Below are 122,680 nucleotides of genomic sequence, written 5' to 3'. Positions count from 1 at the left end.
CCGGGGGCCAAGGGGGGGCCAGCTCGGCCACAAAGCGCTTCTCCAGGTACCTGCAAGACAGAGACGGGGAGTGAGGGGAGCGAGGGACGGGGAGCAGGGCGGACCCCCCACCCCGCCGTCCCCACTCACGCGTACTCCCCGGCGATGCGGCGGTAGGTCCAGGGCGGCTCGGGCCAGCACCCCGCAGCCATGCCGGTCCCCGGGCTGCAACACGCCACCGTGTCGATCTCCACCAGCACCAGCTTGGTCCGCTCGCAGATCCGCAGGCGCCCCGCACCCCGCTCCGGACCCCCCAGCATGGCCCCGCCGGAGAGGGGGGTCCCTGCGGCGGGGGGCTCACCGGAGCCTCGGCGGAGCCACGCGCCCGCCCACACGCACCCACCTGCCGCACGTGTGCCCCCGGGGACCCCGTGTCCCGCCCGGTGCCACCTCGGGGCACACTGACCCCCGGGCGGCCGGGAGACCGGCGCACCGCGGGGACCCCACCGGCCGTCCCAGGGGTGTCGTGTCGCGTGCGTGTGTTTGTGTGTCCCCCCCCACCCCCCCCCCCGCGGGATCCCTTCCCCCCCTGCGACAAGCAGGCGATGGCGGGTTTGGCACCAAGCGCTGCAGCCCACGCGGGCTCCGAGCGGAGCTTAGCAACCCTCCGGCGGCGGCATGGCAACCGGCACGGCCCCCCCCACGAGTCCCCCGGGCCCCCCAGTACCTGCCCGGCGCTCACCTCGCTCCGCAGCCTCTGCCGGACCCCGGGACTGGCAGGGACAGGGTCCCGGGCCCGGCCGTCCCTCCCCGCCAGGAATGTGCCTTGCTCAGCACGGCCAGGCCTTGCGCCTCCCCTGTGGACACCGGCTGCAAACCCCGGTGTCCCAGCTGTCCGCGACCTCCGCCAGCCCCCCACGGGACCCTAACATCCAGCTTCCCCCTCAACCTCCCCCGGCCCCAGCCGGACTGCCCCTGCTCACTGTGGTGCCCACCAGAGGGTCCCCACGTCCCGCCAGGCCCCTGTCTCTGTCCCATCCCCAATCCTGGCCTTTGAGAAAAGCCACAGGCGGAACAAACAGGGATTTAGGGTCTGGGCGAGCTCAGCAGATTCCCCCTTCCCATGGCGGGGCCACATCCCCTCCCCACACACCCCGTCCCCACACACCCCCTCCCTGGCCAATGCCCCCCGTGCCCTGCACCGAGCCAAGGTGGTGCCAGGTCTGTGTTTATTTGTGGTTTCTCTTCACACACCAAGCGGTGGCGGGTGTGGGCACAGCCGGGGAAACCCGGGGGGAAACCCCCGGGGGCGTGGCGGGGGGTCCCCGGGTCGGGTGGAGCCGAGTGGGTTTCGCCAAACCCAGGGAGAGGGTGCAGGGTGACAGGGATGAGAGTCCACACAGGAACAGCCCTGGCATGGATAGGAGTGACCCTGGCCCGGCACCCCAGGGGGGTCGAGGGCTGCCCCCATCATCCCACATGGCTTTGGAGTGCAGGGCACGGCATGGGGGGGCTGCGGGCTCCCCCCCACCCAGGGAAGGGCAGCGGGGACTGCCCCAGGGCTGGGGGTTATTGCTGGATGCTGCTGGTGAGTGGGGACATACCCCGGGTGTCCCCACCAGCCCGGGGGGCACAGTGTTGCAGGAGAGGAGAGCGGGGGGCTTGGGAGGACTGAATCCCCCCCTCCCACTGCCTCAGGGGCCCTGTGGGAGGACCAGGGCTTGCAGGATGTCCGAGAGGGAGATGATCCCTTTAACCACATCGCTCTCATCCACCACCACCAGCCGGTGGACCTGGGGAGGGAGGACACAGGGAGGGGCTGAGGGGGTGTAGGGACCCCAGCCGCCCCTCATGACCCCCGGCACCCCGGGACAGTTACCTCGGCCTCAACCAGGCGGTTGATGATGGTTTCCAGCGTCTCATGCTTGTAACACTTGAGGACGCCCTCGAAGTAGTGGGAGCGGTGCTGCAGCGCCCGCGTCACCGTCACATCCAGGTTGTTGTAGGTCTTCTCAGCTGCCAGGTTCTGGGGCAGGGACAAGCATTGGGGACACAGCTGGGATTAGGAGACCCCCACCAGCCCACAGCATCCGCCCAGCCCAGGATTCTATCCCACCAGTACTCACAATAACGTCGAATTTGGAGTAGATGTCCACCACCCGCCCTGGGGAGGGAAGGGAGTAGCTCAGCCAAGCCCCCGGCGCTCCAGAGGGGACAGAGCCCCCAAGGAAGGGACAGAGCCCCCAAGGAGGTGACGTGGGGACGGCCAAAGTGAGGACAAGGACATCCTTACCCGAGTCATCCACCACAGGCAGGGCAGAGACGCGGTGCTGCACAAAGATGCCCAGGGCCACGTAGATGGGGGTGCTGGTGCCAACCACGGCGATGTTGCTGTAGGTGCCGATCTGCAGCTCCTCCAACGTCCGCGACATGAACTCGGGCTTGGGGACCTCTGCAATCTGTGGGGGACAGTGAGGGGGCAGTGCTGAGCCCAGGCCTGGGGGTCCTGGGGGTGAAAGCACAGAGAGCTGGGGTGCAGAGGTGGGGAGGGTCCACGCAGTGTCCCGGGGGTCCTCTGGCACTGCAGCGTGTGGTGAGGTACCAGAGCTGTGCCCACCCAGAGCTGGTGGTACCTGGTGTGCAGGTATCTGGCACAGCCCGGGATGGGGGTCCTGGGGCAACCTCTGGCACAGCCTGGGTTGAGAGTCTCAGGGTGGCCCCTGGTACAGCCCAGGGTGAAAGTCCTGGTGCCAGGCATAGCCCGGGCTGGAGGTACCAGTATGGCCCCTGGCACAGCCCAGGGAGAGGGTCCCCCACCATCATCAAGGGGCTGAGACTTACAAAGAGCTTGAGGAACTTGAGGATGCGTTTGTGGGTGAGGATGTAGAGCGTGTTCCCCGAGTCGGGGTCGATGACGGGCAGGCGATGGATCTTGTTCCGGATCAGGGAGGAGACGGCGTCGAACAGGCTGCGGGGGGGAAAGGATGGGGGATTTGGGGTGTTCCTGGCAGTGCCATCACCAGCTGTGCCCCTCTCCCTGCCCCCCGGCGTACCTGGCATTGGGGGAAATGCAGACCAGTGGCTTGAAGGAGTCTTGCAGATAAACCTCTGTGGGGAGAGGGGGGTGTGAGGGGATGGGTGGCTGGGGCACAGCACTGGGGGGCTCCAGCTGGGACGCAGCCAGCAGTGACTCCTCTCACCTCTCCACGTCTCTATTTTATGTTCCTCCAGCTCATAGATCTGCACCTGTGAGGAGGAGGAGAAACCTAGATCACCCACCCAGGGTCGGGTGGGGCAGGCAGAGCCCGACCTGCGCCTCTGGTAGACCCCGGCTCTCACCATGGGTGATTTGTAGTAGCGGTGCAGGATGTTGATGAAGTCGGTGATGGTCAGCATTCCTGGGGGGCAAGCAGGGTGAGGAGGGTCCTGCCAGCCCCCCTCATCCCCCAGAGACCCCCAGCTCTTTCACTCACCTACAAAACTCTGCTTTTTGCTGTCCCAGAGCGGGGCTGCCCGGACACCGTTGGTGACCAGCGCGAAGAATGCCTTCTTCACCTGCAGGCACGGGGGTCAGGGAGCCCCAAAAGTGCCTCCCCGGCCCCAAAAGTGTGCCCCCCCGGCCCTGGCACACCTGCAGGGATGTGTCGAAGACGACCAGTTTGGAGCTGGTGGGGATCAGGTCGTAGCAGCGATGGGATTTCATGAAGGCGGTGTAGGCACCCCGGTGGGTGTCCCCTGGGGTGGCAGCGTCAGGGGGCACCCCAAAACCTGGAGTACCCCAAAACCCGGGACGTCCCCAATCCCAGACACCCCAAATCCTGTGGCACCCCCAATCCCGGGACACCCCAAAACCCTCTGACGCCCCAAATCCCAGGACACACCAATACCCGGGATACCCCAAATCCCGGGACACTGCAAACCCTCAAATGCCCCAAGTCCCGTTTCACTCCCAGTTTCCGGGACACCCGGCTCAAAGCTCCACAACACCCCGAACTCTGGGATATCTTTAATCACGGGGCATCCCAAATCCTTCGATACCCAGCTCAGGGCTCCGGGATACCCCAGACTCGGGGACACAAACCCCTCATTAGGGGGGACACCCAAACCAACGCGTCACCTCCTGTGCCGGGACCCCCCCCGCATGCCGGGACCTCCCAGGGCTCCCTCGGAATCACCTTCCAGCTCCGCCGGGCTCTCGGCGGCCGGGCCCGGGCCGGGGCCGGGGTCAGGGTCGGGGCCGGGATCCTGGGGACGGACAGGAGTCGGGTCAGACGCGGTCCCCGGTCCCCGACCCCCCGTGTCCCGTCCCAGCCCCGCTGTCCCTCCCACAACCTCCATGGGGCCCGCTCCGTCCCGAGGAGCCGCTGCCCCACTTCCGCCCTCCTCTGGCCCCGCGTTCGTCCGGTTCTTGTCCCGCTTCCTCGCCGCTTCCGGCTTCACTTCCGCCCGGTTCTTGTCCCGGTCCCTGCCCCGCTTCCGCCCGGTTCTTGCCCCTGTTCCTGCCCCGCTTCCGCCCGGTTCTTGTCCCGGTCCCTGCCCCGCTTCCGCCCGGTTCTTGCCCCGGTCCCTGCCCCGCTTCCGCCCGGTTCTTGTCCCGGTCCCTGCCCCGCTTCCGCCCGGTTCTTGCCCCGGTCCCTGCCCCGCTTCCGCCCGGTTCTTGCCCCGGTCCCTGCCCCGCTTCCGCCCGGTTCTTGCCCCGGTCCCTGCCCCGCTTCCGCCCGGTTCTTGCCCCGGTTCCTGCCCCGCTTCCGCCCGGTTCTCGGAACCACTCGGGCCCCGTTCCCGGTCCCGGTTCCGCCAGCACCGCCCCCGTGCCTCACGGCCGCCGGGAACCCGCCGGGTGACGGGGGAAAAGGTTTTTGGGGAGAGGGCGCGGGGGGGAGATGTCACCCGTGTGGGGGTCCCCGGGGGTTTAGGGACATGACGGGACAGACCTCGGGATGGCCCCGGGGACGGGGACCCCGGGAAACGAGGAGGGGGGGCTGTGACACACACACCGGGGTAACCCAGGGAAGGGTCACTGATTTTGGGGGGTGACACAGCCTGGCGTGGGACAGAGACCTTCCCTGGAGATAGCGGGCTGGGGAGGGGACACGTGGGGGACACCAAGCAGCAGACCAGGACCGAAGTGTCCTCAATTGAACGCGTTGTCACGGTTTGTCCCCTGCCCCCCTCCAGACCCTCCCCGAGCTCCCCCAGGAGGGATCAGGCGGCCTCGGCTTCTCACGCGCTTTATTTAAAATAACATCCAGTGGTTCCGGTATTGGTAAAAACGGGATTTCTACACGCCCCGGCCTATGTACAGCTCTGAAAGTTAAATTTCTCGTATATTTTCTGTTAAAACTTTCTCATCCCCCCCATTCGCGCTTTTCCTCTTTTTTTTTTTAATTTTCTTTTTTTAAACCTTTTTACCTTAAACCTTTTTTTTTGTTGTTGCTGTTTTAAATTTTTTTGTTGGTTTTTTTTTTTTTGTTGGTTTTTTTTTTGTTGGTTTTTTTTTTTTTTTTTTTTTTTTTTGCAGCTTTGACGAGTTTGCGGAAGCAGCTTTTCAAGATCGGCCCCGGCCCCCACTGCACCGGGGCGGGGAGGGGGCACCACCCCCGTCAGACCCCCCCCCCCCCTCCTCCTCCAGGAGCTAGGGGGGTCCTTCCCTCCGTCCCCCCCGCGCCGTGTTTGTGCGTTAAGAGATCCCGGCGCCCCCCGGGGTCCTCCCCCGGAGTGGGGAGGGGGCGGGCGGGGACCCCGGGGGGGCCGCAGCCAGCGCGGGGGGGGGAGGGGGGGGGGGCCCGGGGGTGTTAATGCCCACTCGCTGCTTCCCTCTCCGAGGCCGCCCCTGCCTGGCAGGAGGTTCCAGAGAGATCCCCCTCCCCACCCCCACCTCGGAGACTGGGTTTAAAACCCCCCCCACACACTTTTTGCCCCTGCACCCCAAATCTCAGCCCAGCAGAGCACAAAGAGCCCCCCTCCCCCCCCCCCCCAGCCCCGTCTAGTATATACAATATAAGGTATAAATAGATAAATAACCTTCCCCCTCCAGTGCAGCCCCAGCTGTGAGGGCCAAGGGTGAGTGGGGGGGGGGGGCTCCACCCAGCCCCTCCAGCCGTGGGGGCCACGTGTGAGGAGGAGGGGTCCCCACCCAGCCCCTCCAGCCCCCCACCAGAGCTGGGGGAGTGGGTTTGACCTCCCCCCGCCCCCATCCCCACCTCACACCTTGGCACCTCACACGGCTGGGACCTCCTGAGGGGGGGGACGACAAGGAGGGGGTGTCCCCGTGTCCCCCCTTCAAGGCGTCCTGAGGAAGGGCCACATCTGAGGAGGGGGACACGGGGAAGCTGCATCCTCTGGAGCCCAAGGGAAAGGGAAAGACCCCCGCCTTGGGGGGGTGGGGGGGGAGGCAGGTTGGGATGGAGGGGGGCTCACATTTAAAAACAACAAATAAAAAGAAACAAATCTAACACTTAAAATGAGGTAGGTTTGGGTGCAGAAGCTCCTTGTGTCTGTCGGGGTCTTGGCTGCATCCCGCCGCCGCTCCGGGGTCTCGTCCACACGCACAAACAAAAAGAGATCAAAGGAACAGAGCGAGCTCTGGCCGCCACGCCGGGCGGGGCAGAGCCCGGATTGTCGAGCTCAAGGAGTCTGTGTTACCTTGGTAATTAGCGAGCAAATATTATTAGTTTCTAAAAAAAAAAAAACAAAAACAAAAACAAAAGAAACAAAAAAGGAAAAAAAAAAAAAGAAACAAAAAAGAAACCAATAAAATAAAATAATCGTTATATCCAGACCGGCTCCGCACAATCGCTCCGGCCACGCTGGGCCCGGCGCTGCTCCCCCGTGGCTCCCCCACGAGGGAGGCAGGCAGGGGGTGGGGAAGGGGGCGTTTCTGAGCCCCCCCCCACTCCTTTTTTTTTTTTTTTCCTCGCAGGACGAAGCAAAGAAAACCCTGAGTTGCCAGTTCATCTGTCCGTCCGTCCCGCTCGGGCAGGGCCGGCAGCGCTGCAGCCGCTGCTCTCCCTCAGTGCCCGGCCGCCCCTGGCACCTCCTGCAGCCCTGGGGGGCTCGGCGAGGTCTCTGAGGTGGGGGTGGCAGCCCCCAGCCTCTTTTTTCCCAGTTAGTTCATCCACTTCCTGCAATTCCAAGCTCCACAGTGGCAGGGGATCTTGTGCTGATCGTCCTCGAAGTCGAACTGGTAGTCGTAGGTGAGCTGGGAGGGAGCGGGGAGTCACCAAAAGCACGGAGCCCAGCCCTGCCACCTCTACCCCCCCTTCCCTGGGTCCACCAGGACCCCCTCAGTACCCCCTTGGTCCCTCACTGACCTCCTCCCCCTTGGGGATGCGCCGGCTGGAGATGATGATGATCTTGTCCTCCTTGTCGAAGGTCACGACTTCGGCCACACAGTTCGGGGCACACGAGTGGTTGATGTACCTGTGGGATGAGGGGGGTCAGCACCGTCCCGGGGGGAAGGACAGATGGACGTCATGGCTCCCTCTGGGGGCGTCCCACCACCCCAAAGCCCCCCCGTGCTCACCTGGCCGGGCCCCCCGTCAGCGTGGCGTCAATGACGTGCTCGTTGTTGATGCGGAACATGTAAATGCCGCGGTTCTGCCACGGAGGAGAAGAGGGGGTTGAGGGGTGCCCTGATGTTTCCATATTCCACCTGAGTTGACGTTCACCACCCCACATCCCACTGGAGACCCTCAAATTCCATACAAGTCCCTCCACAACCCACCTGAGTCGCTCCATGTTCCATCAGAGCTCCCAACATCCCACCTATGATCCTCCATGTCCCACCAGAACCCTTGATATCCCTCTCAAGTCCCTCCACAACCCACCTGAGTCGCTCCACGTTCCACCAGAGCCCCCAACACGTCACCCAAGTCCCTCCACATCTTGTCCAAGTCCCCACACAAGCACCCAGCACCCCAGCAGAGCTGCACCTGCTCCTCGTAGATCTTCTCCCGCCGGTTGGCCACCTCGTTGCGGATGATGGTGCCGATGTACTCGATGACCATCGTGTGCTTCTCGATGTCCTTGGCCGCGTAGAGCCCCAGCCCCTGGATGCGGGACCGCGCCAGGTACACGTTGTTCTTCCACTCCGTCTTCAGGCGCCGGTACTGGGAGGACTTGGAGTGCACAAACTGCTTGCTGTAGGGCGTGTTGGTCTCGCCCGTGAACGTGCTCTGGTAGGCCTTGGACATGCTTGTGCTGTTCAGGGTGTGGGGCCTTTCAGGGGAGGGGGATGAGAGGGGTTAGAGCTGAGGGATGCCCAGGGATCCCAGCTCTCCTGGTGGATCCCAGCTCTCCCAGTGAATTCCAGCCCCGCTTACCGCTTATAGTGGGTGAGGATCTTGGGCTCAGAGCGGGCGCAGCCGGTGGGATTGATCATCAGCGGCAGCTCCATCAGAGGATGGCGCCCGTAGCGGAACAGATAGTTCTGGCAGCTCTCAACACCCGGGAGCTGCAGAGGGGGACACAGAAGGACCGGGGGTCAAGACGCAGCAGCAGAAGAGCCACCGGGCCCTTCCCCAGCAGGGTGGACCCCCAGTATGGAAGAGAGACCTCCATGCCCACCCCGGGACCTACCGACTCAGCGATGCGCAGCACCGCGTGCACCGTGAGGCCGAAGAGCTCCTCGCCCTTCAGGTACTCGGGGAAGAGTCGCAGCATGTCGGCCTCCTTCCTCATCATCGCCACCGGCTCAATGATCCGGTTCCAGACAGCTGCCAAGGGAAGGGAGAACCACAGAATTAATTAGGCTGGAAAAGACCTCCAAGATCATCAAGTCCAAGTGACCATCACCGCCTCGTCACCAGAGCAGAGCACTGAGTGCCACGGGTTGAAGATGGTGATCCAGTGGGGACCTCAAGCCGCCTTCCACCATCCCACCCCCTGGCGCGCCCTGGTTTGGCTCAGCCACTGGGACAAAGGTTGGATGCTGGCATCTCCCAACTCCTTACCTTGTGGCGAGGAGTCGGAGAAGACAAGATCCTCCAGGCCCTGCTCGATGACCTGCACGACGAACTCCGGGCGCCCGTTGTTCTCGCAGATGGTGCAGCGGTAGCAGCAGCGGCGGTTGTTGGTCCGCAGGCTCCAGTAGATGCGCGTGGCCTCGTAGCCCACGGGGTAGAGGGCCGTGACGCTGTGGAAATCGGCCATCTGGTGTGGCAGCAGCTGCCCGATGGCGTGGAAGACCAACCCGCCCACGCGGAACATGTGGAGCCGCTCCCCGCGCTGGATGATGCTGGCGATCTGCTTCACCTCGTCCCGCTCGATGTAGACGCGGCGGAACACGGTGAAGCTGCTGAGCTCCTGCTCGCAGGGCCCCTTCAGCTTGTGCAGGGGACACAGCATGGTCTTGTCCTTGAAGAACATGCACTTGGCGCGGATGGCGCAGGCGAAGTGGTACACGCTGGGGCAGCGGATGCGGTTGCAGCTGTTGGTGGCGCCGGTTTTCTGGCACAGGGAGCACTTGGTGAGGAGCCCGCGGTGCAGGGCCACCTCCACGTTGATCAGGGCCCCTCCCTGAGTCTCATACACCTCCGTGGACCACAGGGCGCAGTTCAGGTGGACCCAGAGATCAAGGTCAAGGTTGAGCAGGCGGGCCGGCCCATCCGTGGCCCCATCACCCTCCTCGTGACAGAAGCAGCACTTGCGCAGGTCCTGCGGCACCTTTTCGGGGCGCAGCGTGGTGCCCAGCTTGTCGATGAACTCGGCGATCTCTTTGTCGCCATCACGCTTGGCCCCTCCTTTCTGGATGGTGACGAGGAAGCGCAGCCGTTTCCAGCGCACCCCCTTCCACTTCTTCAGCCGTGGCCTCGCCTCATCCCCGTCCTCCGGCGGCCGCGAGCGTGGCTTGAAACGGGGTGGAGACTGGGCAGCTGTGGCCCCTTCCTCCTGGGGGGCTGGCGAGGGGGCCGGTGGCAGCGGTGACAATGGGGCTGGGGCTGCCTCGTGGGACGCCTCAGGGTCGGGGACCCTGGTGGGCTCAGCGGGGCTGGATGGGGAAGGGACAGAGGGGGACAGCGGGGGCGAGGGCTCCTGGGGCAGGACAGAGAGCTGCCGCACGTCCAGGTTGGAGACGTTGTTGACGTAGCAGTGGTGAAGGGTCTTCTCAGGAGCAGGGCTCTCCTGTGGTGTGGGGAGGGGGACACGGGTCAGAGCGTTGCAGGGATGGAGACCCCCAACCTCCCTGTGCATCGCAGGGAGGGGTCCTTGGCCCTACAAGGACCCATCAGCATCCCACATGCCCCCAACCCCACAAGGACCTCCTGGACTCCTTCCTGAGAGACCCAGCACCAGCCCATGGGGACATCCAGCTCCCCAGAAAACTCCCCGCAATCAAGGGGTGACCTACAGGGACCACCACGCACCTCTACCAAAGAGCCCCTGTACCCCTGCACAGCCCAGCCCCATGGGCACCCCAGTAGCCCCCTCCCAATCTCCCAGCCCCACAGGGACCCCAGCACACCACTGACCTGTCTGAGCAGTGTCAGCAGGTCCAGCTCGCCCTTGAGGCTGTACCCTGGCAGCACCGCATCAAACTGCTTTAGCCACTCAGAGCTGCTGTCCGGCACCTTCCCAGCCAGCGCCTTCTCCTTCCCTCCGAGCATTCCTGGGAGAGGGATGGACAGCCTGTCACGGGGGACCCAGCCTGGGGACACAGGGGGGCCATGGGGACAAGGTGAACACTCACCAGCCATATCAGTCTCCACCTTCTTGGCCTCGACCACAGCTGCTCGCACAGGGCCGTCAGGGAACAGCACCTCGTAGGAGCTGGGGATCTTCATGCTCAGCAGCTCGGCCATGGCCACCATCACCCCGTTGAGGTTCTAGGTGAGAGAAAGGCAGGATGGCCACAGGTGCCACTGCGTTGGGTCACTGCTAGGACCCCAGGGGTCTTGAATTCCCCCATCCCCTCACTCACCTTGGCAGCTGCTGCAGACACTGTCAACATGACAGAGACCTCGCTGCTCTTGCCCTTCTCCCATGGGGTTCCGGGGCCTGCTGCCCCCACCTTCCCTGGCGGAGCCCCAAAGGGCTCTGCGACCTCATAGGGTTTTGTGTCGGGGAACACTGGTGTGGGGAGAGGGGGGTCAGAGCCATGGGGAGCAGGGTGTTAGAGCCAGGATCGGAACTGTGCAGACACCAGCCGCCCACCAATGGCCACCCACGAGCCCACTCAGCTGCCCCAGATCCCTGCAGGGAATCCACCACCCTGCCAATCCCTTTCCTGCACATCCCACACTTCCCAAGGACCCTTCTTGTGGCTCCCTTAAACCCCTCCTAGACCAGGAGCCCCGTCCTGCCCCATCCATATCCCTTCCTACCTGACACATGCTCCAGCCTCCCTCCCTGTGCTGCACATCCCCCAGACTCCCTCCTGCCCAGTCCATATGGACCACAGACCACCCCTGCCCTGATCCACACACCCCTCCAGTCCATCCCACCTGGGATACTGGCCCGGGGGATGATGGGGATGATGGGGGACAGCACACGCTCCTCCAGCTCTGGCTTGGCCTCGCTGAGAAGTGGGAAGCGGAGCAGCTCCTCGCCCAGGACACTCTCGGGGGATGAAGCAGGGACGATGCTGTCAGGGGAGTCGCTCTCGTCGTCACTCTCCATCCTGTGAGGACAGAGGTGTCAGGGGCCACAGGGCCTGGTTGTCACCCATGGAGGGGCTGGCGTCACTTGTGGGGGGTCACCACAAAGGGGGTCTCACCTGACGTCCTCAGTCTGGTTGTGTGGAGGGGTGGGCAGTGCTGCCAGCAGGTCCAGGCTCTTCACCTCCACAGCTGGTGCATCTCCAGAGAAGCGATGGGTGTCATGGGGGGAAGTGACAGATGGCAGCAGGGATTCTGTGCCACCCCTGTGCCAGCCAGGCTCACCTTTCTGGCCATGGGGCTCGCGGGCTGGGTCGGCATCCTTGGGCTGCTCCCCCAGCTCTTCAGGGGCCGTGACACCATTCACCATCTTCTGCTGCACGGAGGGAGGGGGTGTGGGGGGCAGCGAGGAGGGTGGCGTGGGTGGGTTGCTGAGGTTGTTCTGGGGGGAGACGGTGGGGTGAGAACAGCAGGATGGTCCAGGACCCCCGCATAAGGGGGACACCAGGGAACAACGCCCCTCTCACCTTGGTGAGGAGCTGGGAGTAGTAGTCAGGGACACTGTCGAGCACAGCACTGCCGAAGGCGCCCCGCAGCTGGCTCTTCCCGTTGATAGGGCTGCTGCCGAAGGGCGCGAAAAGGCTGAAGTTGGCCATGATGGTTGGCTCCGTCAGCGGCAGCAGTGACAGCTCCTGGGGACAGAGCGGTGAGGGGGGGACAGGGACAAAGGAAGCCCCTTGCCCCACCCTGGCCCACGGCCATACCTGCTTCAGCTGCTTCATGAGGGCCTCACCAGGACGCAGCCCCTCATCCTTCCGCAGCTTCTTGCGGGACGCTGGGATCCGCTCGTTGCCTTTCTGCACCCGCTTAGGCTTGGTGGGTGCTGGCTTCCTGGCGATGGAGGGGTCCTGAGGGGGGAGAGAAGGAGGCATGAGCTGTGCCACTGCAGCCCCTCACCCATCACACCCTCAGCCCAGCCTATCCTGCTCACCTCCCGGCCCAGCAGCAGTGTCTGCGGCCGTGGCTCCGTCCCAGCGCTCCGGTTCTCCATGTGCCCATTGAGCTCGCCTGGGCTCTGCGCTGAGAGCTGCACGTTCTTGGCCCGTAGAAGCTTCTGCAGCAGCAGGTGCCCAGCCTCAGAGCGCCCACCTGGGGCCAGCAGGCTGTTGGCTTGGCTGTCCCCAGGGTCCCCATTGGCCTCTGGTTTTGCCGTCTCGTCTCCATCCACTTCACACTGTGCCACTGCTGCTGCCGCCTCTTCCTTCGGCTCCTGCTTCACCAACACCTGGGGGACTTCGCCTGCCGCAGGGGCTCCCTCTGGCGCAGCCCCATTGACGTGGGTCTCACCAGGGTCAGCTGGGTCCACCCCAGGCACCTCGGGGTCCCAGGGGCCGTGTGCTGGGTCAGGGAGGGCACCGCTCGGTGTGGGAGTCAGCCCCAGCTCCGTGGGTGCCGCAGGGCTGGGGGCCAAGGCCGGGATCCCCGGTGACGTCTTCTTTGGCTCTTGGGGGCTCTGCTCGGGGCTGGCCAGGTGCTGGGGGGCACAGCCCAGGGGCGAGGGGGCTGGTGGCGTGGGGAGGCGGATGAGGCTGGGCTGGGGGCCACGGGCAGCCAGAGCTGCCTGAACCAGCTCAGCCAGGGGCTGCTGGGGGGGCTGCCCTGGCAGCACCCGCCCCGGCTCGGTGGCAGAGCTGGTCTGTGCCTCTGCTGGGGCACCTGGCCGGGGCTGGAAAAGGGACCCCATGGGACGAGGGGGTGGGCGGGCAGCAGGCAGGCTGTAGTCCGGGGCCTGCCCGGGGAAGGGGCCAGGGGTCCGTAGTGCCTGGTTCTGCTGCAGCAGGCTCTGCTGGTGCCGCTGCACCAGGAGGGCCTGGAGCTGCTGCTGCTGCTGCGGTGTCAGATGCCGCAGCTGCGGGTTCTTGGCCAGGACACCCTGGAGCTGTGCCCGGATCTGGCCCATCACCGGCCCTGGCACCTGCCCCAGGAGACCCGGGGGGAGAGTGGCCGCACCCGACGCCGGCCCTACTTTGTGCTGAACGGGGCTCTGGAGCCGTGGGGGCTGTGGCTGCCCTGGCAGGGCCCCTGCCACCCCCTTGCCTGCCTGCTCTGGGGGCCTCGGTGCCGGCACCATGGCCTGTGCTGGGCCTGTCCCACAGCCCAGCGGTTGCTCTGCCACGCCGGCCGTGTCCCCATGCTGCTGGGACAGCTCGGGGTGGACAGCCCCAGTGCTCTGCAGCGGTGGGGCGAGTAGGGCACCTGGCTGCCCAGGGGCTGCCCGCAAGACAGCCGGCTGTGAGGAGGTCAAGAGGAGCTGCTGACCCTGCCCCAGCTCAGCCTGGTGTTTGGGGGCTGGGGGCTCCGGGCCCCCCAGCCCCGGGGGGTTGAGGGCTCCCTGCTGCTCCCCGTGCAGCTGCCCCCCGCTCTCGCCGCCCTCGGTGTGCAGGGCGCTGCCGTCCATCCCCGCGGGCTGGTCCTTGGCAGCCAGGACGGCTGGGGCCGGCTGCATTCCCTGACTCAGGTGCAGCACAGAGGGGGCCTGGCTCCCCGCTCCGTGCTGCGGAAAGTGCTGGATCGAGGGCTGCCCCTGGCCCAGCCCCAGGAGACCTGGCTGGGCAGCCGCTGAGTTCTGCTGCTGCTGCTGCTGCTGCTGCTGCTGCTGCTGCGGGGCCAACAGTGCCCGAGACTGTCCCAGCTGCTGGGATAGCACGAGCCGGTGGCTCAGCATCCCCGGAGACTGCGGTGTCAGCTGGGGCGAGCCCAGCACCCGCTGCTGGTGGGGGGCCAGGACGACCTGGCGCTGGGGTGGGGGGTGGCCCAGCACAGGCTGGTGCTGCAGCCCTGGAGCGTGGCCCAGCACACCTGGCTGCTGCTGGGGTGACAGCTGCTGCACTAGGAGGCTCTGCTGGCTGCCCAGCAGCCCTGGTTGCTTCGGCACCATGGGCTGAGCCCCTGCGCCGGGCTGTGGGGCTGTGGGCTGCTGCTGCTGCTGCTGCCCCAGCAGGCCAGGCTGCCCTGGCACAGCTGTTGGCTGCACTGGGGCCTGGCCCAGCACACCTGGCTGCTGCATGGACGCCTGGCCCATCATGCCTGGCTGCTGCAGCGATGTCTGGGCCAGCACACCTGCCTGTTGCATTGAAGCTTGTCCCATCACACCTGGCTGCTGCATGGACGTCTGTGCCATGATGCTCTGTGGCTGCATCGAGCTCTGTCCCATCACACCCGGCTGTTGCATGGACGCCTGTCCCATCACACCCTGTTGCTGCATCGACGTCTGTCCCATCACACCTGGCTGCTGCATGGATGCCTGTGCCATCACACCTGGCTGCTGCAGCGACGCCTGTCCCATCACACCCGGCTGCTGCATGGAGGTTTGACCCATCACGCCCTGTTGCTGCATCGATGCTTGTGCCATGACACCTGATTGCTGCAGTGACGTCTGTCCCATCACACCTGATTGCTGCATGGATGCCTGTCCCATCACACCTGATTGCTGCATGGCTGCCTGTCCCATCACACCCGGCTGCTGCATTGATGTTTGTCCCATCACGCCCTGTTGCTGCATGGCCGCCTGCCCCATCACACCTTGCTGCTGCAGCGACACCTGTCCCATCACACCTGGCTGTTGCATTGACGTCTGTCCCATCACACCTGGCTGCTGCTGCAGTGACACCTGTCCCAGCATGTTCTGCTGCTGCAGTTTCTGTGCCAGCTGCATCCTCTGGAGCTGCCGCTCCTGCATCAGGCGGCTGTCAGCAGCCAGCCCACGCAGCGCAGGGTTCCCGCTGAAGAAGCCGCTGGAGGAGCCGGGTCCCGGGGCATTCCCCATGGGCTGCTGCCCCATGAAGGACAGGCCCTGCTGCACAGCCATGGACACACCGCCCTGGGGCAGGCGCAGCCCCCCAGGCTGCCCTGGCTGCTGCCCGAGGCCCTGCGCTCCCACCAGGGCTCCCCCAGGCTGCTGCACGCCGTGTGCCGAGAGGAGCTGTCCCGGGAGCTTGGACATGAGGCGGGGGCTCTGCGAGGGGCTCAGGGCCATCACGGCCGAGGCCTGGTGCTGGTGCTGCTGCTGCTTGTTGCGGTACTCAGCCATGAGGTTGGTGTGTTCCTTCTGCTGCTTCCGCACCTGATGGGGACGGCGGGGTGTCAGTGCCAGGAATGGCAGGGTTTTAGTGCCAGCGACAGGGGACAACACAGCCTTAGCACCGGGGATGGTGGGGCATCAGCAGCGGGAATGGCACAGCTTTAGTGCCCTGGACAGGGGAGCATTAACATTAGGAATGTTGTGCTAGAAATGGCACAACACCACCACCGGAAACAGCATGGCTTTACTGCCAGTGACAGTGAGGCATCAGCACTAGGAACGGCACAGGATAAATGCTGGGGGACAGTGGGGCATCAGTGCCGTGGACAGCAGGGCATTAGTGCTGGGAATGGCAGAGCATTAGTGCCAGAACAGCATGGCCTTAGCACCAGGAATAGTGGGACATCACTGCCAGGAATGGCAGAATGTTAGTTCCAGGAACAGCAGGGAATTAATACCAGGACTGGCACAGCATTAGTGTTGGGGACAGCAGGGCAGCAGAGCCAGAAATGACCCATTTACTCTGAGGACATCACATTTGCACTGGGAACGGCACCGTGTTAAAGCCAGGAATAGCCAGGCTGGCACTGGGAACAGTGAAGCATTAACACTGGGGATATCACGTTTGCACCACGGACGAGGTGCCCACTCACATGCAAGGTCCTACCTGGTCCAGCTGCTTCTGGATCTTGCTCTGCTGCTCCGTCACCAGCTTCAGCTTCTCGGCGTCAGCCTCGGGGAACTCCCGCCCGGCTTTCTTGGCCGTGCGCTGCTTGGCACACAGCGCCTTGCGGGACTTGCGGTGTGCCCCGATCTGCTCCTCCAGCACCTTCAGCTGCATCTGCAGCAGCTGCTGCGTGTGGAACAGCCACTCCTCGTACTGGCGCTGGTCGGCCTCGTCTGGGTGACAGGGAGAGGGCTCAGATCAGCGGGGATCCCGGGTCAGCAGAGACCCCAGCCCCAGGGGGAGGGTGAACCCTGTCCCACACCACCCTGGCCCTGCCATGCCAGTACTCACTGATGACGCCCTGTGCAAAGGTGGGTGGGTTGGGGCGAGCCTGGGTCGGGTCTGTGCCGCTCCGCTCCTGGCAGAAAGGGGAGCATTCGGGACACGTGCTGTGGATTTCTGTCCTCTCCCCAGAGTCCCCATGCCCTCAGAGAGCCATAAAACCACCAGTTCTGGCCTGGCAGCCCCAAGAGACCCCTGCAGGCTCTCTGGACACCCCACTCACCTGCCCACTTCCTGCCAGCAAGTGGTTCTGCATGTCAGAGACAGCTGGGCCCCCCGAGAGTCGCTGGGCCAGCAGGGACACCTGTTGCCTTTGGGGGACACACACAAAGATGGAGTGTGAGCCAGAGCCAAAGCAACCTGCCTGCCCCACCCTGTACCCCCCAGATGCCCATGTCTCTTACCTGTTCATGCCTGGGGCCACCCCAATGCTGCCCTGAGCCATCACCTTCTTGATGCCCTTCAGTGCCACCATCTTGGCCTTGGCAATGGGGTCCATGATGTCCTCAGCCGCAAACTTGTCCAGGTCTGCTGGGACAGAGACCACAGCATGTTCAGCCCTATGCCCCCAACCCTAAAGGACCCCATGCTCCCCAAAAACAATCGCCTGCAGCCCCTACCTGTGTCTGGGAAGAAGCTGTTGGCCAACTGCTGCTGCATGACGAGCTGGGGGGGCTTCAGGCCCAGGGTGGGGGGCTGCACCCCAGCCATCGGCTTCTGCACCAGCACCTGCTGCTGGCTCTGCTGTGGCTGCCCCAGGGCCACCTGCACCCCGTGAGGGGATGACAGCACGTGGGGCTGCCCAGAGCCCATGCCCATGTGGGGGGCCAGACCCGGGCCCTGCTGGGGTGCGTTGAGCCTGGGGGGCTGCGGTGGCAGCAGCGGTGGCCGGGCCACCAGCCCCAGCTGGAGGGGTGTCTGTGGGGTGCCCAGACGGGGTGGCTGTCCCTCGGGAGGCTGTCCAGATGCTCCTGTGTGCAGCATGGGGTGCCCCGGGGCCGGGAGGTGGGGGGTGCCACGGGGCAGGTGGGCTGACATCTGCTGCTTCTTCTGCAGCTCCTTCTTCTCATGCTCCAGGAGGTCCTCGATGAGCAGCGGCAGCTCGCTGGCCACCAACGAGCTCTCCATCTTGTCCAAGTCATCCGCTGGCGAGTGCCGGGCACTGCCCAGCCCCAAGGCTCCGCTGTCCAGCTCAAACTTCTCCAGCAAGGGGTTGCTCTGGCCACCCAGCTGAGAAGTTGCCAGCCCACGGCCAGGGCCAGTGTAGGTGTCCTTCTCCAGCACAGGGACGCCAGTGTGGCCACTGTTGGAGAACTGAGTCAGGTTGAGACGAGTGGTGCCAGTGTTGGAGCTCAGGAGGGTCTGGCCAGGTTTGACACTCAGCCCCAGGGAGGCAGAGATTTTATCTGTGCCCTGCAGTGCTTCTGACTTGACCGGCACTGGGAGACGCTCAGGGCCAGTGGTGGTGAACTGGCAGGGTGAGGTCTTCAGGCAGCCATCCTCCAGCTTGGGCTTGACATCAGTGGGCAGCGAGCTGCCCTTCACCTCTGTACCCTGTGCCTTGAAAGTCGGGTCAGGGGCCAGCACAGTGCCCGTGGGGCAGGCAGAGAGTCCCAAGCCCATCCCAGACACCAGTCCTTCCTTGGGCACCTCCTGATCCTCCACAGCTGGGGCCACATCTTTGCTGTCCCCAGGGTCAGGGAGCTTCAATGTGGGCGCTGGTGGTTCTGTCTTGAGCTGGGCCTCACGCTCAGCCTTCTCGTTGGCCGACTCAACCAGGCGCAGGTGCTCGTTGAAGATGTCCTTCTTGTCACCCGTGTCCAGCTCAGGGTCAGTGTAGGCCAGCAGGTCGAACTCATCACCATTCAGCAGGTCATCAAGGTGGGGGTCTGCTGTCTCCAGGCTGTCCAAGTTGTCCAAGTCATCATCCCCTTTGGCCACATCTGGATCCAGGCTAAGGTTGGCCAAATCGTCATCATCTTCCAAATCCTTATGGGAGCCGAAATCATCGTCCAAATCAGGCTCCACGGGCACCTCGCAGGGCAGCCGCCCCCCCTCCAGGCCCAGGTGGCTCTTCCCTGGGGCTGGCGCAGGGTCTGGAGCGGGGCCATCCTTGGGACCCTCGGGGCGGAGGGCGGCCCCGGAGGACAGCGGGCGTGGGGTGATGTGCTGCTGCAGCTCCAGGGTGGGGGCCGGCAGCGGCGCTGCCACCTTGGCATGGGGCTGCTGCTGGTGGCTGTTGCCCATCTCGGCTCCCTGCGGGGACGCGGGCGGCAGCGGTGCTGGAACCTTCTGCGATGGCAGCGCCTGCATGGGCATGACAGGAGTGCACAGGGCCTGGGGAGTGCCTTCCTCCCCGGGCAGGAAGAAGCGAGGCCGGGGTGCCTGGGGGGCAAAGGGAGACCCCACAACACCCCCAGGTGCCTTCTGCACGTTGTGTCGCAGCTCGATGAAAGGAGCGCCCAGGGCAGCTGGTGACGGGGGCACGGCCTCAGCAGGGGTGGGCAGGCGGGTGCCCAGGCTGCCCATGGGGGTCCCAGTGGCCGGGGGGGCGAAGCGGGAGGTGACAGGGAGCCTCAGGGCCGCCACGGCCGCTTGTTGCTGCTGCTGCTGCCAGAGGTGCTGCTGCTGCTGCGGGGATGGCGACGGGAAGACCCCACGGGGGTAGAAGGCCTGGGGGGGCCCCACCGCCGCCCTGGAAGACACCATGGTGATGGCGTTGGCACCAGCTCGGTACAGCCCCGACGCACTATGTCCCATCCCCCTCAGACTGCGCCAAGCACCCGAAAACCCACAGCCATCCCCTCCCTGCAGAGTGATCCCCACAAGCTGAGGGTACGTGTGCTCCCGGGGTGATATCTGCTGGCTCCCACCCACGCATGCCGAGCCCATCGCCCTGTCAGGGGGCACCCACCGCCCGCTGATGTCCAGCATGGCTGGCGTGGCCGCCGGCGGGGGCCGGGAGAGCCGCTCGTCCTGTGCGAACGCTGCCTGCACCATGACGGAGCCGGGCAGCTTCCCAGCGCCCGCTGCCGTGGCCAGAGTCCCCAGGAGAGCCTTGTCCTGGAAGAAGGGAAGGAAAAGCAGAGAGTCACCCCTTTATCAGCCGCATCTTCCCCCATGCACGCCATGCCTCTCCATCAGCTGCATCTCCCCCCTGCACACCGTGCCCCAGCTCTCCCACCTGTGTCGGTTGGTATGGGGCCATGCCCCGGCTCAGCTCGAAGCTCTGCCCGCCGGCCTCAGGGGCCCAGCCAGCTGGCGAGGAGGAGGCGGCAGCAGCCGCGCTCTCCTTCTCCTGCCGAAGGCTGTTCCGCTGGATCTGCTGCCGGATGAGCAGCTCCCGAAGCCGCTGGCGCTGAGAAGAATTCAGGGTTAGAGCTCAGAGTGGCAACAGAAGCAAAACCAGCAAAACCAGCAAAACCAGCCACGTATGGAGGGGCCATCGATGCCTCCACAGTCCCAATTTTCCCCTTTCATTCTGTCCCAAACCCGAATGGATACAGCCGGATCCCAGGAGAGACCTCACCTGCCGCTGCTTCTCCAGCTCCGACTGGCTCATGGTGCTGAGAGCTCCATCCTGGCCACCAGGCAGCTCCGCCAGGTCCCGGTTTGGGGGTGCCGAGAGCCCCGCAGCCACCTCCTCCCTCTTGTCGGCCGTCAGTCCCAGCGCAGTGCGGGACAGGAAGGCTCCAGAAGGGTCCTGCTGCTGCGGGGGAGCTGGGGGCTGCGGCGGCAGCACCGATGGGGGCCGCAGGGGCGAGAGGCTGTAGGAGTCAGGAGTGGCAGTGCCAGGACCCAGCGGGCTGCTGGCCTGGTGGAAGCTGGGGGACGAGGCGTAGGCCGAGCTCTGGGGCTTCCCAGAGCTGTAATGGCTGTTGATCCCGTGGGGCTGGTGGGACGGGGAGCCCTTGAGCGGCTCCGAGACGGCCGGGGGGAAGGTGAAGCGCATGGGGGGCTGGCTCCCTGGGAATACGCTGGCACCAGGCGAGCGGGCGAAGGGCGGCTGTGGCCCGGCCGCTGCCTTGGTGTGGGGGTCACCTGCCGCGGGGCCCCCAAAACCTCCGCCAGACGCCCCCACTGACTTGAACCCCGGCTCCGGCATCTGTGGACGGGGGGGCTTGTGCAGGGGGGTGAAGGGGTCCCGAGACTGCGGCCGGGAGGGCGGCTGGGAGTAGGGATCCGGGGATTGGAAGCGAGGGGTGACAGGGGACTGGCAGAAGGCTTCATTGGAGAGAGGGCGGGGAGTCAGAGGGGACTGGGAGCTGGACTGGGACTGGGGGCTGGCGGGGATGCGGGAGAAGGGTTCAGAGGGCAGGGAGCGGGGTGGGAGGGTGCAGCAGGCCTCAGGGGGCTGCAGACGGGGTGTCAGTGCGGGCTGGGAGTAGGGATCCAGGTAGGGCGACTGACGGTAGAGATCAGGGTGGCCAGGGGGCGAGGGGGCCAGGGGATGGGGGTCAGGGGGCCGGTGCCCCAGCCCCGGGCTCTGCGGCTCTACCTGAGAGACCCGTGGGGTCATGGGGGCTTTGAAGACGTCGGCCGCCTTCAGCTCCGCAGCCGAGAGATGGGGGCCACCTGGGGAGTCCCCGTAGCCCATGGCAGAAGTGTAGCCGGGCGAGCAGACCCCCAGGCTTCCCCCATCCTCCTTCTTCACCTCCAGACCCTTCTTCTGCTCCCCGAAAGGCAGGGGAGAGAGTAGGGCCTCGGGGGGACGGGCCCCAGGACTCCCTGGCACCGAGAGGTTGTCCAAAGAGGGGCACCGGGGCTTCAGGAAGGGGTCAGGGGTGCCGGGTTGGTGCCGGGGGGTGCCAGGTGGGGTGGGGTGGAAGTCGGGGGCAGCGCGGGGGGCTGTGAGGGGCTGGGACTGGCCAGGGAAGGGCTGGAAGGCAGCACCCGACGTGGGGCTCTGGCCCAGGGGAGAGGGGAAGCGGGGCTCCAGCGTGTAGGCAGGGGCCGCGCCGTAGGGATCGTGCGAAGGCACTTGGGCAGGGGACTGGGGCGGGAGCTTGAGGAAGAGCTCGCTGGGAGACTCCGGTCCCCCTCCGGCACCCGCCGGGGGCTTCAGGAAGCCCTCGCCGGTGGCGGGGGGGCTGCTGATGTAGACGGGCTGTGCCCCTGGTGGCACAGGGATCCGCAGGTGCAGCGAGGGCCTCTCAGGCTTGCGCAGTCCCTCCCCTTTGGTCTGCTTGTTGATCTGGCTCTCGGCCTGCTGCAGAGAGAGCCAGGCCGTCAGCACTGCGGTGGGAGCCCTCCTGTCCTCCCCGTGGGTTGGGCACGGGCTGGGGGTGGGCACACCACATCCCCCAGGGCTGGGCCGGGGCCACCGGGCACATCCCCGCGCCTCACGTACCTTCTGCACCTTGTTGATGCGATGAGCCGCCCGGTTATCTTTGGCCTTTTGCTAACAAAGACACGAAGCCAGCTGACTTGCAGCCCCCGGTGCCCCGGCCCCCCCATCCCATTGACCTCCCGGTACTCACCAAATATGGGGCTTTGTCCGTGGCAGGGACTTTCCTCCAGAGCTTCATGATCTGTTTGCAGCGGCTCGACCAGTCTGGGAGTCCAGTACGAGCAGATAAAGGGAAAAAAACCAACATTAGTCGGGACCTGATGAGCTCACTCTTATCTTTGGTGGATCATTGCCCCCCCCAGTTAAATGAAGGGACAGCCCTGTGCCCAAGAGATGGAGCTGAGACCTCCTGCCCACTGCAGAGAACAGTTCAATGCCAGAACAGCAGCGATCTTCCCTTCGAAAAAGGGACCAGGGGAGTCCCACTCCACCCATACCCCAAACCCTCACCCCACTGGGGCGGCTGCAGCCCCCCCAGAGCCCTACCTGGATAATCCTGCTTGAGGTTGGGGAAGTTCATGTTGGCGTAGAGGACAGGGGAGATGGTGGCAAGCTCACCCAGCTCCTCGTCCTTCTCCCAGCGCTGCAAACTGCGCTGGTTGTAGGACAGCCCATCCCCCTCGCCCTCCGTCGTGGGCGTTGTGGGGGTGGAAGGGGTGGTGGCAGCTGAGCTGCTGGCCCAGGGGCTTTCGGGCTCGCAATGGTCTGGGCTGAAGAAGCCACTCCGCTCCCTGAGTGGAGAGAAGTGTCACAGATCATCAGGTTGTGAGGGAAGAGTGGGTCCCACGACACCCTGTAGTTTTAATTCCTCCAAGGAAGGGACCCTCAGCTACTCTAAGTACCTGTTATCAAGGAATGGGGACTGGCAGACCCCCGAGTACGAGTCCAAGGAGACAGATCCGGAGAGTGAGCCCAGGGAAACGCTCCCTGTAAGGGAAAGGAGGTGGCTTGCAGGGAAAGCAAAGCTGGGGCACGAGCCTGCACCTGCTCTGGGGGTCCAAACAACCCCCAGAGAGCACAACCCCCAAACTGCTTCTCGTGTTTACCCTCAGAGCAACAAGGAATACCCGGGAACCTGAGCTCTCAGATACCACAGGCACCACTGCTCTCCAAGCAGGTCAACCCCATGAGTTTGGCTTTCCTGGGGCTGGCAATGAGCCCTGCCCTTCATCACACTCTCCAGGGACCTCCTGGATGACAAGGGCTCTGCCAGTTTCACCCACCCTGCCCAGAGAGCTGCAGGTCTCCTTGCAGGAATGGCCGCTGTGCTCGGCTGGGGTCCTGCCCGGCCTCCATCCCCGCAGCCACGCAGTTCAGGGGCTGCTCCCCGCGCTCTGCAGAGCCCAGCACGTCCTTGAAGAGCTGCTGCACGTCTTTGCTCTCCATCTTAGGCAGCTCTGCAGGGGCAAAAGCAAGAGGTGGGTGCAAATACCAGACTGATGCGAAGTGGACAAGCCTCGGGGTCATGGGGCTGGGACCACTGTTGCTTCAGCAGAAGAGGGGGCGCAGGATGGTCTCACCTTCCGTGGGGATCTTGTCGAGGTCAGAGCTTAGTGCTCCCTCGCCTGGGGTGGCTGGTTTTTCGCTGTCCCCACGGTCTGGGGAATCCTTCGGCTCATCAGCCCCTGTGAGGAAGAATCAGGAAGTGCCCTCAGCCCACTGGGGCCACCCAGTTCAGGGCTGGGGACCTCCACGGGGCAGCCCCCATCACCAAGCAAGGGGCAAGAGTCTCTCGGTCCTCCAGCTATGCCGCGCCACGCGGGGGCGCTCTAGGCGCGGCTCTATGGTCACCGGCATCACGGGACCGACGGCGTGGGGGAACCATAGAGCTCAGCCCGGCCTAGAGCGGACCCCTCAAACATAAGAGTTCCGTCTCGATGGTTGTGGGTGCCCTACGGCCCGTGGAGGACTCGGCTGTTGGGGGTCCCACAGGAGTCCCCGGGCCTCACCCAGGTCCTCGCCCTTCGCGTCGTCCTTGCCATCGTCATCGGGAGCGGCGGCGCTGCCGTCAGTGCTGTCGTCCCCTGCAGGGTACCCCAGGATTCAGTGAGCAGCGTCAGGATCCCTGACCCCCAGCGTCCTCCTACACCCCTCAGTGGTGACGGCAGCCCCCCGCAGACCTCGGCATTCTCCAACGAGCCTCAATATCCACAGCAGCTGCTCACAATGGGGGTCCCCCAACAACCCCAGCGACCTCTAATATCCTCCCAAAACCCCCAACAACCCCAGGGACCCTGAACAACCCCCCTAAGCCATCCCCAGCCATCCTGGGGACCCCAACAACTTCCAACAAACCCAGGGTCCCGCAACAACCCCAGGGACAACCCCCAACAAGCCCCGGGATCCCCCAGGCAAGTCCAGGCATCCCCAACCACACTAGCGACCCACAATGACCCCCCACTAACCCCTGTAACCCCCCTCCTGGACGGCACCCATGGTTTGGGTTGCAGACCCACTCCTGGCCGCACTCACCTCGGGGGTGGGTGGGGGTCTCCCTCCTGTCCGGGGTGCTCCCGTGCAGTGCCCCAGCGAGGTTGGGGTCCCCCTTGGGCCTTGGGGCACCCTGGCCCAAGGAGGGGCGGGCAGCCCCGTCCCCCACCCCGCCTGCTGCCAGCAGCGCCTTCCGGCTCAGGTCCATCAGTGCCTTCCCAAAAAACGCCTCCTGGAACGGGAGGGTCCGGTCAGCATCAGGGGGGTCCTCCCCATCCATTTCCAGCCCCCTCCATCCAACCCACCTGCAGGTATGGGGGGAACATGTCCTCCAACTTGCTCTTCTTCCGTCCCCGGCGCTTTTTCTTCTCGTCCCCCTCTCCTGAGCCTGGATCCAGGCCAGCCTCGGCTGGGACATCACCTGGAGTCCCTGCAACAGCCCCCCAGGAATGAACACCCAGCCCCCAAAAAGGGTCCGGGGCTGTTCCTGTGCCACCAGCACAGTGTTGTGGGGTGCGACCTGAGGGCCCCTCCTCATCCTCAGAGGTGAGAAGGGAATGGGAAATGAAGAAAGAGAATGGTGCTGAGAAGGAAAATGAAAAATAGAGGGAATGAAGATAGGGAGGGAGGCAGGAAGAAAGGAAGGGGAAAAGGGAGGAAAAGGGGGGGAAAGGAGGGAAAAAGGGGGGAAGGGGTGCCACTGTGCCCTACCATCCTCAGGATGTCCCTCAGTGCTCTGCCCCTCACGCCCCACGTCCAGCAGCACCGCTGAGACCTTCTTGAGCCGCGTGTGGGACTTGCGCTGCCGCACCATGAACCCGCCGATGCCTGGGGGGACAGAGAACGAGGATCACAGTGGGACCCCAGGGGTCACACAAGAGCCCGGAAGGGTTCAGCGTCTGCGGGACACTCACCAGGCCGGTAAGGTTTGCGTTTCCTCTTCTTGCACTCTTCAGGGTCCTCCAGTCCCTTCCCCGAGTCCCCATCAGCTCCAACATCGCGGTCAGGGCTGGCTGGTGCCTCGAGCTTGATCTCACACTCCATGTGCTCCACACCCACTGCCAGGGGGAACGCACGTTAGTGGGGTCCCCTGACACCCCCACACTGCAACCCCCCCGCTCTCCCGCCAGGGACACCCACCCTCGGCTTTGAGCAGCTCATCAGCGTCCAGGTCACCGTCCTTCTTGTCCTCAGGGCCCAGGGGGTCACCCCCCTCCAGCCCCCCGTCCCCATTGAGGGTGCCGGGGCGGCCCTTGCGCTGCCGCCGCTTGTGCAGGGGTGACAGGGTCAGGTTGCGCAGCACGGCCATCCCTGTCTCCGTCAGCCACACGCCCTCGAAGCGGAAATACTGGGGTTCTGAGGGGACAAACGCCAGCAATGGGGACAAATGTCTGCGCTGGGTGCATGGCCAGAAGAGGGCACAGCCCTGGGAACCCCACAGCCCCGGCATGGCCCCGCGCATACCTGGATCCTTGGCTTTGATCATCTCCGCGGAAGGCGCAGGCACTGTGGCAGGAAAGCAGAGGGGCAGGTGAGTCCCCACACCACTCAAACGCCTCGCAGGTCCCCCAGAGTTTCCCCTGCCCCATGAGCTCACCGGGTTTGACCACGTAGGGCTGGCAGGCGCTGCAGTCGAAGCCTTCATCCGCAGCCTGCTCCACCTCCTCCTCGGTGAAGAGGCTGTCGCACGCAGCGTGCAGCCACCTGCGGGCAGTGCAGGGGGGACTTATCACACACCGCAGCCTTCCTTGAAGGACCCTGAATTTGAGCCCCTCGAGGCCAGGGCGTGGCGCTCACCGATCGCAGTGCCGGCACTGGATAAGCAGGTCGTCCTCCACGTACTTCTCGCGGCAGAAGGGGCAGACGACGAGGCTGGCGCAGGGCGCGCAGTGGGTGTAGTTGTTCTGCCACTCGCAGTGGAAGCCAGGCGATGCAGCCCCACACTGCACACAGCACACGCACCTGCAGAGGGGGATCTGAGGGGTCAGCGCCAGCACCGAGCTCCTCCCCGTGGCTCCCCCTGTGTCCCCCCACGCACCACTTGCACTTCCAGCCGCCCTTGGGCACGGTCTGCAGCGGAGGGTCCAGGCAGTAGGTGTGGTAGCTGATGTCGCAGTCGTCGCAGAGCAGCAGGCGCGAGGGGTCGGAGGCTTTGCCGCACACCTCGCACACGATGCACTCCACGCAGCGCCAGCCCTTCAGCAGCATCACCTTGGTGATCTGGGGACATGGGAGGGCGGCCACGTGAGCCACGGGGACCCCCAGGCTCGGTGTGGTTGTGGGGGACACGCCAGGGCTTGGCACGGACACACCAGAGCACAACTCAACACACAGACATGCCAGGCATGACCTCGTGTGTGTCCCTGGGGGGCAGGGCAGTCCTGGGGTGGGGTCAGGGGTCCTGGGCCCCCTCCTCACCTTGCTGTTGACACAGTAAGGGTGGTAGCACTGAGAACACTGGGAGCAGGCAAGGAGGTGGCCCTCGGCCCCACGCCCGAAGCTGCCGCACACCACGCACATATCCTGAGGAGGAGAGGTCGCGAGTGAGGAGACAGTGGCTGGCAGAGGAGAGACAGAGTCTGTCACACCCTGTCCATCTGGCTGTCCTGCCATGCCCTGGTTACCTGCATGAGCACAAACTTGTCAGTGTTGGAGAAGAGGACGACCGTGTTCTGCATTGTGTCGTCATCGTCCTCGTCCTCCTCCTTGCTGGGCGAGCTCTCCACGTCAGCGAGCTGAGGACACAGGGGGAGGCTCAGCACTGAGGACACCCTCTCTGAGCAGTCTGGGGGGCACCAGGAAGACACAGGGGCAGCAGAATCCCTCCCCAGGGGGAAGCTCCATACCTGCCCTACGCTTTTGTGGTGAAGCCCCCAGACTCAGCAAAGGCCCAGGCAGTTCCACCTCCCATGAAACCCCAATCCACCCCACACTAAGGGCTCTTGAGTCTTTCCAGGGAAGGGATGATGGGGAAGGGGATGGGGGAGACTCTCAGCTCTCAGCCTAACAGCTCAAGGATTCCCTGGACCCCACCCCTGCCCCAGCCCAGCCTTACTGCTAAGGTGTCAACAGACGAGGTGGTCGACTTCAAGCGTGCACGGCCCCGGCCTCGGCCCCCATGGGACCCACCTCGGGGGCGTCTCCGCCCAGGGAAGCTGCTGCTGCGACCCTGTGGCCAAGGGGAGAGGGGAGTTACAGCACCAAGGGGCCCCAGTGGGACCCCCATGCCAGGGCAGCAGAGGGGCATTGCCCCCATCCCACCCCACCACGCGCTCAGCCTTCACCTACTTGCTGCAGGGGCAGCCCAGGGAAGGGATGTGGCCCCAGCAGGGTTCTCAGGGTGAAGGGGTGCCCCCAAAATTGGGGTGAGCGGTGTCTTCCCATACCTGCTTGACACGGGAGCGCCCCGGGGAGCTGCGGCGCCGGCTCTTGTCCCCGTCACCCTTGGCTGCCGGCTCAAAGAGCAGCGAGTCATCAGTCTCAGCACCCAGGGGCAGCGACCCAGCGTCCTCCTTCTGCAGGCTGGCGTCAGCCGAGGCCGGGCCCAGCTCAGGGGACAGCGATCCCCCGCCCTCAGGGTCTGGGGACCCCAGCAGCGGCTCCGAGCCGGGGAAGCTGCTGCTCGTGTCCCCCTGGCTCAGGTTGGAGATCTCGTTGAGGATGTCGGGCCGTGGGCGCAGTGCGGGGGGCTCGGGGCACCCCTCGTCCCCGTGCCCCAGCAGCTTCTCGCCGGTAGTGCACACCTCCATGGGGGTCTCAGGGCCCAGCTCCTCTGGTTCCAGGAGCAGGGGGGACCCCGAAGGGGACCCCTTGACTTCAGGGTCCCCCCCAGCCCGACTTTCTTCCAGCGCATCCTCCTCGCTGAGTGGTGGGGAGCTTCCACTGGTGCCTTCCCTCTCCAGCCTCGGTGCCTCTTCTTCCTCCTCTTCCTCCTCCTCAGGCAGGCCTGGGAAGGGCCCCAGCTCAGGGGCTGGGCTGCCATGGGGGGCATCTCCAGGGGGGCTGGCTGGGGACTCCCCCTCGCCACCGGCCATCTCCATCTCCTCATCCTCGGGTGGCTCGGTGGGGGCCAGAGTGACAGCAGGGGAGCCCAGGGGTGGCGGTGGAGAGCCAGGGGGGTCGGTGTCCATGGCGGTGCCAGGGCTGCCAGGGGGCTCAGGCAGAGCTGGGGTGGGGGGCTCGAGCACCTCGTCCTCCTTGGTGTCAGGGGAGGGGACTGGGGTCCGTGCAGGTGAGATGGCACGGAGAGCTGGGGGTAGAGAGGGGAGAAGAGTGATATCACAGCCCACCCAGAGACACCCCTCCATCCCTAATCCCAACCCTGGTGTTTCCACAGACCCACCTGGGGGAGCTGAGGGTGGAGGCGTCATCTCAGGGGGCAGCGAGGGCTCTGGCTCCAGCTCCATCTCCTCCTCGGGGAGCACCTCTGGAGCCAGGGCTGGTGCTTCCTCTGCCACTGTCACCTCGGGGAGGAGACCTGGGGGGATGGGGATGGGGTGAGGGGGTCCCCTCCACTCCCCTCTGCCACCCAGCCTGGGATTGAGAGGTAGGACTCTCTCCCAGCTCCTCGTATATCCCAAAACAGGGCAACAACACAGAAAAAGAGGAGGAATATGGGGATCAGGCAAAGCCAGTGCTGGGATAAGCCCCTGGTGAAGGACCCTCATACCCACTGGAGACAACAGGAGGGGAAAGAGGACAGTAAGGAGTCCCCAAATTACCTGGTGGTTTCAGGTCCTCCTCGGGGGGCAGCTCACTGGGGATCGGCTCTTCAGGGGGCAACTCAACAAGGGGGGGCTCTTCAGGGCTCAGCTTCTCGGGGGACAGAGCTTCGGGAGGAGCTTCCTTGGGGAGCAGCTCATCGGGGGGTGGTTCACTGGGGGGCAGCTCATCGGGGGGCAGCTCCTCGAGGGGCAGCTCCTCGAGGGGTGACTTGAGGGGCGGCTCGTCGAGGGGCGGCTCGTCGAGGGGAGGTTTGGGGGGTGACCCGTTGGGGGGCAGCTCGTCAGGGGGTGATTTGTCAATGGGCAGTACTTCAGGGGGCAGCTCATGGGGGGGTGACTTTTCAAACGCTGGTTTCTCAGGGGGCATCTCGGCAAGGGGGGGGATGTCGAGGGGCTGCTCGTTATGGGGTGGTTCACTGGGGGGCAACTCCTCAGGGGAGGGTCCGTCAGGGGGCAGCTCAGCAAGGGGTGGTGTCTCGAGGGGCAGCTCCTCAGGGGGAGGCTCCTCAGGGGGCAGCAGGAGAGGAAGGGGCTCCTCAGGGGGCTGCACATCAGGAGGCTGAAGGTCAGAGGGCTGCGTGTCGGGGGGCGGCTGATCAAGGGGCAGTTCAGGGGGCAATTCTTCGGGGGGTTCCTCATTGGGGGGCACCTCCACAGAGGCCAGCTCGCCAGGAGGAGACTCGGCATTGCCTGGGGGAGCCTCCTTGGGGTCCGGGGGTGCCTCTTTGGGGTCTGGGGGTGTCTCGTTGGGGTCCACGAGGGGCTGCGTCTCCTCATCACCCCCCACAGGCTCCAGCTCAGGCGGGGGCACAGGCGCATCCATCGGCTCACTGGGGACAGGGGACTCTGACCTGGGATGGGGGAACCTGGGTGAGGGGACAGCGCTCAGGCCACCCCATCCTCAGGACTGTGGGACACATCCCCCCACCCACAAAGGGCCTGACCCCCCCCTCTAAACCAGCACCCCCATCCCCACTCACATCTGGGCGGGCGGGCTGGGCCGTGGTGAGTGTTCTGGTGCCGTGGGGACATCAGCCGTGGCACGGCGCCGCTGGCAGTCCCCACACACTGCAGACCCTGGGGACCACTGGCAGCTGGAGTCAAGCCCTGTGGGGTGCTGGCCGCAGTCTGAGCAGACCCAGCAGTTCTGGGGGGGAAGCACAGATGTGTCAGGGGGTGCAGCGTGGGGCTGGCACCCTGCACCCCCGAGCGAGAGCAGGACATACCTTGCACTTCCAGGAGCCGGTGGGGAGGTCCTGGGTGGTCGGCTCTATGCAGGAGGTGTGGTAGCCCTTGTCACATGCCTCGCACACCAGCATTGCAGAGTCCCGGCTGGGCTGCCTGTGGGGCACAGGGGCAAGTGAGGGGTGGGACCCTTCTTTGTGTGCACATCCCGCTCCCCACCGCGGGGCTGGGGGCTCACCTGCAGGTTTGGCACACTTTGCACTCGGGGCACTGCCAGCCCGAGCGCTTGCGAGGCGTCAGGGAGATGTCCAGGCAGGCCCCGTGGAAGTGCTGCCCGCAGCTGGTGCAGAACACCAGGTCCCGCAGGTCGCCCGGCCCGTTGCACACCGAGCACCGCGCGTCCTCTGTCAGCCACGAGAGAAGAGGGTCAGGGCTGTCTACTCGTGGGGTTCCACCCTGCCAGGACCCCTCCCCAGGGCAGGGGGCGTCTCAGCACCCAGGGGTGGTGTCCCCAGCCCCACGCACCCGTGTCCACGGCCTCAGCCACGTGCTCGGGGCAGAGCAGCCGCAGGGTCTTCATGGACTGGAAGCAGCCGCTGGCGGCGGCACAGGGGAAGTGGTAGAGGCGGGAGCAGCCGGCGGCCGCCCGGCACGGGATGGTGGCCCCCGCCCGCCCGCAGCATTCACATTTCTGAGGGCAGAGGAGTCAGCAGGGGGTCAGCGCTGCTGCAGGGGAGCCAAACCGAGTCCCTGCCATCCCCCCAGACCCCTTGGAATGTGCTCACCTGTGAGATCCCTGAGAAAACAGCTCTGGCCACGTCGGCCACCTCCGGCCCTGCACCAGCCGCCCAGGCCGCACACCAGTGGTGCACCCAGCAGTGCCCTGTGGGGAGAGGGTGTCAGGGACAGCCTGGGGACAGCCAGGTGGCGGGATGGGGACACCTGTGCTGTGACCACACTCACCTGTCGGCTCAAAGAGCTGCGCTGGGGTCACCCCCTCGGAGAAGCCAATCTGTGCCAGGCCGTCACCTGCCAGCTCTGGCTCTGGGGGGAGCTGGCTGGGCCCTGGGGGAGGCTGGCCAGGCCCATCAGGGGGCTCGTGGCCCACCAGCCGCTCGGGCCAGTCGGGCACCGGCTCGAAGCGCTGCAGCTCCCGCTGCCCGTGTAGGCTCCAGTCCCCACAGTTGCAGAGGGCACAGCGACGGCCCAACGGGCTGGGAGAGAACAACAAGGAGCGTCAGGGATATTTAGGGACGCCCCCCACAATAGCTCCATGCCACTCCCAAGTCCTCCCAGCCTCACCTGCCAGCCTCGGGAGGTGCCTCCATGCCCGTGCTCTCCGGCTCTGGCCCCGCAGAGGCTCCTTCGGGGGGTTTCAGGGGGTCCCCCTCGGCGCTGCCCATCTCCTCCGAGGCCATGACCCCATCAGCTGTGGGGAGAGGGGGTGTCACCACCACAGGGGAAACAGAGACAGGTCCCCCAAGTCCTGCCCTGGCTCACCTGGTGCGGCTGCATCCTTCTCCTCGCTGGGCACCTTCTGTTCGTCCATCCTGCCTCTGGCGTTCCTGGGGGGCCACAGCTGTAGGGGGTACACCCGTCAGCACCAGGGATGATGACACCTTCCCTAGCACCCTTGCAGCCCCCTATGACCCTCTACTCGAGGGACAGGGCAGCATCTTCCCATCGCTCCCCCCAAGGCAATTTGCAGGCTCTGGGACTGGGATTGTCCCCCAGGAGCAGGGGGTGGCTCCCTGCTCCCCAGGGGTCCAGGAGAGCCCCCGGCCTCACCCATCACCCTCTGCCCCCCAGGTTCTCCCCAAGTCCAGGCAGTGACACCCTAACATATCTGGGGCAGCCAAACCCCCGAGTGACCTCGATTAAAGCGTGGGGGAAGTGGGATCAGTAACCCTGAGTCTACCACACACCAACACCCCAGGCAGTCACCAAGAACCCTGAGGAGCCCTCAAGAGCACACCCAGTGCTCACAGCAAAGCTGGGACCCTCCCAGTGCTTCCCACGTGGGGGATCTTCGGGAAGAGTTTGGGATACAGCAGAAAACGGCATCCCCACTGCCAGCACCTGCCTGTGCCCCTACTTCCTCAGGCCCAGCACCAATCCTGCACAGCACACGGGGGCCCGGGATAGGTACAGGGGCAAAGACCCACCCCAAAACACGACACACAAACCGGGGGGGGGCATGCCCTGATCTACAGCCACCCTCTCCCAACCCTGCCTCATGTGCACCCCAAAAACCCGAGAGGGCTCCGGCACCACGGGGGCAGTGCAAGGAACCCCAAACCCGACCACGAGCCGCACAGGGGGCGAGGGGGAAGGTCTGGAGGGGACCCGCGGGCACGGAGGGGGCCCCAACGCAGAGTCCAGGGCACCAGGGAGGGGGGAACAGCAGAAACCCCCCAAAAACCCGAGAGGGCGCGGGGAGGGCGAAGGGAGCCCCCGGCGGGGTCCCGGCCGCGGGGCAGGAGCGTCGCGTCCCACCCAGCACCCCCCCGCCGCAGGTCCCGGTGGGCCCGGGCGTATTCGGGCCCTTCCCGGAAAGGCTCCGGGGCCGGGGGCATTCGGGCCCTCCCGGGAAAGGCTCCGGGGCCGGGGGGAGGCCCGGCCCGCGCCCCCGGGTGGCCCGAAGCTCCACGCGGGGGACACCCCCCACCCCACACCCTCGCCGGTGCGCCCGGGCCACGCTTCCCCCGCTCCCCGGTACAACCGGGGGGTCGAGCCGGCCAGGCCCCGATCCCCGGCCCACCGCGGCCTACGCTGGCACCGGCACCGGGCCCCGAGCGACGGGCCCGGCCGTACCTGCGCTGCAGCCTCCCGGGCCCCACCGGTACCGGACACAAAGGCGTGGGAGCCGCGCTCTGGGCCCGGCCCCGGTCAGGCCTTACCGGGAGCGGCGGCACGGCGGAGGCGGCGCGGCCCGAGCCCGCACGACCGCGGGGCCGCTCCTTCCGGGGCCGCCGGGGCCCGTCCCGCCCTCGCGGGCCCCCCGGCGGGGCCGCTTGCACCCCCGCGCCCCCCGCCCGGTGCTCACCCCCGCGGCCGCCCTACGCCGACGGGCCTCGGGGCGCGGGGCGTTCGGTGCTCCCCGGCGCGGCCATTTCCAGAGGAAAGTAGGTCCCGCCGCCCGCCCCCGCCCCGCCCCGCCCGCCCCGCCGGGGCCGCCGCCGCGCTGGGTCCTAGGGGGGAGCCGCGGACCGGGGGGCGCCGCCGCTCCCGCACTACTTTGGGCGGCGGGGGCTGCGGGCGGAGGGAGACGGTGCGCGGCGGGCGGGCGCTGCGGCCGCGGGGGGGGTGCGGGGGGTGTGACGGCGCGCGCGCGGCCGCAGCGCACGCTGCCGGGCGGGGCGGGGGGGAGATCCCTCCGCCGCGCTTAACCCCGGCGGCGCCGGGGCGGGAGCGCACGTGGGCACCGAGGGGGCGGGACCGGCGGCGCCAGGCCCCGCCCCCTCCCGGGACCGGCACCGGGGCGGCCCCCGAGGGTGAACAGAGGGAGATTTCCGGGACCGCGATGGCCACGGGGTTGGAGGAAAGGGAGGGTGGGCTCCGGGATGGGGGTCCCTCGAGCTGCCGGCGGGAGCGGGACCGCCCACGGTGCTCCGGGACGGTGTCTCCGTTTTCAGCCGCTGTGTCCGGTCCCAACATTCCCCGTAGCAGCCGCCGGGACCGGTCCCGGTGTATCCGGAACAGCTGCTGTGTCCGGTGCGGGTGTCCCCGGAGTAGCCGCTGTACCGATCCTGGAATCCCCGGTAGCAGCCGCCATGCCCCGTCCTGGGGTCCCCGGTAGCAGCCTCCACACCCCGTCCTAGTCCCGGCTCCCGGCCACCGCGTGCTGCTGCTGAGCCACGCTCCTGCACCACGCGCTCCCGGTTCCGGTGTCCCCGGAGCAGCCGGTCCTGCTCCCCACCGCACGGTCACCGTGAGCGCCATGCACACCCCTCGACCCCGTGGACCCCAAACCCTAAGGAGTACATGGAGCCGGTACCCCCCGCGTGGGGCCACATCAGCCCCCTCGGACCCTGAAGCCCCCCAGCCCCGGGGAGGGGTAGGGGGGTCAGACCCAAGGCCTCCAGGAGCCCAAACGCCCAGACCTAGAGATCTGGGAGGGCTATTGAGGGGGTGCAGCCCCTCTGAGCCCCCGGGCTGCACTACCCCGGCCCCAGCACCCCAAGAACCCACTTCCCACCCCGCAGCAGCTCCTGTTCCTCTTTACCACCATAATTGGGTAATTAGCAATAATTAGCCCGACTGGGTGGAGATAAGCCACAAGGGGAACTTCAGCCAGAGCGCCCCCCCCACACTCACGAAGCAGGAGCTGAAGTTCTTAGGGAGAGAAATGGGGGGGACAGGGATGAAGAACCCCCTGCCCAAAGGTCCCAGTGAGGCCCTTAGGGGGCTCAGCCCCACAGCACATCCAGGGTTGGACAGACCCCCGTGCTGCGGTGTTGGAGGGGGCCTCACATGCTGCCTCCCCCCCCCCCAGCAAGGAACAGCCCCCCCAGTCCAGGGGTTTACAGACAAAACAACGTTTAATTGTTTCAGCCCTGACTCCCACGGGTCCGGCCCAGCCCGACTGCGGCCCCACGCTGGGAACAACACCCGCATTCAGCCCTGGCTGCCACAGCACGAACGGCCCAGACCTGTCCTTGCGCACGTAGGGGACAGCAGTGATGAGCTGGGGGGCTCCTGGCTGGGACAGAACCCCCAGCCTGCTCCCAGGCCCCTGTGAGCCCCACAGCCTGTGCAAAGTGAGGGGTTCTGAACCACAGCAGGACCACGTGGCTTCCCCAAAGCCACTGCCCTGGTCTGGGTGAAGGTCCTGGGGAAGGGTCTGGTGCATCCGGAGGTCCTGCCCCATCCCAGGGGTCACATCAGGCAGCAGCTGGTGGACCTGCCATAGGAATCGTCCACCTGGTTGATCTCCTCAATGAGCTTCATGAAGATTCCCATGGTCACCTGAGGACAAGGAGACATCAGTGCCAGCACATTGGGAACCCCGCTCCCAAACCCGGGTGGGCTCTGTCCCCCAGACCTGGCTCTCCTTGGCTGAGGACTCGAGGAGAATGGCCCCCCAAGACTCTGCCAGCCTCTTCCCTTCATCTGTCCTCAATTCCCAGCTGAGGACACAGCAGGGGACAGGCAGGATGTGCCACTGGGACACACATGGGACCCCCAGAACCCCCCTTACCTCTGTAGGGCCAGGTCTGCCTTGTTCCCCACCAGCACCATGGGCATGCTGCAGGCACAGGGAGGAACAGAGGCCCCCCTCCCTGGGAGGGACAGCACCTATCCTGTCTTTCCCCAGCTCTCATTCAGCTTGCTGTGGAGGGTCTTGACCACCTGGAAGCTGCGGGGACATCCAGGCACTTCTTCCCCCTGAGGGGTCCCCCCATCCCAGGTGACTCATCCCCGAGTTTTGCGGGTTCCTCACCTCTACGGGGATGTCACTGAGTAGACCAGGACGTAGCTGTGGATGCCGATGATGAAGGGGTGTGGCAGGATGGTGTACTTGTCCTGGAGGGAAGGGGTGGCTGGGAGCCCAGCAGCCCCGCAACACCCCCAGACCCCCCAAAATGCCCCAGCATTACCTGCCCGGCTGTGTCCACCAGCTGCAGCTGGAGCTCATCCTTGCCCACCACCACTGCCTTGTAGGCTGCAAGGGTGGCACCAGGTCAGGAGGCTGCCTGAGACCCCCAAATCCTCCCCTCAAGGCTCAGTCAGACCCACTTTCACCTCATTCCAGGGGCACCTCAGCCCCCAGCAAAAGGTTTTAGGGCACAACCCACTCCCCACAGAAGTGGGGACACATCTGTCCTCATCACCTGGGGGTGGGGGTATCAGGAACAGGGAGCCCGGGTAGGCAGCCCCCCACCCACCTCCCCACGTGGGACTTACTGCTCTCTACCATGGGCTCGTAGCACTCCACGAACTTTCCCTCCAGGAATTAGGCAATGGAGGTTTTACCTGGGTAGGGGGAAACAACAAGGCTGCGTGGTCCTGGCATCACCCCGGAGCCGGACGGAGAGACGGGAACCCCTTCCCGGGAGGGGCTACAGGGGACAAGGCCCCGGGTCCACAGGGGGTTCCAGAGAGGCTGCCCAGGCTGAACACAACCCCAAACCCCACTTGGGGTGGGGACCCACCATGCTGGACCCCTCCGGTGAACCCGCTGTCCCCGGTAATCCCTAGTGGAGCAGCCCAGCTCCCACCCGCCCGCCGGGCAGGGACCCCCGGAGGGCAGGGTCGCCTTCCCCAGAGGGCAGCACTCCTCTCCGGAGGGCAGGACACCCCCAGGCCGAGTCCCGCCGCACTGACCCACGGCGCGGTAGCCGAGGATGAGAACTTTGCGGTACCCGGCGGGCGGCACGGCCCGCGGGGCGGCGCGGGCGGGCGCGGCAAACGGCGCAATAAACCGCCCGCCGTGCAGGGGGGCGTGGCCGCCGCCACTACACCGGCGGCCGCACGTGACCACAACACCGCCCGCCCGCTCCCATTGGCTGAACTAGGCGGAGGGGGCGGGGCTCAGCGGCCGCGCAGGCGCCTTGGCCGGAGGGGCTCTCCATTCATGAAAACGGAGGGAAGGGCCGTGGCCACGTGGTGGTCGCGCATCTGAGTGGGAATGGGGGGGGTGGGGGGGTAGTGTCCTGGTCCTGTCCCCCGCAATCCCCTCAACCTGTCCCGGCCCGGAGAGACCCGGCAACACACACACTCCTGCTCCCCGAGATCCCCATCGCGGCCTCTCCCGGCCCTAGGACCCTTAGGCCCCCAGGGATATTTCACAGGATGTTTGACTCCTGCCCCAGGGATCCCGAGCCTCTCCTGATGCCCGACTCAAGCCTCAGGGACCCCTAGCCTGGGAATACCCCAATTTCCTGCAGTGCCCAACTCCAGCCCCAGGGACCCACAGCCCCCTGGGGATACCCCAGCCCCTGAGGGCTGCATTGCTGTTCCCCCTCACCAGAAGCTGAGTCACGAGCTTGTCTCCATCTGACCAAAATTTGGAGGGGAAAGTGAGTTTTTTGCCCATCTGAGGGCCAGAAAGGCCAGGGGGAACTGGGCTCCCTACTCCAGTACCAGGGACCCCCAGAGCCCCAGGATCTCAAAACCCCAGGGGTACCCCAGTCCCTACCCAGTTCCAAGATACCCCAGCTGAATACCCCAGCTGCTCGGGATGCCGGACCCCCACCCCAGTGACCCCCAGAGCCTGGAATACTCCAGCCCCTCAGGATGGCCAGACCCAGGGACCCCCAGCCCCCTGGGACGGTCAATTCCAGCCCCTCCAGACTCCCCAGCCCAGCCTCACATATCCCCCACTTCCAGCCACAGCTCCAGTTGGGCCATAGACTTCCTTTATTTTCCCAAACAATTAAATAGCAGTATTTCTTTTGTTTTTTAAAACTGAAGTGGTTAAAAGCAGGCTGCCCCCTGCCCCATGGGGTGAGCCCCGCTGCTGGGGCAGGCAGGCGTGGGGGACATTTATATTACCATTTATAAATAGAAAAATAAAACTCTTAAGCAGGGTGGGTTAGCGGTTAGCATGGTTAGAGTTGGACCTGGCACAGGTTTCCCGTGCCCGTGGCAGACACCCGGTGCTCATGGCAGACACCCCATCCAGCCACCCTGTGGTGCGGGGACAAGGACACTGTGGGTGACAGGGACAGACCCAGAGCAGGGGGATGGGCAGGAACTGCTGCCAAGTGCTCAGTGTTGGGGTGTTTTTGGCATCCCCCCAGCTGGATTTGCCCTAGGGCTGGATCTGGTGGCGCCTGGCAGTAGCTTGACAGCACCAACCCTGTCCCCAGCACAGTGGTTAATAAAGCAATAAATATCGGGAGAACATGTGGGGGTCCAGGCGTGGGGTCCCAGCTGTGGGGGACTCTAGAACACAGGACAGGGCTGAGCCAGGTCCCTGTGCCACCCCGTGATACTCCATCCCATCCCCACCACCCTGTGCCCCAGGGCAGTGCTGAGCCCCAACCTTCCCACAGCACCAGGGGTACATCCCCCTGTCCCTCCTCCCCGGCTCCCAGGGGTGTCCAGGGCTGGAGCCCCTGCTTCCAGTGTGCGGCATCACCTGCCACTTGCTAACTGGGGGGGCAGGGAGCCCTACACCTGCAGGGTCTCATGGCCCAGCACGCCCCCGGCCAGCCAGTAGAGCAGGCGGGAGTACCAGTGCATTCCCACCTCCGGCACCGTCCCGTTGCCCACCTCGGGGTGGGCCGGCAGCAGCGAGAGCAGCCCATGGAAGAGGCGGAGAGGGGCAAAAGCCCGGTGGGCCCAGCGGTGGCTCTCCAGGACGGCGTAGCAGGATGCCAGCACCCCGTTGACCAGCAAGGTGCCATGGGAGGTGAGGGGGGCAAAGACCCCAACACCGTCCTCCCGAGAGACCCTCAACACCCGCGTGGGGCGCAGCCCCTGCCCCCCCGCCCCGTGGGCCAGCACGGCGTCACCCGGGCGCACGCGGCGGGCGAAGATGGGCAGGAAGGCAGCGGAGCCGTTGGCTGCTCCACGGGCTGCAAACACCAGGTGGGACGGGGTGAGGAGCAGCCGGCGTGCTGGGCTGGCCGTCTCAATGGCCACGAAGGAGGCGCGTTGGCCCAGGTCGCGGTCGAGGAAGAGCAGCACCTCAGTGGGCACCAGGCGCCCGCCCGGCTCGGCGCCCAGCACCCAGTCACCCTGGCGCAGGTCAGCCAGGCCCCGGCGCTCACCGCTCTCCAGGGTCACGGTGGCGTGGCCAGGAAAGCAGCCACCAGTGCGGACGGCCAGCGAGTTATCTGGGAGGATGGAGAAAGTTGTCGGTGTCCCCACCAGCCACCTCCACCGGGCCACCAGCTCCAGAGGGGAAACGGCAAGCCCCAGACCCCCAAACCACTCCCGGAACAAAGCGGGTATTTTCCAAAGCTCCCCCAGTTCCTGCATGCAGCTCCTGAACGCTGCAGGGCCCCTTTGTCCACCCTGCACTGACGCCCTTTGTTCCGGGCTGGAACGGTGACATTTATGGCCATTTTCACTTTCTGTCAATTGTCGTTTCTGGACTGGATGGGAACTGCTGGCTGGAGCAACTGCAGGGCTGGGGCCTGTGGGGCTGGAGGCTGCAGGGCTGTGGGGCTGCATTGCTGTCCCCTTCACCAGGAGCTGAACCACAGGGTTGTCTCCATCTGGCCAGAATTTGGAGGGGAAAGTGGGGTTTTTGCCTCTCAGGGGGCCAGACACTAGCCGAACCCACTGGGACCAGACACCAACTGGAGCAATAATCCCATATGGCTCCAGGATGCCAAGGGGGAGCAGCAGGGGCTGTGAGGCTGTGAGCTGTTTATGGGGAAGGCAGCCCCCTGCCCTGGTGGCAGCCCCTTCGATGTGGTACCTGCTTTGACGGAGACATGGATGTGAGCCTTGGACTCATAGTAGACCCAGTCGAAGCCGGCCTCCACGGCCAGGCGTGCCAGCATGCCGTACTTGTGGCGGTCGCGGTCGGACGTGGTGATGTCCAGCGCCCGGCCCTCATAGTGCAGAGAGTCGGGGAGGTGGTGCCCATCCTCATCCCAGCCCTCCGTCACCCGCAGTTTCACCCCCGGCCACATGTTCATCACGGCGATGGCCAGTGAGTTCACACGCTCCTTGCAGCGCTGTGGGGACACGCCAGCACCGGTGTCACCCTCCCCAAAACAGACAGGGACCCCACAGGAACAGACAGACACACCAGGCCTGCAAAGGGCTTTGAGGGAGCCCAAAGGGGCTGCTGTGGGGGCAGATGTGGTGCCCCCCCGGGGTGCAGAGAGGGTCACGGCCAAGCTGCCCCCCCGCCTGGATGCAGGTTGAACGTTAACGTGCCCCCGGGTCCCGTGGTGGAGCTGCTCCACGGGCAGCCGGGCAGAACAGGCAAGGGACCGGGACGGTCACCGGGACGGTGTCACCTTCCCCGCGGCCACGGCCATGACTGATTAACCTGGTGAGGGGGCTGTGAGGCAGAGCTGGGGGCTGACCCTGAACCAGCCCCGAGTCCCGGCTGATGGGGAGAGCAGAGCATCCCAGGCGGTTCTGGGGTCGCTCTCCCCATCAGCAGTGGCAGCATTGCCATGGGGTGCAGGGGTCGGAGCTGCCCCGGTCTCCCCCAGCAGCCGCTGAGGTCACAGCGTCCCTCAGTGCCCCAGTGCCCCCCCCCCCTCCCCCGTTCAACAAAGCGGCTCCCGGGAGCGCGGGGCCGCGGGGGCGGGAGTGCGGGGCGCGGGCCCGGAGCGGCCGTGCCGGGGGGGGGAGGGGGGGGGGGGCAGCGGCGGGGGGGCAGGAATGCGCTCGGCCCGGCCCGGCCCGGCCCGGCCACAATAGGCGCTTTCCAGCCCGGAGCTGACCTCAGGCCCCGGGAATGCCGTCGCGGCCACAAAGAGCCCTTTCAGCCACCCGCACGCCGGGCCGGCTCCGCGCTCGCGGCCCCGCCGGGCTCCGCCGCCCCGGCCCGGCCGCCTCCGCCGTCCCGGCTCGCGGGAGCTGCCGGCGCCGCCTGGACCACTCGCAGCATCCCTCGTCGCCATGGCGACCGCGGGGCCGCCCCTCGCCATGGCAACCGTGAGCATCCCGACGGGCGCGCGGCGCGTCCCGGGCTCCCGCCGCCCCGGATTCCCCCCGACTAGAGGAGTACCGGGGGCTCCCCCTCTGCGCTGACCTTGGGGCCGGGGCGCGGCGGCGCTGGGGGAATGGAGCCACCGGTACCTCGTGCCTCCGGTGCCATCCCGTCCCGCTAATCCCCGACGGTCCTGAACGCACAGCGGGACGGGACCTCCTCGTCCCGGGGCTCCGGTGCTGCCCCGCCGCTGCCAAGGGCCGTGGAAGGGAGCAGGGGACGGGAGCTAGGTACTGTGAGGACCGGGCAGGGACCTTGCGCCCCGGGAGGCTCCATGCTCCCGAGGAGGGTCGGTGCCACTCGGGAGGATCCGTGAGCCCCGGGATTATCAGGGAGCCTTGGAGAGGATCGGTGGTGGCCGGGAAAGCTCCGTGAGACCCTGAGAGGGTCGGTGCCGACTGAGAAAGGTCCATGAGCCCTGTCGAGGGTCACTGGGATCCCACCCGTTCCCCCGCCGCCCCCGCGCCCCCGGTAGCGAGGCCGGACCGGGCCGGGCCGGGCGCAGCCCCCACCTCGGTCATGAGCCGGTCCGCCCCCGTGTTCTCCTCGTCCTTGAAGATGATGTCGGGGTTGTAGTTGGGCACCAGGTCCCTGAAGCGCTCCGAGCCCCGCAGCACTTTGCCCTCCGCCTTCCCGCTCGCCCCCAGCGTCTGCTCGGGCACGTTGGGCACGAACTGCTTGTAGAGCAGAGGCGAAAGCTGCCGCCGCCCCAGCCGCCGCCGCCCCACCGGGCCCCGACCCGGGCCGCAGCCCAGCACCGGCGCGGCCAGCAGGCAGGCGGCGAGCCCGAGCAGGACGAGGGCGAGCGGCCTCCACCGGGGCATCCCGCCCGTCGGGCCACGGTGCCTCCGCGGGTCCCGCTCAGTCGCCGGGGGCACAGGCGGCTGGGGCGGGCATGGTCCCGGTGTGGCGGCCCCGGGGCTTTTAGATGGTCGCGGTGCCAGGGGCGGGTCGGCGCCGTTTCCTTCTCACACCCACGGTCCCGTCGCTGCTGCGGGATCCGCGGCCGCTCGGGACGACTGACCACCCCCCCCGTACCCCCCCCTCCGGTGCCGCCACCCACGCGGAGCGCCGCCGGTTGTACGCCCACGGTATCGGCACCCCCTCGCCTGGCGCTGCACCCCGGTCCGGGGAAGTTCCCGACACAGCCCGAGCCTTAGGAAAAGCCCTCGCAGAGCTGCGTCCCAGCACCGGTCACCGGCATCCAGCTCCGGGCACTGCCCTGGAACTGGCACTGGGCACCCAGCTGCTGAGGCTGCCCCGGGACCGGCACCGGGATCTTATCCCGCGTCCCAGTCTTGCTCCCCCTTCCCGTCTAAATCCCGCACTCTGATGCCGCTTCCTCTCCACGGTCCCCTCACTGCGCTCCGGTACCGGAACCCCCCCTTATCCCATCCGAACGCCGTGATTCTGGTCCTGGGATCTCTCCTTTCACCGCCTGTTGGAATCGGGGACCCCTCTCTCCCAGTCCCGGTCCCTCTTCTCCTCCCGCTGTCCCTTGCACCGAGGACCCTCGTTATTCTAAGGCTGTGCCGCCAGTATCCGCACCTGCTCCGTCCCCTTGGCACAGCCCCGCTCCCGGGACCCGCTCCCTGGCACTACCCCGCTCCCCTCTGTTCGGTCCGACCCACGGTCCCTGGCCCAGCCCCCGGTACCGGCTGCCTTGGGTGCTGGTCGGCACCGTGCGCCGCCCTCAGCCGCCCCGGCCCGGCTGCCCCCACCGCGGCCGCTCGGCTTCGGCGCTGGGCAGCCCCGTCGAGCCCCGCCTCGGACCCGGCCCCCGGGAGCGGCGACAGCGGCGGCCACATCCCCCGGGGCCGCCCCCGCCGGGCTGCCCTGCCCCGGCCGGCCCCTCCGCGCCCCGGGACCGGGGCACCCCCGGACCGGCACCGCGCTCCGCCGGGGATCCAGGTACCGCCGAGGATGGGGCCGGGCTGCTCCGGGACTGGCACCGGGTTCCAAGAGGAACGCGGGACAGGAGCGGGGCACCCCCGGCACCGGGAGCGTGTCCCCCAACGCAGCCCCCCAGAGCTCCCGGTGAAGCACCCAGCGGTACTGCGGGCCCCGGCCAGGGCAGGAGGCAGCAGCGGGGTAGTGGAAGGCGGAGAGCGGATCGGGGGGGTCCCGGCCGCCGCGGCCCCCCCACAGCTTCCCCGCAGCCCCGGTGCCAGCACGGGGTGACTGGGAGGGGAGCGGGTCGCGGGGAAATCGCGGGCACCGATGGCCTCATTTCCTGCAATATAAACCAGGTTTCCTGTGCTTCCTGCTCGGCCCCAGCCGGGGGGGGAGCGAGGGGGGGCCTGGGCCCCCCACCCCCGCCATGGGGGGGCGGGGGGTGGCCTGGCTCGGCCCCAGCCGGGGCAGGATGGGTGGGGGGCCGGTTCCCGGGGCAGTTTCCGCTCTGGCCGCACGACCCTCCGTCCCAGGAGGTGAAGCCTCTGCTTTGCCCCTCACTTGGGGTAGCTCAGCCCATACCACGAAGCTCCCGGAGCCCCACAACACCCCCGGGGTCCCTGAGCCCGGGCAGCAGGCAGGGAGCTGCCCTCGCCTGTGGAAGAAGCTCGTTAACCCCAGCCAGGAAGAGGGTTAATTATGGCCCCATAGGGGCCATAAGGAGGGGTGGGACTGTGACCCCCCCCAAGGCAAGGACACCCCACCCCTGCCCCCTTCCTACTCGGCCCTGCCCTTGGGAGGAATAAACCCCCCCCAGATTCAAGTATTTTTATATAAAAAACATTTGCTATTTATTGCTCCAAACAAGTTCCGTGGTAACAGAGACCCGACATACTCATCACATCAAGCTGCTGGAGGTGGGGGGCTTGTTCCCTGCACCCCAGGCCCCCCTATTAGGGACCCCCAAAGGCCTCAGGGAGGGTGGAGACAACCAGTGTCCCCCTGCAGAGTGACACAAGGATAGAGTGTGGAGTGACTCTGGGCAAGGGAGCACAGGACCCTCTCCCATAGTGTCAGGACAGTCCCTGGGTGAGGTGACGTTTTAAACTCAACCAGACCCCAGGGAGCAGCCAGGGGAGGTTGGGGGGGAGCCTGGTCATTCTTGCACGAGGTATTTAAACAGGGGGTGGGCAGGCTGCAGCCAGCACAGCCTCGGGGGCACCCCACACCCCTTGGGGACGTGTGATGGGAATGTGGCTCAAGGCCAAGGCTCAGTAGAACAACGCGCTGAGACGGAGCAGGAGGGATGACCCCCAAAGGTGTCTCAGCTTTCCCTGAGGGGCTCTGATGTCCCTGAGGTACCAGGCGCTATCAGGGCCAGCTCTGTGGCTGGCAGCCACCCTGGGGGGCCACCACAGTGGGGAGGACACGTCCCTGTCCCCCAGCCTTAGCAGGGCTTGCTGCGGATCCGGCAGCGCGTCACGGGCAGCGGCAGCTTGTGCAGACCTGGATACAGGGAGAGTGTGAGAGCCGTGGTGGGGGACAGGGGACACCCCAGCACCCATCCCTGGTGTCCCTGTCCTCACCAAAGGCACGGATGAGCTCGGCCTGGACTGCCCAGGAGACCCTTTTCACCAGGCACAGCGTGGTGAGCCCCGCAAAGCCCATGTTGTAGAGGAAGACGATGTAGAAATTCCCCAACCAGTTGAAGCGGCCAAAATCCCCCAGGAGGTCAAAACGGGTGATCCCTGCACAGGAGTGGGGTACACTGGTCAGGGCACCCCCAATCTGGGGGACACCCCCATCCAGGCATCATCACCCTGATCCCTCTGGGAGGCTCACCCAGTGTCCTGGAGAAGACGGGCAGCGCTGAGCTGAGCACCAGCAAGGAGACACAGTTCCCGATGATCTGGGGAGAAGGAGGGGGTTTGGGGGGGACAGTGCTGCTGCAGGGGAACCCCCAGCCTCGGGAAGGGGCTTTCCAAATGCCAGGGGACCACTGGGGAGTCCTGCCTGGCAGTGGGACACTGTCCTCCCACGTGAGGACACCACAAGCAGTGCACAGGGACACACTGTGGGGAACAGGGTCTTGCACCCCCACAGGAGCCCCTCCAGCCCCGTCCCACTGCTCCCACCTTGGTCAGGGGGGTGTCCTGCCGCTCCGGCAGCAGGCGAGTGAACAGGGGGGAGCTGTAGAAGCCCACAACAGAGGAGACCATTAGGTAGCTGCAAGGAGTGTTAAGGATGAAAACAGAATGGGATGGCGCTGGGAACAGTGTTGGGGACACAGGGGACTTCGCCAGGGACACAAGTGCCCTCCTGAAGGATACAAAATGAGGACAACCTGCAGTGCAGCTCCAAAGGAACCAAAGATGGAGAAGGAAACCTGGCCCAGGGATGCGTCCTGCAGGAAGAGGAGGGAGCAGGTTGGGGAGGAATGGTCCCCAGACCAGCGAGGGACATGACCGAGCTGTCCCATTCCCCCAACCGGGTACCTGGATGCCCCGTGGCATTGCAGCATCATCCAGCAGCAGCTCCAGGACATGGAAGCAGACAATGAGCACAGAGATGCCCTGGGAGGAGCAGGAAGGGAGTGAGGGCAGTGGTGAGGACAAGGACAGCCCCCAACACCCCTGGGAGCCCAGGGTCACTCACTGTCAGTGCCAAGAGGCCCAGCATGGCCAGGGGGTAGCCCAGGTTCCTCTGCCAGGGCGATGCTCGGTGCCGCAGCTCTGTGGGGAGGATGCGCCCAGGTGAGAGGGGAGCACAGTCCCCACCCCAGGCCAGGAGACTGAGGGGGTCCCAAAGTGCCGGGATGGGGCGTAACAGCCCCCACCCCATCTCCCAACCCACCCTCCCTCCATAGAGCGTGGACTGCCAGGGACCCAGTGCTCCCAGTGCCAAGCTGGAGGGAACCCAGTGTCCCGGCCTTCCCCCCACCAGGCTCCTCACCCAGCTTCCGCCTCTTGCTCCGGATGGCAAAGAATTGCTCCCGCAGCATCTCCATGTCCAGATTCAGCCAGCAGGAAGCTTTGCCTTTCAGGGGGGAGACCCAAGGGGCTCAGGGGGGATGAGGGCTCCAACGTGGTGGGGTAGAGGGGCCCCCAATCCACCCCACGCTCCCCTTTTCCAACCAGCAGCACCCACCAGAGCGGATCCTGTGGGACACGGCGGCTTCCTCAAACCTCGTGCAGCTCAGCTGCTCATCCAGGTCTTCCAGGAGCTGGGGATGGGCAAAGAGCCTGTGAGTGGCTGCTGGGGTGCAGGAATGGCTCCCCATGCCCAAGGTGGGAGACCAGGCAGCCCTGGGGGCAATCACTCCCAAAACTGGGGCAGAGGGACTGGGGGGGGGGGGGAAATGCCTTACCCGGGGTTTCACCAGGAGCTTCCCAGTAACAGTGAACATGATGGAGAGGCCAAAGGGGGTGCACACTGTGGTGGGAGGAGAGGCTGAACAGGAGGTGCCCCTCCATCCTACCCCTCCCCACACCCCCAGAAGGATCCTGGAGGCTTCAGCCATGAACCATGGCCCCTCCAGTCCCCATTTGCATGGAGCACCACCAGGGCCTCATGGGGACACAACTTACACAGCAGAAGCAGGACGCCAAAAAGCGAGATGCAGGAGTAGAGGTAGGGCAGATAGTATTCCCAGAGATCTGCAGAGACAGCGGGATTAGGTCAGTGACACCAGAGATCCCTTGTTCCATTCAGTGCCAGGGTCTGACTCCGGAGCAGGGAGAACCCAGTGCACCCCAGCAGCACCCACCGTAGAGTGACTGGCGACTGGCAGCGTCGTTGCCCACGATGGCAGAGGCCACCCAGACCATGCCCAGCACCAGCAGCGTCAGCAGCAGCAGCACCACCGACGTCTCGTACACCCTGGCCATGATGCCCTGCAGGAGCTGGGTTAGCAGGGAGTCACAGAAGGGCGGACAGGGGGGGACATGTGCAGGATCACCCACCTTCTTGGATCCTGCAAACCCCTCTGACTCGGTGAAGAAGTAGGCAAAGGGCATGAGGAAGACCAACGACATATTGGAGAAGAGGAAGACCAAATTCCAGAGGCCTGGAAGAGGGGGTACAGCATGGGGTGAGCTCCCAGGCAGGGCAACGCCGACCCACAGATTTTGGGGACACCCCAGGGTCACCCCGTGCACCTACCATGAATGAGGGACCCGTTCAGCCACTGGATGTAGTAGTTCTGAGGGAAGGAGAGCAGCACCTCGTTGCTGATGATGGAGAAGGGCAGGAGGAGGACGGCACCCAGTGCCACAGCCAGGGTGAAGGTACAGAGCTCCAACCTGCCGCAGGGACAAGCATCACCTCTGGGTCAGGGTTCCTCTGGGTGTCACAGCCCAGCTCTGCCCCCCAGCGTCACCAGCACCCACAGGACACGGTGTCCTGGCTGAGGAAGAGGCCGAGTGTCAGGGAACGGGACAAGCAGGAACTTACGCAATCTTGTTGACAGCAGCATCCTCGTCATCGTGAACTGCGGGGACAAAATCCCAAACCCGAGGGTCAGGGGAGGTAGGGCTGCCCAGAGCATCGCTCCCTGCCCTCTGCCCAAGTTCTCTCCACTCCAAATGCTGCAGAAATCCTCCCAGGGAAATTGGGCTTTGCTCCCACCTAGGGCAGCTGGCAGCAACTGGTGTCGCGGCAACCAGGCTGTGGCAGGACCAGGGCTCCTGGAGGAGGCCAAAGGCAACGAAGAAACAGGAAGAACCCTCGGGAGGCTGAATGTGGCTGTCAAGGGCTGCCTGGCTCTGGCAGCTCCCGCTCTCTTACCTGCTGTGAAATCCGTGTGCTTCTTAAAGTGGGTTATGATGAAGTGGCAGAGGATGTAGAGGCTGGCGAAGAGCAGGGCACAGATCTGTGGGCAGAAGAGTGTGGGCAGTGTGGGCATGCCCTGAGGGCAGCACCCGGCTCCTACCCCAGGTGATGCTGCCAGCCCTGGGGCTTGTCAGCTCCACCCTATTTGTTTTTCCACTCCTGGCCCTGGTTACACCTCACTCGTGTGCTCAGACTGATCTGTTCAACGGGGGCTGCACACAGCGTTCACACATGGGTGCCCACAAGCTGGCACAGCACCCAGGCCGGGGGGCTAAGAGCCCACCCAAGAATGTCTGAATCAACCCCGTGCCAGCAAATCTGTGACCCCGTGGGACATCCCTGAACTGCCCGATCCCACAGCCCCAGCTGGCTGGCACCAGCAGCCAGCAGAGCCACGGGAACAGCCTTGAATGAGGCGCCAAGGATATCTGCGGTGTCCCTCCCGCCCCCGCAGGAACGCCGAGGTCAAGCCAGAGCAGGCGATGTTCAGGGAACACGGCGACCTTTCATCCCACGGGATACGCGTCAGGATGAGGAAAGGTCGCTCGGATCCTCCACCTTGGCACAGGTGCAGTGGGGAGCAGCTGTGGCACCTCCCTTCTGCCTGACTGGGGGTGCTCTGGCCCCAGCTGAGGGTCCCCAGGATCTGCCAGTGGGGTGGCAGGGAGCCCCCAGAGATGGCCCAGCTCTGAACTCCCAGAAAGGCAGTGCCCAGCAGGTCCTTCTGCTCCTGCTCCCACCCAGTGAAGGGTCTCAAGGCCGCAGGTTCCCTCCTGCCATGGGCTGTACCCCACAGACCAATGCTGTGCCTGGTGGGGGGACCCCCAACACCACCTGTACTCAGTGAGGTCGGGTCAAGTAAGTTTTGTGCTGCCCCTGCCAAGCCAGGGGCTCCTGGGTGAGATGCAGCTCCCTGGGATGGAGGTCTGGGGGGCTCCAGGGCAGAGGTGCTGGGCTCTGGCCACCACACCACGTCCTCCCTGTAGGCACCGAATATGGCACCGAGGCTGCAGCAAGGGAGCCTCGGCACTGCCGGTCACAGCCCGCAGCATCCCAAAGGCCCAGAGGAGAAGCCAGGACATCGAGGTCATCCCCATCCCCGAACCTCACACAGTGGGAGCAGAGGAGCAGACCCAGCTGGCTTCCTCTGTAGTACCCGAAGTTTAGGGGGCTCTGCAGGGTCCCCTCCTGCCGACACCGAGCTGCTGGCCTGGGGACAAGGAGCCTGGCGTGGGGCTGGCCCGGTTCTGACACCACCAAAGCCCAGCACCCCCAAAGGTGCACAAAGGGACCGCAGCTGGGACTGCTGGAGCCGGCAGAGGGGTCGCGGCAGGGGCTCAGCAGGGTCCAGCCCTGGGACCTCGCTATCTGCTGGGCACACGCAGCCTAGGCTGCTCTGGCCCCGATAAGCACCAGGGGTGTGGAGCACTGCCACAGCCGGGCCCTAGAGCTGCCACCCAGGATCCCCACAGTCCCATAGAGAGCTGCGAGCTCCCAGCCCCGCTCCCACCTCTCCCCGCCACACCGGGCCCCTTCCCCCTCCCGCCGCCCCTCACCGCGGCCCCCGAGTACTCACAATGCACTCGCGGACCCTCTCGTGGAAGAGCTGCTCCCGCACGGCCAGCGCGTCATGCTCCAGAGGGGCCATCCTGCGGCCAGCATGGCAGGGCCGGGCGGGGCTGCTGCGGGCAGGGGCAGAACGGCACGGCCGGTACCGCCAGCCCGGTCCAGCCTCTCCGGTAGCGCCGGGAATCGCCGCTCTGAGCCCGCCGGCTCCAGCCCAGAGCCGCCGCCGCTGGCCCCGCCCCTCCCCGTGGCCCCGCCCCCGCGTCCGGTCCCCGCGTCCGGAGTATCCGCCCCCGCCGCGGCCCGAAAGGGCCCAGCAGGCCCCGCCCCCGGCCGCCCATTGGCTCGGGGGCTGAATGAGGCGGAGCTCATTGGCCGAAGCGCGGCGGGCCGCGCGCTGATAGGCTGAGCCAGCCCGCCGCTCCCATGGGCCCGCGGCCCCAGTGTAGCCCCCCCCCCCCCCCCGCCGGAATTAGGGGCAGGGATAGAGCAAATCCTGGGACACGGCTAATCCCGGGCGCGTTAATCCCGGAGAGCCACGGGGGGCAGGGTTGGGCTCCCGAGGGCTGAGGGCACAGGGCAGGGCAGGGCAGGGCAGGGCAGGGCATGGCCCTCCTGGGGGGGGAACACAACTCATAAAGGAGGCCAGCAGCAGCCAGGGTGAGGCCCCACCCTGTGGAACCCAGGGATATGGGGGGTTTCACCTCGCCCCCCCCCACCTAGCAGAGCAAGAAAGGCTGGGCAGCTCGGGTAGCAGCAGCACCATGCCAGCTGCCTCACTGGGCACAGACAATAGGGACAGTCTGTTCCCATGGGATGGGGCCAGGCGGCCCAGGCGAGAGCAGGCGCTGACACAGAGGGTTTGTATCCAACACAGTGTAGCTTCTCTTAAAGCCTTTTATTCACAGACACAGTACAGACACATGGAAAATCTGCACGATCACATCCGAGAGGGCAGCACACCCCTGGTCAGGCCCACGGGGCAAAACCCCACGCAGTGCACAAGGAAGCTCAAGTGTTTGAAGCAGACATTTCATGGACATGCGACAGTGACAGAAGGAACCCAGCGTTTAGTATTCCTCCCCTTCCTCCTCTCCCTCCCCTTCCACAGAATCCACCCCCACCTCCTCGTAATCCTTCTCCAGGGCAGCCATATCCTCACGGGCCTCCGAGAACTCCCCTTCCTCCATGCCCTCCCCCACATACCAGTGCACGAACGCCCGCTTGGCGTACATCAGGTCAAACTTGTGGTCCAGGCGGGCCCAGGCCTCGGCGATGGCCGTGGTGTTGCTCAGCATGCACACGGCGCGCTGCACCTTGGCCAGGTCGCCCCCGGGCACCACTGTGGGTGGCTGGTAGTTGATGCCCACCTTGAAACCGGTGGGGCACCAGTCCACAAACTGGATGCTACGCTTGGTCTTGATGGTGGCGATGGCGGCGTTGACATCCTTGGGCACCACGTCCCCGCGGTACAGCAGGCAGCACGCCATGTACTTGCCGTGCCGCGGGTCACACTTGACCATCTGGTTGGCCGGCTCGAAACAGGCGTTGGTGATCTCGGCCACCGAGAGCTGCTCGTGATAAGCCTTCTCAGCAGAGATGACCGGGGCGTAGGTGGCCAGCGGGAAGTGGATGCGGGGGTACGGCACCAGGTTGGTCTGGAATTCTGTCAGGTCGACGTTCAGGGCTCCGTCAAAGCGCAGAGAGGCCGTGATGGAGGACACGATCTGACTGATGAGGCGGTTGAGGTTGGTGTAGGTGGGACGCTCGATGTCCAGGTTGCGGCGACAGATGTCGTAGATGGCCTCGTTGTCCACCATGAAGGCACAGTCGGAGTGCTCCAGGGTGGTGTGGGTGGTGAGGATGGAGTTGTAGGGCTCCACCACGGCCGTGGACACCTGTGGAGCTGGGTAGATGGAGAACTCCAGCTTGGACTTCTTGCCGTAGTCAACAGAGAGCCGCTCCATGAGCAGGGAGGTGAAGCCAGAGCCAGTGCCACCGCCAAAGCTGTGGAACACCAGGAAGCCCTGCAGCCCTGTGCATTGGTCAGCCTGCAAGGTGGGAAGAGAAAACGAGACCAAGCTGTTAGTAATTCTGAACTTCAGCTGCTACTGACTTGCCCAGAAAGATACAACTTTCCCCCAAGGATCTCAGACTTTTGGGACACTTCTGCCAGCTCCACTTCCAGACACAGCTCCCTGTGATTCAACCTGCCCTCACAAAAGGGACCCCTTCCTGCCCCCTCCCCTCAGCTGCTTCCTCCTATGACCCTGGCAATCTGCTTGAGAGAGGGGGGAATCCACTAGAGCTGCCACAGCAAGAGTTAAATACTTGGCACAGCTGCTCATAAGCAGTTTGTCAAGCAGGATCAGAGTCCAGATCAAGCAGAAACCTCACATGACCTTATAAAAGGGATGAAATAAGGTTTTCCCAGGGAGAGAAATGACACAGAATCCCACAAGCCCCATCACACCCCTGAGAACATGCCACGCTCAGGGTGCACATCCTGGCCTGGTGGGGTTGCAGAGCTTTGAATAAAGGGATTCAGGTCAAGGGGAGGGGAAGGGGCTGATCCTGATCACTTAGAGGATCCAGACCCCATGGAGAGCCGGGATGTGCTACAGGCTGACATGATTCAAATCCTGAAAGCACAACAGGAAGGCAGGAGGTCATCCCCATGCTGTGCCCCAAAGTGCTGATGGGCTGAGAAGGACCTGCCCAGGGACGCCTGGAGTTTCCCTTTATCCCCACATCCCCCGCAGGGATGGACCCACCCCATGAGACCCCACAGGACACTCACCAGCTTGCGGATGCGGTCAAGGACCAGGTCGATGATCTCCTTCCCGATGGTGTAGTGCCCGCGGGCGTAGTTGTTGGCCGCATCCTCCTTGCCCGTGATCAGCTGCTCGGGGTGGAAGAGCTGCCGGTACGTTCCCGTGCGCACCTCGTCTGCGGGGACAGCCCCGGGCCCCGTTAGCACCCGGCGCCCACCGCCAGCGCCCGCCCCGCCGGCCGCCCCCCGCGCGCTGCTCACCGATCACCGTGGGCTCCAGGTCCACGAACACGGCCCGGGGCACGTGCTTGCCGGCGCCCGTCTCGCTGAAGAAGGTGTTGAAGGAGTCGTCCCCCCCGCCGATGGTCTTGTCGCTGGGCATCTGCCCGTCGGGCTGGATGCCGTGCTCCAGGCAGTACAGCTCCCAGCAGGCATTGCCGATCTGCACGCCCGCTTGGCCCACGTGGATGGAGATGCACTCGCGCTGCGGGGGCACACGGCACCGGGTCACCCCTTTTGTCCCCTCTCTGTCCCACCCCAGCACCCACGGGGCTGGCACCGAGCTGGGAAGGGTCTCTACCCAAGGCTGGGGTCAGATCCTGCCCAGATGCACGCATTGTGCTGGGTCTGGTGGTGCACCCACTGTGCTCAGCTTTGGTGTTCCCATTCTGCTTCCCCTCCCCAGGAGCTGAGACTCTGCACCATGAGCCAGCTGGTGTCCTTCACCCTACACACCCCACAGAGCCAGGAATCGGGGTTCCCCAGCTGTATTCCTGGTCCTGACTATTCGCAGTCCCCTCCATCCATGGCTCCCATGTAGACAGGGACACTAAACCCCCCCTCTGCAGGGGGCTGGCGAATACCCTCCTTTCCCAGTTCAGGGACACCCCTTTATGCAAGGGAACATCTCTTTCCTCATTGCAGGGCATGCTCAGCTCCGAGGATCCCTTCCTGCCCCTCCCGAGAGCTGCAACTCTGCCCTTTGGGGGGTGAAGAGATCTCACATGGGAGGTTCAAACTCAGCGCCCCCAACCCCCAATTGTGCCTTAGTGCCACCCCGACTAGTGGCTGAGCTTCGCTAGGGCCACCCGGGATCCGAGGAGGGAAGGTGTGGGGTGACATCCGCGTTTGGGAACAGACTGCAGCCACCTGTGGGCAGCGCTCTGGGGGTCCCGCCACCCCGCAGCTGCCACCATCTGCTCCCAAATGGCGCCCAGGGAGGACATTTTCCAGCCGGGCTGGGCGAGGTCGGGAGGAGGAGGAGGAAGAGGAAGCTCAGCGCAGCAGCAGGGCCGAGACCGCACCAGCTGACCCGAAACCGCAGGGATGGGCCGATGGCGTCACCCCCGGGGGGTCGCGCACATTCCCGGCCGCTCCCTCCCCCGCGCCACCTGCTCCGCGCGTTCCTCTCACCCGGGGCGGGGGGAGCCCGGGGTTTGGGGGAGATCTGGAGCGGAGGGTGGCCCGCATAAGGCCCCCTAGGAATCGTAGAGCACGACCAGCCTCATGGGCTCGGTGGGTGCCGGGGGGGAGGGCAGAAAACAGGGAACCTCGTGCAGCAGGGAGGGGTGAGGTTGGGGGGTTCGAGGCTGGATTCGGGAGGGGGCTCGGGGCTTGATTTAGGGGGGAAGGGTGAGTGTGCGGGAGGGGCGGGGCTTTGCCTCTGGCGAGGGGCGGGGCTGTGCCCCCGCCGCGCGCCTTCCCGCGCGCGGGAACGGTAACGGTCGGGCTGACCCCGCCCCCACCGGTGGGCTACCAGACACCACGTGCGACCACCGCAGGAGTGCTGTGAGCCTTTCCAGGGGTGCTCCCTTCATCAAGGACTTCTCCCTCTACCTCTGCTCAACACCCCCAGCCTCGGCTCTACCCACCCACAGTTCTCACCGTACCCCCCATCCCCTCCCAACTTTCTGACTTGGACCCCCCACCCTTCAATCCCTCAGCCCTATCTCCCGCCTCCCGCAGTCTCTCCCCCGCCATTCCTTCCCCCTCCCCTCCTACGCACCCATCCTCCCCCAATCCCCCGCATCCTCCAGATCCAGCCCTTCTCCTCCTTTACCCGGCCATTCCCTGGGCCCGTCCCTCCCCATTTCTCCAGCCCCCTCCCCTCACCATGGCTGCGGCTTGGTTACTCGTCCCGACAAGCAAGGAATCGACGCAAGTACCAACTACCGCCGCCCCCGGGCGTCCCTCTATATACCGGCCCAGGGGGCGGGCCGAGCGCCCCCGCCCCGCGCGTCTATTGGCCGTAGTGCCCGTCCATCAGCGCGCTCGCACTGCGGATTGGTTGAGACGTGTGGCGTGCTCCGCCTCCTCCACCCCCCGTGCTGCGGGGCTTGGGGGGGGAGGGACGGGGACCCTCCCGACGCGGGGTGCAGCCCCCTCCTCCCCCGGCTTGCGAAGGGCCCCCAGTGCGGGGAGTACGGGGTGCGGGGGGGGTCTGACCTTGCTGTGGTCCTCTGCCCCCCCGGGAATGCGTTTGTCGCGTAGGATGGGGGGGGCACAGCCGTTCCCGCCCGCCCCCCCGCCTCCGCCGCCCCTCCCGCCCGGTGCGGCTCCGCTGCGGAGGAAAACTGCGACATGGGGGGGGCGGCACGTGCTGCCGCGCCCGGTGTCGTCCTCCGCCGTCCCCAGGTTGTTAATCGGCTTCTCCGGACGGAGCCCACCCCCCCGCCCCATCTGCACCGCTCGCCCCCCCCCGCCCCCTCCCTCCCCGGTTTATTTGCACCCCGGGGGTCCCTCCCAGACCATCTGCAGCCCGTGCAGCCCCCTTCCCCCCCCAGCCCCCTCCATGTCCATCTGCACCCCCCGGCCCCCCCCAGCCCATCTGCATCCCTGGATCCCACTGCGATGGGGGGGTGCGGGCTCCCCCTGCGGGGTTCGCACACTGGTGGGGCCGCCCCCGCTTTTCAGGGTGGGGTTTGTTTCAGCCATATCCGCAGTCCGGTGGGGGGAGACCACCGTCAGGGCCATAAAAACAGGGGACGTGCTGGGGTCCCACTGTGCCCCCCCAACGTGGAGCAGCTCCCTGCCCGGCTGTGTGAGAGCACCGGGTGGGAGCCACGGTGGGGAAGGGGGGGGGGGGGGGCCATCCCCAGCCCCCACCTAATCCCCGGAGCTATTTGCACCCAATAATCCGCCTTCCTGTTTTGCCAAGAGCTTTGCGGAAAACCCAGCGGCCCCTTCGGCACCACACGCTGCCATGGTGCGGAGGGGGGGTGGGCCCCCGCATCCCCTCCCGCAGCCACCGAAGCCACCCCAGTGCGGGGTCACCGGGCAGCTGAGCCCAGCCCGGGCTGGCGGGGCCGGCGCGGCTGCATCCGCCGCAGCTGCACTGCAGCGGTGACGTGGCTCCCCGCCATTTGCCTCGCCGGCCGCATGGCCGCTCCGGTCCCGTCGTTCCCACCGGGAAAGAAAGGGCTGCTCTGCTCCCCCCTCCTCCCTAACCTGCCCCGCTCCAGGATCCCACTCTGCCTTCAGAGTGGGGGTCCCGAGGTGGTCAGCTCGGTTCTGCCAGCGTGGCAGCTGGTGCTGGAGGAGCTGCTGCCGGCTCTGATCATTAGTGTTTATGGAATGGGTTGGAATGGGTGTTCCTGGGGGGGGGGGGGGGGGTCGTTACAACACCCCCCCGGATTCCTCGCGCATCACGTCACCCCTGGAATGGTGTTAGGACAGTGTTTTGGGTCGCTCCAAGCCGGTAAAAGCAGGTTTAATGTTACAGTGAAAGTGAGACAAAATTCACTTCCCTCTTACGTCTCTGTAGTGAAACCCGACAGAGGAAAACGGGGCTAAAATTTAAAATCAGTCAATGCAAAACTCAAATTGGGCAAAAAATTACCGAAGGGGAGGTTGGGGATGGGAAAAGAATGATAAGGATAAAATGTAATAATTGAGATCCTCCCTCTGAGTCAGAAGGGGCAGAGTGGACTCCCTGCCCCATTGTCAAACTAAGCCCTGGGCATGACCAACAGTTTAGGCCTAAAGGTTTATGAGCACTTAATCCAGATCTTAATTTAAATAATTTATTAACAGATTCATATAGAATTTACCGTAGGCACAGTAGCAACACACTTATAGACCTATTTTATTTATTAATCTAAAGTGCTTAAGAATCTGAGAGCAACATTCCTAGCACATTTGCTATAGAATATTCACTCTTGCACACACACGTACCTGAAGAGCAGGTACACATGTAAATACCTGTGAAAAATCCACCTTGAGTTCAGTATTGACATCAGTGCCTTTGTGTCTCCTCAACAGGCCAAGGGTTGAGCCCCAGGTTCTGGGGGGATCAGCCCAAACTCTTTTGTTCATCCTCTGAGAATCCCAAACTTGTTAATTCACCATCCCTGAGAGTTGTCCTGCCTGCTGTGGTCCAGTTGAACTCAGGGGGTCTCACTCAGGACCTGCTGGTTGTGACATTGCAAGGGTTGGCTTTTTACTCATCCTAATTTTCTATCCTGGCTACAATTTGGATCTTTCCTTTGAAAGTTTGATAACAAACATGTTGTTTCAATCGGGTTGTTCTTGAGAAAAAAAATAATTCCCAAGGCTGTTCCTCAAAATCAAGGAGTTGGTCTGACAACACAAGCTCCTGGGAGCTGACAGTGTTGCTGATAAACTCGAGGAGCTTGGCCTGGGTGCTGCTCAAGGCCTAACCTGAGCTCAGAGTGCGAAAGAAGGAGGGGTGCACCACACAAATGAGGGACCCAGGGGTCCTCCCCCAGCTGCAGCACCTGCTGGAGTTTCACTTTGCGTTCAACTTCCCCTTCATTATTTATCCCTGCATGGAGCCGTGAGGGACAGGGTAAGGGATAGGAAAGGGAGGGTGAAGAGGCTCCCCCCATTCAATGGGGCTGCTTCTACATTTCCCCCTCCCCTCTAGTGGCTGGAACCAAGGGGGCCAACTCCTCATCCCTGAAAGAGCCAGAGGAACTTAAGGACATATTGTGGTTGGTGTTGGAGGAACCTTGTGTACCTGCAGACGCCGAGCTGGATGAAGGGATCCCTCCCATCCCCAGCACTCCCACCTGTGGGAACAGAGCATCGCCTCCCCACCCCGCAGGGCAATGCAGCCCCTCCCCTGCCCAGGAAGAGGAGGTAGCAGAGATACCAAAGACTTCTGCCAAACAGAGGGGCTTCAGAGATCTCCAGCCCACCCAGAGGAGTTAAGGCCCCCAATGTGCTCATATGGGGCTCACTTGACCCTTGGTACCAAGAAAACCCAACCCTCTCCACTTACCCAGCCTTTGGGGTGGGGGCACAACACCAAACCCAGAAGGATGAGGAACAAGTATGGGTTTGGGAGGACCAGTTTGGGGTGGGGGCTCTGCGGGGTGCTGAGCTCACCACAACCCCTGGCACATGCTCAGGGACAGGGTGGAGAGCCTGGGTACAGGCAGGGACTGCAGGGCCGTGTCATGTGCTGGTGGGGACAGTGTTGAAGCCAAGCAGGGACTTTGCCACAGGGAGTGAAGACACCAGAGCCAGGGTAAGACAGGGAATGCTTTTTATTCAGACCCACAGGAGAGGACGGGTGAGTCCGTCACAGACTTTTCCATTGAAGCACAGACCATTGACAGGACAGACCGCGGCGCACACACTGCTACAGACCCCGCGGGGTCTTCAACTAGTTTATGTTCCCTGTTCGAGCAGCACCCTTGTGAGTTTAGTATTCCTCCCCTTCCTCCTCTCCCTCCCCTTCCACAGAATCCACCCCCACCTCCTCATAATCCTTCTCCAGGGCAGCCATATCCTCACGGGCCTCCGAGAACTCCCCTTCTTCCATGCCCTCCCCCACGTACCAGTGCACGAACGCCCGCTTGGCGTACATCAGGTCAAACTTGTGGTCCAGGCGGGCCCAGGCCTCGGCGATGGCCGTGGTGTTGCTCAGCATGCACACGGCGCGCTGCACCTTGGCCAGGTCGCCCCCGGGCACCACCGTGGGTGGCTGGTAGTTGATGCCCACCTTGAAACCAGTGGGGCACCAGTCCACAAACTGGATGGTGCGCTTGGTCTTGATGGTGGCGATGGCGGCGTTGACATCCTTGGGCACCACGTCCCCGCGGTACAGCAGGCAGCACGCCATGTACTTGCCGTGCCGCGGGTCACACTTGACCATCTGGTTGGCCGGCTCGAAGCAGGCGTTGGTGATCTCGGCCACCGAGAGCTGCTCGTGATAAGCCTTCTCAGCAGAGATGACCGGGGCGTAGGTGGCCAGCGGGAAGTGGATGCGGGGGTACGGCACCAGGTTGGTCTGGAATTCTGTCAGGTCGACATTCAGGGCTCCGTCAAAGCGCAGAGAGGCTGTGATGGAGGACACGATCTGGCCTATCAACCTGTTGAGGTTGGTGTAGGTGGGACGCTCGATGTCCAGGTTGCGGCGACAGATGTCGTAGATGGCCTCGTTGTCCACCATGAAGGCACAGTCGGAGTGCTCCAGGGTGGTGTGGGTGGTGAGGATGGAGTTGTAGGGCTCCACCACGGCCGTGGACACCTGTGGAGCTGGGTAGATGGAGAACTCCAGCTTGGACTTCTTGCCGTAGTCGACAGAGAGCCGCTCCATGAGCAGGGAGGTGAAGCCAGAGCCGGTGCCACCGCCAAAGCTGTGGAACACCAGGAAGCCCTGCAGCCCTGTGCATTGGTCAGCCTGCAGGGAGAGAGACAAGGTGGGGAAGCATGTTTACTCCAGGCAGCAGAAGTTACTTCTTCCTCTCTGTGGCCTCACAAGGACATTTGGGGGCTTTCCAGCAGCAGAGCCAGAGTCAGCAGAATGGGGGACAGGGTGGCACGGACTCCATCTGTTACCCAGTGACTCATGGTGAATCACCCAGGGAAGCCCCTTGGCCTTTGGGGTGAGACAGTGGTCAGGGGCACCTCAAAGTGCAGAATTGCCACCAGCTCAGCAGCAGAGTGGGGGGACAAGTTTGACTGCCAGGGACTATCACAGCCACATGACTCTGGGAGGGACTGGCTCGGGACTGCCCGTCCCCAGCGCACGCAGCTGGACTCGGCCACGTCAGGAGCCAAGTGGGAACAAAGAGGGAATTGCCAAGCTCAGCACCGGCGGCGCCCGGGGGCTGCGGCGCTGTGGAGCGGCTCCAGCTCCAGCTGCGCCGCGTCCCGCTGCCGGCCAATGGCAGCCACTGCACAACAGGATTAACATTAATTAATAAATTAAATCTAAACCCAACCCAGCGAGTCTGGATGGCAGAGCGAGACAGAATGGAGGCTTTGTCCTCGCTCGCCACCTGCATCCCCCGTGCCCCTACCAGCTTGCGGATGCGGTCAAGGACCAGGTCGATGATCTCCTTCCCGATGGTGTAGTGCCCGCGGGCGTAGTTGTTGGCCGCATCCTCCTTGCCCGTGATCAGCTGCTCGGGGTGGAAGAGCTGCCGGTACGTTCCCGTGCGCACCTCGTCTGCGGGGACAGCCCCGGGCCCCGTTAGCACCCGGCGCCCGCCGCCAGCGCCCGCCCCGCCGGCCGCCCCCCGCGCGCTGCTCACCGATCACCGTGGGCTCCAGGTCCACGAACACGGCCCGGGGCACGTGCTTGCCGGCGCCCGTCTCGCTGAAGAAGGTGTTGAAGGAGTCGTCCCCCCCGCCGATGGTCTTGTCGCTGGGCATCTGCCCGTCGGGCTGGATGCCGTGCTCCAGGCAGTACAGCTCCCAGCAGGCATTGCCGATCTGCACGCCGGCTTGGCCCACGTGGATGGAGATGCACTCGCGCTGCGGGGGCACACGGCACCGGGTCACCCCTTTTGTCCCCCTCCCCAGCTGTGGCACCAGCCCAACACTGTCTCGGCTGTCACCGAGCTGGGAAGGGCCCCTCACAAAGACTGGATGGGGCCAGATCCTGCCCGGACACACCCATTGTTCCGCAGGTGCACCCAGTGCAGGGGGTCCCATCCTGTCTTGTCGCCATCACCCCTGGCACTCTGCCTGTGGGGGATGGGGAGCTCAGCAGTTGTGGCTCATCCTGCCCGGAGCGACTGGGACTGCACCCATGGTGACACAGGGAGCCCCGGGGTTCCCATCCTGCCCCACCCTGCCCTGGTGAGACCCAGCAAAGCCCCAGGGTGGCTCAGCACCGGGGACTCCTCCTGCCCACCCGAGTCCCAGTCGAGGCAATGCCACGCCCAGTGTGGGACTGGGGGGTCCCATCCTGCCGTGCTTCGACCTCTCGTGCGGGATGGGGTGCTCAGCACCGGGGGTCCCATTCTGCCCTGCCCACCCCACACCGGAGACACTTTCTGCCTTGTTAAACCGGTGCCACGCCCAGCGCAGGCGGAGGGCTCAGCACCGGGGCGGGGGGGGGAGGAAAGGGGGTCTGTCCTGCCCGGTTGAACGGGAGCCACGCCCAGGGACGGACGGTGGCTCGGTACCGTAAGATGGGGCGCCCGATCCTGCCCCTTTCAACCGGTGCCACGCCCAATACGGGCTTAGCTCCAGGGAGCCATCCTGCCCGATTTAATAGGAGCCACGTCTGGTTCAGGCTCGGGGTTCGGTCCCGGGGAGCCATCCTTTCGAGTTTAACCACAGCCACGCCCGACAGGAGCTCAGTACTGCGTTTCGGGGTCCCATCCTGCCCTGTTTAACGGGAGGCACGCCCGGTGCAGGCTCGGGGCTCGGTCCCGGGGTCCCATCCTGGCCGGTTTAAGGGGAGCCACGCCCTATGGAAGCTCAGTGCTGAGTCCCGGGGGTCTCATCCTGCCTGCTTTAACGGGAGCCACACCCTATGGAAGCTTAGTGCTAAGTCCTGGGGGTCCCATCCTGCCCGGTTTAACGGCAGCCACGCCCGCTGCGGGCTCAGGGGAGGCAGAAAGACCTTTCCAGGCCTATTTAACAGGAGATAAATTCGGGGCTGGGTCCCGGGCGACGCATTTTACTCGGTGTAACGGGAGCCACGCCCGGTGCGGGAGGAGTCCCGGCGCCGAGGGCTCATCCCGGGAGGGGAGGGGACGACAAACCCTTGGGAATGGAGATCAGGGGGGTTGGGGACCAGAGACAACAGCGAGACGGGAGCCGGGGTGGGGGGGGATGAAAAGCGGAGACTACGATGGGAGGGTGGGGATTGGGACCGCGGAAAACCACGGGTCCGGGGGTGGGAGGGATGGAGCCGGCGGGAATGGGAGACAAGGGGACCACGGGAATAGGGATTGTGGGAATGAGTAGGGACAAGGGAAGTCCCGACCCCCCCGCACCCCCTCACCATGGCGGCGGTCGGTCCGGGGCGGTCTCACAGCCCGACGCTGAGGCGGTCGATGTAAGAGGCGCGGCGGAGTGCGGGGCTCGGTGCGAGGCTTTATAGCGGCGGCGGGGCGGGGCGAAGCGGGGCGGGCGGCGGGGCCGGGGGGGCGGCGGGGCCGGCGGCGGCGGCGGCCATTGGGCGCCCGGAATGAGGTAATGCCCCCCCGCAGCCGCAGACAAAGGCCGGGCGGTGCGGGAGGGGGGGGCCCGGGGGCTGCGGCGGCCACGGCCCGGCCCCGCCGCTGGCTCCCGCCCGCCGCCGGAGGGGCCCCGGCTGTGTCCTTGGCACCGTCCCTGCCACGCCCCGGTCCCCGGTCTTGGCTGAGCTAGCGGTCACGCTCGGGTCCCCATCCCGCGGTCCCCATCCCCCCACAGCCCCCTTCCCCCAAGTCCCGCCGTTCTTCCCGATCCCGTTCTCCCCCTGCCCGGAATGAGTGTCTTGGTCCCGGGACTCCCGTTGCACGGGGTAGGACCACGCCCTGGTCCCCGTCCCCGGCGATGCAGCCCTCCCCCTTGTCTGGCCACTGCCCGAGCTCCGGGTTATCCTCGGGCATACCCTGGTCCCTGTCCCCAGCCATCCCGTTGTTCCCATCCCTCGTCACATTCTAATCCCTATTCCCAGCCAGCCACGCCCTGGTCCCCATCCTCAGGGACACTGTTCTCATCCCTGGCCAAGCCCGTCCCCATCCCCAGGGACGCTGTCTCAATCCGTGGCCGTGCCACAGTGCCCTGGTTCTCAGCCACGTCCCTGCCATGGCCCTGTGCCTGTCCCGGCCCTTTCCCTGCCGTGCCCAGCCCTTCCAGTGCCTCTTTGTCTGCTCGGGCAGTGGGAACCAGCGCTGCGGGGCCCAGGCGCGGGGACAAAGAGTCGTCATCCCCCCGGGCAGCTGAGGACGAGCAGGGCCGGTGGGTGAGGGACAGCAGGAGGACAACAGGGGACAAAAGCCCCCAGGGCTGTTTTGGGCTGGGGGCTTGGACCGAGCAGCAGCTGCTGTGCGGCAGCTGGTGGTTGGGACACAGCTGGGACACTGGGACACGCGTCCCCTGGCCATCCCTCCATCTGCTGCAGCCCCTGCACAGCCTCCCCGAACCACCAGCCTCACAGCCCTAGGATTTCCCACTCCTGGGGGGGGTTCCCCTCCCGTTTATTCTTGCAAAGCCCACAGGCTTTGGGGGTAGTGTTCCCCAAGCCAGGAGGTGCTGGGGGGCTCAGTCCCTGCAGAGGAGTGACCCCACACCACATGCATGGCCCCAGCTGCTGCAGGTGGAGCTGCCAGGATGTCCTCCCTGCTGAGAACCCCTTTTTTTTTTTTCTCTGGTGTTTCCCACATTATGCAGATTTCTGGGCAGATCCAAGGTTCCCACGTCCCTGCTGCCAAACTTTTGACCCCACCACGATCCCCACTGCCAGCCCCGTGTCCCCACTGCCAGCCCCATGCCCCTGCGGTTGCCCTGTTTTTGGGGTGCTGCTGGGGCTGCAGAGCTGCAGACAAAGAGGGGGTGGGATTTGGGCATCGCCCACCAGAACAAAGGACCCGGTGGCCCTGGCTTTGCTAAGTAGAAAAAAAACAGATTTTTCTCCCACCAGGCTGGTCCCCATGGCAAATGGGTGTTTTGGGGCACCCCGACGCCAAAGCAGCTCAGCCCCCAGCCCTGACCCCACTGTAGGTCCAACCCTGGATGGGAAATGCCTCCTGCCTTTGTTCCCCTACAGTCCCAAGTGCTCAACACCACTGTGGAGCCTGTTAGGGTGTCCTCATTGTGTCCCCATTGTGTCCCCAAGGCCAGGGGGTTTGTGGGTTCACAAGCAGCCCCCTGACTCGGGGACCATTCTCCAAGCTAAGGAGGGTCCACACTCATCCTATTACCCTGAGCTGTGGGCAGGAGGTGACTCGTAGGGCAGGGGGTGGCTCAGCCCCGGTGGGTGATGTGGGGTGTAGGGTGAGGGACACTGGGTGCTGCAGCCCCACTGGTGCCCCCCAGCCCCCTCCCATCTCCTTGGATATGGACGACCACACGTCGTGCACCGACTGCTGCCAGGCAACTGCTGGGGTTGCTAGGAGACAGGTTGCTAGGAGATGGGCTGGGACCCCCCTCGCATCCCCCTTCCCCAACATCCATCCCGGGGCCTGGTGTGCAGGGGGGTCGCAGGCAGAATAGGCCGGGTTCCCACCACTGCCGGGCCTTATTGTCATGGTAAGGGCACCGTCCCCGGGACCCTCGGTACCTCACCCTGCTCGGCTGTGGGTGAGGCACCATCCTTGGGACCCCCTAACATGACCCTGAGGGTGGGGCACCATCTGCAGGTCCCCCAGTGTCAGATCACTCTGCTGTGCCAATGGGGGGTAGAGGCCATGGGGTCCCCCAGTTCCCACCCTACTGCACCCTGCCATGGAGGTCACCAGCCCTGTGGCCCCCCAGTATCCAGCCCTGGTGAATGCTGGTGCGGGAGGGGGGTCTGGCACAGCTCCCAGCCTCCCCACCTCCCGCACTTCCCATTCGTCTGTGCTCTGTTGACTGTTGGTAGCAACACGGTGGCTCCTGGTGACGGTTGCTGTCCTCCCCCAGCCGTGTCCATCCCCCTGGTGCCGCTGGGTGGGACAGACCCTGGACCCCCCCGGGGTCCCCTCTGTATGCACAGAGTCCCTGTGGCTGTCCCTACCCGGGCTGGGCGACTCGGGGGCTCCCAGAGCTGGCATCTCATCCTGCGTGGGCTGATTTCCTGGCTGCTGGACTCGTGCCCATGGCACAGCCGAGATTCCCAGCCTCCCCCATTTGGGCCCTTCCTGGGGATCCCAAACTGGTGACCTCGAACCCGGCGACTGGGACATGCCATCCCCAGGGACTGAGGGGTCTCAACCCCGTCAGGGGCTGTTATGGCTCAGGGCTGACATCCCAGACACAGGCTGCTGCTATTTTTAGCCTGTTTTCCCGCAGAACCCAGCTCTGTCTGTCTGTCTGTCCATCCGCTGCCACCATCGATGTGACAGATTCATTCAGATGGAGAGACAGGGCAGCTCGGGGGGCGGGGGGGCCGCTCCTCTCCGGGGCGCTGGATGAGGCCGTGGTGTGGCGGAGGGGCCCCGCCGCCCCTCGGCTGGCCCAGGGCGGCACTGAGGGGCTGGACCCGCCGAGGGGAGGCACCCACCCCTGCCCGAGCCCCCGCCCCACCCGCAGGGCAGAGGGAAAATCCCTCCAACCCCAGTGCTGGGGGCAGCGGGTGACCCCACTCCCTGTGGGAGGAAGCAGGGAGGTGTCACCGGTGTTCCCGCAGCCTGGGTGTCCCGATGCCCCCTTCCGCCACCCCGCAGTCCTTCCCGCCCCCTCCCGGCTCTGCGAGAGCCACAACAAAAGGAAGATTCGGCCCCGGAAGGCGCGGGGGGCACTTTGGGGGGCAGGGGGAGCAGGGGAAGGCGCGGGGGGGCAGCCCTGGGGTGCGGGGGGCTGCGGGCACGCTGCCCGTGGGGAGGGGGCTGCGGCACCGCCTGCGTGCGGGGCGGTTCCGCAATGCGGCAAAGCCGGGAATAAAGGAGCGGGGCGGCGGAGGGGTGGGGGTGAGGTGGGAGAGACCCTGCTGTCGGAGGCGTCCGCCCTCGGCCCGGCCCCCCTAAAGCATCTCCTGACCCCCAGCAGGGCCCCGGAATCGGCGTGGTGGGGTCTCGGAGGGCTCCGGGACCATCGGGGGCTCAAGAGTGTGTGTTGCTGGGACAACGGGCACCCCGGCCCTGGGCGTGTGCCAGCACCGAGGATGTGCCCAGGGAGTGGGGAGACACCGGAGTGCTCAGGGAAGGGAGGGACACTGAGGTGACCAGGGTGTGAGGGGGACACAGAGTGCCCAGGAAGTGGGGGGGACACCGAGGTACCCTGGGAGGGGAGACACGCTGAGGTGTCCAGGGTGGGTGGCGGGACACCATGGTGCCCGGGGAGTGGGGGGTCTGTAATTCTGTGTCGGGGCCGACCCCAATGTCCCCATGCTGTCCCAAACCCCTCTCTGGCCTTTGGAACGCCACTCCTTCCCGCTTCAAACCAACCCAGAGCGGGGGAGACAGGGTGGGACAGGGCACTGCACCCCGGGGGTGGGCGTGGGATGCTCCCCCGGCCCCGTCCGTCCTGCCCCACAGGAACTGCCCCACGTGGGTTCCCCCGGGGAGCAGCCCCGGGGCTGGCAGGGAACAGGGCGGCGGCGGGCACAGGAGCCGGCGCGACGGGAGCCCGCGGGGCTTCCCACGGGAACGGGACAGGGATGGGGAGGGGGGCACGGAGAGGGATTATCGGATCCCCCGAGGCCTCCAGCTTAGGAGGGACCGGGGCGCTCCCTGGGCAGATGCAGCACCTGAGGCTGCGGCCGGGGGCTTCAGGGACCTATCCTGCCGCCGACTGAGCCCCCCGTCCCAGTACCGCAAAGCCCCCCGCCTCTAAAGCCCCCCCTAAAGGCCCCTCACCCCGGTGTCGCCCCGGCCCCGCTGCCCCGAATGCTTTCCGACCCTTCTGTCCCCCCCAATCGCCCCCTGTCTGTCCGCCCAGCCCCGCCCCAACCCTCGGGACCCCGAACCCTCCGCCCCTCAGTCCCCGCCTGTAACCACGCCCATTCCCCTTAAGGCCACGCCCCTTCCCCGCCCCTCCCGACATCCCGCCCACCACATTCCGCTCCTCTGACGTCACCGACCACCTACCCTCGCCGACTTTCGAACCGGCCAATCAGAACCGAGGCGGGGCGGGGAGGGCGTGTCCAGAGCGCCGCGTGGCCCGGAGGGGCGGAGCAAACGCATACAGGCCCCGCCCCCTTGTACCCGCCCCCTTGTACCCGCCCCTGGGGTATATCTCGAGGGCCCTAGGGGGTGATCGTTACGGCTTCGTAACGGTTCGGACAGCGAGCGGCCATGGTGAGGGCTGGGGGCGTGGGGGGTCAGGAGGGGGCACGGCGTGGGCTGGGACCCCCTGGAAGTGCGGGGCCCCCAGAGCAGCGCGGGGGGCTGAGGTGCGGGTGCGTGCCAGGTTCCCCCATGTCCCCAGCACCTTGTGGGGCTGTGGTCCGGAGGGGTTGGGAGCTCCTCAAGTGTCCAAGACGCCCCGAGGGGCTGCCGAGTCCCGGGCAGGACTTGAGGTGGGGGTGTGTGTGTCCCCCGGAACCGGCGACTTCCCCAGCCGGGAGTCGCTGCCCGGGGTGCTTCCACCCTCGGGCTGTGCCGGTTTCCCCCCGGGGCTCTCCACGTCCCTACATCACCCTTCGGGAGAGGAACCGGCCGCGAGGGGCTTTGGGGGCACCACCCGTGCCACCCTCTCCCGGCTCAGTTCGCCGGGACACGCGTGGCAGTGAGTCACGGGGCGGGGGCAGATCCCATGCTCTCAGCGTGGCCCGGGCACAAGCAGGAGCTGCTGCCATGAGGAAAGTTCTCCTGGTCACCGGAGTTTGCTCTTGTCCCGGCTAGAGCCGGCTGAGAGCCGGGCGCTCATAATCGTGGTTAAGGGCTGCGGTGGGACCGGAACAGTCCGGGGCAGTGTTAAGGCTGGGGGAGAAGAGTGACTCCACATTCCGTGAGGTTCACGGCTGCCCCCGAAGCGAGAACTTGCGAACAGCCCGCTGGGGAAGGGGCTGAAGTGTCCCTGTCGCTGTGTGATGTGGGTGGTGGGGACTGGGAGTGGTGGGGAGCAGGGATAACCCTGGGGAACCCCAATTCTTGGCTCGCAGGAGGTGCTGGTGGCATGAATGGCGCCAACCGGTGCAGGTTCCTACATCCCTGGGGGGCCAGGATGGGACCCCCAGAGCTGAGCACCCGCTGTGTCCCTGGTACCCCACGGACTGTGCACACTGGTAGCCCCAGACTGACTCCGAATGTGGGAGTCCCTCCACGCCTCCCTCCTCAGCTCCTGGGTGTCTCCAGCCGGAGTTTGGGATGATGCTGGGTCAGCCCTGAGCGAGCCAGGGCACAACCGGGGTTTGGGGGGCGGAGCCTGTGCCCACCGCGTTATCCTCAGTGGGGAGGGTCTCACGTCCTGATGGGGAGGGACAGGCTGGGACCCCCAGAACTGAGCACTCCCTGCCATGGGTCTGGGCAGGATCTGGCCCCAAACAGCCTTTGTGAGGGGCCCTTCCCAGCTCGGTGCCAGCCCCGTGGGTGCTGGGGTGGGACAGAGAGGGGACAAAAGGGGTGACCCGGTGCCGTGTGCCCCCGCAGCGCGAGTGCATCTCCATCCACGTGGGCCAAGCGGGCGTGCAGATCGGCAATGCCTGCTGGGAGCTGTACTGCCTGGAGCACGGCATCCAGCCCGACGGGCAGATGCCCAGCGACAAGACCATCGGCGGGGGGGACGACTCCTTCAACACCTTCTTCAGCGAGACGGGCGCCGGCAAGCACGTGCCCCGGGCCGTGTTCGTGGACCTGGAGCCCACGGTGATCGGTGAGCAGCGCGCGGGGGGCGGCCGGCGGGGCGGGCGCTGGCGGCGGGCGCCGGGTGCTAACGGGGCCCGGGGCTGTCCCCGCAGACGAGGTGCGCACGGGAACGTACCGGCAGCTCTTCCACCCCGAGCAGCTGATCACGGGCAAGGAGGATGCGGCCAACAACTACGCCCGCGGGCACTACACCATCGGGAAGGAGATCATCGACCTGGTCCTTGACCGCATCCGCAAGCTGGTGAGTGTCCTGTGGGGTCTCATGGGGTGGGTCCATCCCTGCGGGGGATGTGGGGACAAAGGGAAACTCCAGGTTTCCCTGGGCAGGTCCTTCTCAGCCCATCAGCACTTTGGGGCAGAGGGTGGGGCTGTCCCAGGAGGGACCTGCTGCCCCTATCCCAGCCCAGTGCTAAGCCTTGCCAAGGGGAGGAGGGTGGAAAGCCCCATGGCCAGGGTAGGGGGGGCAGGACAGATGGTTTGGGTGCTGGTGCAGCACTGGTTTGACTGGTGGGGCTGCCCAAGCTCTTTGAACCTCTGATTCCCACGCTGGGGCTGGCGCCGGGGTGGCCGGACCTGCTGGGCCACCGGCTCCGCTCGAGGAGCTCCTGGCACATCAAAGGCTGAGCTGGCTGCCCATGGGCTCTTGTGGGATAAGCTCCTGCTGCACCCTCTTGGAAAAACAGGGTGAAGCCGTGGTTAACCTATTCCAGAGCCAGCTGGGATATCCACCATGAGTCAGTGTTCAACATGTAAAGGTCAGGGCCACCTTGTCCCCCAGTGTGATGGTTCCTGCTGTAGTATTGGAACACCCTAAAAACGTCCTCATGTGGCCACAGAGAGGAGCAACTTCTGCTGCCTGGAATAAACCTGCCCCTTCATATCTCTACTGAGTGTCCCCAAGTCCCTGCAGGAGGGGGTCCCTTTCCCTGGACCAGGTAATACGGAATCACAGGGCCTGAGATCCTGGGACAAATATTTGCCATTCTGTGAGGAAATTTGTCTTCCTGGGCAAGTAAGTAGTAGGTACGTTCAGAATTACTGACAACTTGGTCTCGTTTTCTCTTCCCACCTTGCAGGCTGACCAATGCACAGGGCTGCAGGGCTTCCTGGTGTTCCACAGCTTTGGCGGTGGCACCGGCTCTGGCTTCACCTCCCTGCTCATGGAGCGGCTCTCTGTCGACTACGGCAAGAAGTCCAAGCTGGAGTTCTCCATCTACCCAGCTCCACAGGTGTCCACGGCCGTGGTGGAGCCCTACAACTCCATCCTCACCACCCACACCACCCTGGAGCACTCTGACTGTGCCTTCATGGTGGACAACGAGGCCATCTACGACATCTGTCGCCGCAACCTGGACATCGAGCGTCCCACCTACACCAACCTCAACCGCCTCATCAGTCAGATCGTGTCCTCCATCACGGCCTCTCTGCGCTTTGACGGAGCCCTGAACGTCGACCTGACAGAATTCCAGACCAACCTGGTGCCGTACCCCCGCATCCACTTCCCGCTGGCCACCTACGCCCCGGTCATCTCTGCTGAGAAGGCTTATCACGAGCAGCTGACGGTGGCCGAGATCACCAACGCCTGCTTCGAGCCGGCCAACCAGATGGTCAAGTGTGACCCGCGGCACGGCAAGTACATGGCGTGCTGCCTGCTGTACCGCGGGGACGTGGTGCCCAAGGATGTCAACGCCGCCATCGCCACTATCAAGACCAAGCGCACCATCCAGTTTGTGGACTGGTGCCCCACCGGTTTCAAGGTGGGCATCAACTACCAGCCACCCACGGTGGTGCCCGGGGGCGACCTGGCCAAGGTGCAGCGCGCCGTGTGCATGCTGAGCAACACCACGGCCATCGCCGAGGCCTGGGCCCGCCTGGACCACAAGTTTGACCTGATGTACGCCAAGCGGGCGTTCGTGCACTGGTACGTGGGGGAGGGCATGGAGGAAGGGGAGTTCTCGGAGGCCCGTGAGGATATGGCTGCCCTGGAGAAGGATTATGAGGAGGTGGGGGCTGACAGCATGGAGGGCGATGAAGAAGGGGAGGAATACTAGTGCCTTGTCTCTGGTGTTATGCTGTAGTGCTGCTGTTCATTAAAATGGTTCTTTCCAATGTTGTCTCGTTCATTGTGCTGGGACAATCCGCCTTGTGGTGACCTGGGGGGACGTCCCAGGGGAGGGGGGGCCTCAGCTGGGCTGGCTGCCCAGCCCTGCTGCCAGCTGGCACAGGGGCTGTGCTGGGAGAGGCTGGGGGGTTGTGTGGGGTCGGGGTCCCTGGCTGACTCCTGTGCTATGAGCTGGCAGTGCCCTGCTGGGCTGTCTGCAGTGGCGGGGGACTCATGTCCTCCTCACCGTTCTGCTGGCCCTCAGGGTCACCAGGTGAGGGGGGGACCCCTGAGAGCCCCCAGGGTCCTGCCCAGTGCCTGGTGCAGATGGGCTGGACGTGGTGTCATGCTGCTCCTGGCACAGAGCCACCCTCGGTTGCGGTTCTCTGCAGAGCTGGGAGGGGGTCCTGGGGGAGGGGGGGGGACCCTCCCCACAGCCTCTGGGCAGGGCACCGAGTCCTTCCCGTAAGTGCTGCCCTGGCTGCCCGGAAAGGGGGGGCTCAGGGGGGGGTTGCAGAGCCCGTTGTCCAGCGCTGCCCCGCGCATGGCAGCTCCCGCAGAGCCGAGTCACGGCGGCCCCGACATAAAGGGAGGGGTGTGGATGAGAGGAGCCCCCCCTCCCCGGATGCTGAGCACCCCGCGCAGAATGGGACCCAGCTCAGGCTGGTGCTCTGCCTGAGCCCTGGAGCCCAGCTGGGGGGTCTGTACCTGGGGGCGGACCCCATAAGGGTCCCTGTCCGTCACCCGGGTGGGTGGGGGTCTTGCGTCTCCCGGACACCCTCGGCCCCTCTCCCCCTTGCCCGTGGTGCTGCTGGGTTCCTCTGCCTGCACCACCGAGGGGGGACCCACCAGCCCCCTGCCTTGCATCCCCAGGGGGTCTCCGAGCCCCCCTGAAAGGGAATGCCTGCAGCCATACATCCTGCAGACCCTGCCCCTCATCCCCGACCACCTCCAGCCCTTTTCCCCGTCCCCCCGAGGGGACATCCGCAACCCCTGATCCTCCCTCCGGCCGGGAGACCCTCCCCTCTCTCTGTCCCGTACCCCCGGATCCCCCGGGAGGGGCGGAGCCGCTGTCCGCTATAAACAGCCCATACCGGCAGCCACCGCCCTCCCGGTGCCACCATGAGCCGCCGTGACCGCGACCCCGGGGTGCCGCCGCCCCACACCGTGGCCCCAGGGCGGCTGGCGGCGGCGGCGGCAGCGCGGGGCGCGGAGCGGGAGGAACTGGCGGCACTGAACGATCGTTTCGCCGCTTTCCTGGAGCGGGTGCGGGCGCTGGAACGGCAGAACGGGACCCTCCGTGCCGCCCTGGGCCGCGCCACCGCCGCCACCGGGCCCCGCACCGGGCTGGTGCAGGGGGAGCTGCGGGGGCTGCGGGAGCGGCTGCAGCGCCTCGGCCGCGACCGGGACCGGCTCCAGGCTGAGCGGGACGGGCTCGCCACCGACCTGGCGGCCCTGCGGCAGCGGTGGGCCGGCGGTGGGGCCGTGGGAGGCAGCGGGATGGGGACCAAGGATGCGTCGGGATGAGGGATGCGCCGGAATGGGTACTGGGGATGCGCTGGGATGAGGGAGGCACCGGGGTGGGGACTGGAGGATGTGACGGGGACCAGAAGATGCACCGGGATGGACTGGGATGAACTGGGATGGGAATCGGGGATGTGTCGGGATGAGTTATGCACGGGATGAGGACTGGGGAATGTGCCAGAGAGGGACTGGGAGATCCGCTGGCGTGAGGAATGTGGTGGGATGAGACTTGCAGCAGGATGGGGAGTGGAGGATGCAGCGGGATGGGGATGGGAGAGCCCCGGGCAAGTCGGGGACTGGTGAATCTCCGGGGAAGAGGAGCCCTGGGAAGGGATACCCTCAGCAGACACTGGGAAAGGCACCCGGGATGCACGGAGGGCACTGGGAGGCACTGGGAGATGTGGGCTCTGCGGAAAGGCGGGGCACTGGGAGGGGCAGGGAAAGGGTGGGGGCGCTGGGAGGGGATCGGGGCGAGCTCTGGGGGACGCTCCAGATCCGGTCGCCTCCGCTGTGTGTGGAGGGGGCTGCAACACGAGGCGGGAGGAGGGGGTCTGCACCCCCACCCCCACCTCCCTCTCATCCCTTGCCGTCCCCAGGCTGGAGGACGAGACACAGAAGCGTGAGGATGCCGAGAAGAGTCTGGTGCTGTTCCGCAAGGTGAGGGGACTGGCGGGCCCGTCTCGCCATGCAGCACCGAATCCTCATCCCCCACCAACCCGGGCGGGCTCCAGGGTCTTCCCATCCCCTTCACGCTGCCCTGCAGCTCATCCCGGCCTCTCCCACAGGACGTGGACCACGCCACGCTGTCTCGCCTGGAGCTGGAGCGCAAGGTCGAGCTGCTGATGGATGAGATCGGCTTCCTCAAGAAGCTGCACGAGGAGGTGGGAGCCGGGGCAGGCCGGGGTGCGGGGGAACAGGTCAGGTCTTTGTGCCACGACGTGATGCCCACGCATCCACGCAGGAGCTGCGGGACCTGGAGGTGAGTGCCCCGAGCCCGGCGGGGCTGGCCGAGGTGGAGGTCTGCAAGCCGGAGCTGACGGCTGCGCTGCGGGAGATCCGCACCCAGTACGAGAGCATCGCTGTCAAGAACCTGCAGGAGGCCGAGGAGTGGTACAAGTCAAAGGTACCCGGGGCTGGGAGGGGTTTTGGGGCGGCTGAGCCACCCCAGAGCCCTGACTCGCCTGGCCCGCGCAGTTCGCCGACCTGTCGGATGCAGCAAACCGTAACCACGAGGCGCTGCGACTGGCCAAGCAGGAGATGAACGAGTCCCGGCGGCAGATCCAGAGCCTGACCTGCGAGGTGGACGGGCTGAAGGGCGTGGTGAGAGCCGGGGAGTGTTTGTGGGGGGTGCAAGAACCAGACCCCTCCCCAGCCCTTTTGCAGCCCCTTCTTCCCCTGCAGAACGAGGCGCTGCAACGGCAGATGCGGGAGATGGAGGATGAGTTCGGAGAGGAGATCGGGAACTACCAGGATGTGGTGGGGAGGCTGGAGCAAGAGATTCAGCAGATGAAGGAGGAGATGGCGCGGCACCTCCGCGAGTATCAGGACCTGCTTAACGTCAAGATGGCCCTGGACATCGAGATTGCCACATACCGCAAGCTGCTGGAGGGCGAGGAGAGCCGGTGAGGGGAGCCCGGCGCACGGCGTCTCCCCTCTGCCGGCGGGGAAGGTCCCTGGCGTTGAGTCACCCGGGTTTTTGTGGGATTTTCTTGGGAGGAGGCGGCTCCAGGCCTTATTCCCCCAGCTAAACAAGAGGTTCCCATGGGAGGTTCTTGCTGCTGAGATAAAGGCAAGGCCAGGGGCTGGCGGGATGGGGGGGGGAGCTGCCTCCAGCTCCGTTCCAGGTGCCAGCCTGGCAGCCCACGGGCACAGCCCCCAGCTGAGCTGGGATGTGGGCCACGGACTCGAGGGTGTGGAAGGGCCAGGCTCACTGGCAATGTGAGTCCCAGACCCTCCTCATCCCCCTCTCCCCCCCCAGGATCACCATCCCACTGCACCCCACCACCTCCTTCAGCATGAGAAGCTCAGGTGAGCAACAAGCTGGGGGTCCCCCACTATGTCTGGGGGGTCTTTCCTTGGGGGTAGAGACCCTGTGCGGGTGTGGGTGGGTCCCTGTGCTCCTGCCCAGGGTCTCTGCGAGGGCACGGGGTGCTGATGGCCCCTCTGTGCCCAGTGCTGGAGCCCCAGCCTGCGGAGAGCCCGGCACGGAGGATGGTGCTCATCAAAACCATCGAGACACGGGACGGGCAGGTGAGAATTGGGGGTGGCCTGCCTGGGAGGTCCCGCCCTGCCACAGGACTGATCCCCAAATTCTCCTCTTGCAGCAAGTGGTGACGGAGTCGCACAAGGAGCGAGCGGGGAAGTGACAGAGAGGAGCCGCTGCGATGGCCCCGACCCCATGGTGGGGGTTTTGCCAGACCCTGCTGCATCCAGGGCGGGGCAAGGAGCAGAGCAGGGGGACTGGAAGTGCCCCAATTCCTATTCCTGCTGTCAGCACCACGGCACAACGCTGCGGTGTGTCCCTGTGCCTTTGCAATGTGTCCCTGTGCCTTGTCCCCCCACTATTTATCGCTATTTATTGCCTATTTATTATTCTCCCAACCACAACCCCAGCTGTATTTATTATCGAATGTTCCCCACGCTGCCCTGGGGCCGAGGGCGTCCCGCCACCGGAGCTGGCACCGGCTGCCCCCGGGATTGGCGGGGCCGGTGACATCCAAGCGCTGTCCCCTCTGGTGTCACTGCTCTGGGGAGTGGGGCAGAAAGGGAAGCAGCGCCTGGCTGAGGAGGGATTTTGCGCCCCCGGGGTCCCGTTCTGTCCCAGGGTCCCTCTCCCACTCTGGGGGTGTCACCACCCCTCCCGTCACTGGAACCAGCACCGGGGTTGGCGGGTCCGGTGGCACCCACGCACTGTGTCCCCTCTGGTGTCACCGCCTCGGGGAGGGAGGCAGGGAGGAGCCTCAATCCCCTGAACCCTCGGGGATCCCGCTCCCTCCCGGGAGCCCGCGACTTCCAGAGGACCCACGGGCACTCCCGATATCCCAGAGAGCTCCAGGCCCACGGAGTCTCGGTGCGGTGACGGATCCGTGCTCCCGGAGCATCGCAGCGCCGGGCGCGGGCACCTCCGGTAACCGAGAGCGCCGCGCTCATTCCTTACCGGGACCGCCAGAGGGCGCCATCAGCCCGGCCCGATCGCTGCCGCCGGTTAATTATGTGTTAATTACGGGTTAATTACAGCGTGACAAGGCCCTGGGTGTGCGGGGAAACACCCTCATTGCTATAACTGCGTTATTTTAAGCAAATTTTTTTGGCATGATTAACTGCGCTACCTCAGCCAAATCATGCAAAATCGCGTTAATGCAAAATTTGCTTATTAGTTTTGTTCTTTTAAGCAAATTTTTGGCACTGTTTCGTTATTTTCAGCAATTTTTTCCGGCATTGATTGAGTTATTTTAAGCAAATTATGCACATTTCAATTATTTAAATATATCTTGCAGACATAATTGCATTATTTTCAGCAAATGTTGCACTATTGCATTTTAAGGATTTTCTGCATCATTAATTGCATTATTTTAAATACTTTTTTGCATTACGGTGTTATGGCAAATGATACAGAATTGCGTAATTTCATGAAGTTTTGGCATCAATTGCATTATTTTATGCAATTTTCGCACCATTAATTACATGAACAAAATAATATAAAATTGCATTATTTAAAGCTGGTTAGGTGGTTATTTTTCATGATTAATTACGTTATCTTAGGTAATTTTTTCGCATGAAAATTGAATTCTTTTAACCTATTTTTGCATAATTAATAGCATGATTTTAAGCACGAATTGCAATATCGCTCATTCTGGGTGATGGCAACACCCCAAGGAACAGCTCCGGATCCCTGATCGAGGGTGGGGAAGTTGCTGTCAGGAGGTTTTGGTCACAGAGGACCAAGGAATGTCCTGTCCATCCCTCCCCAGGACGAGATCAAGCCCGGAGCCCCCGGCAGGGGTGACAAACACACAGTAACAGTCCCCTGAGAAAGGGTTTAATGAGCGGAGGGGGTGGCACTGCTGGTGCTCTCACACACAGGAGGTCTCGGGGGACAGACAGACAGACAGACAGGTATGAACACTATGTACAGGCACCCCCCCGCCCCACCTCTGGGGAACTGCCCCCCTGGAGCAGGGCTGGGGACGCTTGCAGTCTTGACAGACTGGGATTTGGGGTGGGGGGGGCACTGGGAGCACTGGGATGGGGCCGGCCCACAGGGCGGGGGCTCTTTGGTTTCGGCGTTAAGGCTGCGCGGGGGCGAGTGGGACACGCTCCGAGGCACTGCAACAAGGGCCCAGTAAAACCAGTTCCCCACGCCAGAGGTCACCTGGAGGCTTTGGGGCTGTGTCTGAACGAGGGTGACACTCAGAGACTGGAGAACAGGGGGGCTCCAGGGGTGTTCCCCACTTCCCCCCCGTGTGTGAGAACGATTCCCACCTCTGCCCAACACGCTGGGCCCCCCAGGCCGCAGAGGTGCCCACCTGAGGGCAGGTACTCCCCGTTAGGACAGGGAGTTGAGGAAGTGGCTCTCCCCTGCCAACGTGCTCAGCATGGAGCTCATGTCCCCCACTGCCATGTTGGCACCCCCAGACGAGGGCAGCAGGAGCCCCCCAGCCGGGCTGGGGGGTCCAGGCAGTGCCGTGGGGGTCTCCACATCCTCCACGATGGCAGCAAAGTCAAGGTGCGTGTTCTCCAGGTCCAGTGAGTCCAGGCTGTTGGACACCTGCTCCCCCGAGTCCAGGTAGTAACAGGAGGTGCCCTTGAGTCCCTCTGGGCCGTAGTGCCCGTTCCCCCCGCAGCTCGCTGCCCCCTGACCCAGCAGCTTGTGCCCACCTTTGCCCACCTGCCCATTGGGGCCCTGGCCTGGGTAGTACAGGGGGAGGTTCCCGGGCCCTTCGGGCACGAGGCGGGCGGGGGGCAAACGCGGCAGGCGCCGGGCGCCGGCGTCCACCCCATCGTAGCCATGCCCTGGCTGTGCCAGGCTGCCCGGGTAGCTCAGGCTGGCTTGGTGACCTGGTGGTTTCGGGCCGCATGGAGGGTGTGGGATCATCTCGGGGTTGAAGCAAGGGGGGTTCAGGAGGTGCTGGGGCTCTGCCAGGCTCTGCAGATGATCTGGTTTGTTGGGTTGGTAACCACAGTACCTGGGGCTGAGGTACGGCGGGGCTGGCATGGCCTGGCACTGCCCGGGCTCGCCGCCCAGCCCCACGCCAGCCCCACTCCCCTTGGAGGGGGGCTGCTCCCCCCACATCAGCGCCTGCTGGGCCTCCACGTAGTTCCGGACCATCACCTCTTTGGTCTGCAGGGTGGGGGTCTGGGCTCTGCGGGCGCCCGGGCTGGTGATGCCCATGTACCCACCCGGTGCCGGTCCTGCAGGGGAGTACCCGCCCGTCCCCACGTCCATGGCATGGCCAAAAGCAGCGGGTGACACCGGGGGTCCGGCCAGTTTGGTGCTGGAGCAGGGAGCAAGTGCTGGGGGCGGCGCTGGGTATCGCTGCTCGGATTTGATCTGGAGTCGGTTAAACCGGTGCCCCCCGGAAAATTCGCCGTCCTGGCACGAGCTCACCAGTTTGGGATGCTGCCCACAGGCGCTGGGATGGGGATACTCGACGCTTTGATGGGGACAGTGTGGCCCGGACATGGCGGGAGCTGCAGCACCGACACTTTGCCTGGAGCTCATCTCCAGTGTGCCCTGGGGGGGTCCATCCCAGGGTTCCGGCATGCCCCCGTTCCCAGCAGGCAAACTGGGGAAGCGCTGGTTCATCTGGCACTGCGGGAGGGAGAACTCAGGCTGCAGCAGCCCCTCCTCCATGTCCCCATGCGTCCCCACCATGGTCCTGTGAGCACCGTAGATGCCACCCTGGAGCTCCACACCAGTGCCCTGGCAAGGGAAGCTTTCCTCAGGATAGCTCAGGTACTGATCCATCTCCAGCAGGCCGGTCTCGGGGCCAGGACCCCCCATGCTCTCCAGGAAGACGTTCTCGGTGATGCTGGGGGGGCGTGGGGAGAAGCCGTGGCGCTGCAGGTTGGCCTCGGAGCCGCCCAGGGGCTGCAGTGCTGTCCTGCCCACGCCTGGCACGCTCACATTCCCCACGCTCTTAAACCTCTGCACCCTGGGCACGGCCGGAGGCTTGGCCACCGTCCTGGCAGGGTCACTCGCCCGTCGCACGCCGTGACGGGGCACCAGGGGAGCAGGGACGCTGCCGGGGTAGCCGGAGTTGTCATTGGAGCTGTGCCTTCTCAACAAGCCGTTGGCGATGCAGCGAGGTCCGGCAGGCGCTGGGTAGCCCCCGGGCACACCCCCGTGGCCACCTGTGGCCACCTGCTCCACGCTGGGCAGCGGCGTTGGCGGGGGGCCGCCCGTGGCCGCGGCGTACTTGGCCTTGAGGCGGTAACGCTGCGCCGGGGTGAGGCTGCCCACCCCCGGCAGCCCCCCGCAGACGCCGGCGTCGCTGGAGCGCCGCGACTCGTCCGGAGAGATGGGATCGTAGCCGTCGGCCGGGCACGGCCCGCCGGGCATCGCCGCGGCCTCGCCGCCCGGGCACGGCCCGGCCAGGTAAGGGGACACCAGGGACGAGCGGCGGCTGACGGTGTAGGCAGAGCTGACGGTGCTGGTGCCGCTGCTCCGGCGCTCGCCCAGGGCCGCCAGCCCCAGCTCTGCCGCCGACAGCTCCGCGATGCGCCGGTGCGAGGCCGCGGGTGGCACCGGGAGACCGGGCACCTCCCTGGGCAGGCCTGGGGGAGAGAAGGAGGAGTTAACCCGGGACACAGCGTGGCAATGTCAGAGCAGGGACAGGAGCCGGGATGTGGCTCTTCCATGGTTAGAGCCTCCGAGGACAGGGGGCAGGTGGCAACAAAGACGGGCAGAAGCTCATTTAGGTTGGAAAAAATCATGGAATCATGGAACGGTTTGGGTTGGGAGGGTTTCCAAAGACCACCCATTTCCACCCCCTGCCATGGGCAGGGATGCTTTCCACTAGACCAGGTTGCTCCAGCCTGGCCCTGGATGCTTCCAGGGATGGGGTCAACACAGCTTGGGACGTGTCACACACCGCCACCAGGCCCTGGACCATGTCATCACACATCCCACACCGCTGGCACGTCTGCCATGGACACACACCTCACCTCCCAACACACCTGCCCTGCTCAGGTGAGTCCTCACACCGTGGCACAGCCCTTCACCCTGGGGTTGTGCCACCTCGTTGTGTCCCTGTCCGTGGCAGCCCCTCAGAGCGTCCCCACGGGGAAACCACAAACTGGGATTGACTGTAACCTGTGCCAGGGCCTCCCCACCCTCACAGGGAAGAATTCCTTCCAATAATCCACCTAACCCTGCCCTCTTTTCCAACGTGAAGCCATTCCCCCTTGACCTGGCACTCCAGGCCCTTATTCAAAACCCCTCTCCAGTTCTCTTGGAACCTCTAAGCCGGCCTCTAAGGTTTCCCCAGATTTTGGGGACCACTTCTAACACCAGCAAGGCGTGGAAACCTCTGGCTGCCCACCAGACCCCTCCACACACTTCCCATGATGGGCCAGGCCCCACATCCCAGCGGGAGAGTCACCCCGATCTCACCGGCTCCGGGGATGGGCGGCAGGTTCAGGCCCTTGGAAGCCGCCGGTTTCCTCAGCTGCTTCAGCTTGTCGATGCGAAGGTTTTCCAGTTTGTGGAGGGCCATGAGCCCCGAGGTGCCCATGGGCTCCCCGGGCACCACGTCCTCCAGCGTGGACAGGTCCTCGTAGCTGCCGCCGGCGTTTCCGGCCATCTCCACGCCGCTGTCGTTGTTGGTGGTGCTGCCCAGGGGCGAGTGGTCGCTGCTGCACGAGGATTGCCCACCCGGGCTGGGCTGTGGCTTCTGGGGAGAACCAGAGCACAGCCAAGGGAAAGGGGGGGGTCAGGTACTCAGGACACGCTTGGAATCGTCATTGCAAAAATTATATTAATTTGGAAATTCTCGGCATTGAAATTCTCGCCGAGCCAGATGTTTTCAGCTCCACGAGGGCTCAACACACTCTGAGGGTGTCCAGCAGCTCGCGGAAATGGGTTAAAATAATTTGCAAGATGGGCTGATCGGGTGTGCTTTGAAAAGCAAAAGGTTTTGCTAAATGAGAAAATAACAAACGATACAAAAACAAAGCAAATCCTGGGCACGGTGAAGAGAAACCTCTAGCACTGGCTAAGACACCCCAAAAAGCACCTGAGCACCTCTGTGCTCCTTCTGAAGTACTTAATGTTTTAGGAGGGCTTTTGGCAAACTGCACAATAGAAAACAGCTACATTGCTGAGGAACAGCTTTAGGTGCCTTTATCTTGGCACTGAGCAAAGCACGGTAAGAAGGGCATGGAAGATTCTAGTTTTTCTTCCTTAAAAGTCTTGAGGTGAAACCGAAACCCTTTCCCTTATTTGGAAACATCCAAACTTGGGTGCGAGGATGCGCTGCAACCATCACGAAGGTTGGAAAAGCCTCTGAGATCTCTGAGTCCAACTATTAACCCAACGCTGACGTGTTCACCACTAAACCACGTCCCCAGGTGCCCCATCCCAGTGTTTTTTTGGACATTCCAACAGAGACAGTGACTCCATCACTGCCTTGGGCAGCCCATTCCTGCAGCAGTGTGCTTTTTTCGATGGTGTAGCTGCTATTCCACCCATTCCAGAAGAAATTTTCCCTAATATCCAGCCTAAGCCTCCCCTGGAACAGCTTGAGTCTGTTTCCTCTTGTCGTATCACTTGGGGATGATCCCCCAGCACCAAACCCTCCCTCCTTCCCCCACTGCCCCCGCAGCTCCTCACCAAGGCCAGCTCCGGCACCAGGAGTTTCCCATCGTCCTTCCGAGCCTCGCCGGGGCCGTTTGTATCCTTCTCCTGCTTCATGTCCGGGGGGGCACCGGGGGTGGGCAGCGCCCGACCGGGTCCCACGTCCCCTCGGTGCTTCTTGGTGACGTGGGCGTCGGGGCCGTGCACGGTCTTGACGTGTTTCCTCAGGGAGCTGGGGTCCGTGTAGCGCTTGGTGCAGCCGGGAATCTTGCACACGTACGGCTTCTGCCCCGGGAAAACCGGCAGGCACGGAGGAGGGAGGGAGGGAGGGGGTCAGCTCCAACTGCAGCCCCCTCCCCAAAAATAACCCCCTGTCGCGAGCTGGGGGGATCCCTGTGGCCCCAATCCCGGTTTGGCTGAGTTGCACGTGGCTAATGAACGAGGTGGGTACGATGGACAGCTCAGAGGTCTGATTTCATGCATCCAAAGGCCAGGGGCGTGGCTAGCCCGGCATTTTATAGGGTTTTACCTGGGGGTAGGTGTCCGAACTTGGTTACAGGGCTGGGGCTTGACCTTGTAAGTCTAAAGTCTCGAACCATTACTCTATTAGCATCTCCCTCACGTCCCACCTCCCAGGTTCTCAGGTTTATTCCCTCCGTGTGGGGAACCTGGACTAAGCTTTGACCTCTCCCAAGCAATTCCCTTGCCACCCTCTGGAGAGAGCTGAGGCTGGCATTAAAGGGGGTGAGCCCCCGTGGAGGGGACACGGTGGGTGCTGCAGAGAGCTCAGGAAGGCAGAGGAAGGAGGGAGCTCCCCAGGAGCAGGGTAAAGGGACGCCAGAGGGAACGCTGGTGATGAAGGAGATCTTTAGAGCAGGAAAAGAGGGAGTTGGGGCACCCAGGGGCAAAACCCAGGGATGTGGGGAGTTCTCAGAGGGCAGGGGTAATCTGAAAGCACAGGGGGAGCCCAGGGTGGGGCCGTACCTCGTTGGAGTGGGTGCGGTTTTGGTGCTTGGCGCGGTCGGAGGCGTTGGAAAAGGCCTTGTTGCAGCCCTCGTGCTCACACACGTAGGGTTTCTCACCCGTGTGCGAGCGCAGGTGGGTCTTGAGGTTCTCCAGGCGGGAATAGGCCTTGTTACAGCCCTCGAACTGCGACAGAGCAGGGTGGGACGTGTCACACACTGTCACGGGGTCTTGGACCACGTCATCACACATCCCACACCGCTGGCACGTCTGCCATGGACACACACCTCACCTCCCAACACACCTGCCCTCCTCAGGTGCGTCCTCACACCGTGGCACAGCCCTTCACCCTGGGGTTGTGCCACCTCGTTGTGTCCCTGTCCGTGGCAACCCCTCAGAGCGTCCCCACGGGGAAACCACAAACTGGGATTGACTGTAACACCCAGCTCTCATCCTGACGTCAATTCAGAACGTATTCCAAAGCACCCAGTGATTCTGGGTTTAGATGGGATGTTGGGAAGAAATTCCCCCCTATGAGGGCGGTGAGGCCCCAGCACAGGGTGCCCAGAGCAACTGTGGCTGCCCCTGGACCCCTGGAAGTGTCCAAAGCCACGCTGGATGGGGCTTTGAGCAGCCTGGGATAGTGGAAGGTGTCCCTGCCCATGGCAGGGGGAGGGATGGGATGAGCTTTAAGGTCCCTCCAACCCAAAACATTCCAGGATTTCATGGGCCCCATACCTGTACCCACCTGCTGCCCACCCCCTTCTGCCACCCCATGGACCCCACGGGCTCCAGCTGCTAGACCTGTACCCTCTTTCACGCTGTCCCCTGTCCCCCCTCATTTTCCCAGCGTTTCTGAGGAATTTTTGCTATCTCACCGTGCACTTGTGGGGTTTCTCTCCCGTGTGACGCCGCATGTGCACCACCAGCATGTACTGAGCCTTGAAGGGCCTCTGCTCCCGGGAACACGCTGCCCAGTGGCACACAAACTCCTTCTTCTCCCCGTGGATGTGCTCATTATTGATGTGCTGAGGAGGGAAAGGAGTGTCACTGGTGGCACTGGGGAGGGGGACAAGGGACAGGGAGATACGGGAATAGCATGGGAGAAAGAGGTATGGAGGGATTGGGAGAGCACTGGGATGGCAGAAAGGGATGTGGACAGACTGGGGTGGGAGAAAGGGACATAGAAAGACTGGGATGGCAGGTGGAGACACCAAAGTTTGGGGGAGAACACGTCAGGTGCTGTTTGGAGGAGGCAGAGAATGCAGGGAATGTTTGAGGGATACTCCGGGAGGACCAAGAGCAGCCAGAGGGGTGAAGGTGGTCCAAAGGATGGTCAGGGGGATATAGGAGAGTTGGAGGATGGAAGGCTGGAGCAAAGGAAGGAGTCTGGAAGCACCAGTGGTTGAAGAAAACTGGGGGATGCACATCCCTCCCTTCCCAAGAGAGAACTTCCAGCATCACGGTGAGCTCCCAGGGCAGGTGGTTGGGATCTGGGAGCAGGAATCATGCCTTGATCCAGGGGGATGGCGCCCAGCAGCCTGAGGGCAACTTTTGGGGTGGGAACACCTTGGCAAGCCTTGACTCACGTGCACCAGCTGCTCCTGCGTGTCAAACTCCTTGGCACAGCCGTCCCAGTAGCAGTTGGTCTCATACACAGCCTCACACTCGGGTTTCCCATCCTCCTTCTCCAGCTCTTCCCGAACATCCAGCATGCCCAGCAAGGGATCCTGGGGGAGCACGGGCAGGTGAGCACCCCCAGGTATGAACCCCCCCAGGAGTGGTGCTGGGAGTGTGGGCATGTGAGGGGGAGTCTCACGGCCTGGGCCGTACCTGGGTGCCCGTGGACGCTGGGCTGGAGATGTCACCCTCAGATCGCTCCTCTGGGAATTTGGCACTCAGGGGGCTGCTCAGGCTCCACTCCAGCTTCAGCTGCTGCCGAGGCAGGGGAGTTGGGAGGCAGTCAGCACGGAGATGGCCCCCAGAACACGGCTCACATGGATGCACAGCTCACATGGATCCGTCTCACTCAGATCACCAGCTCACAGGGATCCTCTCTCACACAAATCCCCTCTCACATGGACCCCCAGCTCACTCCACTCACATGGATCCCTTCTCACACGGATCCCCTCTCACAGAGATCCTTTTCCACTGGGATCCCCTCTCACAGGGATCCCTCTCACAGGGATCCCTCTCACACAGATGCTTCCCGTACCTGGCAGTGTTTCAGGGCCCCACGAGCGGGTGGGTGGTGCAGCAGCCCCGGGCGTGTGGGCAGCTCGTGGGAGCTGCAAGGTGGGGGAGGCGTGTACAGGTGGCCTTGGCCCTTCTGCTGCGCAGGTGGACTCTGGTACCCCAGGGACGGGCTGTGGAGACCGGAGGGATGAGCAGGTGACACCGTCAGGAGACAAGACCAAGGTCTGCCGAGCCAGGGATCCCAACCATCCCTTCCCCACCATCCCACCCCGCTCCCCAAGGTGGGAATGGGCACTCAGCTGCCAGCCAGGCTCCCAGGGGGCTGAGGGCAGGTGCCCACCTGATGGTGCTGATGGACAGGTGCCCGTAGGAGCCGCCAGCGGAGGCACAGCGGGAGTTGATGAAGGCGACGAGGGAGTTGGGAGAGGTGCGGATCACGGTCTGCAGGTCGATGCTGGAGTCGGACAGAGGGGAGATGGACAGTGCCCGCTTCTTCCCCAGCTTTCCTGCACCACGGGGAGTGGAGAACCGGGAGCCTGGGAGGGCAGAGCAGGGGGCACTGCCCTCAGCACGGTCCTGGGGGGCTGGAGACACCCCAAGGACACACACCTGGTGTTTGGAGGTTGGAGGAGTGCCCCGAGTGTGCCAGTTCACTTGGGATTTAGAACAGAGAGATGCTTAACTCTTCTACGGAATCCCCCCTGCCCCATGGCCCCCCAAAACCAGAGACTCACCATCACCAGGGTGTTCAGCTCCTGCTGCCAGCCCATACCCACGGTGTCCGGGCTGATGGCACACGGGGAAATCAAGTCCTGGAGGAAGGAGGACAGGTGAAGTGGGTGTGGGAGAGGGACCTCCATAGCACTCCTGACCTCGGCGGGTGGATCCGGAGCCTGGAGCCCCCACTATGACCCACCTGGTGGTCCCGGGGCGGCGGGGGCTGGTCCGTGGGGTGGGTGCAGGCAGCAGTGCTCGCTGTAGCCGGCGGCCGGGGGTCCCGCGGGGTCGAACATGTCGCGGTGGGGCCCGGGGGTGTCTCAGGGGCACATCGGGGTGGCGGCGGGGCCCGGGGGGCGGCGCGGGGACCTGGGGGGGGGAGGAGGTGAGAAGAGGTTGGGTTTGGCCGCCAGGGGGCGCCGCAGCACGCGGGACCCCGCTCCCTGGGACTGGTTTTAAACTGAAATAGAGATTTGGGGATATCGGGAAGAAATTCCTGCCTCTGAGGGTGGGGAGGCCCTGGCACAGGGTGCCCAGAGAAGTTGTGGCTGCCTCTGGAACCCTTGGACGGGGCTTAGAGCAACCTGGGATAGTGGAAGGTGTCCCTGCCTACAGTGAGGGGTCGGAACGTGACTTTAAGGTTCCTTCCAACCCAAACCATTCCGGGATTCTGGGATTCTATGAAATGGAAAAGCGAGGCACAGCCGGAACCATTCCCGGGCCAAGGACCAGAGCTGGCTCCCTACTCCTCCCTTCCCAGGGATTCTCCAGCATCTGCAGGTCCCACCCAGCCCTGCCTTGCCCGTGGGTCCCCACCCTGCCCGCGGGTCCCCACCCTGCCCTGTCCCACCCACGCATCGCGCCCCTGCCACGGGGCTCAGCCCAGCCCACCGTCGATCCCTGCCTGTGGGGTCCTGCCCTGAACCTGGTCCCGCCCCACCCAGGGCCACCATCCTACCCCCAATCCACCCCAACCCCCTGGTCACCGTCCTGTCCCCCCGCTCCATTCCCACTCACGGTCCTTGTCCTGCCCCCCAACTCCATCCCCATCCAGGGCCACCATCCTGCGCCCAACCATTCCCACCCCCCCGGTCCCTGTCCTGCCCCGAGACCCCCGAGGGCTGACATGAAGGACGGGAGCAGGAGAAGCCACCACAGGACGAGGCAGATGTGGGTGGCGCTGGGAACAAGGGCTCCTGCCCCCTCAGCTTCCCCCTTTGAGACGTGGGGAATCGCCCCAAACAAGGGGTCTGGGGGAGTGGGAGCCCCTCACCCTGCTGGGAAAAGCGCTGGGTTGCGTTTGGAGCCGGGGGGGCGAGGGGGGCAGCAATTCTTCCGCATGAGTTGCCCCTTTGAAAGCTCGTCTAGGGGCTTTGTGAGAGTGTCAGGCAGGAAGAATGGAGGGGGGGGCAGCGGGGCAGGCAGAGGGGAGGGGGCTGCCCAGGAAGGTGGTGGAACTGGGGGGGAAAGGGGAAAGAGAGATGAGGAGGAAATAGGGGGCAGAGAAGGGGGCTCTCACCTGACCCCTGCACCTGGGCCTTGCAGGAGAGTTTGGGGATTAGCCCCGGTGAAACCTCCCACCTGCCCTCACCCTACCAGGGCTAACGAGGTTTGTAAGCGTCCTCCCCTAAAGTTTGGGGGGTTATGGGGTGACCCCAGCCCCTGTGTGCACGCCGCTGCTCAGGTGTGTGTGCACACACGTGGCCTGACTCACCAGTGAGCTCCACGTGCACCTGGGAGGTGATGGGGGGTTGGGGTCCAGCAAACCTCCCCCTCCCCACAACCATCACCTGAGACCCCTGGTTGCCCTGGTGACCATCAGCCCTGTCCCCCTGGAGCACAGGCTCACACACCTGCAGAGCGACCACCTCGTGCAGCACCTGTGTGACACCAGCACAGGTACGGCCAAAGGAACACACACAGAGCTCAGGTAAACACACTCGGCCCAGGATAGGCTGGGAGAGAGCTTAAAGCTCACCCTGTTCCACCAGCAGGGACACCTTCCACCAGCCCAGGCTGCTCCAAGCCCCGTCCAAACTGGCCTGGAACGCTTCCAGGCTTCCACACACGTGCCCAGTGTGTCACTGCACATGGAGAACACACAGGTACAGCACAGGTCACGCCGTCACCCCCGTGGTTTTCACCCCACCGCCCTGCCCCCGGGCTGTGTCCCCCCTTTTTCCCTCTCCAGCACCCCCTGTGCCAGCTCTGGGGGGCTCTGTCCCCCAGTTCCACGGAGGTGCAGCAGGAGCGTGAGGGTCCTGCTGTGCTGAGGCAGCGCTGGGTACAAGTGGGGAGGGCTTTGATGAGCACAGCCAGCCTGGCAAGGTGGGCGCCAGGTGCCGTTCCCCCAATACCCCACATCCTTCTGAGCACCAGCACACGACAAGGAGCGACTACACAACACCGAAAACGCCCCAAAAAACCACCGGGCCCAGCCACAGGATGCTCCCCCCTCCAACCCACGGCGTCCACAGGGGCTCCCCAAACCCCGGCGGCCCCCCGAGCCGAGGAGGCTGGATGGGGCCGGGAACGCTTGGGAGCCAATGGGAAGCAACGGGAAGCGAGGGGAAGCAATGGGAACCATCCGGCGTCTCGCCCACCGCCGCGCTCGCCTCCCCCGCCGGCCGCACACCGCCGCGGCCCACCCAAGTCGCAGCCTTTGGGCATAAATTTGAGAGCCAGGCGCAGGCGGGATGAGGGGAATCTTCCCTCGCTCTCCTCCTGCCAAGAAACTCAAACTGAAACACATTCCTGCTCCTCTCTGCCAAGAAAACCAGGAGCGCAGCCAGCGGCGGGAGCTCTCGGAGCAGGGCTGGCTCCAGACGCCGAAACGCGGCGCGGGAGGGGGGTCAGGGCTGGCCGCCCCCCTCCCCCCAAAGCTCCTCGCCTTTTATTTCCTGCAAACACATCTAAAATCTGTCATCTGGCTCCAGTTTCCTGAGGACACTGGGGAACGGGGCCGGGGGGAGAGGGAAAGGAGATGGAGGGGAAGGCAGAGAGAGAAAGGGGACGGAGGGAGTTTATGGGGTAGGACGTCGGGATGGTGACACCGAGGAGTGGTGGGGGCAGAGAGACCCCAGCACCGATAGTGGGAAGGTGGGAGACAGAGGCGGGCACTGACGAGACCAGAAGAGGAGGAGGAGGCGGCTGCAATTCCCCCCTTCAGCGCCCCGCGATGGGGCAGCCCCCCAGCGCAGCTCCCCACCACACACCCTGGACGGGACAGACGCCCCCCACCCCAGCACCCCAGGACAGCGCAGCCCCCCCACTGCTGCTCCCACGTGCGCCGGGAACGCTCCCGTTCCCCCCACAGCCCGCAGCGCTGGGTGCAGCGGTGGGTGCAGCAGGGCGGCCCCCACCCAGCCCAGCCCCCGGGGTGACAGTGGGGGGGGTCCCTGTGCCCCCAGCCCCGGCAGGGTTAACCGCCCCGGAGCCCCACTGTGGAGGAATGCGATGTCAGGGCTTGGATTAGCCCCCGCCATCGCTCAGCCCGGCCGCTCTGAGCTGTGTGTGGCACAATCCATCACCCGCCGGCACAGCCCCCGGCGTGGGGGGCCGGGGGGGCCGGGGCGGGGTGGGGGGGGGGCTGCGTGCGTGGGGCAGCCGCGCTGCTGTCAGCGCCTGTGTGAACACACGTGTTTCCTGCGTGTTTGCATGTGTGCGTGGGGATTTGGGTTTGTGCGGGAGTGGGTTGTTTTTTTTGGGGGGGGGGGGGGGACACGACGTCAGGGTGGTGACACCGGTGGGCGCTGGGAGCGGGGACACCCCAAAATCGAGGGATGGTGGGAGCAGAGACACGCCAAAACTGGTGGATGGTGGAGCTGGGATGGTGGGAAGGAGGGAGGAAGGCCGATGTAGCCCCTGGGAATGTCACAGGGATGTGTGTTCGTGTGCTCGTGTCTACACAAGTGTGGGATGTGCACAATGTGGGGAGCTACAACACCTGATGGGGGGCCCGGTCACCCCAAATCCTCACTCAGGGAGGAGCGAGGGAAGGCCAGAGCAGAGAGAACAGGCAGAGGGAAGGGTGGGGTGGTGTGACAGGGGCCACGGTGGCGACACACCCCAGAAGACCCCAGTGCACCCTTTTATCGAGAGAGCCAGGGTCTGTGCTGGGGCAGGCAAACCCTTGAGCCCGCCCCAACAGCCCCAAACCCACCCAGCCCTAACCCCGACCCTAAACCCGGGCTGCAAGTCTGCTGGCAGGCACGGATCTGCCCCCTTGTGCCACCAACAGCCCGGTGACCACGGGGACACATCCCAGCTGCTGGCCAGGGCAAGGGCTCTGGCAGGGTCACTCCGATCCTCCTCCCTTGTGCTGGAGATTCCCCATGGAACAAACACCTTTTCCCTGCCCTAGGAGCTCAGCCCGAGCTGGGAGCTGCTTCCCCCTGAGCCCACATCTTTCTGGACCCTGCCTGCAGCAGAAGCGACGTGTGGGACCCCGCCTGCCGCCCCCGACCCCTCCCGTTAGGCCGGGCTTTAGGACCAGCCCCAGCCCCTCCGCATGGGGCAGCTAATCTGCCCAGGACCGCGGCTCCACAAAGCGCATCGCTTCAGGTTCAGGGGGTCTGAAAGGGGACGACTCAGGGTCATGATCCCGTGCTGGTGGGGGCTGCCAAGCTCGTTCCAAGGTGGTCCCTGGCCTGGAAAAGCTGAGGAAAGGAAGAACCAGCTTAACGCTGGGGACAGGGGACGTTTATGCTGGCGTGGAGGGAAAGGTGAAGACACAACGCTGCCGAGATGGACTTGGGACATCCCAGACTCCATCCTCCCTCTCCCAGGCCTGTCACACATCCTCATTCCTCACCCAATCCCAAAATCGTTCCCTGCCATTTGCACCACTCCCAGGGAGGATCAGAAACCCCTCCCCAGCCCGCCCACCCACCCCTCCAGGCGTCCCCTAGCACCCCAGTGCCACATCTCAGGGGGCAAAACCATCTACCCCTCTCTCCCACGTGCACTCACACCCACCCAGGGCCGTGCTCTGACACGTCTCTGGACATGTTAACACACGCTGACACACGTGTGCTCCGGGGAAGAGAAAGCAGGCAGCCGGGTCCCGCGTACCCAGAGCAGGGATAACCCACAGAAAGGGGCTGCAGACTCCCTGGAAAGAAGGGATTCCCAGCCCTCCAGCACAGCAGAGCTGCTCAGGAAGCTGTGGCAGGCCAGGCAGGGGTGGGGGGGCTCCATAGGTGGTCCCCAGGCAGGCGGGCAACCCTCGCTGCGCATTGTTTGCTTTGGCCCCCAGCACACGCTACCCCCCAAATCACTCCCCTGAAGCCACTTCCCGGGCCTGTACCTTCACCAGGCTGGAGGCTGGGTGGGGGCAAGGTTTTGGGGTGGAGGTGAGGGGGGCATGGGAGCAGCTGGTGTAAGGAATTTTTATGCTTCCCTCTTCCTCCCTGGCGCTGGAGGGGAAGCAACAACATGGAACATGTGGGACCCATAAAAGCCCAGCTCTGAGTCATGGCTGTGGGAGCCCCTGGCAGGCACCACTCCCTCCCATGGCATCAAGAATCGTCCCATCCCAGCATGGGCGGGCTGGGGACATCCTGGACATCCCAAGGGATCGAAGGTCAGACATGGCAAGCAGCAAAATCCACTCTCCCACCGCAGTCAGGAGACTGACACTGAGCCTGTTCCTACCCCAACAGCTCCATCCTTCAGGATTCCTCCGAGGATGGGAAGAGGACGTGCAGGACACAGAGGGGGCTCTGGCACCCGCTAAAGGATGGGATATACAACAGGAATCCTGTTAATCTGTGGAATGGCCTTTGGCTTGACATGCTGAGCACGGAGCACCCTTGGGGATTATGGGAGCTTCTTGAAGCAGGAGACCCGTGTCTGCTGAGAGGTGGAGGTGTGAGTGTCCTCAGGCTGTCCCCAAAATCCCCAGTCATGCTTTCCCTGCTGGGATACATTTATCTCTCCTGAAGTATCTGCCATGAGCGGTGGTGGTGGTGGTGGTGGCTTGTTCCTTCACTGGAGACTTGCTCTGTCCCCACACAGCAGCTCCATCCCCTCCAGGACGTGCTCTGCCATCCCAGGGGCACCAGCCAGAGCTCTGCTCCCCTAAATCCTGGCCAGGAGTTGGACAGGAGGGTTCTAACATCTGGAAACATCCCCCCAACCTCACTGTGGATGCAGCGGAGCTGAAACCCGACTCTGTTTTGCCACTTGTTCCCACTCCGAGACGGCTCTTTCATTTTATTTTATCAGCTGTTCACCTTGCCGTCCTGCGGCTTCCCAAGGGTTTGGACATGCCATAAGGATTGGGGTGAGCTCACTGTGTTCCTGTGGGAACCCTCAGTCTCACCACGGACCAGGCCGTCCAACCCCTGGCCCTGAACAGGGGACAACAAAAACCCCACCTGGAATTTGTTGGGATCCCACCCAACGAAAATCCTGCCTGGGAGTGGCATCCAAACACTTCTTGAAGTGTGCACACATGAACATGTGCACAGCGTGCACAGGAGAGTACCTGTGCAGGTGTGAGGACACGTGTGCAGCAGGTTGGAAGGGTGGGAAGAGCATTGCTGCTCCAGGATAATGGGCTGGCACCGTGGCTGGAGCTGTGGGATGTCCCCAACAGCACCCCAGGGGCATTGGGTGAAGGGCAGGATGTCCCCAACGTCATCCTAGGGGCATGGGGTGAAAGGCCCAATGTCTTCCAGCCCACCCACCCTTGGAATCACGGAATCATTAAGGCTGGAAAAGCCCTCCAAGGTGATCAAATCTGACCATTAACCCAGCTTTGACACGGCAACCACTAACCCACGTCCCCAACTGCCACATCCACGTGGAGTTTTGACCAATTTCAGGGATGGTCACTCCACCGCTTCCTTGGGCAGCCTGTGCCAGTGCCCGATCACCCTTCCAGTGAAGGAATTTTCCTTAATATCCGATCTAAACCTCCCGTGGTGCAGCTTCCCAGGGTCTGGAGAGCAAGGCACGGGTCCCACCCGGAGCCTGCGCTCCACGCCCGCCTCTCCACAGGCTGTCCCGCCCGGGCTGCACGTCACAAGGTGTCCGTGCTGACTCACTCCGGGATGGAAACTTCCCTACTCCAGGGAGATCCTCACAGCTCAGCCAGCTGCAGCACGGAGTTTATTCCACCACGTCCCACCAGACCAGCCCTGGGGGCCCAGAGACACTGAGCTCCCAACCTGCCCTTGGTTTTGTCATGGAAAAGACCCTGGAATACAAGGGGAGATGAGGATCCCCCCCAAGCAACCATACCCTGTCCCGTGCAGAGGCAGCCTCTGCCTCAGCTGGACGCAGCAGGAAAACTGGAAAGCTTTTCTAGGTCTGAATTTCTGAAGAAGAAATTTCATCCAGCTCCTTCCTCCTCCCTTCCCCCAAAACCCAGTGCCCACCCGCATCCATCAGCTCAGGTTTGGCACACGCAGAAGAGTGGGAGGAAACTCATGGAATCAGGGTGTTCAACAGCATCTGCCAGGTCCCCAAATCACTTCCAGGGCCGGGAGCAGGACCCCAGCTGTAGCTGGAGTATCCAGTAGTTTCCCAGACCCCAAACACAACATTGGAATGCCACAGCCATTCCTCAGCCGCCTTCTCTCTGTCTTCACCGTCTTCCCAGGAGAGGCTGCAGCCCTCAGACTGCCAGCACAGCGCTGAGAGTCCCCCAAATTCCACAGCCATCGCTCAGCTCCGTCCTCTCCATCCTCTCCAACCCCATCCTCCCGGGAGAGGTGCAGCCCCCACGCCGTTACCGCAGCGCCGAGTGCCATCACACGGCCTGGCAGGACATCAGGGGGCTGGGAGCACCCATTATCCCCGCGCCAACCCCTCGGAGCCGCGCCAGGGCCCCGGGAACAGCGGGTGCTGCCGGTGGGGTCCATCCGGCCGCTCCGGCCCTGGAGCCACCCCTGTGCCCTGCCAAAGCTCCTGGGGTGGGGAGGCCCACGAGGCGGGTGCTGGAGGGCTGTGGACACCCCGGCCGGTGGGATACGAGGCTCAGGGTGGCCAGGGGCTGGCAGGGTGGGTGGCACAGCTGGCGCAGCCCCCCGGGACACTCCTGCGGCTGCTGCGTCACCGCGGCCGGGACAGCAACTTTCACTTGGTTGCTGCTCCCAGTCCAACATCCCCAGTCCAGGCAGAGCCGGCAGCACCCGGCAGAACCCAGTAGCACCAGTAGCACCCAGTAGCACCCAGTAGCACTCAGCAGTCCTCAGTAGACCCCAGCCCCGAATCAGCCTCCTTTCCGCGGGCTGCGAGCGGCTCCACCGGCCCGGTGCGGCCGTCCCAGCCCACCCACACACCGACCCAATCTCCCACCCACCGGGCGCTCAAAGCGCGGCGGGAGCGTGCGGACGTGGGCGGGAGCACGAGGGGACGTGACGGGGCACGCGTGGGGCCGATCCCCTCTGCCCGCCCCGCGTGGCCGGTCCCCCCACGCCGGGAACCCCGGTGGAAGTCCCGGTTCCCCCCGCGGAGCCCACGGGACGGCCCGCAGAGGGATCGGCGCCATCCCGGGAGCGAGGATCCCGCCGCCCGGACCCGCCCGACGGCTCCTACCTCCGGGGGGGCTCCGAGCGGCCCCGGGTGGGGCGGCGGCTCCGTGTCCCCCGTTCCCCCGGCGGCGACCGCGGCGGTTGGGTCTGGGAGAGAAGCGGAACATCCAGGGGGGACGGCGGCGGCCGGGATGGGGCGGGACGGGACGGGACGGGACGGCGCCCCCCGCACTCCCCCGGCCCGCCCCGGGCGCCCGGAGTGAGTTACCGGAGCCCCGCGGGGGCGGCGGATCCCGGCGGGTCCCGCTCCGCCAACTGCGGCGGCGGCGGCGGCGCCGATCGCGCTCGGGACGGAGACCCCGGCCGGGAGCGGCGGCCCCGAAAACCCGGGATGGATCCGGGACACGCACGGCCCCGCGCCCGCGCGCACCCCCCCCACGCGCGCACCGGTCCCGCTCGCTCGCGGCCGGCAGAGCCCCACGCGTGTCCGTGGGGTGTCCAGCGGGTTCCCGCACGCTGGCGGGCCCGGGCGGCCACGCGTGTCCGCGCACACTCGCGGGTCCCGCGCGTTGCGTGGGCACGCGGCAGCACACACGCACAGAGGTGGGGACACGCGTGGCCGCCCGTGCGCGGGGACACGGGGCTCAGGCAGCGGGCGCGGGTGTGGCGACCCCCGTGCACACGCAGCGGTGCCCACTCGTGTGAGGGGCCACTTGGAAGCACTGGCACTGTGCACACGCGTGTGCAAACGTGGGCAGAACCCTCGCACGCCTACACGCGGGGGATACAGCCCACGCTCACACGGGGGTGACATTCTCCAGCCCACGCACAGGGGACACAGCCCACGGACACGCGGGGGGGCACAGCCACCAGGCCGTTCACACGCCGGGGACACAGCCCGGTTACACGCACACGCGTGAGGCACAGCCCACACACACACACACGGACTCGCGGGGGACACAACCGCCACCCCACGCACATGCAAGGGGTCCAGCACACGCACACCGGGAGCACAGCCCACCCATAGGCGGGGTCGCAGCCTCCAGCCCACGCACACGCGGGTGCCACAGGCGGTTTGCACGCACAAGCAGGGGACACAGCCCGCACACAAACACACGCGGGTCGCAGAGCCCACGAACACGTGGGGAGGACACCCCGCAGCCCACGGACACGCACACGCAGGAGGCACTGCCCCTGTGCACGCAGGGGAGATAACAACAATCCCACACACATTCAAGGGCCAAAGACCGCGCACCCACCGGGTGATACATCCCACGCCCACGCGGAGGGACACAGCCCACGCCCACGCGGGGTCACACTCCCAGCCCCTAACCTTGACCCTGACCCCCAAATTACAACTATTTATTTGAAATAAATATCGCCCGTTTTGTTCTGCACACGCACACGCGGGGAAAGCAGCGCACACTCTCAGGGGGCACAGCCACGCACCAGGGAGGGGGGGGTCACACCCTCCAGCCCACGCACGTCGTGGGACACATCCCGCACCCCGGGGGTCCCGGCCGGTCCCGTGCGGGGGTCGGGGCCGGACCGGGGGGCGCGCACGGAGGGGCAGCGCCCCCTGGTGGCGGCGGGTGGCGCCCGGTGCTCTCCCCGCGCCGGTGCCGCCGTGACCGGGGCCAGCCCCGAAGGTGACGGGGCCGCGCCGCGCACCCCTCTGACCCCGGAGCCGCTTACCGGGATTACCCCGGCCAGGAACTCTGGTGTCCCCGGCATTAGCCTGTCCCCTGTCCCCTGGTGTCATCGCGCATCCGGGGGCGGCTTCACATCTTCACGGTGTCACAGCTCCGGGACCCCCAGGGCAGAGGGGCGACACGGGGACTGCAGTGACAGGATTTCATTGGGAGCTCCTCAGCTCCCAGCCGTGGCCTGCGGAATCTATTCCCCACCTCAGTTTCCCTCCCCACTGTCCTCATCTGAGATCAGCTCCTTCCCTACTGCCCCTCTCACCACAGTGCGGGTGAGGAGGGGTCTCTGCTGCCCCGGGAGCCCCCAGCACACAACGGACATGACAACACCTGCAGGGTCAACCCCTTCCTCTGGCACGAGGGGGAAACGGCCAGCGGGGTCCTGGGGTGCCCCCAGACTCTATCCCACCACAGCAGCCCCAAAGCAGGGCCGAGGGGGTGGGCACAGGTGAGGGGGTGGTGCAGGTGAGGGGGTGGTGCAGGTGAGGGACTGCCTCCATCCCTGTTTTGTAACAGCCATAAGCGGCTCAGCAGCTTTACCCCTGGGATGAGTGTGACCCTGGATAAGCTGCTTGGGGTCCAGGGACTTGCCCCAAGCCCACCCTCCTCTCCTCACGGAACCATCGGCATGGTGAGACTCTCCCAGGCCCCTTTGCCACCAGCTCCCAGCCCCTGGGTGTAACCAACACCTGGGCAGCCCCTCGGAGCAGCTCTCAACCATCACACCCCGACCCTGCCAGATCCCCCACCTCACGAATAATCCCGGTCTCCTGTTTGGGAAAGTCAAAGCAGCTCAGAGCAGGGCCAGATGATCCCCCAGATTAGGGATTTACCGGTGCCATCATGGCCAGCTCAGCACCTCGGTGTGGGGGCAGCGTGTCAGTGTGTCAGTGAGTCAGCACATCGCTCACACGCGTGTGGACAGCCTCCTCCACACGGGAACACACTCACTGCCACGGGGAAAACAAAGGAAAACTTCCCCTCGCTGGCGACAGAAAACTCATTTCTGCTGGCCCGGTGGGATGCTCCACGTGGCTGGATGCGTTCTGTAGCGGAATGCTGATTTGGGAGGGGAACAGGGTGGCTTTGCAGACACCGCACACATCCCCGTGCGCTCCCTGGAGATCCAGCTCCCAGCGTGTGCATAGCAGCACGTGCCCCCAGGACACGGACTGCGGCTGTGGGAGCGTCCAGGAGGCTGAGGCATCCTGCAGGTGCTGTTGGCTTTTGCCCACAGCGGGGATATTTTGGGAGCGAGGTGATGGCCGCAGTGCCCCGGGTGCCGGGGGTTGCCCGCTGCACTGGCTGATGAAAGCTGCCCTTTGGTCGCTGGCAGGGCCAAGCTGGGAAATCAAGGAGGTTTGTCCCCAGATAAAAGAGCCCCAAACTGAGCTTTGAGCGGGCGCTTGCGCAACGGGAGCCAGGCCAGCGTGTGGGATCTCAGCGGGATGAGAAGGGGGCATTGCCTCCTGCTCCAGGAGCATCCCACCCCAAATCCTGCAGGAGACTCCCCATCAGCCACCAGCCCCTCTGTCTGTGATGGGGCTGAGACTGGGGTCACTGGGTTGTGTTTAGGGGAGTACATGAGGGCGACTGGGGAGGTGGGACATGGTCAGGGGCTGTGCAGTGGGGCCCAGGATTTGGGGATGGGCTGCAGCTCAGCTTTTGAAACCAGCCCCCTGGAGCCTGATCAGAGCTCCATTTGGGATTCTCCAGGTGGAGAACAGCCCGTTGGGTGATACCTCCCAGCACCTGCCCTGCTGAGATACAGCTCTGATGTTCCCACTGCAGACCACCCCTCTCCAGTCCCCAGTGAGGTGGTACCTGGTTCTCAGCCCCGCTTTGATTCCTGGGAATGCCATTTGCAGGCAGGACCTCCCTGCAGACGCTTTATGACCATGCCAGGAGCCCCTCAAACCCCACAGCTCCCCACATCTTCCAGTATGGCAATGCTGTGCAGCTCCTGTGCTGCTCCAGCCCCAGTGCCTGAGGGATCTGGGCCCTTCTGGCCAAGCAGGACCCCTCTCCCACACCCCATCTGTGTGGGTGGTCCCAGGAAAAAGCAGCCAGAGCCTGGATCTTGCATTTCCACCCATTTATTTGGGAAGCTGCACCAAAATGTTGTATAATAAATTAAAACAGAGGGTGCATGTGGGTGCATGAGGAAGGGGAAGGCAGAGTGGGTTCTTTGGTAGAGAGGACGGAGCACCAGGGAGTCCCAATGGCTGCAGGAACTGAGAAAGTAGGAATAGCTGTAAAACCACTGGCACAAACCAAATCTGTGCCTTGAGTGTGGTCTTGAAGGCAAGGTTTGAGCGAGACCTCCCCTTCTGGAGGCACCAGGCTGGAGGAGACCTGGCTGGTGGATGGGAGCAGGGGAGGAAAGCACAAACCCAGGGAAAGAGAAAGCACACGGGGCCCGGAAGTTTGGTCCTCCAGGGATCAGAGCTTTGTCCAGTCACTGCTCTTTTGGGGTTCTTGATGAAGTTGTACCCTTCACCCTCCTCTCCCAGGCCTTTCATTTGTGCCCCATTCCATCGGTCCCCAAAACCAGGCCTGACTTGGATGCAGGAAGGTTTGTTCCAGAAGGGAAACAAGTGGGACTGCCTTGTCCTCCCGAGTCCCCCGTGGAGGAAACAGCTCCATTTCTGCATCCCACTCTGCCCCCAAGGAAGCCACGTCCCAGCCCCACTTCGGACACTGAGTGTGAACCGAGCAGGGCCCCCACACCACCAGGAATGTGGGATCAGCTTGGGAACAAAGCAGGCAGGGATGTCCAGAGTCATCAACACCCACAGCCCAGGCTTTGGCAGTCCAATGTGCCCTTGGCTCTGTCCCGTATGTCCCCAGAGCCCCCTGCTCCAGGAGCTCTCTGGAGATTCCCTGCTCCTCCTGACCAGACCCTCTCCCTCCCAACCTTTCCAAAGAGCTCCATTGCACCGAGGGCTGACTCCAGCTCATGGAGCTCTCCAGCTCCCTCCCCCTCCACCCAGAGGGACAGTCCTGGAGAAGGGGGATCCCAGCACAGCTCCCCCAGCCCTAACTACAGCCACAAGCATCAACAATCATGTCGGGAATGTCAGTCTTGACAATATTGCTGTTGCGATCGAAGTAGAGGATGGAGAGTGGCCGGCGCCGTGTGGGCACGCAGCAGGAGTGCCCCGACGCCTGGATGTTGTTGGCTTTGACGAGGTTGAAGACGGCTGTGTGGAAGGAAGAGGCCATGCCAGGGCTGCCTGCCACGTGCAGAGGGCACTGGCCCACGCAGTAGTTTATTTGGTAGCCCTCGGGCTTGATGATCCAGTCGTTCCAACCGATGTCACGAAAGTCCACATAGTAATCCTTGCGGCAGCAGAGGTTGGAGTTCTGGCTGCAGCGGAGGCTGCGCTTGGCCACGTGGTGCTCGGGCTCCTTCACCTTCACCTTGGCCACCAGGAAGGGCTGGTGGGACCAGCTGGCATTGACCTGTGCCGTGACATCCCTCCCATCCCCGTGGCTCTCCAGTTCCAGCCGCAGGGTCCGGCTCTGCCCCCCAAGGAAGCTCTGCGGGGCCGGCAGGAGGGGGAAGGAGCGCCAGCCGCTGCCCGCCGTGCTCAGCCGCCTCTCCCCCAGCAGCGTGCGATTGCCCCCAGCCACGGCTTCACCGGCCAGGAAGATCCTCAGGGTGAGGTCGGCCCGGGGCACTCGCAGGTAGAGCCAGAGCTGAGCCTGCAGGATACGAATGTCCTGGTCCTGCGCCTGGCTGAACTGGAATTGCAGCCCCAGACTGGAGGGAGATGTGAGATCTGAGGGGAGAAAGGGATGAGGAGGTGAGCTCTGAGGGATGCTGCCCGGCCATCCAGCGAGTCAAGACTTCCAGCTTCGTTTGTCCTCCACCCTTCCCTGGGAATGCAGCCTCCGGAATGGGGGCCTGTCCCGCGCTGCCTGGCAGAAGGAGTGCAGAAGAGGAGCCTGCTCTCACCTGGCCCTTCCTCACGGGGTGAGGCTGGAAAGTGTTTCCAGCCTCCCAAGGTAATCCTGCAGCTCCCTACTCTAACTGTTCAGGAGTCCCCGGCACCCTGGGGAGCCTCACGTTTTGGGGGGAAGGGGGATTGGCATTGCAGCCCCTCGGGTGCTGGGTCTCCACAGGGAGGAGCGGGAGAGGGACCACCTCCCCCTCCCAGGCTGAGCCGTGGCGCAGCGGTGGCACCGGGATGTCACTGATGCGCGACAGGTGCGGTGACTCCCGAGTTACCCCCAGCCCGCGTGGCTCCGGGTCCCCGCACCCCGCGGGGCTGCGCCTCCCCGGGGGTCCCCAGGGCGCAGGACACGGACCCCTCGCCGCGGAGCTCACCGGCCCGTCGGGGGCCGCGTGGGCGCCCACGGGGATCGCGCACCCACCTGTCTCCGCGAAACTTATGATCTCGTAGCCCTGCTCCTCCTCCTCCTCCCCGCTAACACCGGGGCTCCGGTGGGCGCCTCCCGCCTGCAGCCGCCGCAGGGCGCGGGCCACGGCGGCGCGGGGCACGGCGTGGGCGAGCCGCGGTCGATCGCGGAGCCGCAGCTTTTCCAGCAGCTGCTTCTTGGCCACCTCCTCCAGCAGCCGCCGCTCCGCGCCCGCCGGGCACGACGGGCAGCGCGGCTCGGCCGCCGCGCACAGAACCATGGCCAGCAGCAGCCACGGGCCCGAGCCGCGCGCCGCCATCCGCGCCCACCGGACGCGACGGGATGAGCACCGGGAGCGGCACTGCCGGGGCGGCACCGGCACCGGCACCGAGGGACCGGCACCGACGGAACGGGACCGGCGTGACGGGACCGCGTGGATGGGACAGGAGCGGCACCGGGAGCAGCGCCGACGGGACGGGAGCGGCACCGGGAGCGGTGCGGCGTGGCCTGCTTTGGGCACCTGCGGCCGGGGGCGGTCCCGCCGCCCCCCCGCCCCCCCGCCATTGGCCGCCGCACCTGCCTGTCCCGTCCCGTCGGGGATTACCGGGATTAGCACCCCACCCCCGCCTCCCCGCGGGGGGGTCGGTGCGCAGCCCCCCATCCTCCCGCGATCCCGGTCCCCGCCAGCCGTCGGGTGGCTGCGGGAGGAATCCCACGGGGGGCCGAACACCGGCCCACGCCGTGCTCGCGTGGGTTGAACACGAGTGAGGGGTCACAGGGAGGGGGAAGTTCATAAGGGTGTGCGGGAACAGCGCAATGTGCAGAGCTGTGTGGGCAAGGGGCTCTGTGTGCGCCTGCGGGGCACTCTGGCATTGCCCACGGGGAAGAGAAATCCTGGCCAGACCCCCAGAACGGGCAGCGGGATCCTCCAAAACCTTCAGGGAGTGAGGGCTGGGGCAAATCCTGGTCGGCGGAGGAGCCCCAGCACTGGAGCAGCCAGCCGGAGGGATCCCAGCTCAGCTGGATCCCACATGGGATCCCTCATGGATCCCACAGACGTGCCCCCAGCCTGGGCACTGCCCCGCGGGCACCCTCAAGCCATTTCTGCAGTGACAGTCCCGTTGGGTGCTGACAGAGGACCCAGCAGGGATCAAGAGGCTCCTGGGCTGACCCTGCAGCTCCTGGGGACTGTCACATCCCTGGGCTTTTGTCACTCCCAGCAGGTGTTGGGTTTGGGGGTCTGAGCCCACCCCTTGGACCACCTGGTCCATCCTCAGCCCGAGGCAGAGCTGAGAAGGGCCAGTGAATGTGCGCACCATGTTCTCTCCTCCTCGCACAATAAAAAGGGGATTTGCGTGCCCTGAGGACTTTAGGAGGTGACAGCCAGTGTCACATCAACATGAAGATGTCTCAGGTACTCTTTGGAGAGAGATGTGCAGGCTGAGGCAGGGCAGGGGCTGGCAGAAACCTCAAGATAGTGATGCAAGATGCCCCAGTGTCGGGGGCTTGGCAGAGCCCAGCTGGAGCAGGGAAGCCAGGGAACTTGAAGCCCTGCCAGGCCAGTGCTCCGGCATGTCCTGTGCCCACTGCGCCGTGCACCGACTCCAAGGTCTTGACCACACGGAGCCCCTGGTCCTGGCCAAGCCAGAGGTGCCATGTAAACAGAGTCTGGGAAAAAGCACCCACCAGATATGATGCAACCACGGAGCAAGGGGCAAAGGGCTCAGCTGGCTGGGCCTGCTGGCAGCTCCCAGAATAGCCCAGGAATGTCAACAGAGAGAAACGAGTGGGCACAGGCTGGCCTGGGAGCACGGATCCCACAGGGCTTGGGAGCCCTGGCTGCAGGCAGGAGAAGGATGGAGCTAGTGACACTTCCAGCCAGGAGCAGGGCACACGTGCTCATGGGCAAAGCTGCTCCAACATGGAGAGCGACTTCTTAAACCACCTGGAGTGACACTGGAGCGATGTCTTCCCACTGACAGAGGACAGAGTCAGATGGGATATGGGGAAGCAATTCCTCACCGTGAGGTTGGTGAGGCACTGGCACAGGTGCTCAGAGAAGCCCCAACCCTGAAGTGTTCAAGGCCACATTGGAGAGGGCTTGGAGGAACCTGGGAGGGTGGAAGGTGTCCCTGCCCATGGCAAGGGCTGGAACTGGATGAGCTTTAAGGTCCCTTCCAACCCAAACCATCCCGCATTCCAAGATGCACACTTACATATGTTCAGGCCCCCTCCCAACGTCTGGATACCTGCTCCATTTTGGCCACGCTCCACACACCCACTGCCCTGCTGTGCTGGATTCCCCCATCCCTGCCAGATCCCAGAGCCAGGGCTGGGGCTGTGGCACAGCAGGAAACAGGAGACAAAGACCAGGAAAACGGATGAGGCACTTCTCCACAACACCCACCCTTCACTCCAGGCTGGGAGCTGGGGGTCCCCAAAGGGATTAACCTTGTTGAACCTGCCCAGATCCCCCTGCATGGAGCAGCATCCCGTGAACCTCCAGCTTTAGCGAGAGCATCCGATCCCCAGCCCCTCACACCGCATGCCCCCCAGCACGCTCCAGCCCCTGGATCTAGGGCAGGGGTCAGCGCGGAGCCGCGGCGGCTCTTGCACCCATTGCATAATGGTGTTGTTGATTAAACGGTTCCCAGAAAGCAAAGCCCAGGGACTGACCTGACCAAAATACCCCCCAAGGTCCCCCTGGGCCCAGCACCTGGTGCAACATGGCTCCGGGGCCTCTGACCCCGTGGCCGTTGGGGCGAGTGTGGCACCTGGTGACCTGACCTGGAGGTGACAACCGGCTGGGCTAAGCCGGGACCCCCCAAGAGCTCGTGCAGCAGCACCTGAGCATGGCTCATGGCATCATGGAATCATGGCTCATGGAATCATGGTATCATGGAATCATGGAATCATGGCTTATGGAATCATGGAATCATTAAAGTTGGAAAAGCCTGGACCATTGAGCCCAGCCATTAACCCAGCACAGCCAAGGCCACCACTAAATCATGTCCCCAGTTGCCATGTCCATACGTTTTTGAACACTTCTGGATGGTGACTACGCCCACTGCCCTGGGCAACCCATTCCAGGGCTTGGACACCATTTCCATGATGAAATTTTCCTTAATCTCCAATCTAAACCTCTCCTGACAGAACTTGAGGCTGTTTCCTCTTGCCCTGCTGCTCGTTCCTTGGGAGAAAAGCACCAGTCACCACAGTGGTGGCACTGGCTGGGAATGGGCCATGAGACTGGGAATTAAACATTAACTCTTTTCAAGGCAAGGGAAGGGACTGTCAGAAATTCCCACCCCCCCTGGGAGCTGGACCTGCCCAGGGGGCACTTGGCACAGTGTGCTTGGACCTTTGCTTCAGGGCCTGTTGATTCTGGCAAAGGGTCCTTCCAGCACATCTGTCCCCTTCTGGAGCGGAGACCAAGCACGTCTGTGCCCGTCTGTGTCACATCTGGATTGATTCCTTGGGTGTCGTGTCCCCATGGCATTTATGTGCTGGGGGCTGCAGAGTGGGCTCCCCACTGGCCTCACTGGTCCCAACAGGACAATCTCCCAGCACCGGGCCTGAGAGATCCCTTCCAAAGCCTCCTGAGAGATCAGGGGACACCAGCAGAGTGCAGCATCACGGCAGGGAAGAAGGATCCCTGGCTCTGGGGATCAGTCTTCCCTGACTGCAGCTTCCTCACCCTGCATGGGAAGTGCACTTTGGAATTCCTGAGCCTTGGCCTTGCTGTGGGTGAGGAAAGGGGCTGTCGGCTGCATCCAGGGGCTTCTTTCCCCTGGGCGTGGGACAAGCTCAGCTCAGGGTCTCAGGGTTGGGCTGCTTGAGCTGAGGAGTCTGTAGGGCCACAGGACCAGGCAACGGCTCTCTTGCTCCTTCCCTGGTCCCTGCATGCCCACGGCTGCTGCATCCCAGGAAGCTTGGCACTGGCTCCAGGGAAGTTGTTTGTTCAATAAATATAGACAGTGAAATGAGGCGTTGGAAAAAGAAGGGAGAAAACAAACACCAAACCCTCTTTTGGGTTTGCGCAAGTGGCCTTGGAGCCCAGACAGGATCGATCCCCGAGCTTTCCTCCCTTCCCATGTGGCAGGAACACTTTGGGCCCAAGGCACCTGGACACCTGGGTCTGGAGAAATGGGGGTCCCTGCTCCAGCAGGGCTGATGGGAGGATGTGTGGGCTCTGTCACACGCCTGTGGCCCTTCCACCCCTTCTCCAGGTGTCACCAGCCCCCCAGGACAACGCATCCCTGCTCCAGCCAGAGCTGCTCGTGGCTTGTGGCTCACTCATCCCGGAGCAGGCAGAGGACACGAAGCTGGAGCAGGGAGAGGGTCTGAGAACACATCCTCACTTTTCTCTCCCTTTCCCCACCTGGATCAGTTCTGTCCCAGCCTCTGGGGTCGGTTGTCAACCCGTGCAGGTGGATCCCAGGACTGAGGTGTCCCGGCTGGGGACATAAGGGCCTCTGTTCCCTTGGGGCTTCATAAGAGCACCTGCTACAGGGTGTGTGCATGCGGCCAAGCACTGCCACCTGCTCCTGGCTCTTCTTCTCTTTTTCGTTCTCCACGTGGGGCAATGTGCATCTTGCCCTGGCTCCAGCCAGAGCTGCTCATGGCTCCCCATGCTGGAGTGGGCAGTGGATGCAAAGCTGGGTGGGGAGAGGGTCTGACACCGTCTCCTCCCTCTGCTGACCCTCTGCCCACCTGGCCATCTCTGTCCTGGCCTCTGTGGCTGGTTATCCGCACTTGCAGGGTGGACCCTAAAGCTGGAGTCACCCCTCAGGGATCACCCCCAGGACCCCCTCCCAAATGTCCCACCCCAGCACCTTCTCCCCTCTTTCCCGGTCCTTGCACATGGGGGACACGTGGGGAGCGGTGGAGAAACCCAAACCCGCCGTTACGTAACGGGGCAGATGTGTCGGAGCCGCCCTTTGCCCCCCGCTCTCACGGCCCTGGCATGTCCCACTTTGCTGTCACCAGGCTGGAGAGGGGCAGAGGGCCAGGGATGAGCCGAGGGGATGCTCTGCAGTGGGAAAGCTGAGGGAAAGGGGGGCTGGGGTGGGGAAATCCTGGGTGCTGAGGTTTCTCCCAAAGTCCGTAAGCTTCAAAAGGCAGAAGAGTTTCTCAGTTCTGTCCTGATTTGGGACAAGGATGGCCAAATACAGGTGGTTTTGGTGGAGTGGGGAATTTGCCCCAAGCAAGGGATGGCTCCTTTCCTGGTGGGAATTACAGACCACCTGTGTCCAGGGGGTTCCCATGCTATGCCTTGGGTCTGGCTGGGATGAATTAGGGTTTCTGTATCCCCCTGGGAAAGGCAGCTGAGGGGCAGAGAGCATGGGAGGTGTTTGGGAGCAGTGTGGGGATGCCCAGTGCCACTGCCTGTGTTTTCAATGGCAGAATGGGTCTGTCCCGTGCCATCCCAGGGCTGCCCGTGCCAGGAGCACTGGAAGATGTGCTGGTGAATGACAGGGCACACACGTGCACGCACCACGGCTGGGAGTCTTTATTGAACACCAGCTAGCTAGGATGCTTGGAGAGGGAGACACATTCCTCCCACTGGGATTGATTTCCCTTTCCTCTCCCTGCTCAGCCGCATGTGCAGCTGAGTGGGGCCAGGGGGATGACCCCTGCTCTCTGTCCTCGCCAGCCCCAGCAGCCCAGGGTGGTCACTGGTGGGTCCTGTGCTGATGTAGCTGCCCCCAGGGTGAACCAGCACATGGCAGTGGGACTGTCCTGATCCAGACTCTGCAGCATCCAGCAGGAGAAAGCTCTGGAATCCATCAGGATCACCCCAGGTCTGAGGGGCTGTGAGAGGAATCCATGGGCAGATCCAAAGGGGGAAAGAACCGTGTGGAAGGTGAGAGAGGAGGGGACTTGCACATTCAGCATCACCCTTGATGCTTCACCCACAGGAGGAGAAACCCCCTTTGCAGAGCTCCTGCCTCCCAGCCAGGAGCCAGGAAGGGGGAGAGCCCTGTCCTGCCGTGTCCTGTCCTCCCTCCCACTCAGGTGCAGCCGCAGGAGTCCACGATCATGTCAGGAATGTCGGTCTTGACGATGTTGCTGTCCCGGTCATAGTAGAGCAGGGAGAGGGGCCGGCGCTGGGTGGGAATGCAGCAGGAGTCCACGGCCGCCGCCGCGCTCGCCGCCTTGATGCGGTTGAGGACAGCGGTGTGGAAGGAGGCGGCCAGACCGGGAACGCCGGCCATGTGCAGCGGGCACAGCCCCGTGCAGTAGTTCATGTGGTAGCCCTCGGGCTGGATGATCCAGTCCTCCCAGCCGATCTCCTTGAAGTCCACAAAGAATTCCTGGCGGCAGCACATCCGCGAGTCCGCGCCGCAATCGACGCCGCGACGATGGACGCGGTGGGGTTTCCTGGCCCGGGCTTGGGCCACCACAAATGGCCAGTGGGAATCACTGTGGTTGGATGGGAGAGGGGATCCCCAGTCCTCTGGCACCTCCAGTTCCACCGTAAGCCGTGGGGTGTCTTGTCTGAAGAGGCTCCGGACAGCTGCTCCAATGTCCAGGGTGGTCCAGCCGGATCTCTGCACCTCCAGCCGTGTCTCGCTGGCCACTGTCATGTTCGGCCCCAGTGGGTCTGACTGCAGGAGCCTGACGGTGACAGGCTGTGCCCCGCACCCAGGGGCTGCCCAGAACAGGTAGAGGGTGGCCTGCAGGATCTCAGTGCTCCCAGCCACCTCCTGGGAGAAGCGGAAATGCAGGTGGACACTGTGGGGAGTGGAGGATCCTGCACACAGAACCAAGAGCAGAGTCAGGGGTGAAGCAAAGAGTGGACTCGTCTCCTCCCACTCCTTGCCACGAGCAGGGGCACCTTCCACTGTCCCACGTTGCTCCAAGCCTCATCCAGCCTGGCCTTGGACACTTCCAGGGATGGGGCAACTTCTCTGGGCAATCTGTGCCCACCTTTACAGGGAGAAATTTTTTTCCCCAAATCCCATCTAAATCTCCTCTTTTCAATGTGAAGCCATTCCCCCTTGTCCTGGCACTCCAAGCCCTTATCCAAAATCCTTCTCCAGCTCTCCTGGAGCCCATGTAGGTACTGGAAGGGGCTCTGAGGTCTCCCCAGGGCCTTCCCCTCTTCCTTGGCTGTGGAGCTGCTGCTCCTGCTGGCGGGGAAAGGGCTGACGGGGCCACGAGAGCACTCGGGGCTCCTGGCACAGCTCTGCCCATGAGGACACAACCCCCTCCCTGTGCTCCAAGCCTGGGTTCACCCCCCGGCTCGATTCCAGCCAGGAGACAACTCCCCATTGTCCTGGATGGAGTGTGGGAACACAATGTGCCATGGAGCAGCTTTGTTCTCAGAGGGCTTTGAGGACACGGCGCCTGCGAGGGGAGCAGAGTCCCCCCCACCTGACCACGAGGAATTTGGTCTGGGAAAGTGAGGGTGCATCATGCTCTGGGGAACGGGGTGGTGGGTCTTTGTCTCTCCAAGGAAAGTTTTCTGTGGGAAGTGGGATAGTCTTTTTCCAGTGGTACTTTTCAGGAGCCCTGAGTGTGTTTTGGGGAGTTCTCTCCTCCCAGAAGCAGCAGATTCTGAAGTGGCATAAAGCACCCACTGCTTTGGGTGGGATGTGGAGGCACAGTGGGCTGTGGGGCTCCATCCACACGCTATGGGCTGACAGGAAATCGAAGCTAAAAATCCAATTTCGGAAAACATGGCCACGTGACCCCTTCACCTCCAGCTCAAGGGGGAGGGTTCAGCCAAAGTGGGCAACAGGTGACACGATAGAGCAGCACGTCTGCACTCTGTGCCACCCTCCCACCCCTGCACGTCCCACGTGCGCGTGATACACTCGGGACACGCTTGTGAGGTTCGGGAGCCTCTCATGCCTTCCAGCAGCAGTGTTCCCTACATCCCGGTGCACCTCCCTGCTCCTTTCCCTCCCTCCATACCCCCCCACACTCAGGACTGCGGATCCGTACGCACCTGACTCAGCAAAGCTCAGGATCTCGTATTCCTGCAGCCCCATTCCGGGCCGGGGTGGGACGCGGCCGTCCCGGAGCATCCCCGGGAAGGCGGCGGCCGTGTCGGAGCGCTGCGTTCTCATCCTGCGGAGCGCGGTCAGCAGGGCCCCCCGGGACGGGGGCTGGGGGACCTCGGGCCTGGCTGGCAAGCGGAGTTTGGCCAGGATGCTCTGCTTGGCCAGCGCCAGGAGCGCGTCCCGCTGCGTCCCGGGGGCCAGCGCGGCCACTCCGCAGGCCGGGCACCTCGAGCCCTTGGCAGCCACCATCCGGAGCAGGCTCAGGAGCAGGAGAGCCACGGTGACCGTCATCCCCGGTGGCGAGAGGTGACACAGCGTGGGAGTTCCAGCAGTGTCCGAGAAGCCGAGTGGGATGAGACAGCGGCGGCGCTGGGTCTAGAGAGCGGAGCAGGGTGGCAGAACTGGGAGTGAGCCGGGAGCACGGAGCGAGGATGGGCTCGTTCTCCTGACGTGGCCACAAATATTGGCTGATCCCGGGCGAGATAAACGCCCCTGCGCTCCCCCGGAGCCGCCCGGGGCACGGGCAGCGCGGCGCGGCCGCTCGGGTTAAGGTGGAGCCGGGCCGATGGTGCTGCTGCTCGGGGGGCGCAGAGCGGGGACATCGAGGCCACCCCGGTGCCACCTCGGTCCCACCCCGGCCGTGCTCGGGCAGAGAAGTGGTGGGGACTCACATGGGGGGGTACCCAAGGTGTACTGGAGGCCCCCGGTGCGGTGTGGGGGCCACGGAGGTGGAGGATCGCCGGGGGATGTGGGATCCCCGAGGGCGGGGGATCTCTGGAGGTCGGGGATCCTCAGAGAAGTGGGATCTTGGGGGGTCGAGGGGCCGTTGGAGATGGGCGATACCTGCTGATGGGAGATCCCGACAAATGAGGGATCCCCAGGGGATGGGGATATGGGGGATCCTCAGAGAAAGGGAATCCCAGGTGTATGGGGATTCCCGGAGGGATGAGGGACCCTTGAGGATAGGGGGTTCGTGGGGGATGAGAGATCCCTGGGAATGCGGGATCTCCAGAGACGTAGGATTTCCGGGGATGGAGAATCCCTGGGGAATTTGGAACCCCCGGGGGGTGTGGGATCCCTGGGGAATTTGGGATCCTCAGGGAGATATGGGATCCCTGGAGATGTGGGACCTCCGGAGAGATGTGGGACCCCTGAGGAATCTGGGATCCCCGGGGATGGAGGATCCTGGGAACTGTGGGATCCCTGGGGAATTTGGGACCCACGGGGGATATGGGATCCCTGGTGATGTGGGACCTCCGGAGAGATGTGGGATCCCTGGGGAAATTGGGATCCTCAGGGGGTTGTGGGACCCCCAGAGAGATGCGGGATCCCCCGTGATGTGGGACGGCAGGAGACATGTGGGAGCCCTGGGAAATTTGGGATCCCCAGGGATGGAGGGTCCTGGGGACTGTGGAATCCCTGGCGATGTAGGATCCCCGAGGAGATGTGGGATCCCTGGTGAATTTGGGATCCCCAGGGGGCTGCGGGATCCCCGGGGACATGTGGGATTCTGGGGGCTATAGGATCCTTGGTGACGTGGGACTCCCGGAGATATGTGGGAACCCTGGGGAATTCGGGACCCTCAGGGGGTTGTGGGACCCCCGGAGAGATGCGGGAACCCTGGGGAATTTGGGATCGCCGGGGACAGAGGATCCCACTGGATGCGGGACCCCCGAGGGGGCCGAGCCGGAGCCCCGCGCGGGGGGGCGGAGTCACTGCATTATGGGCGGTGCCTGTTACTAATCCCGCCCACAACCACGCCCCTTTCCCTAAAAGGCGCCGCCGCCGCTCCCTCCGCCTCGCCAGGGGGCGCCCCACGCCCCTCCCGCCTTCCCCGGCGCGCGGCGTCCCTCCGGTTGCCACAGCAACCGGGCGCGCGGGGTGATGACGCAGCGCGCAGGGCGCGGTGACGCAGCGCGCACGCCGCGGGGGAGGGGCCGCCTCCTCTTTCCCTTTTTTTTTTTTTCCCGTTTCTTTCCCCGTTTTTCCCCGTTCCGGCCGCCCTCCCCTCCCCCACCCCCGTCCTGCCCCTCCCGCCGCCCCGCCCGGGCGGCCTGCGCTGGCCCAGGCCCGGCCCGGCCCGGGGTGGCGGCGGCGGCCCCGCGGCGCAGGGCCCGGCCCGGCGCGGCCCGGTAAGTGCGGCGGGGAGCGGCGCTGGCGGTAACGGGGCGATCGCGGTGCACCGGGCACGGCGGCCGCCGCGGGGAGTCTCCCACGGTGTTCCCGCTCGTTCCCCCGCGGGGGTGGCGCGGTTCGGGGCTGCTCCCGGAGGCGGGTCCCGGCCCGGGGCTGCCCCTCTCGGGGGTCGGTTCCGGGGTCGCTCCCGGTTCCCCTCTCGGGGAGCGCTCGGTGCGGGCTCCTGCGCTGCCCCTCCCGGGGGTCTCTCGGTGCGGCTCCCGGCGGTGCCGCTGCTCGGAGCGGTCTCACGGAGCCGCTTCCCCCGGGCACGTTGGCGGAGCACGTGGAGCTCTCGGTACCGGGGGCACGGGTGGTCCCGGCAGTGCCCGGGCTGGGCTCGCAGGGAGCTGAGGAGACCGAGAGCCGCAGGTGGGAGAGGAGCCCGCGGCGCTTCGGGGGCTGGGAAGCGCCGTGCCATGTCCTGGTGTCCTCACGGACAACGTGTTTGCCTTGAAATGCTTTTCCTGGAATTGATTCCCGCTCCTGGGATCTCTCAACAGGTGGGAAGGTGCTGGTTTGGAGGGGTCTGTGTGATGGGATATATGGAAAGTTGGGTTTGTTTTTTATTGCGTTTCCAGCCCTGGAACTTTAAATCCTCCCGGGGATTTTGGTTTTGGCACCTGTAGGAATTTAGGCTGAGGGTCAGAGTTGCTTCTGTCCCCTTGCAGGAGGTGTCATAGGTGAGTTGGTGTTAATTAAAGCGTTAATTAAAGCGTTCTCAGGTCTGTTTGAAATGTGCTGGGAGAAGTCTTATGCTTCTGAGCTTCTGATGGAGCCGGTGGGTTGTGGCAAGGAACGTCACCAGAATCCTCTTTGTTCATTCCTGAACAATTTGGCTCTTGAAGAATTTAAAATTCCTGGCTTGCAGTTTGGTGTCCTGGCTCAAAACCTGGCTCCACCTCCTTCCCCTCATCCAAGATCTCCCTGTGGTGCTTCCTAATCCTGGGAGCTGATTTACCTCTGCCTAATCCCACTGACCTGTTGCGGTGGGGATCCTCTTAATGCCAGCGTGGATCAGCTCAGGGACACACGAGCTTTTCCATGAGCTCTGTTCCTGGAATACTTCCGCGGTTCTGCAGTGTTGGGAAGAGCAAGGTGGATTTTTGCAACAGGTCCAGAGTGGGAATTCCCCACAGCTGTAATCCCTGGGAAAGTGTGCGCTGAGGATTTGGGATTCTGCTGATTCCTGGGGTGGGGAGTGCTCAGTCTCGCAGGAATTGTTTGTTCCTGGTGGTTGTCTGCCCTGGCTGGAAGAGGGCTTGGAAGGAATTCCAGACCCCTGGAAGTGTCCAAGGCCAGGTTGGACAGACCCTGGAGCCGGGATGGTGGAAGGAAGGTGGGGTGGAACTGGATGAGCTTTAAAATCCCTTCCAACCCAAACCATTCCAGAATTCCCTGATTAGAGGGGCCCTGAACTGACCTCAGTGGCAAAGAAACTGCTGTGCTGATGGGTGAATTCCGCAGGGAGAAGCAGCCCCTCGGGCTATCCACAAATCCCTCCTTCCAGCTGTTCCCCAGGACCCCTGGTGCTGCCTGTGACACCGGATCCCCCGGGTGGAATCGAGTTCCCCTTTTAGCAGTGCTGCCATTTGTGTTGCTAAATTTAAGGTCGTGGCAGGGCTGCAATTCCAAACCCCTGGTTTTGGGGCGGGGGAAGGTGCCTAAATCACCCCTTTGAGGTGCCTAAACCGCTGCTCTCTCTGCGCCTCTGCAGTTCCCTTCACCTCCTTATCTCATTTAACATCAAATTAGAGCCGGATCAGCGCTCATTTGAATGATTTGATTGATTTTTTAAAAATTGTTTTCAACGGCGAGGTGGCTGCCTCAGGTGCACCACAGTGGGATCTTGTGCCCAAACTTTCAGAGCAGCTTTGGGAGCTCTTCTCCCACCTCAGTCACTCCAGTGCAGCAGGTTTGGGTCACTCCAGTGAGTTATTCCCTAATAATTTGGGGCAGGAGGTGCAGCCAGAGGCAGGGACACACAGCTTCGCACCTTGAAGGCTTTTCAAGGGGCTCTTTTTTTAAATTTTTTTTTTTTTTTTTTTGGCTAAAGAGAAGCTTAATAAACTGATCTTGCCGATATTTGGGATCACTGGTGCTTCCCCCCGGCATTCCTGTGCCGAGGTGCTTTTCTTGCCTTAAATTCTTCCCAAATATCCATTTGTGGCTGGATCCAAGAGCTCCAGCAGAGGTTGAAACCCGTGTTGAAGTGCTTTAATGGCTGTTGACATGATCCTGAGCCTCTCACCGTGGCTGCAGGGGCAGAACTCAGAGCAGGTTCATTGCCCAGGGGAATAAACAGCAGGAGATGGTGTCTGGCAGCCCTGGCGGGGAGGGGGGATATTGGGAGGAAACAAATGTGTGAGACAAGTGGATTCAACTCCTACTTTGGTCTGAATCCTTTTTTTTTTTAAAGGATGGATTTTGGAAGTGCCTGTTGGTGTTTGGTAAGGACTTCGAGAGGTCAGAGACCTCCACGTGCCAGGAGCGTGTCTGGAGGAGGACAGTGGAGCCTGGGAAGGGCTGGAGCAGCAGGAGGAGGGTCTGGAGAACTTCAGAGGGAGCTGTAAGAGCTCAGCCTGGGGAACAGGAGGCTCAGGGGGGACCTTCTGCCTGTCCACAACTCCCTGACAGGAGGGGAGAGCCAAGGTGGGGCCTGGCTCTGCTCCCAGGCCACAAGGACGGGACAAGAGGAAATGGCCTCCAGTTGCTCCAGGGGAGGTTTGTGTTAGACATCAGGAGGAATTTTTCCGTGGAAAGGGTGGTCAGGTATTGAAAGGGGCTGCCCGGGGAGTCCCCATCCCTGGAGGTGTCCAAGGAAGGACTGGATGTGGTGCTCAGGAGTCTGGTGGGACAACATCAGTGATTCCACGATTGTGCGGAACAAGTGGCAGGCCTGATGGTGCCTGACACCCTGACAAGGCTTGACCACTCTTTGCATGAACAAATCCCTCCTGATGTCCATCCCAGACCTCCCCTGGCAGAGCCTGACGCTGTTTCCTCTTGTTCTGGTGTTCCCTGGGAGCAGAGCCTGACCCCACCCAGCTCCACTCTCCCGTCAGGGGGTTGTGGGGTGAAAATTCCCCTCTGAGCCTCCTTATCCAGGCACTTCCAAGGCCTGACCGCCTTTTCCATGAGCAAATTCCTCCTGATGTCCATCCTGAGCCTCTCCTGGAAGAATTTTGAGGGCATTTCCCTCATCCTGCTGTTCCCCTGGGAACAGATTCCAATCCCACTCTCCTTTCAGGGAGTCTTGGGGTGAAAATTCCCCTCTGAGCCTCCTTATCCAGGGACTTCCAAGGCCTGACCACCTTTTCCATGAGCAAATTCCCCCTGATGTCCATCCTCAGCCTCTCCTAGAGGAATTTGGGGCTGTTCCTTCTCATCCTGCTGTTCCTTGGGAGCAGAGCCCGACCCCACCTGGCTCCACTCTCCCATCAGGGAGTTGTGGGGTGAAAAGGTCCCTCCTGAGGCTCCTCCAGGCTGAGCCCCTTTCCCAGCCCCCCCAGGACTTCTCCAGACCCTTCTGCTGCTGCTCCAGCCCTTCCCCAGCTCTGGCCACGCTCCAGCCCCTCAAGGTCTCTGTGACCCCTCAATGTCTCAGAGCTGGACCCAGCACTGGAGGGGCCTCAGCAGTGCCAGCACGGAGGGACAATCCCTGTCCCCATGGCTGGGACAGCCCAGCTGCCATCCTGGGCACACCTAGGCTTGTGTCCAGGTGCTGCCACCAGCACCCCCAGAGCCTTTCCCAATTTTCCAGCCCCTCTTCCCCCAACCTGGAGTGTTCCACGGTGTTTTTGCGCCCCAAATGCAGGACCCAACACTTGGCCTTGTTGAACTCAAGGACCTGAGTTGAATTTCCCTCCTCTCCAACCCTCCTCCATCATCCCTTGAATGCCATGAGCTGGGAGCCATCCCCTGCCTGGCTTGCAGTTCAGGTCAGCACCGGGATTTCCCCGAGCTTGCGCATCCAGGGGTTCCTGGGAAGGGCAGTTCCATCCCAGCCCCGAGAGCTGCCGCAGGCTGAGTCACCGCCGCTTCCCGGAGAATTTCGGGGATGATGGAGTGTGGGCAGGTCCAGCCCACTCTGACAGCAGCTCCCTTAAGGTTTTTCTAACCAAGTTTTTAAATTTTCGCTCTTGCTTTGACATCGTTTTTCTTTGAGGGATTAATTTCTCCCGAGCTGAGTTTAGACACTAAATCCACTTCGTTTGGGAAGGTGTTATCCTGGAAGCTGACCCCTCTCGGGGAGGCTTCAGGCAGGAAATTCCATGAGGAAATGGGATCTCGTGCTGCCTGCTTCCCTGTGTTCAAAGGACCAGGAGCTTTGAGCCCAATTGTGTTGGGATTTGACCCTGGATGGGGAAAAAATGGGGGGGAATGCTGAGGGTTTTGTGTCCTGCCTCTGTCACTGGCTTGATTTCTCCAGCCTCAGCCTGCTCTCTCCATTTAAATATGTCTGTATCCCAAATTTTGGGGGTTTTCTTCTCCCAGCTCCTCCCCCAGGTTGGCTCCAGACAGGGATTTCTGGAAGCACTTGTTGTCTTTGGCACTGCCTGGATGGACTAGAACCCCTCACACTGAGGGTGTTCAAGGCGTGATCCTGACGGCTCAGAGCTCCCCAGAACAAGGAAAAATCCTGAAATCCCACTGGGATGTGACTGGGAGGGTTCAGCAGCGGATTTGCTGAGCTCGTAGGAGCAACTCCCTTTTACCAGGGAATTTTGGAATCCCGGGATGTTTTGGCTTGGGAGGGACCTTAAAGCTCATCTCATTCCAACCCCCTGTGATCCTTGCGGGCATTCCCAGCTTCTGAGCAGCCTGGGGATGGATTCCGTGTGGATTCTGGATTGCAGGAGTCTTGTCTTGCCACTAGTGGGAGCGTTGGGAGCTTCTCCTCCATCTCCTCACTGACCAGCAGCTTTTTTGGGGACTTTTGGTGTCCTGTCAGAGTCTCCTCACAGTAGCTGCTGCCACGTCTTCCCTATATTTATTTTCATGTTTGTTGGGAAAACTCGATAATATTTATGGATAGCCTCTAAGTCCAGAGTTATTAGGTTTTTAATTACTTAACCACAAAATAATTTTATTTTTCATGATAAAAACTCACTCTGTATCTTCTTATTAGTGGCAGTTTCCCATGTCACAAGCCCTTGGGAAGCCGGGATCGTTGCTCACGAGGAAGCAGGGAAGAATCCGTGTCTTTCTGGAGCTATTTTTGAAGCTGAGAGAGGAGGGGAGAACGCAGCCATCTGGCAAAGTATTCCTGCAAAACCTGGAAAGCCCATTTTTTTTCCTTTAGAGCATCCCAGTGGCAAACTGGGATAAAGGGGGCTGTACCTTTGGCTGAGGCTAATTAATAATTAATAGAGCCTGGGAAGTGTTTGGTACAGGTGGAAGGAGCTGGTAATGATCTTCCCACATCCTTTCTGTGAGCTAATTCCCACCATGAAAATACAGGTGACACCTACACTGTTCAGAGAGTTGGATATTTTAGGGTAGCACAAAGTTGGGTTGGGGTTTTTTTTTAGGATGCAGGAAGGGTGATGGAATCCTGTGACAACGGTTTTCCGCTCGTTGCCTGACTGGGAGCGTGTTTGTGTGATGATATTTGAATGGTTTTGATTGAATGTTTATATATTTTTGTGCATCATCCATATTTAGATATAATTCAGGGTAGAAGTGTTGGGACAGTTGTGGTGTTATGGGTGATGAATGGAAGTGCCTGCCTTACTGGCAGCTGGATTTGGGGTGGCACCCACCTCCATCCTTCCTCCTGCTGGGGCTCATTTTTTGGGACTCTGCCTCCTTGCAGGGTGCTGATCCAGGACAGGATCCAGCCAGGAATGCTGCTGCTGTGTTAACAATAATTGGCTTAAATTCCCAGTGAAAAGGGAACGTGAGCACCTGTGCTGGGGTCGGGGTGTGGAGCTGGCACCCCTCGTGCTCCCCTTCTTGCCACCCCTCTCCTTCCCTCCGTTCCTCTGGAGCGGCGCATGGTCTATTTTTAAATCTTGCTGGGCTCTGTATTGCGGCATTTCTCTTCCTGAATTATTTATCAGGGATTGGAGCTGAATGGAGCGCGCTACGTTTTCCCTGCTCGCTGCTGCCCACGTGTCTGTCTTGAGCCATTGACAGATTTGGTTCATGTCAAACCACGCCAGGCCCGGCTTGGAGAGGGGCTGGAGGGGTCGAGGGGTCTCAGGCCAGGCCTGGACCCTCTGGATCTGCAGGTATTTGATGCTGGAACAGACAGAGAAGGAGTGGTTGCCATGCTGATGAATCCACAGCTGAGGCAGGTTTGAATGGAAAGGCCCTTTTTAAAATAGAAAGTGGAATTAAAATTCTTCGTGCTGCCTGCGAAGCGTCACCTCGGCGCACGTGCCGAGGAAAACACGGAATCGGAGTGTGGGCACGGGGGACTCGGGAAGGTCCTTGACTCTCCGTGTGGTTCTGTGGTGTCTGTCCGAGTGCTCCGTGTCCTCGCTGGCACCTGGCAGCACCTGACGTTGAGTCACACCAGGCAGCTCCTCCCTGCAGTCCGTGTGCTCCTCGTTGTCCTTGGAAGCAGATGCTGTCTGGCTGGAGCGTGGTTCTACCTGTGCATCCCAGTGATTAATGCTGGGAATGGCAGCTGCTGGATCCTCAGCAAGGTCAGGTCCATCCCACGGAATAGCTGAGATCCAGCTCCTTGAGGATTTTCCTCTCCCTCGTCCCCGTGGTGCTGTGGGGGCTGAGGCTGAGACGTGAGGCTGTGCCAGATTTGGGGCTTTCCCCCTTTCCAAGGGGAGAGGGGATTAATTCTCTGCTCTGTGTGGGTCTGTGGATGCATGGAATTCCTTTGGCAAAGCTCTTCTCCCTTTCCAGCCGCTGTCTGTCTCTGGGAGATCCCAGTCCTGTCTGCTGGTGGGGTCTTGCACCAGTGCCACCCCACTGGTTTAATGTCACAAGTCTTGACTTTTCCCTCTTCCAATGGAATTTATCCACTTCCTAATTGCCACGTTTCCTCTCCATGGGAGCTGGGCTGGCAGACAGTGCCTGGGCTCATCCATACGTGTCTGCCAGGGAAGGAGGGAATGTCTCCTTGCTTTTCCCTTTGTTTCCTCCTGGCTGTGACTGTTGGGCACTGGCAGCATCCCTGCCAGCCAGGAGCACCGGCAGTACCTGGAATTGCTGCATCTTCCCCGTCCTCGCTTTCCCTGACCCAGTTTCACCGTGTGGCTGCAATTCCAGAGCTGAGGGCTCTCAATCTGAGAGGCAGGAACTGCTCCGTGGGGCTTTGTCCACACTGCTGGGGCTGATTCACTTTTCATCCTCATCCTCCTTCCGCCCAGGATTTGCTGTCTCCCGTGCAGGAGAGGGATGCGGCTCAGGGAATCCTCTTGCACACGCTGTGCTCCATGAAGATGAAACGCTGCCGGCTCACAGTGATGGGCAGGGATTTTGGGAAGAGCTGGATGAGCCTGCAGGAGGCTGCACCTGTGCTGTCTGGGGCAGGTGCTCATGTCCTGAGGCTGGAGGCTTTCACATTCCAAAATCTGCTGATCCACCTGCCCGAAAGCCAGAGATCAGGTCTGCAGGCTTTCACTGAGCTTCTCTTCCTCCTTTAACTACAGACAGTGGGGCCTCAACAGAGGGTCTGAAGCTGATGCTTCTTTGAAAACAGGGAGATCTGGAAGAAGAGGAGGGCAGCATCCTGAGTTTTCTCCTTTTACAACCACTGCAGGGCTCCAGCACCCATCCCTAGTGATCCTGAGGCTGCCTCTGACCACAGGATGCCCCTTAGCAAAATAAAACTGTGGCTTTACTGGGTTGGGGGCAATTTGAAGGTGCTGTGTGGGGCAGTGATCCTTGCCCTGGGAATGCTTCCTCTGCCTCTTCCTGTCACTTCTTCACTTGGGAAATATCTCCTGGAGCTGCTTCAGAGCTCAGGGCTCCAGGTTTAACACTCCAGGGCGCCAGGAATAACCAACCCCCAAAGAGATGGATTAAGAAGGGGGTAAAAGCTGGTGCTGAGCTGCTGGGCTGCCACAGGGAGCCACTCTGAGCACACACTGCCAGCCACGGCTCGAGCCCGGCTCCTGCTGAGCCATCCCGGGGCTGCTGCAGCCGCAGGCGCTGCCTCTGGAGCTCCTGTGCAGCAGCAGTACCTGAGCTCAGCTGAAGCTCCTCATCCTCCTTAGGTTGAGCTCAGCTGAGGCCCCCCTCGTCCTCCTTAGACTGAGCTCAGCTGAAGCCCCTTGTCCTCCTTAGACTGAGCTCAGCTGAGGCCCCTTGTCCTCCTTAGACTGAACTCAGCTGAAGGCCCCTCATCTGCCTCCCCTTGAGCTCAGCTGAGGCTTCTCATCCTCCTTAGGCTGGGCTCAGCTGAAACCCCTCATTCTCCTTAGACTGAGCTCAGCTGAAGCCCCTTGTCCTCCTTAGACTGAACTCAGCTGAAGGCCCCTCATCTGCCTCCCCTTGAGCTCAGCTGAGGCTTCTCAGCCTAATGAGGCTTCTCATCCTCCTTAGGCTGGGCTCAACTGAAACCCCTCATTCTCCTTAGACTGAGCTCAGTTGAAGCCCCTCATTCTCCTTAGGCTGAGCTTAGTTGAAGGCCCCTGGGCCACCTCCCCTTGAGCTCAGCTGAGGCTTCTCTTCCTCCTTAGACTGAGCTCAGCTGGAGCCCCTTGTCCTCCTCACCCTGCTCAGACTGTGGTGCCTGTTTCTCAAAGAGCCTGTGAGGCCGTGGTTTGGTTTTCTTGTCCAGGTACCTTCAAGTTCTTTGCAGAATTGAAAGGAAAGAAACTTGAAGTGGCAGACATAAAAGGAACTTGGATCCTTTGGATCTGTCTTCCTTGCACCTTTTGGTTGGAAAATCTTGTGCAACATCCCTGGAGCCTTTGCATTCCAAGGTGCAGATTAATCGAGACCTTTGACAACTCTGCAATAGCATTGCAGGTGACTTTTGTCTTCTTATCCCTCATAATTCCTTTCTCTCCCATCTTCCATCCATGGGATGTGGAGAGGAGACTTCATTGCAGCCTCTGTGCCTGCAGAATCGTCAGGCCTGGGCTGGAAAACCCCTTTCTGGGGAAAACTGAAACAAGTGAAAGGTTTCGAACGCCTCTGGGGCCATTTGCATTTCTTGTTTTCTGTCTCTCCGTATTTAATCACCAATAAATAAGCGAGAAAAAGAAAAAACTGCGTTGAAATGAAACCATTAACAAAGCAGCCCCTCGGAAAAGTTATGGCAGCAGTGACAGGAGCCGAGCAAGGCTGGCTGTGACCTACCCGGGCAGGCGTGAGGTGTTTTCCATGCATGTGAATCCTTCTGGAGGCTGCTGATGCCTTGGGCAGTATCTGCTATCCCTTCTTTTTTTTTTTTTTTTTATGGAATCATGGAATATTCTGAGTTGGAAGGGATCCTGGAGGATCATTGATCCCAACTCTTGGCCCTGCACAGACACCCCAATAATCCCACCCTGTGCCTCCCTGGGAGCAGTGTCCAAAGGCTCCTGGAGCTCTGGCAGCCTCAGGGCTGTGCCCATTCCCTTGGGCAGTGCCTGAACCCTCTGGGGGAAGAACCTTTCCTGATATCCAGCCTGACACAGCTCCTGCCATTCCCTGAGGTCCTTCCCCTGGTCACAGGGAGCAGAAATTGGGAGCTGCCCCTCATGTGAGGCTGCAGCCCCCAAGGAGCGTCCCCTCAGTCTCCTCCAGCTGAACGAGCCGAGTGCCCTCAGCTGCTCCTTGTGTGACTCCTCCAGACCTTTCCCCATCCCTGTGTCCCCCCTTTGAACCCTCCCCAGTATCTTTAGACCTTTTCCGTGTTGTGGTGCCCAAACTGCCCGCAGGACTGGAGGTGAGGCTGCCCCAACCCAGAGCAGAGTGGGACAATCCCTTCTCTCAGTGCCCAGTGATGCTGGCCCCGATTCCCCCAGGAGCTGGTGACCCTCCTGGCTGCAGGACACGCTGCTGGCTCATCCCCAACTCCCCATCCAGCAGGGACCCCCGTGTCCCTCCCTGCTCAGCTCCGGGGTTGGCAGGGGCCGGATGCTGCGTCTTTTACGGCGCCTCGGGGCTGCGCGGAGGCAGCTCCATTGAAGATTTGCAGGAGAGCAGGAGGGGGGTGTGGATGTGGCTATTGGCAGAGCTGTGCTGACATCCCTGGGAACAGCTGGGATCTGCTCCGCTGCCGAGCCGCCTGTCAGAGCCCCGAGCTCGCCGGAGCAGCCGCAAAGATCGCGAGCTGGGTTTGTTTTTTAATTTTATTTTTTCATTCGGGAGAGCTGGCGGAGGCTGCCCGGGAGCCAGATTATCCTGGCAGAATTCCTCTTGAACTGGGCACGGCCATGGAGTCTCCGTTGAAATCGGGAAACAGCTGACGTGCTCAGAGTGCAGAACCACCACGGTGAGTTTATTTTTAGAAGGAGCTTTTTTAATTATTTGGGGGCTCGAGAAAAAGGAAGATTGATCCGAGTTTTCTTTTCCCCTCCCCGGTGCAAAATGCAGCGTAAACGTGGGGGAACATTTCAGGGATGGGGACCTGGCAGTGTCCCTCTCCCCCGTCGGTAAGTGGCAGGATTTCTGCTGCTGGATGGGGGTTAATTTAAAATGGAGCTGGACGAAATGAATATGTGGCTCTGAGATCCCAGTCAAGACTTGGGGAGTGTGAGATGAGCTCTCCTCTTCCTCCTTTTGTGCTGCCGGGGGGGATGCACCTACGGAGAGAGAGGGAATCCCCGGTCGGCATCCTGTGCTCTGCCATGTCATTAAGGAGTTCCCCTGACAGCATCATGGAATCTCCTTGTGCTCCAAGCGTCTGCAGCTTGCTCCTGGGTACTTCCCGTTGTTTTGCAAAGGCAGAGCCTTCCCAGCTCTTTTGTTGGGGTTATATTTTAATGGATTTACTTGTTCGGAGCTGGCTAGTTGATGGGGAATGTTGGCTACTCAGCTGGCTTCGTGCCATGTGACGTTTTTTCGGGGTGGCTTATGCAATTTGGTGTTCTGTAGGACGGTGCTTGTGTTCACTGATACATTAACCCCATTTTAAAATTAATTTAAACCCCTCACTGAGTTGGGTTTAGTGGACTCAGGAGGTTGGATTGACTTTTCCCCCTCCTCTCACATGTCCATTGTCCGGTTTTACCTAACATCCAAGAAGTTATGCTCTCTTCATTCCAGATTTAGTGCTGGGAGCTGTTTTTTAGGGGGATTGAGGTGTGGTTATTGTACTTTGGAATCTCCTCAGACTTCACACTCAATCCCAACTTCTGCTGGCAACCGACAAATAAAGTTGAGGTTTTTCTTTGAATCTTTATTTCCCCTTTTTTTTTCTATGTTCAAATCCGTTTCTGGCTCCCCCCTGGAGAACACCCAGTGTCTGCCATGTGATGAGCGGCTCTGTGTCATGGGGAAAAGCGGGAGCAGCACCTGGAGAGCAGGAGGAAGGATAGAGATAACGTTCCTTCCTTGTGCCTTCCTCCCATGGAGGTTCTCTGGGAGTTGTGTTGCTTTGGGGCTGATAAACAAAGTTTAGGGATGTGCTTTGCCAGCCAGGTCAGCTCGGGAAGAAGGTGAGGGAATTCCTTGTTCCCTCATCCAGATTTTTAATGCTGCTGCTCCTGCCTGGCACAGGCTCGGCACCAGGAGCAGGTGCCAGCAGGAGAAGAGTTTTTTTATGTTTTCCTGCTTGGTACCTCTGGTGCAGGTGCCTCATTAAGGATGAGCTGGAAGGAATTCTGCTTGGGGTTCTCTGAAAAAAAATAATCAGGAGCTGTCCCAGGGATTTCTGCTGAGCCATGGAGGGGTTAACAGAAATCCCTGCTCAGTGCTGTCCTATTGCATCCTGACACTGTGGAAAGTAGGTGGATAATTCCTTGCTCGCTTTTCAGGAAACCCCTGTGGTGGACAGCCCTCATTAATTGTTGCTGGGAAACTGCTTTGACGTCACCGGAGCAGTTCCCTGCTCTTGGGGATGGATACAGGAATAGCTCGTGATGAGGAAGTGGGAAGTGGTGTGAAATGGAGCAGGGAGCTCTTGACAGGGGATTCTCATCCTGCATTTCTTTCCTCTCTCCCATAGTTCCGCGCAGGAACCCGCAGGAACTGTCCACAAACCTTCAGTGCTGCACTGGGAGCGGCACTTCCTTCTCCAGGAAGCCCTTCGTTCTCCAGGGCTGTGGCACTGATGATCCTTCGCTTTTTAATGGATTTTTGGGGGTTCTTTTGGTGTTGGTTTTGGGGTTTTTTTTTTCCTCCCCCAGATTTTGGAAACAAGGGGTGAGAAGGTTATTGCTCAGCCTAAAGCAGCTCCCAAAAATCAAAGGAAAAGAGAGCAGCAGGATCGCTGTTTCCTTTCTTTCTAACATCAAATCAGTCATGTCTCTTTTCCTACCTGAGGGGGAGAGCAGGGCCCTTGGTGCTGGCAGCTCCAGGTTCAAACAACTTGAAATTAAAACTGTTTAACCCCACTTTCCTTAGCGAAACGTTCCTTAGGACCATTTCACTCCTGGGGTTTTGTGCACTTGGTTCCTTTCTCCCTGTGTTAACCTGTCAGTATCTGGGAGAATGTGGCACAGGATAATTGTAGCAGGAATTCTCCGTGTTTGCTTTTCCACACATGGAAATTAGATTTAAGCCAAGTTTTCCCATCCAGGTCACAGTATTTAAGAGATTTTTTGTACCCAGTGCTGAAGAGCAGCAGAGAACAGCTGTGGCTCAGGTGTGCCCAGGTGAGATCAGAGAGGGCTTGAAAGGGGAGGAAAGTGGAAGAAAGGATCTGAGTATGGAATCCTGGAATGGTTTGGGTGGGAAGGGACCTTAAAGCTTATCTCATTCCATCCCCTTGCCATGGAGGGAACACCTCCCACTAAACCAAGCTGCTCCAACCTGACCTTGGACACTTCCAGGGATCCAGGAGCAGCTCCAGCTTCTCTGGGCAACCTGTGCCAGGGCCCCCCTACCCTCACAGGCAGGAATTTCTTCCTGAAAAAAAGAAATATCAATGTTTATAAAACTTGTATCCACCTTTATGCAATTCCTGGGTATCACATGGAAATTATTTTGGCAGTCCTGGTCACGCTCCTGGAATAGGGTGAGAACAAGTTGATGCCTCTCCTGAGTTTAGTCCTTGCCTTGATGGTGATGAGGGAAGTAACAAAATATCAGAGTATTTTATTCCTCCTGTAGTGATGTTGTGCTTTGAGATGTTTTCCACAAGGAAACCTCCCGATTCTCCAGAATCCGCTTCGCCTCACCTGCATTTCCTGTCTCCTTGTTCATATAAGGTTATTTCCCCCCTTTTCACCTGGAGTCAAACCCTTCCATCTGCATCATAATTTCAGAATTTGATGTCATGTGGGGGTGGAGATTAGGATTTAAAGCAATGACTAAGCACAGGGACTGTGCTGGCAGAGACGTCCGGCCTCCTGTGGGGAATCTTGCTGGGTTTTGTAAGAGCTGTAAGGGAGGGAGGAATTCAGTCCCTCTCCAACTGATAATAAGGAGTAAGGGGAGAATTCAGGAGAGGTGGCTTTGAAGTTGGAGTTGATGAGTGTTTCTGGTTTTGGGGTTTCTCACTGTACCAGGTGCTTGTCCTCATGGGAGCTCCTACCTGACTGGGAGCAGGAGGGAAGGGGAGTGAGCTCCAAAGGTTCTTTACCTGTCGGAATTCCAGCTGAGCCTGCAGACTTTTCCCAGGGTGCTGGGGCTGCCCCTGGCAGCCATGCTGGTGCAGTGATATTTTACCTGAGCAGAGCTCAGGATGGAGCTGTTGCGGGAGCTTTTATCATATCGACAGATCCTTCCATCCCATCCTCTTGTTGCACCTGCCGGCTGCCCCTGATCGTCCCAGCCGCTCTTCCCTGGCCGAGGAGGAGCCACTGGGACAATCCCTGGCCACGAGGAAGGCCCCGCAGAGCCCGAGGGGCTTCGTGGCTGGAATGGCAGCCCCCTCCCCACCCCACC

At 63.3% G+C, this 122,680-nt stretch overlaps 13 protein-coding genes across 13 annotated transcripts in view; 2 read left to right on the top strand and 11 right to left on the bottom strand.

Moving 5' to 3' along the window:
• Positions 1 to 521, bottom strand: part of DDN (dendrin) — a 1,569-nt gene extending 1,048 nt beyond the window's left edge. The window contains exons 1-2 of the mRNA XM_066207487.1: positions 130 to 521; positions 1 to 50 (exon numbers count right to left, since the gene is read on the bottom strand). The exon at positions 1 to 50 is cut by the window's left edge and continues 1,048 nt beyond it. Of these exons, the coding sequence (XP_066063584.1) occupies positions 1 to 50; positions 130 to 299 (220 nt within the window). The 5' untranslated portion in view covers positions 300 to 521. The remainder of the gene's footprint in view (positions 51 to 129) is intronic.
• A 670-nt stretch (positions 522 to 1,191) lies between these two features.
• PRKAG1 (protein kinase AMP-activated non-catalytic subunit gamma 1) lies at positions 1,192 to 4,492 on the bottom strand. The gene is made up of 12 exons (XM_066207499.1): positions 4,312 to 4,492; positions 4,155 to 4,224; positions 3,611 to 3,714; positions 3,453 to 3,534; positions 3,319 to 3,377; positions 3,180 to 3,225; positions 3,033 to 3,087; positions 2,821 to 2,947; positions 2,273 to 2,438; positions 2,106 to 2,143; positions 1,859 to 2,005; positions 1,192 to 1,772 (listed from the first exon to the last, which is right to left on the bottom strand). The coding sequence occupies exons 1-12, from the start codon at positions 4,315 to 4,317 to the stop codon at positions 1,674 to 1,676; spliced, it is 999 nt and encodes a 332-aa protein (XP_066063596.1). The 5' UTR covers positions 4,318 to 4,492; the 3' UTR covers positions 1,192 to 1,673.
• Positions 4,493 to 5,194: 702 nt separating this feature from the next.
• On the bottom strand, positions 5,195 to 33,479 carry KMT2D (lysine methyltransferase 2D). Its single transcript, XM_066207382.1, has 55 exons — positions 33,402 to 33,479; positions 31,856 to 31,934; positions 31,658 to 31,784; positions 31,319 to 31,569; positions 31,141 to 31,238; positions 30,881 to 31,046; positions 30,594 to 30,759; positions 30,397 to 30,511; positions 30,151 to 30,317; positions 29,168 to 30,021; positions 28,789 to 28,923; positions 27,833 to 28,695; positions 27,502 to 27,615; positions 27,071 to 27,181; positions 26,865 to 26,969; positions 26,485 to 26,666; positions 26,244 to 26,408; positions 26,044 to 26,150; positions 25,911 to 25,952; positions 25,587 to 25,802; positions 25,361 to 25,504; positions 25,158 to 25,274; positions 24,752 to 24,876; positions 24,489 to 24,678; positions 23,966 to 24,040; positions 23,537 to 23,641; positions 23,240 to 23,413; positions 22,859 to 22,943; positions 22,503 to 22,747; positions 22,147 to 22,220; positions 22,017 to 22,067; positions 20,196 to 21,875; positions 19,851 to 20,024; positions 19,581 to 19,729; positions 17,287 to 19,361; positions 17,071 to 17,194; positions 16,890 to 16,977; positions 16,676 to 16,742; positions 16,325 to 16,557; positions 12,568 to 15,699; positions 12,341 to 12,484; positions 12,104 to 12,268; positions 11,862 to 12,018; positions 11,696 to 11,777; positions 11,424 to 11,599; positions 10,901 to 11,049; positions 10,670 to 10,805; positions 10,452 to 10,588; positions 8,934 to 10,104; positions 8,560 to 8,696; positions 8,304 to 8,434; positions 7,914 to 8,199; positions 7,505 to 7,578; positions 7,293 to 7,401; positions 5,195 to 7,180 (listed from the first exon to the last, which is right to left on the bottom strand). Exons 2-55 carry the CDS (start codon positions 31,902 to 31,904, stop codon positions 7,088 to 7,090), a joined length of 16,287 nt encoding a protein of 5,428 aa, XP_066063479.1. The 5' UTR covers positions 31,905 to 31,934; positions 33,402 to 33,479; the 3' UTR covers positions 5,195 to 7,087.
• Positions 33,480 to 34,850: 1,371 nt separating this feature from the next.
• On the bottom strand, positions 34,851 to 37,098 carry RHEBL1 (RHEB like 1). Its single transcript, XM_066207279.1, is given in 8 exon segments — positions 34,851 to 35,323; positions 35,400 to 35,484; positions 35,556 to 35,714; positions 35,799 to 35,881; positions 35,956 to 36,020; positions 36,263 to 36,331; positions 36,683 to 36,869; positions 37,075 to 37,098. Coding segments are annotated over 8 exon segments (762 nt in total). The 3' UTR covers positions 34,851 to 35,233.
• A 601-nt stretch (positions 37,099 to 37,699) lies between these two features.
• Positions 37,700 to 42,035, bottom strand: DHH (desert hedgehog signaling molecule). Its single transcript, XM_066207483.1, has 3 exons — positions 41,498 to 42,035; positions 39,732 to 39,993; positions 37,700 to 39,141 (listed from the first exon to the last, which is right to left on the bottom strand). The coding sequence occupies exons 1-3, from the start codon at positions 41,807 to 41,809 to the stop codon at positions 38,474 to 38,476; spliced, it is 1,242 nt and encodes a 413-aa protein (XP_066063580.1). The 5' UTR covers positions 41,810 to 42,035; the 3' UTR covers positions 37,700 to 38,473.
• A 1,669-nt stretch (positions 42,036 to 43,704) lies between these two features.
• On the bottom strand, positions 43,705 to 49,508 carry LMBR1L (limb development membrane protein 1 like). The gene is made up of 17 exons (XM_066207463.1): positions 49,285 to 49,508; positions 47,664 to 47,748; positions 47,331 to 47,367; positions 47,040 to 47,179; positions 46,841 to 46,944; positions 46,645 to 46,771; positions 46,466 to 46,534; positions 46,246 to 46,310; positions 46,026 to 46,101; positions 45,831 to 45,914; positions 45,534 to 45,610; positions 45,374 to 45,451; positions 45,209 to 45,282; positions 45,014 to 45,104; positions 44,721 to 44,787; positions 44,465 to 44,626; positions 43,705 to 44,384 (listed from the first exon to the last, which is right to left on the bottom strand). The coding sequence occupies exons 1-17, from the start codon at positions 49,354 to 49,356 to the stop codon at positions 44,326 to 44,328; spliced, it is 1,467 nt and encodes a 488-aa protein (XP_066063560.1). The 5' UTR covers positions 49,357 to 49,508; the 3' UTR covers positions 43,705 to 44,325.
• A 645-nt stretch (positions 49,509 to 50,153) lies between these two features.
• Positions 50,154 to 54,231, bottom strand: TUBA1B (tubulin alpha 1b). Its single transcript, XM_066207478.1, has 4 exons — positions 54,160 to 54,231; positions 52,309 to 52,531; positions 52,075 to 52,223; positions 50,154 to 51,325 (listed from the first exon to the last, which is right to left on the bottom strand). The coding sequence occupies exons 1-4, from the start codon at positions 54,160 to 54,162 to the stop codon at positions 50,345 to 50,347; spliced, it is 1,356 nt and encodes a 451-aa protein (XP_066063575.1). The 5' UTR covers positions 54,163 to 54,231; the 3' UTR covers positions 50,154 to 50,344.
• A 3,308-nt stretch (positions 54,232 to 57,539) lies between these two features.
• On the bottom strand, positions 57,540 to 61,354 carry LOC136303806 (tubulin alpha-1A chain). The gene is made up of 4 exons (XM_066207477.1): positions 61,259 to 61,354; positions 59,553 to 59,775; positions 59,319 to 59,467; positions 57,540 to 58,696 (listed from the first exon to the last, which is right to left on the bottom strand). Exons 1-4 carry the CDS (start codon positions 61,259 to 61,261, stop codon positions 57,716 to 57,718), a joined length of 1,356 nt encoding a protein of 451 aa, XP_066063574.1. The 5' UTR covers positions 61,262 to 61,354; the 3' UTR covers positions 57,540 to 57,715.
• Positions 61,355 to 66,122: 4,768 nt separating this feature from the next.
• LOC136303808 (tubulin alpha-1C chain) lies at positions 66,123 to 69,754 on the top strand. The gene is made up of 4 exons (XM_066207479.1): positions 66,123 to 66,179; positions 67,473 to 67,695; positions 67,781 to 67,929; positions 68,765 to 69,754. The coding sequence occupies exons 1-4, from the start codon at positions 66,177 to 66,179 to the stop codon at positions 69,737 to 69,739; spliced, it is 1,350 nt and encodes a 449-aa protein (XP_066063576.1). The 5' UTR covers positions 66,123 to 66,176; the 3' UTR covers positions 69,740 to 69,754.
• Positions 69,755 to 71,915: 2,161 nt separating this feature from the next.
• On the top strand, positions 71,916 to 73,920 carry LOC136303837 (peripherin-like). The gene is made up of 8 exons (XM_066207512.1): positions 71,916 to 71,970; positions 72,099 to 72,194; positions 72,275 to 72,436; positions 72,508 to 72,633; positions 72,715 to 72,935; positions 73,292 to 73,341; positions 73,487 to 73,563; positions 73,638 to 73,920. The coding sequence occupies exons 2-8, from the start codon at positions 72,156 to 72,158 to the stop codon at positions 73,677 to 73,679; spliced, it is 717 nt and encodes a 238-aa protein (XP_066063609.1). The 5' UTR covers positions 71,916 to 71,970; positions 72,099 to 72,155; the 3' UTR covers positions 73,680 to 73,920.
• A 1,445-nt stretch (positions 73,921 to 75,365) lies between these two features.
• Positions 75,366 to 84,306, bottom strand: GLI1 (GLI family zinc finger 1). Its single transcript, XM_066207536.1, has 11 exons — positions 84,186 to 84,306; positions 84,004 to 84,081; positions 83,610 to 83,805; positions 83,289 to 83,439; positions 82,907 to 83,008; positions 82,663 to 82,803; positions 81,952 to 82,101; positions 81,095 to 81,259; positions 80,147 to 80,395; positions 78,929 to 79,208; positions 75,366 to 78,090 (listed from the first exon to the last, which is right to left on the bottom strand). The coding sequence occupies exons 1-11, from the start codon at positions 84,280 to 84,282 to the stop codon at positions 75,860 to 75,862; spliced, it is 3,840 nt and encodes a 1,279-aa protein (XP_066063633.1). The 5' UTR covers positions 84,283 to 84,306; the 3' UTR covers positions 75,366 to 75,859.
• Positions 84,307 to 97,199: 12,893 nt separating this feature from the next.
• On the bottom strand, positions 97,200 to 98,859 carry LOC136303820 (inhibin beta C chain-like). Its single transcript, XM_066207498.1, has 2 exons — positions 98,556 to 98,859; positions 97,200 to 97,960 (listed from the first exon to the last, which is right to left on the bottom strand). Exons 1-2 carry the CDS (start codon positions 98,857 to 98,859, stop codon positions 97,215 to 97,217), a joined length of 1,050 nt encoding a protein of 349 aa, XP_066063595.1. The 3' UTR covers positions 97,200 to 97,214.
• A 5,233-nt stretch (positions 98,860 to 104,092) lies between these two features.
• On the bottom strand, positions 104,093 to 106,959 carry LOC136303819 (inhibin beta C chain-like). The gene is made up of 2 exons (XM_066207497.1): positions 106,498 to 106,959; positions 104,093 to 105,297 (listed from the first exon to the last, which is right to left on the bottom strand). The coding sequence occupies exons 1-2, from the start codon at positions 106,841 to 106,843 to the stop codon at positions 104,555 to 104,557; spliced, it is 1,089 nt and encodes a 362-aa protein (XP_066063594.1). The 5' UTR covers positions 106,844 to 106,959; the 3' UTR covers positions 104,093 to 104,554.
• Between the last annotated feature and the right edge of the window lie 15,721 nt (positions 106,960 to 122,680).

The sequence above is a fragment of the Chamaea fasciata genome, unplaced genomic scaffold, assembly GCF_029207755.1.
Source record: "Chamaea fasciata isolate MVZ Bird 193981 ecotype frontalis unplaced genomic scaffold, bChaFas1.0.hap1 SCAF_41, whole genome shotgun sequence".
NCBI classification, from domain to species: Eukaryota; Metazoa; Chordata; class Aves; order Passeriformes; family Sylviidae; genus Chamaea; species Chamaea fasciata.
Note: the sequence above shows the minus strand (reverse complement) of the source record. Positions and strands in the feature narration are given on the sequence as shown.

What these genes read in the sequence shown, in the direction of transcription:
- PRKAG1 (XM_066207499.1), bottom strand. An exon ending in TAAAATAGAGACGTGGAGAG is followed by an intron (nt 3,088 to 3,179) that starts GTGAGAGGAGTC and finishes CTCTCCCCACAG; the next exon opens with AGGTTTATCTGCAAGACTCC. An exon ending in ACCGCCTGGTTGAGGCCGAG is followed by an intron (nt 1,773 to 1,858) that starts GTAACTGTCCCG and finishes CTCCCTCCCCAG; the next exon opens with GTCCACCGGCTGGTGGTGGT.
- KMT2D (XM_066207382.1), bottom strand. Translation starts at nt 31,904, where the DNA reads ATGGACGAACAGAAGGTGCCCAGCGAGGAGAAGGATGCAGCCGCACCA. An exon ending in ACAAGTTTGTGCTCATGCAG is followed by an intron (nt 26,970 to 27,070) that starts GTAACCAGGGCA and finishes TCTCCTCCTCAG; the next exon opens with GATATGTGCGTGGTGTGCGG. An exon ending in CGAGCCCCATGGCCAGAAAG is followed by an intron (nt 11,778 to 11,861) that starts GTGAGCCTGGCT and finishes GCTTCTCTGGAG; the next exon opens with ATGCACCAGCTGTGGAGGTG.
- DHH (XM_066207483.1), bottom strand. Translation starts at nt 41,809, where the DNA reads ATGCCCCGGTGGAGGCCGCTCGCCCTCGTCCTGCTCGGGCTCGCCGCC. An exon ending in CGGACCGGCTCATGACCGAG is followed by an intron (nt 39,994 to 41,497) that starts GTGGGGGCTGCG and finishes GTGTCCCCACAG; the next exon opens with CGCTGCAAGGAGCGTGTGAA. An exon ending in CCATGTCTCCGTCAAAGCAG is followed by an intron (nt 39,142 to 39,731) that starts GTACCACATCGA and finishes CCATCCTCCCAG; the next exon opens with ATAACTCGCTGGCCGTCCGC.
- LMBR1L (XM_066207463.1), bottom strand. Translation starts at nt 49,356, where the DNA reads ATGGCCCCTCTGGAGCATGACGCGCTGGCCGTGCGGGAGCAGCTCTTC. An exon ending in GTCCCACAGGATCCGCTCTG is followed by an intron (nt 45,915 to 46,025) that starts GTGGGTGCTGCT and finishes CCCCCCTGAAAG; the next exon opens with GCAAAGCTTCCTGCTGGCTG. An exon ending in AGGACACCCCCCTGACCAAG is followed by an intron (nt 44,788 to 45,013) that starts GTGGGAGCAGTG and finishes CCTTCTCCCCAG; the next exon opens with ATCATCGGGAACTGTGTCTC.
- TUBA1B (XM_066207478.1), bottom strand. An exon ending in CCTGGAGCCCACGGTGATCG is followed by an intron (nt 52,224 to 52,308) that starts GTGAGCAGCGCG and finishes CTGTCCCCGCAG; the next exon opens with ACGAGGTGCGCACGGGAACG. An exon ending in TTGACCGCATCCGCAAGCTG is followed by an intron (nt 51,326 to 52,074) that starts GTGAGTGTCCTG and finishes CCCACCTTGCAG; the next exon opens with GCTGACCAATGCACAGGGCT.
- LOC136303806 (XM_066207477.1), bottom strand. An exon ending in CCTGGAGCCCACGGTGATCG is followed by an intron (nt 59,468 to 59,552) that starts GTGAGCAGCGCG and finishes CTGTCCCCGCAG; the next exon opens with ACGAGGTGCGCACGGGAACG. An exon ending in TTGACCGCATCCGCAAGCTG is followed by an intron (nt 58,697 to 59,318) that starts GTAGGGGCACGG and finishes CTCTCCCTGCAG; the next exon opens with GCTGACCAATGCACAGGGCT.
- LOC136303808 (XM_066207479.1), top strand. An exon ending in CCTGGAGCCCACGGTGATCG is followed by an intron (nt 67,696 to 67,780) that starts GTGAGCAGCGCG and finishes CTGTCCCCGCAG; the next exon opens with ACGAGGTGCGCACGGGAACG. An exon ending in TTGACCGCATCCGCAAGCTG is followed by an intron (nt 67,930 to 68,764) that starts GTGAGTGTCCTG and finishes CCCACCTTGCAG; the next exon opens with GCTGACCAATGCACAGGGCT.
- LOC136303837 (XM_066207512.1), top strand. Translation starts at nt 72,156, where the DNA reads ATGGATGAGATCGGCTTCCTCAAGAAGCTGCACGAGGAG. An exon ending in AGGAGTGGTACAAGTCAAAG is followed by an intron (nt 72,437 to 72,507) that starts GTACCCGGGGCT and finishes TGGCCCGCGCAG; the next exon opens with TTCGCCGACCTGTCGGATGC. An exon ending in TGGACGGGCTGAAGGGCGTG is followed by an intron (nt 72,634 to 72,714) that starts GTGAGAGCCGGG and finishes CTTCCCCTGCAG; the next exon opens with AACGAGGCGCTGCAACGGCA.
- GLI1 (XM_066207536.1), bottom strand. Translation starts at nt 84,282, where the DNA reads ATGTTCGACCCCGCGGGACCCCCGGCCGCCGGCTACAGCGAGCACTGC. An exon ending in CGCCGCCCCGGGACCACCAG is followed by an intron (nt 84,082 to 84,185) that starts GTGGGTCATAGT and finishes TCCTTCCTCCAG; the next exon opens with GACTTGATTTCCCCGTGTGC. An exon ending in GGGCCCTGAAACACTGCCAG is followed by an intron (nt 83,009 to 83,288) that starts GTACGGGAAGCA and finishes CTGCCTCGGCAG; the next exon opens with CAGCTGAAGCTGGAGTGGAG.
- LOC136303820 (XM_066207498.1), bottom strand. Translation starts at nt 98,859, where the DNA reads ATGGCGGCGCGCGGCTCGGGCCCGTGGCTGCTGCTGGCCATGGTTCTG. An exon ending in CATAAGTTTCGCGGAGACAG is followed by an intron (nt 97,961 to 98,555) that starts GTGGGTGCGCGA and finishes TTCTCCCCTCAG; the next exon opens with ATCTCACATCTCCCTCCAGT.
- LOC136303819 (XM_066207497.1), bottom strand. Translation starts at nt 106,843, where the DNA reads ATGACGGTCACCGTGGCTCTCCTGCTCCTGAGCCTGCTCCGGATGGTG. An exon ending in CCTGAGCTTTGCTGAGTCAG is followed by an intron (nt 105,298 to 106,497) that starts GTGCGTACGGAT and finishes TTCTGTGTGCAG; the next exon opens with GATCCTCCACTCCCCACAGT.